Consider the following 142,834-nt stretch of genomic DNA (forward strand, 5'->3'; position numbering starts at 1 on the left):
AGATTGAGCAGTAAAAGAGAAAGTGGGTTACCATCAGAAAGTGATATACTAAAAAATAAATTACTAACTAAACTTGTTGAAAGGAAAGTGTTCAAAGACATTCCAGACTTTTAACAATTTCCCGTATATAAATAGGGTAGTCAAGTATCATATATGTCAGTCAGTAATGACTCAAGAAAGTTACCTGAAAAAAGTCCAAACATTTGCTTTGAAGGGTTTGGTAAATCCTTTTCTGTCTATGTAGGATCTCTGAGCTCTGTGTGGTGTTCTTGGTTAGCTGATATCATAAATGAGCCATTTACTTGAATTAAACTGAGAAATTACATTGACAAAAATCCTCGGGTACCTTTTAAATGTACAGTAACTGATGCTGTTCTTTCTAAATGAAGTTTCTCCCTTTCCACCACACCCTTAGTCACCCTAAGCTGTGACATGTGTTGTTTGTAAGTGGTGGAGATTTTAGTTGCCATACTTTCTCATACATGTTTTCTTTTTAATAAAACAATCGCTTCTGCTACTAACACAGCATTTTTTTTAAACTATGCCAATTTAATGCTTCTAACTTTGTTGATGGCCAGAATATTTGTAATATGATGATAGTCAGGTGAGATCTAAATTTTAACATATTTTATTTATTGTGTAATTAGAAGTTGTAAATATCAACTTCTTGTTTCCACAGGGTTTTTTTGGGGGGGGGGGGGGGGGGGCTGCTGGTCTTTGGTTTGCTCCTATACACAACATCACAGAGTCAACAACAACAAAGGTTACTAAAATAAAATAAAAAACAACTGTTAACATTTATTTGTTTTCTACTGTGATATCATTCATATTAATATCACCATGTTTCAGTGAGCCTGCTGTGACTGTGCACCTAACACAAGTCCACAGCTCTGGAGACACCGCTGAGAGCTGAGTGAACATTAAATGCATTCACACTCTGTATAGATGGAAGTATGCAAATTTTCAGACGATGTTTGCAGCACTGCATCCCAGCCTGACCGCAAAGATTTATCATGTGTGTTTCGATAAATAAATATTTGTTAACAGGAAGAGTTACCCTCCAGTGAATTTGAAGATAACTTTATATTAATGTCACTTCCATCCCTTTTTCCTAGGGCGAGAAGCAGGGTACACCCTGGACAGGTCGCCAGTCTGTTACAGGGCTAACACATTCACACTCACATTAGAATCACTACCCTAACGTGCATGTTTCTGGATTTTGGGGAGGAACCCACGCAGACACGGGGAAAACACGCACAGCCGACACTGAAACTCTCCACCCTGGACCTTCTTGCTAGAAGGTGGATGGTGCCAGCACACAGCACCACCTGCTGCCCCTGCTGAACTTAGATCTAAATTGATGCTTAACGAAACTGTGAGATTTGCTGCTGCCAGCAGAGGGCGTGCTCGTGCCACTTTTCGTGCTCGCTTGAATCCAGTGGCGCACTGAATGGCACGGCTGTAAAGAGGCAGGGCTGGGAGGCAGAGACACACGACACAGGTCTGCTCGGCAGAGGAGGAGGACTCAGTTCATAGCCAGCCTGCGGTGGAAATAAACGCTGCGTGTCCTACTCTAAACCGCAGTTTTGTATCGGTGGCGAGTCGCGTTGAAGAAACAGAAAGGCGCACTGTAAAGACTGCAGCAGCCGCTCAGACGGGAATATTTCCACAAGACTGCGCAGAAGAAGAAGACGATTACTGTGAGTTTGATGCGTCACACCAAAGATTCGTACAGACGAGAACAAAATGACAGTAGCCACCGACACAGATGTTCACCCAACATCTTTTACAACCTTGTGGACCTTGTGTCTCACAGCGTCAGTTCTCAGGTGTTGTCACGACAGGTGAACAACTGCAGGTGTGCGAGTCAGCCAGCTGCTCCGTTTGTAGTCTGATAAAGAGGTGGAGGTGTCATTTCTCGGAATAACTCAGTTTAAAAAAAAAAAAAAAAAGATATGTTCTTCCGAAAGAGTCATAATTTTAGATCTTCTTAACATATTCATGTTAAGTTCACGTGTGACATCAGGTGAATTCCATCCTTCACTCTGAGTGTAAATCTTGTTGATTTTATTTAGATGAGTGCTGCTCTACAGTTCTGTCTTCCTTTATATATATTTTATAGCCGTTTTCTATTAAATGAAGTTTCCCCCCCTCATGTATCTGCACATGTGAGCCTGGGCTTGCACATTTACAGAGAAACAGACAGTTTGATGGGAAATGAGGCAAGCATAGTTGGAAGTTGTGCAACTGAGGATGGAGCAAGGAAAGTGTGGTTCAAAATGTGATGACAGTTAATGGGTGAAGTGATCTTTTTAACTTCCTGTGTGTGTTTTGAGAGCCTGGTGAACTACAATTAGATTTCCACATTTCATGGCCTGGCACGTGGATACACTTCTCAGGAACCTTTCCTGCATTTGACATGCAAAACACCAAATTTCTCTCTGTACGTGCTGGCCCGAGCCTCAGCATCTGTCACGCTCTCACTGCTCTTTCTACAGCGAGGTGCTACATTTCTCTGTTGGTATTTGGCAGCCGAGCTCCTCACAGACAGCCCCTTTCATCCCGATGCGCCTCCACACCAAAGGCCTGAGCTGCGACCACTGTGAAACAGTTTTAAGAGTCCAAAAGAAGAAGAGCCACAACCTGTAGGCTGCTTTAGATACTGTTTAGTTGCGGCTCAGCTAACGAGTTTCTTTTTTACGTGATATATGATTGACTTCACTGAGTTTTGCTTTGTTGCTGTGAATAATCACATGGGAAACATAAGAGTGCAGTTTTCTCTCGGTTATGAGGAGCAGTTGATGATAAATTCCTCCTTTTGGAAATGCTTCTGGTGTTATTCACGTTGTGGTTCATAAAGCAACAAATGCTGCTCAAATATCTTCTCATTGGTCCTTGAGATATTGCAAAAATTAGACGCTAATTTGAATAATCAGTCAAATCTGACTAGCTCCAAGCCGGCCTATACTACAAAGACAAAGCATCTATATATAAATGTGTAATCTCTTCATTAACTTCCTGTTCCTGCTTCATTTGACTGGGAGACAGGTGGGGTTTGTCCAGGCTGACCAGCTTGCCGCAGGATTTTTGACAGGAAAATGGCTCATGCAAATCCCCTGCTCTCTCCTTGGGAGTAACACCTGTGCTCCTGTCCTGTGCTGCCTGCTGCCTCTGCACTGAAAAGAGTGAGAAGCATTCGTGCATTACATAATGTTTTCCATTTGAGTGGCAGCAGAAGTGCCTCAGCACCGCGAAGCCCAAACTGTCAACACAAATCATATTTGATGATTCTGGGACTTTCTGCAGTTTTGTGTCTTTCCCTGGAGTTTTACCGGATTCTTTCTTACTTCAGTAATTAAACAGAGGTACTTGTTTGCAGAGGGGCCTCACAGGGCGCTCATACAGCTTTTTTCTCAAATATATGAGCACCCTGTGTAAAAAGGTAGCACAATTACCAGCTGTAGGGTTTTTAAGTTCAGTCTTGTGATTTATGGGTCAAAGAGCACTCTGTGTACTGTGATCGTACTGTACCATGGGATTCGAGTAGTGATAGGACCAAAATAACAGGCATATGAGACTCATTAAGACAGTTACATAAGTCAGTGGTCTGAACATTAGCTCGCAGCGCTCTCATTCCTGATAATGGTTTGAGTGACCAGTGTGCCACACAGGGGTGTGGCACACTGGTCACATTCAACATGTTCAGATTAGAGAAAAAAAAAAGTCTCACTGTGTTGTGAAAATGAAATCTGGTACCTGGTAATGTTTGTGTGTGTTCAGTGCGACCTCTCCTCCCACTACAGCCATTCTAGCTCTTCTCTCTGAGGATCCTCCCTCACTATTGTCTGCAGTCTGTATTGAAGCTGTCTAACATGCTGCGCTCCAGTTGCAACGAGCTGAAAGCATAACGGGAGTGTTTGCTTTCTTTCTGGAGTTTGTCATCTTGGGTTATCCGACACCATGTCAGCCTTTTCTTGCTTCTGCTCAATGCTCCGCTGTAGCGAAATCTAAGCTAATTCCTGCTTTGTTGCTTGTGAAGTACTGAAGTAAGTGTAGTGAAGAGCGGTATTCTGCCCTTCAGCTCCTCATGGGGTTAAAACTGCTTTGTAGTTTTTCTAGTACAGTAGGTCAGCGGCATTTCTGCTTGGAAACTTATTTACTTTTTTTTATTGGTTGGTCTTTTTGGTTAATCAATTACTAAATTAACAATTGAATACACTGGGTCAAAGTGACCAAATACCAGAGCTGAAGTATCTTTAGTATAGTCTGGCTGTACATGTTTGAGGCAGATAATGGTATCATTTGAGAGTCTAAATATCCGACATGCACCAAGTTTCCAGGTTTAAAAAGTCTCCTTGGTTGTGAAGTTAACACGGACAGAGAAAATGAGCTAAATGGTATCCATCTGTAATACAGATGACGGTGAATAAAACAATGTATGTCCTTCAAACAAGCCAGTCAGACACACTCGAGTCATATTTGGAGGTTTAGGCTCCATACGTCTGTCCAGCATGACCTCCTGAGCAGAGTGTGGGCTCGCCCTCTCTTTCTGTTCTGTTTTATTGTCCTCATTCACTGGCCAGGCTCCACTCGTGTCAGCACATACCACATAGGCCTGCTACTGACGGCCACCAGCGGCAGTGAGAACATTAAATCTAGAGTCTCTTATTTATTTTTGTGCCACACCCTTTAAACTTTGTGAGTTATAAGCAAAGAGGTAATCATCTCCCCAGGTGACTTGTTAGATACAGGAACTAAGAAAGAGGAAAAACCGCAAAGAGAATATGCGATAGGAACAGAAAAGTTCAAATTTATTAAATATGTTCAGGTTTGTCTGGCAGACCACAGCATCAAAAGTGTTTAGTTTAGTTTTTCTCTTCTCATACAAAGTGAAATAAGTCAAACTGATAGTTAAAGGGACACATCATCAATTGTACCATCTGATCATTTATTTTAGGCATGGAGCCCTAAAAAAAGGCGTCTGTAGATCTCTTCAGTTGCATTTCATGACAGTTCAGCTACATTCACATGTTGTTTGCCGAATGGAAAGAAAACCTCACAATATTCAAAGCGTTAATGTGTTATCTCCAGATCGTCACCCTCATCCTTATTGCTCTTTTAGTTAAACCACTTAAATAGCCTTGAATTAGCTTCTCTTGTGCAACCCTCCATTTAAATTGATCGAAGTGTTGGATCTTATTTGGATATAAATGTGATGCATGTATTTATTTAAAGCATGTTAGTGTTTTTTGCTGTTTCCCCACTAAGTCAGTGGTTTGAAGTTCAGCGTGTTGTAATTATTGCTTGAAGAACGATGAAAAGATGCTGCTGAGTGGCAGCCGTTCTAGTGATGAAAAGCCAGGATGTCACAGCTTCTGCGACCAACTCAAACTTACTACAAACTTAAAATGACTTTCTAACCTCATACTTATAAATACAGAGACAATCTTTAAAAGAACGTCAGCGATCATCGCCGCGATGGTGTCTTCATGTACTTTGCAGCAGATGCAGAACTTCCCGGTATTATCGTTTTGATCTTAATGACCTCCAAACGGGAATTCCCATCTCTGTGGGCGAGCGGCACGTCAGCACCAGCTTTTGAAAGAGTGGAAAAAAAGGAGACCCGCAGACATAATTGGCTCGTAGTTCTTCTACACTGCATAACCATTAGTGGTTGTGTTGGCCGGTTGGAGACTGCTGGCAGAGCGATCCGTTGGCAGCATCGCAGGAATTCCGATTATTTGGAGGTTGTGATGTTTTGTTGTTGTTGTTTTGGGCCGGCTGAGTCCCCTGCGGCCCCCTCCCACTCTCATGCCCTGATAATGACGAGGTTTGCGGAGGCCCACTTGGGGGACACTAGAGCGCCAGAGCGAGATGGCAGGAAGTAGAAATGAGGTGAGAGAATGGAGACGGTCGTCAAAGTATAAATCTTCTATTTTTTTTTTTAATTCATTCATTTATTAATTTTTTTTAGTAACCTGTGACTTCAGGTCAATAAAGGCCTGGCCATATACTCCCCTTTTAATCATGTGATAGTCTACTTCAGAGAAGTACATCATTTATGGATTCTCAGAAGTAGAGCATTATGTTTGTGATATGCATAGGTAATAAAACGCCTTCTCTCGGCTTAAAGGGAAATATGAGGACCTTTGGACTACAGTGCAGGCTTTAATCAATCAATCAATCTTTATTTATAAAGCACTTTCATTACAAAACAAACAATTAGCACAAAGTTCTACTAGTAAAAAGCAGCCCACCCCACCTCCAATCACTGCCCACACTCTCATAACATAAAACTCCCTTAGAGCAACGTTTAGTAAAACTGACATGGGCAAGTCCGTCTCCTATTGTTTCTGTTCCATATGGTAACGATATCCATGGGCCTTGACGTTGGGAGCAGAAGCAGAGGCTCGTTGTGGTTAGTTATCACTGGTAGTTAAGCATAATAAGCCTGCTGTAGTACGTTCTGTACAGCCGTGCTGTACTGTACCGTCCCATCGGAGCAGCGTCTCTGCTTCTGTGTCTTTAAAGAACATTGTCTCTGTTTTCTGTCCATTAACTCATCTCTATGTTTCTCCCCACCTCCCCCATGCCCTCAGCCGAATCATGTGACACACTGGACACAGAGGGTGACCTCCTCCTCACAGCTTCTCATGCAGAGTGGAGCTAGAACGAGACGCTCTCTGAATTACAAATAGACCGAATCTTCTCCCTGGGTTTCCTCTTGCTCAAGTTATCTTATATAATGAAATGGAGACATTTTTTGTGACTTTATTACCACAGATTTATCTCTTCTCTTAAGAAAAGGGGGTTTACATAGAATAAAACTTGATATAACTTCCGACTACACGTTTACAAGACAGCTTTTCAGAATCTCTGCCTCTCGCTGTCCTCCATCTTTTGTCATACGTCCCTCGCCCCGTGTAGCTTGTTTCTTCTGTTCATGTTGCATTTCAAAGGTCAGGCCACTCTGTAGGTGTAATCCCACCCGCCTTCTTTTCTGCTTTATTTCTTGTCATCAAAAGGTCAAACACCATGCTAATATGCAATACCACAGAATAAAATGTAGGTTTAGAGATGAACGCATGGTCAGGGGAACATCACTGTGCCCACATGCACACTGCCGAGCTCACTGAAACATGTTTTTTTAGGATTCAGAAGGATGCCGTGTTCAGTACACGCTGTACGCTCCGTCTTGTGTGATTGATGGTAGCTGCTTTCAGTGAAGGGAGCTCCCATTTTTTACACTTGTGTCAGGGCTCTCCTTGCAGCATGAAGATGTTAAAACAGATCGGTGTTTGTTATTTTGTAATCCAAACAAGCTCTTCTGGTAACTTTATCAGTGTAAACCTCATGAATAGACCTCAGTGTTTACTTTCCATCAACATCTAATACATTATGCACATGTTTACTATAGACTGTATCTAAAAGATGGCCATAGCCACTATGGCTTTCCTCGTTGGGTAGTGGAGTGCTGTTTTTAAAACGCCAGCACATTTTATCAATCAGTCCTGGTTGTTTTGAACCCCAGGTGACCATGTTTTAACAGGAGACTGCAGTGCTCAGTTATCAGCTAATGTTAGCAAGTTCCACCTATAGACTGTATTGTGGTGCATCACACAGCCATCAATACCTGTACTTGCAAATTAGTGTAAAGACATCGAAAACATTTTTAAAAAGAGTAAAAAAATTGGAGAACCCACTCTCTGATGTGCTGTTAATATAAATAACAGCACATTAAGCCATATTAGTTTCAGATATTCACCTTGAAAATGCTCCAAAAGGCACCAACACCACAAACTCTGGAGATCCAGGTCAGTATTGTCACAGTTTTTTTTTGTACCAGCTGATTATTTTAAGATGGAAGTTTAATTTCAATCGACTTGTTTTCAGAGATGGTGGCTTTCAGCCTGGAGGTTGCCCCTTCATGGTAACATACAGGCTTAATATCAGTAATTAACCGAAATATTTTCTTTCAGCTTGACCTGTGTCTTTTCATTTAGCCACGCTTTTTGGCCACTTTTGCCATCAAAAGTCACGTAGCCTACCTGTATCTTACTCCAGCCTGTCGGCCATCTTTGTGGGCTGCCGTTTTAGTCTGATTTCATCATGTAGCCTTCCTGCTGCACACATACGCAAACACTTGGAAAGCTCTGCAGTGCTGCATAGTGCCTGGTGTTCAGGGACAAACACTACTCTGAAGCAGCATCACAGCTTTTACGTCTGAGCAAAGATGAAAAGAAACATACCTCCAGAGCACGTCGTAAAATATGGAACACAACGTGCCAAAAACAGGTCAAAATGATACCTGGCTTCTTTTATAATGGCTTCTTCTGTTGTGTGTGTGTGTGTGTGTGTGTGTGTGTGTGTGTGTGTGTGTGTGTGTGTGTGTGTGTGTGTGTGTGTGTGTGTGTGTGTGTGTGTGTGTGTGTGTGTGTGTGTGTGTGCGCATTGGACCAGAAAACCTATATGTATCTATACATGCTAAACTGTAGTTCTTCCTTACTGTTATGGTCTTTGTCTGCCTTACTGTATCAAGATGGGGGAAACAAAGTCCTTAGGTAATCACACTGACACACCAAAAGAGCACTGGTATCAAAAGTATAATGATCACTGCCCCACATGACAGATGCATACAGACAATGAGCCTTTTCTCTGTGTATTTATTGGGAATATTGAGTATATATTTTTTGAATGCCCTACATCCCGAGTTTCTGTGAAGGATGAGAGCATTTAAGTTGATGAAGCTGATCCCCTTCAGGCTGACTAAGCTGGCTCCCCGTGCATCTTCTTGATTGTATCCACCCAAATCCAGATCTCGGTGCTTATCTAACATCTGAGTTGTGGGATTGCATGGGTCATGAAAGCCCAGCAGCCCAGTCCTTGAAGCTCAGCATTGCTGCTCTGCTATTGATTTTCCATTATGTCTCCAATCTGCAGCAGTAATCCAATAGTATCCGGGGACTGAAGCAGAGCAGAGCAAAAGGAACCCATATGTGATATCTCTGGAGATGGAGACTGTGGGAGCCTTGTTGACTGAATACCTCACAGCCTTGAAGTCATAGTCAGATGGTTTTGAAAAAGATTGTGATCCAGATTGTCCTAATTTTAGCCTAGCTATTCTACTGAAGGGCACTGGTAGATATAGATCATTTTGAAGAGAGTATAATTTCCGTAGCATGGTTAATGATGTGTTGATTGATCTGCCTGACCACTGCCTTTATTATTATTATTATTACTACTGGTTTGCCCGCTGGGATCATTGAGGGAATATTAGCACAGCTACTTTGAGTTTTTGACAGCTTAGATTTATTCAATCTGCATAATCATCATACCAGACAGCCCACGTCTGCTCTCTGCAACATATTTTCCTTTCAAGGACTGCCTTGGCTGCAGAGTGGCTATTTGACTTCCACAGGGGCAGAATGGCAGCCTTGGCAATAACCCCGAAGCCGCGGAGGAGATACGGCATGAGAGCCAGTGTTTGATCTGCACTCAAGTGTGTTTGTTTGAAGGGTGGTAGAGTTTCTGACAAGGCTGTAGGGACGAGTGGGAATGGAGTTGTTTACGTCCGGTGAGGCTCAGGGAGAGATGAGAGGTAAATGCAAAGTTTTAGAAAGAAAAAAACAAAACAAAAAAAGCTTCACGAGAAGCGAAGGACACGGTGCTCGAAAAGTAACGTTTCATAATGAAGTTGTGGTAAGTCAGGGAGAAAGTTTAATGTTTTACTAAATGGTTTTAATGTCTGCATTTAGTTTATCAAGTTGTTGAAAGCTGATCCTGGAATGACATTTCCTGCATTGCTTAGGAATTTTCTTCAGGTCATTGCAAAGTCTTATCGTAACATAAACTATCTTTGACCTTACTTGCTTTTTCACAAAGGCATAGAAATATCAACTCTCTATGCACACGCCTGTGTGAGTTTTCCATTCAGACTCAGGCTTTCACGTACTAAGTTTCCTTTTTATTGACCCGTTGGATCACTTTCCCCATTTGGTTCTCGCCCAAGACCACAAATATCCACATCCACTGTCTACCAGAGGCATTGATTTAACAAAGCTGCGTTTTTGTGTTAGCGAGGTCGTCTAATGTAATTGTGAAACACGAGGTATTGTGTTACACGTGTACAGTGTACTCTTGTTTTCCTCATTAGAGTCCTGTGTGAGTGGCATTTACCATGGGATGGGAGTGTTTGACAGCGGTGAGACGCTCCTGATTAGGATCCTCCGTCCACTTTTACCGACCATCTGTCTGCCTCTCTTTTGTTGAGAGGTGAACAAGAGACCTGCTGTTGTTCACTGCAGCTGCGGGCCTCTCGTGGATTGTTCTCGAAGCAGTCTGTTAGAGTACCAGCTGGGTTGTGGGGTCAGGTGAGGGAGAGGCGGCTGGAGCGCGAGAGAGAGCGAAAGAGAGATCCGCACAATTCATTTTGACATTGACACTCAGGCCGGTGCTGAGCTGAGAGCCAGACAGGCCTGCCTACGGGCTTATTAACATTCCTCAGGCTCAGGGCACATAGTGTAAAGGCTCAGGTGGATCAACACCTCGTTACACTGACTGACGAGGCTCGAGATCAATAACAGGATTTTATGACAGACATGAGCTTTACAAAAAACAGGAGCTCGCACAAAAAAACATATTGGGTTTGTTGTGTGAGCGAATGTGCTCGTGTCCTTTTCGTAAGGAAGGAAATTGTTTTTAAGGTGATATAAAAGCTATGAATGATTCACAGAGGCAGAATAAGACCGAGTAAGCCTCTAGCCAGGATGGTCTCTGTGGTCTGTGCTATTGTCTCTTATGTGTTTATAGCAACAGAGAAGCTGGTGTGCAGATTAGGAGCCAGTCTGGAGATAAGAGCTGAGTGTCTGCTACACTCTCAATATCTGAATCTCTGCGTGTGAGCGTATTTTCATCCAAGTGCACCTCACTCCATTTGGAGACTATTTCCAACAAAGGTGCAACATATTGCGAGGATTTTACTTTGCAAGAACCAAACACAAACAAGACTTTTTCAATTAGTGTTCCACTGCATGGCGATGATGTGATGATGATGTGATGATGATGTGACAGCTGGTCACAAAACAGGTGACTGCAGGGCATGAGGGCAGCAAGACATTGTGCGATACTCAAAGCTCCAGTAACAGCAGGCGCATTTATATGCAGGTGATGTGGTGACTGCAGCCTTGCGAGAGCTTGTCAAAGTCCAACTTTTGCAAGTGCTCTTACTCCTCACTTCTTCTCAGCGTGTCCTGAGGCAACATTTAAATGACTTACGCCACTCTGTCTCATTTTCTCTGGGAGTGTTAGTGGAGAAAAACAGACACATTTTAAGGAGGAGTGGAAAATTCATGGAGAGCATACGTAGAAACAAGACAGACTGGTGCTTTGTGGCTCGGGGAGGACTTGGATGAGCTGTAAGCCGGGCAGTGACACGCTGTGCACCTCCACTCCTTTATGAGGTGTTGTTCTGCACGTACAAAGTCTTGAATATGGAGGCAGTATGAAAACAGAGAAGCCGGCGATTAGATTAAAGTGTAACAAGATTTCTGTATCTGCACGCTGTGATTTGTGAGGTGTTGAAGTGACAGGCAGGAAAGGACTGTTTCTCCAACACGGCACTCGAGCAGAACTCTGATGTTTATTACAAAACACAGATGTACATCTCATGAGTCAGGAGTGACTATCAGAGTTAAAGTGCCTTTTTTATCAGGTGGAGATTAGCAGAATCAGCAAGATTCACTTACTTTAATGCAATGTCAGTGCCTTTTTAAAAATATTTTATAGTAACTTACTGGGCACCCGTTCTCTTACAGAAGGTCCTGTGACAACTCCTGATGATTGCTCAGCCTGACAATCAAGAGCTGCTGCCCTGATTGCTGCTCGTCAGGCACAGCTTTTCATTAAGCAAGGTATGCTTTTGACTGCTCAGTAAATTTCAGAGCGATACGACAATTGACAAGAATTACGGTGTTATAGTTTGTTGCCTGAATGACTTTGTGTCCCTTTTAGATGTCTACGGCCACAGAAAATGGGACAGGAGGGAATCGGAGCTCAGAGAAAACCTACAAGAAGGTAAAAGAGTGTGTTTGGTAACATTTTCATGCTATGATGAATATGAGCACGATCCCTTAACATTTACTTGGAAATGCTGCTGTTTAGAGTCAGCTTTTGCTTCTGAGCCACTCGAGTCCCTTAACTCCTTCTGCAGCACATTATGTCGTGACCCTCCCACAGCCAGCTGCCAGCAGTCAGTCAAGTGCTGGGTACATTTGTTTTCTTTCTTGTACTGTAGACGTCACTCCTTATGGAAACATCTCTCTCTTTTCTTTTTTTTAAGATTCACCCATAATGCATTTCTTTATACTAGCTACCTCTCTTCAGGTTTGGGGAAATATGTTTTAGAGGTGTCATGCAATAAAAACACAAACTGGATTTGTGTCCAAGTCTGCAAGTGCAGTTGGATGTGTTTGTGTGGAAATTCTCATATTTCAAATCAAATCAAAGGGTAAACAAGGGAGCAAGTGTGCCACGGCTAGACTAATGTGATATTTTCTTTTCGAATTTCCCATCCAGACCACATCCTCGGCGTTAAAGGGAGCCATTCAGCTCGGTATTGGCTATACAGTGGGAAACCTCACCTCCAAGCCTGACAGAGATGTTCTTATGCAAGACTTCTATGTGGTGGAGAGTGTCTTTCTGCCCAGGTCAGTGATCCCACACGCACATCCACAGTGTTACATTCACAGAAACACTCTCTCAGCATATGTGTTTTTGTGCGTTGAAGGTTTGCGTCCTTGTCGCGTAAGCTCAAGGTTATTTATCTGCAGGACTTGGTGAATAGGAGAGCTGCTTCGTAAAAACAGACTGTGTGTAGGTTGGCTGTGAATGAAGTGAATGAATGGAAAGCGAGTGAAGGGCACGCTTCGCCTGGACGGCCTCCGCAAATATTATATGTCTGGATCTCGAATGAAAAACATTAACAACTGTTATTAATCCCGCTCGGTGGAAACTACATGCGTTCGAAATCCACTCCAAAGAAAATGTGGTACCACCTCAAACTGCCAGCGTCATCATTTATCAACAGTTTTGCTAGTCTAAGTCATGACGCAGGGATAAAACTATTCTAGTGGATTATCTTGCCAAGAACTGTGGAATCAGCTTACTGTGTGCCTCTTAACTGCCACAGAGCAAAACGTACGGCGGCGCGCCGCTGAGCTATCTTCAAAATTACATCATCAGCTCAAAGAAATGCTTTATATAATCTAAAGCAGGATGAGGAATTCATCGAAAGTGTTGCCTTATGTCCACACATATGGTTTATTAACACACAGCTGATGCTGCGGCACATACTTTATCAGTTTTTGTTTTCTTTTAGAGCTGTAGAGGAACTACAAAAACAAATTAAATCAGGAGCAGCTGAGCAAAAGATGTCTATTAGTTGCTGTTTGTCCATCCCAGTGTAAATACATCCCAGGTCATTCAATGTTGTGTTTAACCCTTAGACGTCAGGAGGAGAATTACAGTCCTATCAGGATGTACTTTGTGGTTTACCTTAGAGATGCTGCACCAGGATATGCAAACTGGGCATGGTTTATGCAAACCTCCTTCTGGCACGCACACCAGTCCTGCTCCTCAGCAACAGCCAAACAAAGCTCTTGTTGTGTTTGACTGATAAAGGCCCTGATGACTTTCAAGACTTTGATGAAAACTCCACGTCGCTCGCTGAGACTCTGAAGCGCAAAATGACGAGCGACAATTGGTTTAAAATGAGGCTTGTTTCATCCAGCCCAAGTTTGAATTAAAATGAAAGTGGTGGCAGTCTCCAGGGCCACCTTTTTCACAGGGGGAGAAAGAATCTAGGCCATGTTGTTAGGAAGAAAATAAAATTACACAAGACAGAACAAACAGAGTGTAATGAGTGAGGGGAGAAAATGAATGTCTTACATCTTTATTCTGACATAACCGTTTCCTATTTTATTCTTTCTGCTTTCCCTCAGCATTTATCTTCTGTTCTGTAATAGCACACAAACCCTTCTCTTTCCTCCCACCGCAGGACTACCCTGAACAAGTGACTAAACGATGGAAACGGAGATGTCGCTTTGACTCCCACACGCTTAATTTTCAGTTTGTCTCACACCTTTCCGCAGACTCACGCAGACACGGGGAGGGAGATGAATCCCTGATTAGACTGAAATTTTTCCGGGCGCTTGTGTTGCTTAATGGTTTTTTTTCTTTTAAGTAGACTCTCAATCAGTGGCAAATGATTCCCGTTGTCCTCGCGCACTAAACAAACCATTCAAATGCCATTGTTGTGTGATCACAGATATAGTGTTACACCTGCGCCTTGCCTCCGTGTCACTGATTATAGCACACACAGGGAACAACAAAAGGGCCTCTCTACCCAGAGCAGCTTCCAAGTAACCAGATTTAGAGGTGCCCTGGGAAACAAAACCTTTATTAACCTATTTCTGCAACTACAAAACTGATTCCAATGAAAGTTTAGTTTTAAAAAAAGACTCGACGGCTGACTCACGCTACCCTTATCCAATGTGCTTACAGGATTATGGGTTAGGTTAGTTAGAAACAGGGTCAGCCTTTGTCAAAGCCTGTCTGGAAACGTCTCCCACTCCACGCTTGGCAAAAAACAAAAAAAAAACATGCAGGTTATTGTGTCTCATTTTGTTTGGTTTTAAACCTTTTATTTGAGCCATTTTCTCCCCATTTGAGCTGAAGTGCATGTTTTTTATTTGGTATTGTTCGATCCAGTAATTAGAGCCATCTTCAGTCTCCAGGCGAAGAACTCTATACAGACCTATCTCTGTTAGCACAATGCTGGTGAATCTGGGTTCCCATAGAGGACTTACTGAAGCCTGTTCAAGCAGGAATGGAAGAAAATACAAGGGCCCACTGATAAAATTACCCAGAGTCAATAGCGTAGATACCAGGCACAAAGATTAGGTGCTGGTGTTCATTTCCCCCCGGTAGTGCCAGTTTTCCAGGGGGCGCGAGAATGCATCTGTGTTACTGACACTAACATGTTTCCTTTTGTAATGTTAAAGCTTCTTTTTTAAATTTCATGTCAGTTAGTGTTGAAAGATGTATCTAATATACCCGTTTGTGTGTTTGTCTCATCTTGTCTTGGTCAAATATTACCAGTGAGGGAAGCAACCTGACTCCAGCACATCACTATCCTGACTTCCGCTTCAAGACGTACGCCCCGCTGGCCTTCCGCTACTTCAGAGATCTGTTCGGCATCAAGCCAGATGACTACCTGGTAAGACTAAAACCTGGCAGACCTTGCAGGTCATTATTTGTGTTCATGCTCATAATCCAGACCTCAGCTCAGTCTGGATCACCACCTCATTTGTATGGAGCCATGCCGCAGGAAGCAAATCTAGTGCACTCTCATTTCTCAGCACAGCAACTGAAATTAACCTGCTGGTCCTATTCAAGGGGGTAAAAAAAGGTCATTTTAAGTTTTTGCTTTCAAGACTTAAAGGAAAAAAAAAGGAGATTTAAGAAAATATGCCGAGTCACTTCCTGTCACTGACTGCCTGCCCAGTATTTCCCTGCACATAACCCGCATAAACTCACACTGCTGTTTATGAGATTAATCAGAGATAATTTTTATAAATTAGTGAGATCTATGACATTGGATTTTGATTTTTTTTACCTGTTCCAGCCTCGATGCAAAGCTCAGCTAACTGCTTGCTATAACTTCACATTCAACGTAAGGTGTTACAGGGGCATAAATGCTGAAATCGCATCATTTTAAGGCTGTTGCTAGGCGGTTGCCAGTCTACGTAATGACGTAGATGCATTTTTAAGATGTTCTACATGCCAAGTTTGATTTGTCATCTACCTGGTTGTGTAGGAAGAGTGGGCAGCCAAAGAAACAAACACACAGGCTGAGATTTCCTGTGTTACAGCGAGATTCACCTGGTTCTTACATGCAAACGTCACAAACTGACATAGATAATCAGCTGTAAGTCTGATAAAGAAGAGAGAATTCCTCGTTATTTTTGTCTGTCGGGAATTTCTTTCCACCAACTAAATGCTGACTAATGTAGAATCCAATAGGTTCAGTAATGCTGCAGTCCCCAGGAGGGTGAAGTCAAGGCAAAACATTGGGGTGGTGGAGATACTGGAGCTAATAATGACAGAGCATGTGCCCTCATTAGCACAGCTGTAATCCTCACACATGCAGTGATTTCCCAGCAGACTCACAGGCACACATTTTGACATTTAGACAGGAGCATTTTGTGTGATTCATGTTTTTGTTTTTGCTCGTTTGCACGTGTTTTTGTCTGTGAAAATATTCCCTGGCTGAAGTCTTTGGTGTTCATTTCAAACGTTTGACAGCACTAATTTAATGCTAAATTGATACTCTACCTTTATATAAATAAAATTAGATTTCAAAAAGGTGTGATTTCCTCTGACCTTTATCCTGCTGTGGCGGCATCTTCCTGCGTTCCTTATGCCTCGAAGTCTTTCCTAAACCCATCAGGCTACATTGTTCCTTTTGATGGCCAGATTCTTTTCTGCATAAATGAGAGACAAAAAGCTCCAGAAGAGAGTCGGAGATTAAAAAGTTATTTCAAGGCCGAAGAGGGTTGATGGCGTAAAGGCCCGCCAGCGTTGAGGAGTAGTGCTAATGACTGATGTCCTTGAGGTGATGATGAATTCATTCAGGCGGAGGCCACACTGCGGTGTCTAATTAAGAGAGAATGTGGACACGCATACACAGCCAGCCTCAGTGCAAATGCAATAAAGTGTGGATGTGTTTGTGCCGGTAACGCAACGTGACTGTGGATGGTCATCAAGTGGAAGAGTCTCTGGAGAGGGAGAGTGGATGCCTCCAGTGTTTCTCTCTTTTGAAAATGTGGCTCTCATAATGCACTGATTGATATCTAACGCTTCTCTACAGTCTTGCGGGTTCTTGTATGTAGATGGGCACTGCGGGACGGAGGCTCTCGTTTCTTAGCAGGAAGATTCACATGTCCGTGGGCGCCTATAAAGTTTGACAAACAGATAAACAGTAGACTGATGTGAAGCAGAGCTGGCATTAATGGAACAATAAAACAAATGTAGACAGGGTTCTGCTTTCTCCGATAAGCATGTGAACAACTGTAGACTTTGGGGCTGATTTTTCATTACAAAAGCGGCCCTCCAATTTTGTGGCACCAGCCGAGGGACCTCTGTTTCCTGCTCTGCTGCGTGCAAAGCTATACCATAAAGAGTTGATTTGTGAATTTGATGTATTAGATATGAAATGTTTATGGCTCTCTTCCTCAGTACTCCCTGGTAAACGAGCCTCTGATTGAGCTGGTCAACCCCGGGGCCAGCGGCTCTCTCTTCTACCTGACCAGCGACGATGAGTTCATCATTAAAACCGTTCAGCACAAGGAGGCCAAGTTTCTCCAGAGACTGCTACCTGGATACTACATGGTGAGAAGTTTAATGTTACTTCATTACAGTTCGTGATGGCATGTGAAAATTCTTGCTGATTGGTGTCTAAAACCCGCTCGGTGTTAAATGAGTGATTACTCATGAGATGCTTCAGAGGCAAAAATGAGATGGAGTGAAAATGCCCTTTAGCTCCTGCACTAGGAGCCTGAATACCAATTCAACTTGACTGAGGACAGTGGTAGTTGCATAGATAAAAGTCCAAAATTTGATCAGTTAATTTTGTTATTCATGTTTTGTTTTTTTTTATTGCATCCACATTCTGCTTGACATCAGTGAAGCATGGAGTGTACATGGTGCCAAGTTTTCCACATATGGAGTTTAAACCATACGCAGTCTTCCCCTTCCAGTTAGTCCTCTTCTGCAGCAATTCGCCACTTCTATTCACCGCTTGCTATTTTTAGATATATCCTTTCATAGAAGTGCTGTTCTGACCACTTAAACTTGTGCTCCAGTAGTGTGTTTTAGATCTGATCCACTGTGTCAAAACGGGAACCCTTCACTTGAATGTTTTCTTTTTGGAGAAGAAGGTAAAGTCGCAGGGAACCATATCTGGCAAGAATTGAAGGTGTTGAGCCAAGACTTTGTTAATGTGGGGGAAAAAAATACACTCACAAAATTTTTGAGTTATCTATTGAATGTTTTCCCTCAGCAGTCTAACTTTGGGAGACAGTTTGGACAACTCCTTGAATGTTATAGCAAAATCGAAAAGCACGCTCACTGGGCACTATGTGCCATTCCACTGAAAACTGCTGTGCTCTGAGCCGTAACAGAAGACTCGGCACTCTTCTTGGCATGAAAATCAGATCTGTCTGACACAGAAGTTTGCTCTTTGCACAAGTTTAAAGTCCTCTGCAAAGGTCTATTTTTTATTTCTTTTAAATCAGCGGAGCTACAGATTTTTTTTATAGTAGTAGAAATACTAAACAGATGGTCCACAATTTATAGCTCTATCTACAAACACTAACAGAGCTCCTTATCTGGGGTAGGTACGTCACAGTTATCTGCAATATAATTCTGACCATGCACAAATTAGTTACCAAACTGCTTCCTTTTATCCCACACATTAATATATCTTTTAAAAAAATGCACCCAGTCTACAAAACTCAATGTCGTTGCGACCCCTGTGCTTTCTCTAAATTCACAGAACTTGAACCAGAATCCACGCACTTTGCTTCCCAAGTTTTACGGCCTGTACTGCATCCAGTCTGGAGGCATCAACATCCGATTGGTGGTGATGAACAATGTGTTGCCTCGCTCTGTCAAAATGCACTACAAATACGACCTGAAGGGATCCACCTATAAGAGACGAGCGTCCAGGAAAGAGAGAGAGAAGGCCTGTCCGACCTACAAAGACTTGGACTTTCAAGACATGCACGAGGAGGGGCTTTACTTTGACGCCGAGACGTACAACAACCTCATGAAGACTCTGCAGCGAGACTGTCGGGTAGGTAGTTTTATGGATGTTCTTCTCACAGACTGGCTTTGAAATGGCAGTCGTATCATAACAGGAAGCTCTCTATTATTCCCTACAACAAATAAGGAAGTCTAGGATGATCTCATTTTGGTTTCATAGCACGGAGCTTTCCTGGTGAAATCCTTTCAAGCTGGAAATCTTAGTCTAGTGAGAAAATGTATCTTTTTAAAGGGTTGGTATGTATTCTAACACCAGCAACATGCATCCTTGTAACTTAATCACATCATATACTGCTTTGGGATAATAAGTGCGTATCCTAGATGGGACGAAATGTTTTGAAAAGAGAATTTTCCTTGTCTTTGCCACAGAGGGAAAGACAATGTGTTCAGCTAAACTTTCAGTTTGCCTCGGGTCTCTGTTCTTGTTTCCTTGCACGGCTATGTTTCACTACGTGACAGCTCTCCAAACACTGAATGTGATTAAGGCATGATCCTGGTAGCGTGAGACTCAGAGCCCTGTCCAAAGATAGTCTTCCAATCTAAAGGCTCACATTCTTCTCTGTATTAATGCAGACACCGTGAAATTGTTCAACTGAAGGAGGATAGTTTGAGCTTAATAAGAGACGTGAGCTGTGCTCTGGCGATTCACCAAATTTTAAAAAAAAAGGAAACGTTGTGCTGCAAACACATAAACTTCATCCTTTCATATCCCTTTGTCTGTCTGCATTACATTAGTTTGGAAGAATTGTTGCTGGTCATGGAGCCTGATGGATCGTGTACAGTAAATTTTCAGATTTGTGGGCCATAGCTGTGATTAAATAAGAAGCCTCTAGGTTTTAAAAAGCAAAAGACACAAAACTTAAGTGGTACTGATGTCTGCACCCTCTGTTCCCCTCCCAAGGCAACAATTCAGGCGTTGTGCACCATAAACTCATAAAACAAATGGCTGTATATTAAGCTTTTTTACATTAGAGCTTTCTGAAATGTTGAATTAAGACCCTAATAAAGCACTAAGCATACATAACCTTTGGCTCATTGTCGGTTACAGCAGAAGTTTCCATTTGGAAAATACCCTTTCTAAACACAGAGAGGTGGCATATTTGTGAAGCTATTTATACACCATGATCAAACACTAGATAATCAGGTTAGAGCAGACCTGGGCATCGGACAGCCTCTAGTTAGTTGTGCTTTTATTTTAAAGTCACCTTTGGGGGTTTGTTGTTTGTTTTTTTTAGAATCTATATATGTACATGTGTGCAAGCAAATGGAAGAAAGAGAAACACTTATGTGAGATATGATACGATATGAAAATGTCAGCTCATACTAAAAATAAAATAAAAAGACAGTTTCAGGGTGTAGAGTTTTTTTAACAAGACATGTATGTAAGTATGTATTCACTGAGGTCAGAGGTAAGACTGTGTGCTTTGCTTGTGGAGAGCTCATTTGTGTGTTTGAGGAGTACAATTTGAATCGCCATTCTGAGACTAAACACACAGAGATGATTTTGAGTGTTTCTCTTTGGCTCTGGATGAGGGCTGTGTCAATCCCACCCAGTGACAATTACACAGGCCAGTTACTTATTCTTTTAGGTAAATCCCAAGTATATTACAGAGGAGCTGGCAGGAACGACCTTAGTGAAAGGGACTGTAACAGAGAGTGGTTTGTTCACTGATAACTGGCAGACGTTATGTCCAAATCTGACAAATTTCAGATTTGGACACTTTAAAAATGATTAAAGGCAGATTTAGACAGAAGTAACCGAACTGAACCCAGAACTGAAATTTGTATGTTAGCATTGTACGATACAGCAGGAGGTCTTGTGTAACTTGGTGCTAAAAATTAACCATGTTCATAACTAATAGAGTTAATTGGGGCGAGAACGCTGAACTGTTTTTTTGCACTTTTGAAGCAGCATGAAACTAAATATGGTGACATAGGCTACCACACAGCTGTCAGGTGGCTCAGCCTGGGGAAAGAGTATGGGACCTCAGAGCAGAAAGTCAAGAGCATTATGAGAAGAAAGGCACAGACTTTCCAGAGCTCTCAGATGCAGAATAGAAGGCAGATCTTACATTTGCTGTTGCTGTGACTGTCCTTCACATTTCAACTTTAGACACTGAATCTGATGATTTTAATGCACTTATTTAAGACCAAAGCCAGCTAGTTTTACTCCACTGGAAAAAAAAAAGAAATAAAAAAAACACAGATTAATTCATTTACCTACAAGCAAGATGGCAACAGTATTTTGTATAAAGCTAAAAGTCTTGTGCAAAAATATGCGCATACAGTTCACAGTTGTTTTGGGGAATGTTGAGTAAATGGTGATTAAATGTTGACGTTTTTACTGCGTCACATTTTCATCGTCTAACTGTAATGACGACTCTTTCTAGTAGCACTTTATAAAGAGAGAAAATTAATAAGTAAAATTGAGTTGGGCTTTTTAGTGTGTCCCTTCACAACAGCCCCAGTTTGTCATGTGGTCTCTTGGGAAAGTTAATTGCCCACTTATGGTTTTAAGGGCCATTTCACAGTGTGCAGAAAATCTAGACCTCAGTTGTTGTGTTTGGAAAAAAAAAATGTTAACAGGCTGCTGTATTTAACCTGGAAATAGACCTGGATGTTACAGCAAGTGTTGATGGGTACATCAGATGAGTTCAGGGAACAGCAAAAGAAAGACTTCCTGGCAAAGTTCCTGCTGAGTCGTGCCAACCTGCCAGACCTGGCAACCTCGTGAGGCTCCATATAGCTAACAACTTAATGACTTCCCTTACACCAAACTTCGGGTAAATGATTCAGGGTTGTTTTTTTGTTTTTTTTGGAAGAAGAGGAAACAAACATGATGTTTTTATTGAAAGAATTAAAGCTAATGAATAGTGGGATGCTGTGTGTTTAAATCGGCCTATTATGTAACACAATCTGTGTCCTCTAATTTCTGTATACTCAGAAAACAAGTAATGACATGGGTAGTTCTGTTTTACAGAAAATCTTTTGCTGCATTAGTTTGTAGATTTTTGTTCCTCTTTAGGGGAAATTGATTCGTCTTACAGGATTGCTGCATAAACAGGTGTGATCACCTCTTGCTTTCCCTCCTTTTAATTAAACATTATCTCGAGTTTTGCGGTAAATCTGGGTCTTGTGATGTTGACTTACAGTCAGGCTACCATAAACTCAGAGCCTTATGTAATCTCCTCAGGTTAGAGTGTTTCTCATTATCATTAACCAGTGTGTTGACTTTCTCAAAGTTCTGTTTTCTTAAGCACACTGACACCGACATCCTCCCTTCTGGCTAATTCAGTGATTTCTTAATGTTTAACCTGGCAGTGCACGCAAGCAGTTCACAAGCTCAAAGTACAACAGAGATGCACTGGCTGTCTGTGTGTGTATAAAATTAATGTATATAGTTTATAAAACCTATATGGTGTATGCAAGTTGGACTGTTTTGCAGCAGCTGTTACAGAGACTGTGCTGTATAGTTTATTGTCATGGCTTCCTGCGTTTGCCTCCTAAGCGGGAAGCAAAGTGCCCTCTAAGCAGAATCTCTGTCCATTTCCATGAGTAAGCAGCTAACCCCGTCACCGCAGGAGAGGCTGCGGACCAGAACGCAGAGTAAGGGTCGGCAGAAGCTAAGCAACAGGGGGCATAGGGGGCTTTGGAGGGAACGAGGAAGTGGAAGAAAGAGTTGTCCTTTAATAGCTATGATAAAAAAAGTAATGTTCAGCTGTTTTTCCAGAGCCTGCAGGGAATGTGGGAATGTGGAAAGTCAGAGTTTAGTTAAAAGAAGAAATGGTGTTTGAGCAATGCTTGTGACATTTCAGAAATAACCGATACTCACGGTTACACAGGACACTTCTGGAGAAATGTGCTCTCTTCTTAAGTCTCTCCTCTCCATTACTCTCCAGCTCCCCTGATACTCCCCCAAATGCCAAAACAACACGAGGCATTAATAATTCATGCTGAACTCTACTCTACAGAGAGAGTGAGACAGAGAGGGTTTATTGTAGAGTGTGTGTGCATCTACCAGTCTGACTCTGGGTGTGTGTGTGTGTTAGGGGTGAAGAGCATTGCTGTCACATTACAGTGACTGTGCAGTGAGGCAAACATAATGACTGTGATGCTGAAGATGAAATCAAGCTGTTAGGAGACTTTTCTTCACAACACATGCTTGGCTGTCAACACTTTGTCATCTTGTGGGCAACTCAGGCCAAAAAAGCATTAAGAAATATACACTTTTGGCCACTTTATTAGATACACTTGCTAGTACTGGTTTGGCCCCCTGTATGCCTTCAGAAGTGCCATAGAATAGCATAGATTCACAAAGGTGCTGGAAACATTTCTTGGGCATTTTGGTCCATATTGACATGATAGCATCACACAGTTGCCGCTCGCTGGATATTTTTTCTCTTTCTGACCATTCACTGTGAGCCCTATAGATGGTTGTGCAGGCAAATCCCAGCAGATCAGCAGTTTCTGGAAAAACTCTGCCCAGCCTGTCTGGCACCAGCAACCATGTCAAGTTCAAAGTCACTTAATCGCCTTTCTTCGCCATTCTGATGCTCACTTTGAACTTTAGCTTGTCGTCTCCGCCATGTCTCAGCTCCTGAAAGCACTGAGTCGCAGGAATCTAATTGGCTGATTAGATATGTTTGTTAACAAGAAGATAAACAGGTGTACCTAATAAAGCGGGTGCAAGTGCATTTTAAAATGCAAGCTTTTGAATTTCAGACACCAACAAGGACAGAAATGGAAAGATTTAGTGCAATGCAGGCATGAACATGTGATAGATGGACTGTAATGGGAGTAATTTTGAATTATAATGACCGCTGTGTGGAAATACAGGGTAAAAAAAAATAGAAGTTTTTCTTTTTTCTATTAACAGGTGAATTAAATGTGATTTGATTGTCTGTAATTATTCTGGTTAGACATTGATTCCCTTCTGGCTGTCGACTGGTTGATTAATGTGATTAAAGTGTTTTGGGGCACAGAGAGCAAATTTCATCTATTTTCTCTTTATTCTTAGCCATTAAATTAACCATTGTATAGAAAATAATGTTGTTTGTGGAATTAACAGGTCAGTGGAAAATAGGAAAAATACAGCAGAGTGTGGTAGACAAGTGAAAACAAATATTACAGCGAGGGAAGCTCAGTTGATCACTCGGGTCCATTTCAAGAGAAGTCAGGAAGTGTGTTGCTCTTGCAGCCGTTTTGTCAGCAGTCATTGAAGCCACTCGTTGCGTGGCGTCGTGACGTCATGGAGAGCAGTACGAATATGAAAACATTACGCCCTACTTTACACCCCTGTGGGACTTTTCTTTTTAAAGTTTCAGATCACAATGTGTTATGTTTGAGTCATTCTCATCCTCTGTGCTTTAAGAAGAATGTCAAATAAAGTAAGCGTACAAAGAATGGAGAACAAGGGTAAAGTTGAATTAGATTTCTTTCTAATCAAGGCCATTTTCTGAATCAAGCCCTTTTTTCAGTTTTTATTGTGTCATTTCATACCGTTTTTTTACCCATTGAAGAAAAGATCTTAAATTACCAACACTGACAGTGTGTTGCAGGATTTGAGTTGTGGCTTTTGTGGCCTCCTCAGGTGGCGGGTTGGTGTTTGTTCCTTTCTGCCCCATCATGACTTCTGTGACAAACCAAGCGTTCTTGAACTGGACTCGTAGTCGGTGTATACTTGGAAAAAGTGCTTCAGCTTGCTCAATGAATAGACTAGGCTGTCTTACTAAGGAACACATGTATTTGTGTATTATTGGTGTATTAGTGCAAAGTCGGGCGGCTCTACTGGCTCAGAGCTGAATGGGTGGAGGAGCGCTTTAGGCTAGACGATGATGAGAAACATCGAATTTTGTTGAGGATTAAGCTATGCTATGACAAAGCTGGCGTCTCCCGGGAGCTTTAGTGCAGTATTATTATTACTTTCACTATGAGACAAGAACGGTTGTGTTTGAAAGCAGGAACTAAAGACTGTACCGGTATGCCCCTCAGAATAAGTCAGATTAAAAAATCCAAGGAGAAATTTTGCATAAATAACACACAAACGTGGGTGTTCTCTGTCTGCTGTGATGCTTTGATTGTCCGTCGGGGAAAACTGGGGCCCGGATGCTCGGTCGTGGCTTTCTGTAGGCAGCGTGATGTGTATGGCTCTATTCAAAATGGTTGCTGTTTGAATAGGCTGGGGGAGTTTGAGCGAGGGGATGCAAATAGTTGATATGAAAAAAAAAGAGGGGTGGGGGGTGATCGGTGAAAAGGCCCTGTGTTTGTTTTGAGTCACTCATTAAGTCTGCTTGCAGTTGTGTGCATGAGTGTGTGCCGCTTTGACTTTAAATATCAGCAAATGCTAACTTGATTTACAATGAACACTAATAAAACCTCTGACTTTGCTTCGAGGATTTCTTATCTATAGATAACTTCATTTTTCTCTGGATTCTGGGCCATGACTGTCTTTGATTATGTCAGGTTTTTTCTGCAGTAAATATAGAAATCTTTGTGGGAATGCATAGTGTTAAAAGCATTTATCTGGTTTATTCACTCATGTTTAGACAGCCTGTTTCATCTGATTTTTCATCCCATATAAACACATTAAAGCTGTCGAGGGAAGCGCGATTTATGACTCGAAAGCTCAACTGGCATTGTTTTGACCTTAAACGAAGGCAGAGTTCAGCGGTAGGTGTGGCGTAGCTGCAAGCTCGATCCCATCAGAAGTTGTGTGTCATTTTTATTCTGCCGACTGTATTTGCAAAAGCAAATGGCTTCAAGCTAAGAATATTAAACAGTTACCATAGCTTGTCTTATTTTTCTTGGTTGTTTGTTTCAGTCTGGGTCATAAAGTAAGCCTCAGTACACGGCAGTGACCTCAATCCCATTCCCAGAACAAGCTCCCACCTCACTTTCTGCCCCTTTTCCTGCCACAGGGTGGCTTTTCTTGAGCACTGGGTTCCCATAAAGTCAGAGGGTTTATGGGAAGCTTGGTAAAAGGCTCCTCAGACGGGTCGGTGTGTAACACTTGGCTCTCTGTGGTGAAACACCTTGTTTATTTGGCTCTGAACAGGTTTCAGCAGAGATTTCCTGTTGCTGGCTTTCTGGTCTTTCATCACCCGACACACTTTTGACTGAGCTGAGTGATGAAAGTGTTTTAGGAAGGAAACAACTCCCTCCTCGTGAGAGTCTAGTAGAAAACTTTTCAAAGTTTTGAGAGGTGGGAGATTGAATCATGTAACGATATCCAGATTGTGATATTGAGTGAACTCTTTTTATTTGTAATTTGCAATAGGTGCTTGAGAGTTTCAAGATCATGGACTACAGTCTTCTGCTGGGCGTGCACGTCCTGGACCACAGAGAGGGGGGCGAGCAGGGTCAGGCAGGGGGTGATGGGAGGAGACCCGTGGCTCAGAGGGTGCTTTACTCCACCGCCATGGAGTCCATTCAAGGAGACGGCAAGGCTGCTGAAGCCCTCACCACTGATGACACGTGAGTTTATTCAGCCTGGGCGGGCGAAGCACACACATGCACACGCACACCTCCTCTGTTTGTCTCCTGATGTCCACTTTTTCCCTCGCAGACGTTACACAACCTTCCACAGAACGCTCGAACACACAGTCGGGCTCTCGCATAACCATAGCTACAAAAATACAAACACTGTTCTGCATATTTACAGCAACACACACACACACAAATGTAAATACTGCAGGAGCCTCTTTTACAAACACTCGTAAAAAGTGCAGAGGCACGTTTGAACGTTTATTTGAACTACAGCTGCTTTCTAAATGCTGCCATGTTTTGGTTTCTGTCTTCTTTTTCAGGATGGGCGGCATCCCAGCCCGGACACACAAAGATGAAAAGCTGCTCATCTACCTGGGCATCATAGATATTCTACAGTCATACAGGTACTGATGCTAATGAAACTGAAAAACACTGGATTTTTACTGCCTTTCCTTCTTACTTTGTCTAGAAAATAGATTAATATGTTGACTTGTTGTGCCACGAAGTCTTATGAGATCCAACAGCCTTTTGGGTCATCAGCTTTTCCTACTCGTGGTGCTTTAAAAGCATTGCATAAACCTTTGTGAGCCTTGTCGGCATCAGACTCTTGACAGCGTAGGCGAAGTCAGATCAGGTCAGATATGATGAAAAGGCAGAGTTTGTGTACTTTTGCTCTCTTAAAAGCTAAATGTTGCTTAACTTAAAGGCAGAACTTTAAGTTGAGCAAAGCTTTGCGCTGCACCCAGAGGGAAAAGTGAAACCTTTTAGGTTTGATCGGGCATAAAGGGGAATTTGTTGTATAACCTTCGTAACAAGGCCTCTTTTTGTTGTGTTTCTCCTGCAGGTTCATTAAAAAGTTGGAGCACTCATGGAAAGCCCTGGTGTACGATGGTGTAAGTTGATAGCCTGCTCAAATCTGATGGAGCAGCTTTTATGAATGAGCCTTTTATTTTCTTACGTCCTCTTTAAAATTACCCGTGGCTGTCCGATAAACCCTGACTTCTTCTTTTTTTTTTTTTTTTAATTTCTTTCCTCTCTTTCTGATTTGTCCTCAGGACTCAGTCTCAGTCCACCGGCCCGGGTTTTACGCCAGCCGCTTCCTGAAGTTCATGAGCACACGGGTCTTCAGGAAGACTCAGCGTAAGTCAGCTGACTGATCATGGTCATACATGTGAAACTAAAGGAGGAAACAAAATGTGGATAGCTGGAAATCCTGCTCTGGTAACGGGAATAAAACTGTAGGCAGTTTATCTCGTGAATTACTGAAATAGCACTGGGTCTTTTAGAGTCGGCTATTGGATAAGCTTTTGAAGCACATGATCCGTAAACTCCGAGATAGGAAAATAGTTTTCATAGTTTTTTAATAGTTTTATCCGTAGCATCTATTCTCAGTGTCCTGGGTGTGGCTGTAGGTGAAACCAGGAAGCTGTTTTGGAACATCAAATATAGAAACAAATGTTACCATGTCGGACCCCCTCTGTGGAAATACATATGGCTGAGGCACTGATTTGAGGATTTAGCTGCGCTGTTAACCATTGCCAAGTCCCGACAGAGGGAGATGACAGGAAAGGATTTTATTTCACGCCCTGCTCAGGAGGCAGAATAAGAGTGGCTTAGGGGACATTTGTGTCAGCGTCATTGTGCATTTTAACAGTTTAATAGCTTCTAATTTTGGAAGCAGGGCATTGAAGTTTTCCTCTGTGTGAACACTGATTTGATTTATCTCCCCCTAATTATTGCAGTTTTTGTCTCCCTCGCCTCCAAGTCCCTGAATATCAGATTGTGGTCCTTTACCTGACTCATGTGCTCTTTTTTTTTTTTTTTTTTTTTAATTTTGGCTCCACAGCAATTCGATTCTCCCCTTCAAAGAGGACCCGCACTTCCATCCCTGCTCTGAAGTCGTGCTCACAGGAGATCCTTTCATCGCAGGCGGATGAGAGGAACGAGGAGGACAGGAGGGACCGGCTGGTAGGAGCGCGCAGCCTCGCCAGCCTGGATGGACAAGGTACACAAAACAAGAGTTTGACAGATCAGCATCTGTGCCAAGGAAGTGGGGGTGGGATTGGTAGATCATAAAAAGCACTTGACATTTTACCTTAATCCTCGCCACGTCTGCCTCTTCAAGCTTCGTTTTGCGGCTTATTAGAGCTTTTTAGAAACACTCGAGGCCACTAAAGAGCTGCTTCCACTCAGCCATAAAAATGTTGTCCTCTCAGCACTTCCCAAGAGGAGGAAGCAGTCAGTGGTTGATGTATTGTTTGGCTTTGATGGAAATAAACAGAGGTTACCTTCCTATTAACATTACATCAGTTACAGTATTTGTGTGTACAAACTGTGTATAAACCATCCTTAGATTGAGCTCCCCCTACATTCTTACGTGATAAAGCAGCTACATCTGTGTGATCTTTGTGTTTGATAAGGCGAGTTATTTAGCCAACAACACACCGGAAGAAATGTGGGTGTGGAGCAGAAAGACAAGTCACGGGGGTCATTTGTCCTCTCCTCTAATCGAGCCCTGCCCCAGCTGTATCTCCAGCTGTGATGCAACAAACTATAAATCCGTTTGGGTTGTTAAACTTCCCTTCGCTCTTATGGTCACTGAAGGGGTCTCGGGAAGGGCAGGAAATCGGTTTTCACTCTAAAGGGAGTAGCTCGTATGTCAGTTTAACTGGAAGCATCTAAACAAAGTGTGTCGCACATGCTGCTGCTTTGATCTGAAGTGGGCTGGACCAGCGAAAATCCCATTTCTGTCAGAGTAAAGAATTTTATCTACATATTTAATCCATTTCCATCTCAATATGAGAAAAAAAGTGTGTGTTTAACAGTATGTCTTCGTTTTTTTTGTTTTTTTTTTTCATGATAAAGAAATTCGGCTGTAGTTGATGAAAGAAATCTGTCACTACGACTCTTTGGCCTTTAATCGTAAAAACAAAATGTGTAAGAGTACAGAATTGTAGTAGCTCATTTCCCCAGACTGCCCTGTAATGTTTAATTCACAGAAATGTCTATAGGAACTTGAATGTCATTCAGTCATTTATCTATTACTTCATTACTTTGGTGTCATATGAATGACTGTGGGAGGGGATCTTTATCAGTAGGACATCTGTAAAATGTATGAAAATACAGGTAAAAGTCCAAAATTTATGCTCTGCTTCACAATCTCCAAAGATGTCTCGTGGGCTGGATCAGAGTCTTGGCCCTTTCGATTCTGGCCCCTGGGCCTTATGTTGACACCCTAATCTAATCAGTTGCATTAAACTCTCATTCGCTGCCTTGTGTCGATGATTAGGTTTTGAAGTCCGCAAAGACACGGCAGAATTACAAGAAAAACGTACTCTCTTTTCCTAGGATACATCCAGTGTCAGCTTTAGATTTTATTCAGCTCAGCTTCCAGGAAATGCTTCCTTTTAAGGGGGAACTCTGATTTTACAGCGTTTGGTGTTCTCACACTTATCTGGAGCCGAAGTACTCAGCCTAAAGTTGTAAAATGTGTGGGATCGCCCAACCGTAGAGGTCAAAATGCGCTTACCTGGATTGTGGAGTTTGAAAGTCTGAAGGCACAGGAGTGTTTATTGTTTTACTGTTTTATGGTGCGCTCTAACATCAGGCTGTTGTGGCAGATGGCCGCCCTCGCTCTTCCTGTCGCCAAGTGTTTGCTCATAGTTAGATTGCTGAATCTTTAGGTTTTTCTCTGTGATTTTTGTGGGGCCTTTCCCGTCACTATGAAGCATCTTTAGATGACTGTTTGTATTTATTGGCACCATGTAAGTTAAAACTGAGCGCACCTGAGATAGGAAACCGTCACATGTTTAAAATTTAGTTTTCTTATTTCCTCCTCAGCCGTGTTCGGTTCATATCTGCGCCCCGACATTGTCCCAGCCAACCCATCCTTCTACGAGGGCTCCTCCATGGGAACTATCTCCACCTCCTCCATCTTTGTAAATGTGGAAAACCAAACAGAGGACAGGTACAGTGTCTTCTGTGTTGACGTTTCCTTGTTTTCCTACACTCACATGATCCTGAAATGTTAGGCTGATCAGCTTAAACCATGACGCAAGGCCACGAAGAAAAGAAGGAAGTCACGCCTGACATGTACATGCTCGGGCATGTACATGTCACGCACATGCTCGGGCACTCCCGCCTTATTGTTACCTGTGCGTCTACGTCACATGGTCTTATTGGTGACGTGCGTCATGGAGCATGTTACTCACTTAGTTTTCCTGCATGCATCCAAGTACACGTGCACGCTTCCTAGACAACATATGAATCAGGATGCGTGGTGTTGTAGTGGACGCCAGGAAAACTTTTATTTGATTGGACTCTTGTGGCAGGAATGACTTTGGATGGCTCAAGTGTCCCTTAATGAAATGCTTTAATGGCACAGCATTGACTAATAGTTGAAACCCTGATTTTTAACACAATCGGAGTGTTACATTAACAGGTTTCATTGTGACTTTTACCAGTGTGGACAGAGAAAGTGTGTTAAAGCTTTATTTCCTGTCCTGCTAAAAGCCTCTAAGCCCTGCATCCCCTGCCCTTTGCATTTTTTTCTTCCCTTCCACCTTTCAGTGCTCCTCCTGTCCAACAGTGTCGAGTTCAGCTTGCTTTCTGAGGCTGCATTGTGTGACTTGCCCGGTCTTGTCCCTTCATCAGTCACCTGCTGCTGCCCTGACATTGTTCTGTCAACTGTTTTTATAAATATTTAAACAGCAGCTTTGACACACTCTTACTCTGTGCCATTACGCTGCACAAATACGGTGACAAAAGAGGACAAGCGGCGCTGTGGAGACTGTATATCAGCCAACAATAATCCCTGTCTGACAGCCGCTCTGCCTTTTATTTTAGCAACACACTTTTGAAGTGTCACGTCTATATATATATATATATATATATATATATATATATATATATATATATAATTTTTTATTTATTTTTTAATAAAGCTGTAGCTTATCCGTATGTCTCACATCCATCTGTTATCTCTACCACTATAGCAACATGCTGCTCTTGTTCTAATTGGATTACATCTCTTTGAACCCCTAACATAGTGTGTCATATGTTAGAAAAGGGCAAACACACATTCCTGAATTTATCAGGAAGTCTGCTGATGTGCATATAAGGGAAAACGATCTTTTGTTGCCCCCTAGTGGTTAAACAGAGACTGCAACTAAAGGCAGGATGAACTTTGCAGTACGAATGTGCGAGCTACGTTCAAATCCATATATGTGACTCCTGTATGGATTCAGTCTAATAGCACTCTATTTCAGCATTACGCTTTTGATCCATTTTTAATAAGTCCCTCCCCCCATTCCTCCTCGCCCAATTCAACTACTGCAAGGAATTTCCAAGATCTGTGGGCTGCGCGTTAGCTGGATCTCATTCGTTGAATGCGTACATGCATGAAAAAGAACATATTTTCTGTCAGAGTGCAATATGCTACAGTTTTTATTAGAAAGGATAGAAAATTGGAATTTCTGTGGATGTAAGTTCCCTCCAGTGGAAACCAAAATGAAGGAGTTAACTTTTTAGGTCTGTAATTTCCTGGAAGAATTCTCTTTTAAAGCTCACTTGTATCTCTTACCCCACATTGAGAAATCTGTAGGACTCTCTCTCCCAGCAATTCCTCTCAATTTCAACCTCCCGTTTGGCGTTTCTGAGACAATGAGCCCTACGTCCTGACACCAGACAGGTTTCTTTGTCTCTTTACGTCAGAGTCCGCAATAAATCTGCGGTTCGTTTGTTAAGGGGTTTTTTCCAATCCCTTTTCCAGCACTGTTTATACAGCTGCCCTGCTCTAACCGGGGCTTTGACGCAGACGATAAGCTCTCAGGTCCGTCTACAAGTTAACGTGCGACCGTGTTTTTCAGGGATGACGTCGCATCCAGCTCCACCTTCACCCTGGAGGACAGTGCCATCTGCCTTACGTCGGAGCAGAGCACCATGGACGTGGACATGGATCGAGGATGACGGATCGGTTCTTGACGTCTACCTGGTGGGTTCATTTATTTCAGGTTATTCTTGTTTAAATATTGACTAGGCTTTAGCTGGATATACTGACTTATTCTCTTTGTTTCACAGTGAAAGGAGCAGCTTTACAAACATTCATTTTCTCCTGCCAAGCATAAGACAATCGCCACACCCCCACTGGACAGGCCATGCTGGCGTTTGACTCACTTTCAGTGCTGCTAGATCCATGTTGCCACTTGTCTTTGCCAACACATCAAAAAAAGTACTGAGATTTCCACTGGTTGTTGGACGAAAAGTCAAAGTGAAGGAGATCTGCGAGGAACCATGCAACATACCGTGTCACGTGCTGTACATCAGACTGAGCTTTCAGAACATGCGTCAACGCCGCGGCACCATTAGGTTTTATATGTGTGTACTGTTTTCAAGGCCTACAAAACAACTTCAGCATATATGAGGAGACGGTAGATGCAAACCATTCATGTGTTTAGATGTTTTGTTTGGGTTTTTTTCTTTCCCTGCTGTTCAGAAAGACATGAAGGACACTTTTACGATTCGCGACTGCTTTAGTTGCTGTTAAAATGAGAAATGTTTACACTGAATTTATGGTGGCATCTTTGTCCCCAATGAGGAGGGACGCCGCGTTGTCAAACGAAGGACACAAGTTGGTTTTGTAGCCGCATCCAACACCTACCAGGAAAGACTCCTGTGAACAGACTCGATACTGAAGCTGCCGAGGCCAAACCCGAGGTGCGATCCGGTTTAAGCGGCCTGCATTTTTTCCTAACTGCGCCGCCCGGAGAGGAGCGTGAAGCGAGCAAAGACTGCGGCCAGGCCTCGGCTGAAGCACGGAGCAGGAGGCACTTTTGACATGTTATGATTTCTGTAAGACAGATTTCTCCAAGGACACTGCTTTAGGCGGGTGGGCTACCTGATATAAGCACAGATGTGTGAACATGCACTTTTTTTTAATCTTTATTATTCAAATGCACACTTGTTTTGTCGTTGACACTACATGTACAAAGACAATGAAGCAACACTGTAGATATTTTTTTTTCTGTTTGATGTGGAACTACTAGTTTCATGAGGTTTGCGTCATGACTGAAGATGCTTTTACTCAGGATATCCTTTGATACTGAATAAGTATGTCCTCTTTAAGTTCAAGTTCTGAGACACTCGGTGGCGGTCCAGTACCGCTCCGTCAAAATCATATCCAGCTATAAGTGTTTGAACTCCACGATCACGTCAGTTGAGACCATAATTTATTATGTAAATCCCAATATTTTACCATTTGCTGAAAATATACTTTCATCGCTGAATGTATAGACAATGCGTATTTATATAAAGAAGAGACTCCTATAAATAAAAAATTAAAACTCTGTGTCTGCCTGTGAATGCTCAAAACATTTCATGTCATGCGTTTGCAGGTCATAGCTGTGGATGTTTAGGAAGTGGCGGTCTTTAGTGAGAGCAGAAACCCTAGGCATGCAAACACGGTGGTAACACGTAAACTCCACGTAGAAACGGCCGTGACCTGATTCTGTTCCAACGCTGATTATTGCTGCTTTCCACAGAAACCAGTTTCATTGTCACGCCAGTGTGAGGAAAAGAATACGATCGGTTCTGCTGTATATTAACTTTAATTTACAGAACATTGCAAAACATTTACTGTCAAATAAAATTTCTCATATACAGTTTAAAAATATACAGACTATTTAAAATACAGACAAAACTGAAATCACTTAATGCATTCTGCTCATGTAGCTACAACACTGTGCAAAACGTCTGCAGCCACGCCTCATTTCGTGACATTTGCCTCCAGATTTTCTTGTAATTTTTTAAAGTGGTTTTCAGAAATAGTTCTCTGGGCTCTTCCAAAGATTTTCTTTAGACATTGGCTGTTTTTATAAAAAAAAAAAAAAAAAATTAATTTATTTTAAATACACATTTTCAGTCCGTTCCTTGTACCTGACCATTTTCAGAGGTATGTTTTTAGTTTAAGCCTTTTAACACTATCATATGAAAAAGGCACCAAACCAAAGTTAAATGCTCCTCATCGACTGTTTCTGTCATTAAATTCAAGTGTTTAAGAGTCACGAGTGATAATTTATTTGACATCTAGAGTTTTCTCTGTACAATACACCGTGTCCACTGTGCTCTCTGAAAGCTACTTTATAACAATATTAAAGATTTCAAAGCTTTAGGCCGTCAAACTGCAAAGAGTCGTCACGAGAGGGAGAGAAGAAGTGAAAGTGTTCACACCTCATCAGTGCTTTTGCTGTAAATATCAGTTTAGGGTTTTTTTTGTTTGTTTAATTGACCTTTAGTGAAGTTTAGCAGTACCAAAAAAGGAGAAAAAAAGCAGCTGTAATACTACCAATTAGAGCAAGCCCCCCCCCAAAAAAGTCAAGAAATGGATAATCAATAGAAATGCACAAAATAATTTACCCAAAAAAAAAAAATCACCTCATGAAATTCTTGTGCTTACATACAAAAGCGCCCATGACCAGCATGATCATAAACAACTACTTTTGTTTTAAAGCTCGAGGGGCATCTGAATAATTACAGATTCTGTAGATCTTACCTCGTTCACTTCAATAAAATCAATCTCAAAAAAGAAAAGAAATCATGAACTTAGTTAAACTTAAAAGGTCAAAGATGGTATGCATGGTAATTAAATTAACCCAATAAAACAAAAATATACAAATTCAATTAATTATAATTATAGAAGATGTAGCTGCCAGTCAAGTTGTGCTTGGGGTCCTGGTTACCTCGTTGAATTCAGAAAAGGATAGGCTTCCCGGCGGTTTTCTCCTGGACGTAGGAGCTGAAGCGTTTGAGGAACTTGGGATACTCTCTCTTGGCCACAGGTCTGAGGATTGATGCTGGAAACCAGCCTCCGGGGTTCACTGCAGTCACACAGAGAAATATAATCAGGAAACAGTGTGTTCCCGCTGACTTATGATAAAACTATTAATAATAAACCTGCACAGGCAGCTGTGTGGGATGCCCTCTGGCGGGACGTGGTGATTTAATATTTATGTTTTTAAATGAACTCCCTCGACTCGCTCGGCATCTCTGACAATAAACTGGCTTAAGATTCCTCCTGCAGCGCTGCTTTATGTAATAACCTGCTTGTCTGAAGGGGCAGAAGTTGCAGTCTGGACTACAATTTCAAAGTAAAACCCCAGGCTGGGTCATCCTGGTGTCAAAACTACAAAATTCATTTAACAAAAACAAAAAAGGGCCAAAACAAAGAATGGCATGTCAGTCATTCAAACGAATGAATAACCAATTGTACTATATTTTCTTTGATGGTCTAACAACCGCTTCCATTAGACTGAATAACCAAACATTCAGACATTCAAAGTGTGCTTTTCTCATCTGTCGTCTACAAAATCTAGTGATACATGTGAGGACTGTAAGACTAAACAGAGGCTTTGTTCTGCTGTCTGCTGAGATCAAAGCCAGATGCTCTTAAGAGGCACTTACCATTGGCAACATAGCTGACCCTACACGAGATGTTGTCTCTGCTGATCTCTTTGTCGCCCTCTGGTGGACTCACCAGCGTTTGGCAGATCATTGCAACGTTAAGTTTGGCACGAACACACCGGTTTGTTAGCTGAAAGTGAAAAATACACGAATAAATAAATAGGAGTAAAAACAAATTAAATCCCCCAAAACAGACACATATCTCACTGTAACTGATATGACAGACAGACTTTGGTTAACATTGTTCTCCCATTTACTCAATAAGGCCTTGTTTGACAAGATGATGTTTGATACTAACATGAACTAAATGCACTGTTACAGCACTTGGAGGTGTGAAGAGAAAAATATGCATAAGCAGTATGTTTACCCAGCTTTCTTTGTCAGGCATAATGTGTTAAACCTCAAATGTAAGAGTTGTTCTTATACCAGGAGCAGTGCTTATGTCTGTTTTCAGTCATCCAGGTCATGGTATGCTTAAGCACTCGAGCTGAAGGCAACTGGACGTGTTTTTACTTTCATTAAGATTTTTCACATCTCATCTGAGAGTCTTCTTCAGTCATAAAGGCCCAAATATTTAACCTCTACTGGGATTGGCCAGAGTCGCCTCTATTTTTTGAGGCGACTGAGGTCCTTCAACATCTGCCGGACAATGCTTGGGATTTTCTACAAGTCTGTTGTGGCCAGTGCGATCCTCTATGCTGTTGCATGCTTGGGGAGTAAATTGAGGGTTGCTGATGGTAAGAGACTCAATAAACTGATCTGCAAGGCCAGTAATGTTGTGGGGATGGAGCTGGACTCTCTTGAGGTGGTGTTGGAGAGGCGAATGTTGTCCAAGATAAAGGCAATGTTGGATAATTCCTCCCACCCACTCCATGACATGCTGGTCAGTCACAGAAGAAGTTCAGCAAGAGACTAAGATTACCAAAAAGCACCACTGAACGACACAGGAAATCATTCCTGCCTGTGGCCATCTCCCTGTACAACTCATCCACTTAACACACTGTATACTGCAATAGTTACACCCCTTTTGCACATTCCCTTCTTTCTTATTCAGATATTTATCAATAAGTGACTTATATGTATGTATATATTGTGCTATTTCTTACTTTTTGTAACGTCTGTCTTTGTTACTGTTTGTACTGGAGCACTGTAACCAAAATAATTTCTCCTAGGGATCAATAAAGTGTTCTGATTGTCACCTTGGGGGTGGTCCTGAGAGTTTTTGACTCACCCTGTCATCATGTCAAAAGGAAAGATGTTTCACCTTCACAAACCTAAAAAGAAGTAAAGCTGCCTTTAACTCAAGTGCTTAGCACTGGGACTCTGCTGTAACCCAAAGTAATTGTCTTGTGTATGACTTTATGAGCCTCTCACATGATTGTGCTCGGGATCATTGCCCTGTCACGTGACTCAAGCTTTAGCTGCCAGTGTCAGATTTGACTCTATAATACTTCATGAGTTCATGAAAGGTGCTCAGGTTCCTGTGATTCTGAAACATCATTCCTCCACCACTGTGTCTCACAGTTGGTTTGATGTGCTAATGCTGATATGCTGTAGTTTTAAAACTACTTCAGCCTGAAATATACATGTAAAAAAACTTAGGATTATTATGATTATAAGACTATTATTACTATTTTTGTTAGGCTGTGAGATGGGTTAATGATTAGCAGTACTAACGGTACTAACTTATCATTTCAGTGACAAGACACCCCCGCAGAAAACAGAAAAGAGTGTGAAATTTTCCAGCATGCTTTGAATAGCGAAGAGTAGCGCCATCTGGTGGACAAATCTAAACATTTTAAATTGAAGCGAATTTCAATAGCTTTCAATGGGGCATTTTTTGGCCTTAGATCAAATGTGGATGTGCATAGCTTAACCATTTTAAGCTAATTTAAGGAGTTGAGACAACTATTCTAAAATGTAAAAAACATATCTTTTGGCAAATATCAGCTATATTCATTCAGCACAGCAGAAAATAGAAAATAAAAGAAATAACAGAAAATAAAAAACTGAATGGCACAAAATGTCCCGAACATCATCTATTAATTCAATGAACACAGCACAACAGTCTAGCGCTAAAAACACAAGGGAAGCCTCTGAGGGTTAATCTTACAGGTACATCATCATGCTCCACAGAGATGTTGCAGACGATCCATGTGTCAGGTTCACTTTCATTTCTCGGTGGAATCATCCTGATGACTGACAGGAAGAGCAGATCTCTCTGAGCGACAGGCCACACTGTCTAAAACAAAGGAGACATGTGATCAATTCAATCAATCAAAAACAGGCTGTGCAATATAACTGATGAAATGTGCATTGTGTTTCACTGTGCAGTGTGCACTCAGTATACCTTGTGCGTCTGGTACACAACGACGGCATTATCAGAGAGCTTTTCCACAACGTGGAAATTTTCAACGGTGGCTGTGGGAGGGAGAGTTCACATCAGGTCATGGCAATAACACAAGGAGAGTCAAATAATAATAATATGTTGGACTAAAACACAGATCTTACTCTCCCAGTCCAATCGGACTGCAGTGTCCCAGAAGTAGTGGCAGACCTCATGTCCAGTTACCCCCTTCACAGCATGTGTCGCTTTGAGGGGATCCAGGACGATGCCGTTCTCCTCCACTTCCCTCCTGTATACCTGTTACACAGCACCACAGACAGAATATTATAAACACACTAACAACTTCACCCGTTACTAAAAACTAAGATGATTTTTTTTTTCAGCCTTTTTAAAAGTTTTAAATCACCGTGTACTTCAGTGGCGTATTTTTTCACTGTAGCACAAATAAGTTACTACTGCAGTACATTTTAAAATGTGAATGAGATTTAAATATTCACAGCAAACAACAGAAATAATTCATGTTTTCTGTCCTCACCTTCATCGCCCCTTCTTCTGCTATCAGTTGCCAGTTGGCACCTCCACCCTCCTCCTGGATGGAGTAAGCCATGTGATTCTGCACAGTTTCCTCCACCTAAGAGTCAGATATTATAGCATTACAGTATTTATATGCCTGAGCGATCGTCACACCTTCTACCTGTGTATTTAGTTTTTTTAAACAGAGGTGTTGATAGAAATAAGAGAGCCATGAATCCCAGAAATGTCTTAAGCAAATTTACTATCCAACTAAATAAATATTACACACTTGATGTTGCTTGGGTGTGTTCAAAACCTCAACAACGCGTCACGGTCCCTGATTTCTCCCAGAATTTTGACTTCCTGTATAGTCAGGTTGTGCTATATACTGAGCACAACCTGACTCTAATCCTCGGAGCACAGGAAACCTTTGTGAAATCCTGCAGGGAGTGGTTTAGCAGGCGTTTACGTGACGTTCCCAAACACAGCACTTGAGGGCTGAATCTGTGAATGTTATCTGAAGCAGATGACTGATTAGCTCGATCGAGGACGAGGAAGGAGAGTGGGTATAGAGCTGTACATCGGAGAGAGATTTTAAAAAGAAGAAGGAATAAACTACAAAAACTGAAAAAGACTCCGCAGCAGGAGAGCAGAAGACACATAACAACCCCAAAAAAGTAGCATTTCATATGAATCTGTACTTTAATATTGCAGTGAGCACAAAATGATGTGATTAAGATTAAGGTCAGGTATGTCAGCGTCATCAGCACCAAGAAGACCTTGATTTGTACAGGGATGATAAGACAAAGATAAGAGCAGCAACTTGTTACCTTAAATTTAAACAAAGGTGGACAGGAGGAGGGTGAATAGCACAGAGCAAACAAACATAAATATGGTTCGCACCTTGTTGGCAAATCTGTGTGTGCCGATGCTGGAATATTCATGACCGGAGGAAGCTGAAGGCAGTTGAACTTTCCAGACCGTCCTTGACTGGCTCTGAGGGAACGAGCAGATGAGTTAAGATGAGAAGATCAAGGAGACAGAAATGGGTTTATGGAGGCCATGAATGAGAACATTGAGACAGCAGTGAGGAGGGTGACAGATGGGTTCAAGGTGGTGTTGCTGGGCTCTGAGACCCTTCTCGTGATGGGCAGACTGATATATGAGTTTAGAGAGGAGTCTCTGCAGACTATGAGTTCAATTAAGTTCAGTTTTATTTGTCATATGCAAGTTAGCACAGGGTCAACATTGCAATGAAATGTATGTGACGAGCAGAAGACAGTCACTCAGCAGTATAGTACAGTAAAAAAAAGAAAAACATTGTAAAAGAGCAAAATATTTATAAAATATAGTAAATATTTTGCTCTGACTATGATGTTCACATACAACAATGTGTTCTATAATGAGAGTAGGGAGCAGGTGGAAGAGAGCCTGGGGAGGTGGAGGTATCCTCTGGAGTGAAGAGAAATGAAAGACAGTAGAAGAAAGACCTAATATGTGTGTGTGAATGAGAGGGAGACAGGTGTAACAGTGAAGATGCAAGGAGGAGGCAGCCTAATTTTGACCTAAAATGAACAGTAATTAATATATTATTATAGCTTGAGTGTTTAATCATAAGAAAGTTTTGCACAGGCCTCTATGCAGTCCCCCAAGAGCTACATTTCAGTCTAAAGGCCTCAGTTAGCATGTTAAACGTTAAAGTTCACGACAGTGCAAAAACACTGAAAGAGTGTGGCTTGTTTGGAAGGGTTGCCACAAGAAAGCTTCTTGTCTCTCTCTAAACAAAAAAGGAAGAACATGGCTGCACAGCTTATCTGAACAAATCACTAATAAGACCTTTGGACAGGCAAGACCAATGTTTGTCCATGAAGAACTGCACTATGTGTGTTGAAAGCCAAACACAGCATATCAATAAAAACATCAACATAGTGGTGGATGTGTGATGATTTGGGGTTTGTTTTACAGCCACAGGATCTGGCCACGTTACAGCCAGCCAAGAACTCCTCTCTATAATAAAAGTCTTCTTCAGTCAAATATGAAAGTATTTGTCCCACAGCTACTGTAAAGCTTTACCCGCATGCAATTTGACAATTATCTGATGCAAAGCATCAAATCTACAGCAGAATGACTGGAAAAAAAGAGAAGAAAAATCAAGGTGTTGCAATGGCTCAGTCAAAGTCCAGAATGAGCTGCGCATAAACAAATGCCCGCAAACCTCACTGAACTGAAGCAACGCTGTAAGGAAGCGTGGACCAAAGTTCCTCTATAATGATCTGAAAGGCTGATAAAGTCATACAGAAATCATTTTGGGACTTCAGGTTATTACTGCCAAAGGTACTTCTAGAAGCTATTGATTGGGGGATGCACTCAGTTTTCCACAGGACTCGACTTTCCTTTCCACGTGACTGTTTCTGTTCTACTTTGTATCTTTATGTCCATTAATCCGTTTGGATCTTATCTCTCTTTGTCTACACGAAGAAATGCTGCCATTCCACATAACAGCTGATCAGCGAAGAAGTAAAATGGTTAGATTATATTCAATAGTTTATCCCAGTCCAATTAGTATTATTCAGATCTATGACTTAGAAGAAAGGAATTATAGCAAACTAGCTAAAGTATCTGGACTTTGTTTTTTTAATTGCTGTGTGGATAAACTAACAAATCAAGTGTGGCTACCGGTGAACTGTAATGCTAACAACAGAGTAATACTATTAAAGTCAGAGGAACCAAACACAAACACAAACAAACAGGTATAAAGGGAGGTGTCGGCATTCCAGACAACACTGCCCACAAAATAAATAGAATGTGTCGTATAACCAGGACACAGAGACCTACTGTAACTGGATGGCTGCAGGTCTGCACAGGTATCCATCTTTGAGTCTCCTGCTTCAGCAGCTGTTTCTTCTTACTTTTCCGTGACTGCTTCGGTGAACTGTGCAACGAAGTCCCGGTACTCATTTTCTAACTTACTCTCCGAACAAGTGTGGGTAGGTGTGTCCCGCTCCTCGTGTGTTTGCTCTGTGACTGTTTCTATGTCTCTACCCCACACACCCGCAGTTAAACTTCACATACATAACCAAACACTGATAAGTTTGTGGTTGATTGACTCAGGTAATCTAACTCACAGGAAATGCTTCCCGGCTTACCTTTACGCACAGAGAGAGAGAGAGAGAGAGAGAGAAAGGAGGGAAGGAACTGGTTTGTCGAGATCAGCTGAGGATCAGGACATACACGAGGAGCTCTTTTTAAAGGCACAGGCCAATCAGTGTCAACATGAACAGAGAGTGTTACAGGACCTCAAACTGTCCACTTGTTTCATGTTTACTGAGCAGTGACTGTAGGAGTTGAATTTCATAACATGTTTACAGTAGCCGCTTTTATCCGGATAGCTGGATCATGGAAAGGACCGGTGAACTGACTTTTCCTGTTTTTCTTGCTGCCTGGACACAGGCTACAGTCTCTTTTTCCTTTGGATGCGATCTGATTTGCATTTTCAGCAGGCGGACCAACACCGGAGCTAACTTGCATTAAAGTGTATGTAGTGTAAAGTATTCACCGCTAGATGTCAGTAGTTATTCTTTCTAATGTTGCCATGATTGTATTTAAGGACTGATGAATAAGTAAAATACAGACTACAGCTGAAAGTTAAAAAATAACTACCTTTTATAAAAAAGAAGAAAAAAAAAAAAAAAAAAAAAAAAAAAGAAGAATATTTTCGAAATCTGTCAAAAAAAAAAAAAAAAAAAAAAAAAAACCTGATTAAAATAAAAATGACTACATTAACTGAACTTAATTCAAGCTTTTTACCCACATTTGAAGCCACTGGACGTCTCTGAGAAGTCAGAAATTAATCAAGTATCACATACAACCACTAAAATTAGTGTTGTTCAGGAATGCAGTAACAATATTCAAGCATATTCTGGTGGAATAACCATTGTAGAAACAAAAAAATTTGTAACAAGCAAAACTTAATTTAGGACTACTTTGGTAAACCTGACATTGGAAGGTGGTGTGAAAATGTAAACGCTCTACATAAATTACACAGATGTGATACAATGCAGCTGACAGTAAAAACACAAAAATATTATATACACAGAGATATAGATTATACACAGACACACACTTAAAGTGTTAATAAAATAGGTCCAAGAATGGATCCCTGTGGCACACCTACACTGATGGCAATGCTTTTAATCAAGTTCAAGATCTTTCGTGACACAATAAAGTGCATTTTTTCTGACTCCAGGTCTGTGTTTGTAATAACTTAAAAAAAAACAAAACCTTAAACACCAAAAACACTTACAGTTTTTTGTATATTAATTTTAATTTACAGAACATTGTCAAATTGCAATACATTTAGTGCAAATAACACTTCTGATGTACAACTTAGAAATATACAAAGTGTGTAGATTACTGACAAAAATATCAAAATTAAAAAGACTAAATGCATTCTTCAGCTGACACCGCTCAGATTTAGCTCTTATCATTATCGGCAAAACAATTATCCAGATCCCTCCTAACCTCAAATCTCTTTTTTCAAACCATGCAAATCTACTGACTGCTAAACTCCCAACTATTGATGGCATTGAACACAGTCGAAATTGAAACCTTGAGGTAAGATGATGTGAAATGCTGACCCTCCCCCTCCCAACCCCACCCAGTTTGATTTCAGTGTTGATAAATGCACGTCTGGTGACTGAACAGTAGAGAAAGCCAGAACTCCTGGCGTCTAAGGCATACTGGGGGTAGTTTATCAGTCAAAGTGCAGGAAACCACTGCACGGTAGTGTGGCATCTGAAATGTAAAATCAGCATCTGACTGAGAACATAAGGAACACATTATAAAATGATAATCCTATTTAACATTTAACAACAATTCCGCTTAAAAGCAGCAGGAGTAATTTATAAATCTGACACTCTTGAGTGAACAGAAAGATTTTCTTTTCCCTGCCTCACCAGGGTCTGAAAATAGAGATGAGAAAACCTAGAGGGTACAAAATGTATTCATTCAGCTCTCAAAGAAAGAGAGGAATCTTCAAACCAGACACTAGGGCCGGTCCTTTGCAAATATCTGTCAGCAACAGCATGCTGACTGACAAATACATGCAAATACCGCAACTTAGCATCTAACTAACGACATCATCTGGATAGTTGAAAATATTGTCCAACACAAGTCAATTAGACTTCGTAAGTGCTCCTCATCACTCTTGTTGTATCTAATCTGCCCATTTCTGTCTTCAAATTCAAGCATTTAAGAGTCAATTCACATTTCTCACAATTGATAATCTATTTGAAATCTTACTCTTTTATCTGTACAATACATTGTGTCCACGGTGTTCTCTGAAAGCTACTTTATAACAATCTAAAAATGTAAAGACTTCAAAGCTTTAGGCTCTGATCCCCCATCAAACTACAAAGAGTCGTCACAAGAGGATCAGCAAAAGGCAAGAAAGAGGAAATAGTGTACCACACCTCATCTGTGCTTTCACTGTAAGTATCTGTTCTCTTTCCTCTTTCATGGTAGTTACTTTAGCAGCAGCAAAACAAGTAGCTGTAATACTAGTGATTAGAGCAAACCCCCCAAAAGTTCAAGAAAAGTTTAATCATAGTAAATGTACAAAACAATTTACAAAAAAAAAAAGAACCCTAACAAAAAAACAAATAAAAAACAAAAAGCAAATTATCAGTAACAATTTGAAGACTGTTTAGGAAATGTTTCAGCTTACGTACAAACGAACCCATGACCAACAGGTTACAATCTAAGATGATAACTACTGATCCATTAGCGCCAAAAGCAGTCTCATCTTCAAGCAGCACGTCCTGATGGTGCGGTGACACGTGAATGGTCATGTGATCTTCAACAGTCACTTCAACAACGCAGTCTCCCCAGCAGGTGAACTTGGCACCTCTGAAAGCTGGATTAAAAGAATACAAAGAATAAATTGAAGTAAGTGTATGGATCTGCTGGCTGATTCAAAATAACAGATACGACATCAACCAGGAGATATCTCAAATAGTGTAATAAAGTCAGGATACAAAACAAAAGAATACAAATACAACTAAGTATAGAAGATCCCGCTGCTAATAACAGTGTTTCTGTGGTTACCTGTTTAAATTTAGAAAAGGATAGGCTTCCCAGCAGTTTTCTCCTGGACGTAGGAGGTGAAGCGTTTGAGGAACTTGGGATATTCTCTCTTGGCCACGGCTCTGAGTACTGATGCTGGAGCCCAGCCTCCGGGGTTTACTGCAGCCACACAGGAGTGAGGGAACAAAGACAAAGATGAAAACAAAAACCAATGTGTTCCTGCTGACTTATGATAAAACAATTAACAATAACTCAGTGATTCAGTGCACAGAGAGCTGTAACTGTTTAGAGGTGCCCTCTAGTGGGAGAAGGAAATGTAAGATTTATTAAATGAACATCCTTTGAACTGCTCAGCATCCCCGGCAATAAACTGGCTCAAGATTCACCCTGCAGCGCTCCTTTATGTAACAGCCTCTTAGAGAAGATGCAGCCTGGACTGAAATTTCAAAGAAACCCAGACTGTGTGATCCATGTGTCAGAGCAGCTGTTCTAAGTTTAAAAATGCTGATATCAGCTTGTTTCAAATGAGGATAAAGGTGTATATTCATTTTTAACTTGTGACACAAGATGTTACCAAGCTAAAGATTGTCACATTGGATCCAGATACACTGAAACTACTCGATACATAATTTTTCTTTTAAGGCCTTTTGTTGTCTCTATATGTAAATCAACAATAATTTCTTTGTCTGAACCATTTAAACTGAATCCGAGGATCAACCCAGCTGATATATGTATATGTGCCAGCTGAAACATTCGATGTCTGCTTTTCTCATTTATTGCCTAGTGTTTTTTCATATAAAGTGGGGCAATAATGAACTTGAGTTTGATTACTTACAAAGAAACAAACAATTTCTAACTTTTATGGTAGTTTCATTTTGAAGGAGAGAGACAAAATATCAAGCAAAAAAAATCTAAAAAAAACATGTTACATAAATGTTATAGATCATTTTGCACGTCATTGACTCCTAAGTATTTGATGCTCTACAATCCAGACAGATTTATGTCTCCCACACTGATAACAATCAGTCAGTCATTTACAGAAAGCAGCTTGTTCGGTGTATAAAGCACACCTGTCCACAAAATCCATTCCAACCTCTCCATTACCGTGGGTGAGACCAAAGAGCTGCCAGAGGGTATCAAGGCCCAGATCTTAGACCTGCAGACAGGCTGGAATTGTCTACAAGACCATCAGCAAGAAGCTCAGTGACTGATGGTTAGACATTTCTCAATTTCTAAATAATCGCACCAACAGTCATCCTCAGGTTGGAGCTCCAAGATTATGCCTCATGATGTGAAGATGATCACGCAAAAGGAGATGGATCAGCCCAAAACTAAACTGAAGGAGCTTATTAGTGATCTGAAGGCAGCTGGGACCACAGTCACCATCAGCGACACACTACACTGCAATGGACTGAAATCTCACAGCACTAGAAACCCCCCTGCTCTAGAACGCACATTTACAATGATAATAATATAATAATACAATAACTATTTCCCACCACTGTATGTGTAGGGACATTCTGCAGACTGAGTAAAACTGAAAAACTGATTTGAGGTTTGGTTGGAGCCTCTGGCATTTACAGTAGGTTGCATTATAGCAGGATTGTTGTTGCTACACAGGTTTTGTTTTGCTGGCCGTTGATCTTGCCTCAGGCACATATGCTAAGATCAAAACTAGATGATCTTCAGAGGTACTTACCATTGGCAATATAGTTGATCTTACACATGATGTTGTCTCTGCTTATTTCTTTGTCACCCTCTGGTGGGCTGACCAGCGTTTGGCAGATCATGGCAACATTGATTTTGGCACGAACACACCGGTTTGTGGGCTGAAAGTTAAAATAGACAAATAAATACAACAATAATAATAATCAAAAACAAAATACAAACAACCCCCCAAGCTAACACAACCCTTACTGTAGATGAACTGACAGGGTGAGTAAGATTAATGCTGTTCTTCTGTTTCGCCCCCAAAAAAAGTCTTGTTTAAAAAAAAAAAAAAAAAAATCATGATGTTTGTAAAAAGCTTTAATGAACTAAACACAGTACTTTGATGTAAACAAATACAAACATGCTCAAAACAGTCTTTGTCTGACAAAAACACAGTTAACGCATTAAACCTCAAATCCAGACCTAATTACTCTCTGACAACAATCTACTTGCTATTTACATTAGTGTGCATACTAACATAATATATGCAGAAGAGACTCATTAAGGCTGATTTGATAGGGGGATACAAAGTGTTGATTTCAGAATCTAACAGTGAAAATCTATTATCCCAATTTGATTTCTGTTTGTAGGTGGAAGTTTCTTATCATTGAAAACTAACCACAGTATATAATGCTGTAGATACTGTACTCCAGTGTTTTGCAGGCAGGCACAGACAGATTAAGCATCTCAACATTTGCCAGGAAAGAGCGTGTTTATGACAGCAAATGGCTCCCCGAGATGGAAATTTATCCTGGAAACTTACTGTGTGTTTATAGCAGCAGAATTGAGGCAGTAACTGTGAGACTGTCTCACAACGTCCTCACTTCTCTTGGCACTGCTAACTTGGTGTTATATTTGGACTGTTTCATCATTCAGAAGCATACCAAGATTTCAATGAGCCTGATATGTAATCACTCACTGTGCCAGAGTGTAGGCACAACAGCATGTTTAACACCACTCAGTCGCTGAATGGTATCAGAGAGTTGGGCGGTTATATGAACACATGATGGAAAACAACACAATGTAAGCCTCAGAGGGTTAATCTTACAGAGGCGTCATCGTGGTCCACAGAGAAGTTGCAGACCAGCCATGTGTCGGGGTCGTTTTCATTTCTTGGTGGAATCATCCTGATGGCTGACAGATACAGCACATCTCTCTGAGAGGCAGGCCACACTCTCTAAAACATGAAAGACAAAATTCAGCAGGCAAATCAATCAAAAACAGGTCGTTTAAGGCTACTGATGAAAAGGCACCATGCACTCAGTATACCTTGTGCGTCTGGTACACAATGATGGCATTATCAGAGAGCTTTTCCACAACGTGGAAATTTTCAATGGTGGCTGTGGGAGGGAGAGTTCACATCAGGTCATGGCAATAACACAAGGAGAGTCAAATAGTAATAATATGTTGGACTAAAACACAGATCTTACTCTCCCAGTCCAATCGGACTGCAGTGTCCCAGAAGTAGTGGCAGACCTCATGTCCAGTTACCCCCTTCACAGCATGTGTCGCTTTGAGGGGATCCAGGACGATGCCGTTCTCCTCCACTTCCCTCCTGTATACCTGTTACACAGCACCACAGACAGAATATTATAAACACACTAACAACTTCACCTGTTACTAAAAACTAAGATGATTTTTTTTTCAGCCTTTTTAAAAGTTTTAAATCACCATAATAACTTTTAAAACATCAATGAGATTTAAATATTCACAGCATTCTCTCTCCTCACCTTCATCTCTCCTTCTTCTACCACCAGTTGCCAGTTGGCATCGCCCCCCACCTCCTGGATGGAGTAAGCCATGTGATTCTGCACAGTTTCCTCCACCTAAGAGTCAGATATTGATTTAATGATATGTTAGGCAGTCTTCTCCTGTTTTTACCAACAAGGCACAGTTAGAGAGGAACCTGATCAACACACCTTCCACCTATGCTGCTATTGTTTAACAACATAGGAGGCATGAGGAAAACTACTGGTGTGTCAGAATCACAGGAATGTCTTAAGCAAATACATTATCCACAAAGCAGTAGCCAAATAAATATTAGGCACTTGATACTGCTTGGGGTGTTATTTAACATCTCAACAATGAGTTAAAAATATAGTGCAAAGCTAGCCTGGATTCATGCCTGTTCATGCTGTGGAAGGAGAAGCGTGCAGTGAAGAAAGGAGGAGGAAATGAACCAAATTCCTAACATGCACAGAAGACCTACTTTGTGGTAAGGACAACTCAACCTGCTCTCTCGGGAAATTTCAACTCTGACTAGGTAGGTTTTTTCCCCCCCCTCATGGGTCAATGTAGAGCACAATGTATAAACACTAGTATAATATAATCCTCAAAATATTAGTGAAAACCTGGAGCGAGTGGTTAGTAGACATGCCGTTTGCTCATGCTCTCTCTGATTGTCATGGAAAGCAGCAGGCTGCTCTTAGCTGACCAAGCACAGTACCTGAGGGCTGAATCTGTGAATGTCATCTGAAGCACTGATTAGCTCGATCGAGGACAAGGAAGAAGAGTGGCTATAGGGCTGTACAGCGGAGAGAGGGTTGAAAAAGAAAGGAATAAACAACAAAAACTGAAAAAGACACCACGGCAGCAGAGCAGAGGAGAACAACCACAACCTGCTAAAGTAGGATTTCATATGAAGCCATCATGTTAGCTCTTGAAAAACACTGCAGTGGGCACAAAATGATTGCCAAACAGTTAAGACGTTAAAGACACATGGCCACATCATGAGTAATTTTTCAGGAGTCAGCACCAAGTAGGCAGCTCACACCGGCTGTAAGCTGCCTTTGATTTTTACAGGAATGATTAGGCAAAGAAAAGAGCAGCAACTTGTAGCCTTAAATTACAACACAGTGGGATAGGAATAGGGTGAAAGGTATAGTGACAATAAAAATATGCTGCGCACCTTGTTGGCAAATCTGTGTGTACCGATGGTGGAGTAGGCATCACTAGGGGAAGCCAGAGTTAGTCGAGGTTTTCTGACCTTCTCTGACTGGCACTGAGGGAAACAGTAAACAGAAATAGACACTTGTTTATAGATTAATTTATTGGAGATTCATGTTTTTAAAACATGTCCTGACTTTGCGAGGCACATTTAGGTCTTCATCACACCTGCTCCTCTATCTTGTCTTGTCTGTCCAGTGCAGCTTCCACTGCATCAAAGAACTCCTCTTCATTGATCAGACTGTTGGGCCCCTCCTGTGAACAAACAATAACAAGAACACAATGTCAGAATTTATGATTCCTGTGAGAAAAGCCTCACCCAAGATTAAAAACAACAGGGATGTGCAACATCAGGAAATCTTCCTACTGTCGTCATCTAGTTTTTATCTAATCCGTTCAGCTTATCTGATTTCATTGTACCTCGTAGTCTGGGCCTCCATAGTGTGACTTTTTCTTTAGTTCATTCACAGCAGACTTGTAGGCATCTTCTACTTTCCTCCTCTTTTCCAGCTCCTGCACAAACACACACACACACAGGATGCTGTTATGGTTAGTTCAGCTGTATTGAAACTTTGAATAAAAACGTAGAGCGTGTAAACACAGAAACCCATTGAACCAGCACTGTAGCCCTAGCCTTTTCTTGACGTCATCCAGCAGAAGGGCATGTGACAACACAACTGCAGTCCGATTCTACTTTAAACAGTTTTTAACCTGCTAAGAAAAAAGAAAAAAAAAAGTGTGATTTCCAGCCAAGCACATGAATTGCCTGTTTAATTCACCGCAAGAGAAAGGTCTCCTGTGTCGTTTTTATACAGGCAACTTCCTCCCCAAAACCAAACAGAGGTTTTTTTCAATAGTGTGGGGACAGAAATACACTGTTTCCTGTTGTGTGTTATGTCTTACTTCAGACAATGTCCCAGCCTCATTCTCATAACATTGTCAGGAGTTTGTGTGGAAACATTTCCTGTCACACCAAACACTATGCTTAAATTAACAACATGACAGGTGATTTAAAAAAAAAAAGAAAAAGAAAAAAAAAAAATCATAAAAGTGAAGTAAACTACCCCATTATTCAGCCATCTGTTAAACAAGTTTTAAATATTTTAATTGTGTGTCTATAATGTTATTTGCCAGGGACAAAAACTGTCATTTCACACAAATAATCTCAATGATTGCTTGAATAGAGAACTAAAGAAGTTGGACTATATTCCAGTGTCACTGTTATAATAAAATCTATCACTTAAAATAACAGGAATGCAGTAAATCGCCTGTCTGCAAAAGAAAATGAACAAAAATACAGTCTAACAACTTTAACTGCTGGAAAAAAGATAATTAAGACAAAGTTTTGACGTACAGCAATTACAAAAAAACAACAACAGGTAAGCTGAATCAAACAGGCTCATCTATAATACAAAACAATTAAGCTCTAAAGAGATACTATTAAATGCAGAAAAATAAGACACAAAGAAACTGAACAAAGTGCAAAGAGAGGCGTAGATATATTCCAGAAAACACAAAATAACCAGAATGTGATACTGCAGTAAGTTGTGTACAACCAGGACCCTGACATACAGAGACCTACTGTAAAGAAATGGCCGTGGGTCTGCAGAGGTATCCATTTTTGTGTCTGGTGTTTGAGCAGCTCTGTCGTCCTTCTTTGTAACGTTCGCTTTGGCAAACTTTGCCTTGAAGTCCGAGTACTCATCTTCTAATGTAAACTTCAAGTGTGAGGTGAGGTGTGTCCTGTTCCTCTGAGTGTATGCTAATATACATCAAAACACTGATAACTTTGAGGTAGTGTCACTCAGGTATTCTAACTGTAAAAGGCTTCCCAGCTTTGAGGGCTGGGCAGGAGCACACCTACCTTACACAGGGAAAAAAAACTGGTTTGACGAGGTCGGATTATATGATGAGCTCTGAAGAGCATTCCTTTAAAGACACAGGCCACTCACTGAATATTAATGAATACGAGTGCGTTATAGGAAGTCTGACTTATCCATGCATTTACCAACCCATATTTGCCAATGATGCTTGGTAGCAAGTTTACATTAAACCTTTCAGTGGATAGTTGGATTATAAGGACGGCTGAAATGATTGTTCTTGCTGCCTGAGCATAGTCTCCAGTCTCCTTTCGGAATGAATGAGATTTGCTTTGCATTTACAGCAGGTGCTTGGATGAAGAATTGAACTGCAAAGCATCTTGCAAGCAGTTTATTTCATTAAGAGACCTTAATATTTCCCATAGAATATAAAGTGCAAGAGCAGAATCCCAGAATAATGAGTCACTTAATAGAAGACGCACACAGACTGAAGAAAAATAAAGACTGAAAGATTGAAGAAAAGCACATCTAAACTAATAACTCCAAAAGAGTCAAGTCTACACTATTTAGTCAAAGCTATATATTTAATACAGAATCACCTTGTAACCTTTCCAAAACAAAAACTGCACCTTTTTAATTATAAATGTTGCAATACTGTAAGTATCAAGTCTAGACAACCGAGTGTTGCATCACAACCTCAGAGACAGAGCCCAAATGATAACATCGAGCTCTTTAAGGGAAATGGAAGCAACACTCAGCTCCTCAGTCAGCAGCAGTACCCACAGCGGTGGCTGCAGACACGCCCATTGGGGAAACTTTACTCTTTGTCCAAAGCCGTACCTTGTCCAGTCTTTTCTGCCAGCTGTCTTCTCGTTTCACCATCAGCTCGATGCAGTGGGACAAAGTGGAGAGGATGCCTGCTGTGGTGGCTTTGAAAGTGATGGCTTCACCCTTAAAGTCTATCCCATTAATACCTTTAGGACTGGCAGGAGAAAACACTGGCAGAGAGAGGAAGAGAGAAAGCAAGAACAAAAATAAACAATGGTGTTCACACTTACACTGAATTTGTTATAATCAAGCAATCAAGTAATGCAATGGAGAGTCAAAGAGTATTTACAGATAGACTCACATTTCTCTTTGCTGCCATTATTGTTGTGATTATATTCGCTGTCAGGTCTCGCAGAAGTGGGAAAGTCATCGTCATCATCCTCTACTAGTTAGAAAACAACAAGCAGTCATAGCTTCATCTCCCTGCCCTGCATAGTTATTAGTGTATAACTTATAATATTTTAAAACCTATTTCATGCCACTGAATAATCCACGTCCACATAATTGCAGGTAACACATTAAATATCTTCGTGCAAATAAACAATTAGGGTTGTGTCTGCATTGTAATACAAATTCAATAAACATGACAGCAAATTTAAACCCACATGTCTTGTTAAGTTATTGATTTCTGAATCCTTTCTCAATGAGCATTACCTACTCTCATACTGCATGAAACAGATAAAAAAAAAAAAAAAAAAGATCTCTGTTAATGTTCTGCTTTGTTTTGCCAGTAAACAACAAAGCCAACTCCCCCACACTGCTCCAGAGATCACTGTTTTACAAACAGAGGCAACTCAAAACAAATGTACATCTATTTTTGAAGTAAATCTGATGCTATGCAAGGTCAACAACCAGTATACCTCTGTCCCTCTGAAATTCATCTTTGGAAACGGCATCGGCACAGGAATCAAAGTACTTCTGCAGGGTGTCCACTTGTCTGCACAGGATGTCTCGGAAAGTTTCCATTTCCGCAAGTTTCTCACGCAACCTGTGCCCCTTCTGAGCGGGGGGGGGGGGGGGGGGGGAAGAGAAGACGAAGAGATGCAAACAGGAAAAAAATAATATAAAAGACTGAAAAAAAAGAAAAAAAAGAGATGTCTCGCTTAACCAGATCTTTCAACTCAGTCACTGATGACGATGATTTACCTTGAAGGAGGATGTAGATGTGGAAGACAAGGCACTAGCTGCTGAGGTGAGAGACAACATGGAACCATGACGCCTCAGACTCGTCTCTGAACCGTAACCAGACTCAGCCTGCAGGTGCGTGGGAATGTGGGAGGACAGCAAGAGAGACACGAAACAAAAAGGTGAAGAGACAAAGAGGAAGGAACAAAAGATCAGTAAAAAGGCACATTAAACATTAAACAAACTGCAATATAATAAGAAAACCTGGTGATCATCAAAGTTAGACATAGGGAGCTCAGTTCCTGACTAATGCTGAGCTGGACCCGAGCAGGACCCACACCTACACAGAAACATTCCCTCACAGTCTGCAGAGACTGGCCGAGGCTGACGAAGAGACATGCAGAAACCCAGCCTTTAGGCCCAATACGTGGTGGCTGAGTAACCGTGGAAATAACTGTCAAGCTACTTTAGTAACTTCACAAGGGTTTCTTGTGACTATTGTGATGTGTGTGCTAACATGCAGTGTATCGTTTCATTTGAAATGACAAAATTGATTTATGACCAGGATTTAGGGAGTGGCAGTGATGACATCAGTTCTGCAACAGCAAACTGATGACTTCACGATTCCTGCACTACTGAGTCAGCAAAGTAAAAAGAGATTTATATAAATATGTAATATATACACATTTTAGTTTAGTAAGTGTTAATACCAAGCCAAAAATCTGTAAAGCTGTACATGCCACACACAGTTGTCAAAGTGTCCATACAGACAGCAACTTCATAACCCATATTATTAAAGCCTCTCATTTAAATGCGCATGTTTCCTTACACAGCATAAACGGAAACATTATTTTGCCATGGTGGTAATATGTTTTAAGACTCTCAGGTGATTTCCCAAGGTTTAGTCATGGCTTTATGTCCAATTTTCCACTTGATTTCAAAATTAAGACATGGTTGCAAGCTATTTCCGTTGGCTAATTGGCATGCAGAAAAATTTCCTAACGACAGAGAGCAAACTGAAGAGGGATCAGGTGACAATCTTGACAGAGCGCCCACGTGAATTCCTCTGCTGTAATATCCCACAGTGAGAGACTGAGAAAACAGACATTAAACAGCGACAACCAGGTAACGATCTAAGTGTTTAAAACCATAGCAACAGAAAACTCAATCACTCAATAAAGAGTTTGCTGTGATAATAACATCACGGTTATTGCTTCACAGTTGCATGCCTTCTGCAAGCAGTCAAGCTGCAGTTTACATCTGTATCTGTCTGCACATTACCTCTTAGTTATCAAATGTCAATACTTCATGAATTTATTGCAGATATTTGTCTAAATTTTAGTCACGAACCTTTTTCCAGCAGCCATTCTCACACGAAATAGGTGATTAAAACACCACTGAAGGTTTGTACTGTTTAGGTACAATGCTTTAATTTATGTGATTCATGTATGTTTATCTATCATTTCGGATTAAAATGGCTGCTGTAAAAACAGGCTGTTCACTTATGAATTCTTGAATTATGTCCAAAAACACTTCGTAAAGTTGTGGTGAATTGTTTCCGAGATGTAACATTAGTCGAGAACGAGCTGGACAGGCAATCTCAAAACACGATAAAAATGACATATTAAAGCATGTATTTAGTTCAAAGCAGTATATAGCTTCTCTGTTTCAAAAGCTACACAAAGACAAGATTTAAGTAACAACCAGATTTACTCCTCCCCTCTACCACAGTGTTGTGATTAACCTTTTACAACATTTGTATTTTTCATACAAGACACACATTATCACCACACAAAAAACACCACAGAACGAATTTGAATTCAAAACAGTGACAATAAAGCACCTTCACTTAACTAACCACAGCAACATTCATTGAACTGCACACTGTAATGACACAGACTACACACACAAATGCACTGAGAGTCCAAAGTCAAAGCAACTGTTTGTTTTAAAACAATCTTCTGCTTTCGGGCTGGCTGTCACTGGATAGCCAGCAAAATGTAAACATAACAACTTAAAAAAAAAAAAAAAAAAAAGAGAGAAGATTTTCTAAATCTCTACCCACAGAGAGCAAAGCTTCAGCGTGTCAATGCCGAGCCACAAATATCAATATCCAGATAACTGCCATAGCAACTGTATTTGCTGATGGATGTCTTAGAGTAATAATGACTTTAACAAAACATGAAAATGTATTAATTCTTATTAAGAAAGCCAGTGAATACACTTAAGAGCTACATGGGTTAATAAAGTCTTGGCAAAAAGTGTTACAGATATCTTACAACAAAATAAAAAACAAATACATAAATGCAAAAATAAATAAATACTGTAAAAGCTGATTTAAACTGCTAATATAATAGTATCCCAACTAAAAATCCAGTTTTAAGTGAAATGCAACATCCTCAATGCTTTCTAAACACTAGAGCCTTCAATCTAAAATATAGTTATTCTTTTCTGCATTTGTTGCTAATGCAGATTATTACATTTGATTGACAAGATATAATTACCATTTTGTGCAGATGACAGATGTTATTTTTACAGTGTTGCTAATTTGGTACAAACAGAAAAAGCAGTAAAGTGCAATGAAGCAATGACGAGACCAACCTGTGACCAGAGACTGGCATTTTTATGTTGCATGACAACCATGCAAACTTAACTCCACTCATTCTCAACGAATGAAATGGCGTCCTGATCTGAAGGTTTTATAATGTTGATGCTGATGAAATGAGGGTAAATGTGATGTAAACTCCTCAGAGATTGTCGATACATCTGAGGTTATTGCTTCTTTAGAAAAATAAATGTCAGCACTCAGCTATGCAGTTCCGGTCTAATTTCCTACTAATAGTGACTAAGGCTGGCATGCAGTGAATTTCATTAAAGAAACTAGTTCTTCTTATATCTCAATTTAAAACACTACATGCAAGCACAATAAAATTTATGCAGTGGGGACGACGGAAGAGATGGATCACATCATATTTATTGCCATAAAACTGGCATCATAATTAAAGATTTTAGTGATGGGTGACAGGGAGCAAGCAGCATGCCAAAGTGCTAAAAGCCCACCATCCGGCCATTCCAACAGCCAAAGCAGAGCAGGACACTGCGGCAGTCCCGGCGGTTTGCTGGCCTCAACATGGCCAGCCGCTTCCCCCAACACTCCCAATGTTGTGACAGTTCAGAAGCTTTAATCCGGTATTCCCGTTTCCCCGGACACACCTCACTATTAAACAAAAGGAAATAGGAGGAGAAGAGAAGCCATGCAGGCTTTAGCTCAGCTCATCAAGTAAAAGAACAGAGCTACAAGAGAAGCAAAGGAAGAACAGAGAAAAGCAGTCATTTCCTCCGTAGCGAACAGAGACGAGGCAGACACTAGCTGCACCGTCTCAGTCAAAGGAAGGAGTCTTCTAAATTCCTTGGTAGTGAAACGGAGTCCCCTGTCAGTCAGTCCTTTACAGTCACACACATGGGCTCAAAGACAAAAACACCAACATGCCCTCCACTCTCGCTGCACACATCCATCAACACACCACACACCCTGATATGTGAAACCTTTTCCTCTTGTCCGTCCTTATGTCCGGCATCCATCACTGAGCAAGCAACCGTGACTGTGTGTGTTTGCATGGAAGAGTAAGAGCGAGAGAAGGGTGAAAACGAAGGGTGCATGCATGTATGCATTAGAGCGAAACGCAGGCTGTCTGGGGCTGTTTGTAATAATAAACCAATAAAGTATGGGTGGGCGAGTGAAGAAGCATACTGTATATTATAACAAAGAGAGAGAGAGCAGCAGAGAGTGGGAGGCAGGGGATAATACTTGTCTGGAGCTTTACTTCTATCTACTTCTTTCCTTTTATCTCTCCTTTACAAAGAGATGTGAAGGGACCAGTGAAGTTCAGACAGTCCTCAAAACCATCCCAAAGAAGTGGCAGCAAACCCACAAATAAAACAGTAAGTATCCCCCCGCCCTTATATGACCCCTTTGAATACTCCTAAATGGATCAGCCTTCTCTGTGCAAAGGAGAGTTTTATGTGTCCCTCTTGATTTTTGTTGCTGTGAGAACAGGCGATTAAACAAATGTATTATTCATCGAGAGCTGCACTTAACGTCCCCACATTTAGCACGACTTTTCCCACCACCAACACAAACACACCCACACATAAAAACACAAATGGATTTGCACAAAAACTACCTCTGACCAGCTTAATTTTGCCACGGTGATATACATATAATAGCCATTTGCTTTTGGGGTGTTTAAAAGCTGGAATCATTAGTCACCCCACATTAAAGAAAATTAAGAGTTGTTAAATACTGATTATTAACTTGCCCTGTATGAATTTATAAAAGTGGCACACACACAAAAAAAAACAAAAACCCCACAAAGTAGAAAAGGGTGACCTTCAAGGATTTACACTGAAATGCACTGCTATCACACTGATGCTGGAAAGATGCTGTTATGTGTGTGCTCTATTGTTGCGAAGAAGTGTTGAGGACTAGGACAGAAAAATAACCTACAAATGAAATATTTATATTTATAGCACATGTTTTAGAGTTTCAGCAGAAACGTTAGTGTATGCTAGTTAGCCTGGAAACACAGACAACAATATTACACATAGTGTACACTGCATGATGCAAGTCCTTTTTACAATTGGGAGCAGTACAAACACTACAGTAATGCTGAGGTGGTGCTTCATTAAGCTCACTGAGGTTGCTGTGGGTTACAGTTCAGACATAACTTTGAAATACTCTCACACCCTTGTTAATGGACTGCTGACCTCAGGTCACTCACACCCACACTAAAAACCATCCAGCAGGACTCACAAAGTGAACCGACAGCACTCTTCAGTGGAGAAGCACGGCTTATGAGAATTCATGAAAAAGTGAATGTTTTTTGAATGGTGCGTGTTCACTGCGCTACAATAAGAACCACTATAAAAACAAGTCTCTTAAATTATACATCATTTTGGCATGGACCATGAAATTAATGAACCACCGATGTAATGCCCTGCAGTTTAAAGAAAGGCGGTAGTAAGTTAACAACAAATCTCCATTCAACTTCAGGAATATCAGTCTGTCCAGTTAGGAAGCATGCTGTTCAAGTCAAAGTATCAACAGGTGCACCAGAGAGGCAACAAACCCCCCCAAAAAATAGATTTCCAGCTGGTGGCCTCTTTCCTTGTCACTTCTGCTAGTATGAAATGGCACCTGCAGCCTATTTAGGCTACACAGGGAGTCCAGCTACTTAAGGAAGTGACAGTCACAAATACCACCACCCCCAGAAGGTATAGTGTGTCTCAAGACTGTGGAGGAGACAAGATAGTACAACAAGAGATCTAGACAGGGCTGTAGAAGGTCATCAACTCTGCAGCAGGATCTGCTCCTTTATGCAATGACAAACAGAGGGAGCAAGCCCTTAACATGACCTCTAGAGGATTACTCGTGTACATGTTTCTAACCAAACTGTCAAAAACAGACTCTATGAGGGTGGCATGAGGGTCCAGTGTCCTTTAGTGGGACCTGTGCACCATGCTGCTCGTATGGCTTTTGCCAGAGAACATGAGAACTGGCAGCTCCACCATTGTCACCCCGTTCTCTTTACAGATGATATTGCAGGCATGTGCCTAACAACTATTATCACGCCACGTGGTATGGTGTCATGACATTGGTTATCGTCTTACACAGACCACACAGTTTTGGGGGAGGAAGCTGTGAACGTGTTTACATAAAAGAGACAGTGTTTTCTCCAGATGACCAATGAGGAATAGGGTTAGAAAGAAATGTATCGAATTTAAAATGTATAACCTGCTGTTACGCTTAAACTTTACTTGAAGTAAGTAAAGGACAAGTATAAAAAAAAAAAAAAACACTAACTTAAATGACTTACTTGAAAAAAATCTTTTAAGGTCAACAAGTGCTTTAATCAGCCGAGGCACTGAGTGAGACACACAATCAAATGAATACCTCTGGTAACTTTGTAACTTTTGCCCCAAAACTCAGAGTTAAACCTTAAGTTCCCTGACTAACCCCACAATCCGCTTCCAAGTAGAGGCCATGGGGCAAGTGTGTATCAACAGTCTGAAGTCATGTGATCTGAAGTTACACACAGTCTCAGCCTTATAAAATGAAGGTCCAAAATACCAACACACACACACACACACACCTAAATACAACCTTTCAGACACTACCTGAACCATATCCAATTTGTTTTACAAACTTTATGCTCAGAGGTGATATACCATTAACCAGATGTCCTTGCAGAGAAAACAGCTGCCTACTATGTAACAACATCCCCACATCAACCCCTCACTCTTCAGATTCCTCACATTCCCAGGGTAAAGAGCTCTCAGTATGTGTGTATGGGTCTGATTCTTGCCCTGCCACACCCTGTTCACTAAGAAAGGAAGCAGATAAAACTAAAAAAAAAAAGGGAAAAAAGAAAGAAACAAGCCTTGAACTCAAATTCAACTCCAATGCTGAAAAAAAACAAAACAAAACCCAACAACACAGACAGCAAAACTATTTTTAAGTGATTACATCAACAAAAAAAAAGGAAGAAAAGCTAACACAATACTGCTTAAGGAACACTTTTCTGATTCTCAACAAGCTCCTGCTGTCTCTGATGACAACAGGAACTGAAATCATGCTACCTAAAATTAATTTGTCAAGGTAATGCAGCTCGCATGCAAAAATAATATAATCCCAAGAAAGTCTGTATGACAGGCAAACAATGATCTCGAAAGAAGCTAAGGAGAAAGTTTATTTTAAAATATGCAGAAGAAAGAGAAAAATCACCAAACTGCTCACCTTATGTAGTTCTATCGACTCAATCCACTGGAGTCTGTGCTCGGGATCTTCGGCTCTGAGGTACCAAACGCTGTCGTTCACGCTGACATCAAAACGACACTCGTCAAACTCATGAGGCTGTGCAGAGAGAAGGCAGAGCGCATGGGTAGTTATTAGAGTGCATGAGTCAGAAAATAAAATAACCAGAAATTTGAATATCAAAATACAAATTTCAATAACATTTTCCCTTAATGAATAACATTTCTAAGGAAAGAGCAAAATCCCGCTTTAGCACCTCTCTGTCTGTGGCAAAGGATTACTAACAATGACACATTCCGGACACATATGGACTTAATCAGCCACAGAAATGCATATGCCATGGAATAAAGACGGATTTTAATTAGAAGATGATGTCTTGAGCCTGCTGTCGTAGCCCTTAACAACCGTAGTGGAGCAGCGCTACATAAAACAGATTATTCCAGCACACTGTCGCCTGACCCAAGGTCATCATAAGATTTTCGTCTATTTCTCAGCCAAATCTTTCAACTATTGCACTTCCACATTCTACAACACACCCCACCCAGCTCCAGCCACTAACCGCCTCAGGCACCAAAACATGTGCAACAAAGAATTCCCTCCTTTCCTCTGAAACTGGAATTTGCTTACAGCTGAGAAGAGATCTGCAACAAGTAAGACACAGTGGGGTTCAATCTCTGTCCGTCCCCACCCCCATTTTCCCTATTCAGCAGTGTTCAGAATACAGCTGCTCTGTCAGCTGACAAAATCGTATGCTGCCAAAGTTTAATTAGATTTGCTGAATGTTGCTCATGTGCTGGCTTATTTGCAGCCACTGACAACAGCAACACACAACTCTGGACATCTATTGTCAGCCTGCAAAACTTTATGTAACATTGTAGTAATGCTTTAACGCTGGTATTGCATTTCACAGCTTGTATATTTAGAATGGGCACAAGCATGGGGTGGATTTTTATGACCCTTAAATGCTTTTTACTGAAGTTCCTAACAAAATCAGCGCTACCGTATTCCCTTACCAGAAAAAGTCGGATATGAAAAAAGTGCTCCTGTTTTAAATTTTCACTATAAAAAGGTGTGTGCAACTTTGTGCCCATCCAGCCATGATTATAGCTTTGACAAATCCAGTTTATCTTGCACTGCTGCATCAGGCACAGACCATAAACCTTCCCTTTACAATGAAGTTTAAAACACTTTCCCTATGACTGGAACGTTCTCTTTCCCTTTGCGTAAGCACAGCTGTATCTACACGGCATTAGCTTTTTTTTTTGTTTTTCAAACGTGTACATTTCTTCACGAAAAGTCTTATCAGTCCACTGATAAGTCTTAGTCATTGTCAGATACTAACTTTTCCTTCTTGTGACATTTTACAACGCATCTGTGTGCATGAGATTAATTTAATAATATTTAATACAAGATATACAAATATTAAGTATTACTTATACTAGATTAACTCTTAAAACTGATAAATGGGGGGGAAATGCAATGGCATGTACAATCAATGGGAGCTTCTGGTGTCGGTCTTTACTTACAAGTTGTGTATCAGTGTGTAGCTGTTACAGGGGAGCTAAGAAGCAAAGATTTGTTTGTGCATTCCTGAGTCCTTAGACCCCGCTTTAGTGGAAAAAAAAAAATAGAGGCAGGGAAAAGTTTGGGTCATGTTGCTCCAATTACTTGTGAGCATGTGTAATAAAACTGTGTACATTCTTGGTTTGGCTACTATAGCGCAATTACAAAACAACCGTGCTCCATTCAGGTCTGCACAAGCATAGGAACTGATATTATGTTCACACCAACAAGCAGCAGGACCTCACTGTGACCTTCTTAAGTTGTACTTTTAAAAATTGTGTAATCCTATTGAACACAGCTGCGCAAATTACAGTAAAACCAATTGTTTGGCTTCTGTACTTGTATGATCAGAGAGAGAGAGAGCAGTGAATATTTAACCAGGGTGGTAGGTCTCAGTTTATCTGACTAACAGGAGGCCAGAATAGGAAGAATGTAGGTCCAACCTCTACAGTGTGTGGTCAAAGCTTACATCTGAAACCCTGGGCAAACGCTAATTTATAGTAGATAACAAGGGCCACGAACAATTGATAGCGCTATGATCACTGAAGCAATGTTCCCTTGGTATGCTCAAATATCTATCTGTAATCTCAACACAGCCTCAATATAAGTTAATGTTCACCTTTCTCTCTTAGAGGAAAATGGAGAGCGTGTGCTAAGAATAAGAAGAGATGGGATCAAAACAGGGAGACCTACTAGAGAAACAACTATCCTCTTATGAGCCCTCACTTACTGAAATGCTGAACAGGTGCTAAGCTCGCTGTGATGTTGGCCAGTTTAAATACTTACTGTGATGACTGCCTTGCTGAGGCACAAAGAGCCCCTGCAGCCGTACTCCCGTTCATCCTCCGACTTGTAGTAACTCAAAGTATTGTTTTTCAACACAACCCATCGGTCCTGCCACCCGTGTATGTAATTTGTCCACTGTAAACACACAAGACATGAAGTACACAGTTACAAAGCTGCAACACGCGCTCAGCAGGTGATCTAGTGCAGCAACACTTGCACACCGATTAAATTAAAGTTACCTTGCTTAGGACGCCTCCAAGCTCCAAGGGCTGCCCGGATTCCGGGTCCACATCCTCATCCGAACTGGACGATGAACTCTTCTCGGACATTTAACTCCAAGTTTACAAGAAAAGTTGAATCTGATCGTATCAGTGCAACCACGTAGCTCGACGCTAGTTGCTGGATTCGTTGAGTTAAAATACGGTTGCAGAAACGTTCTTCAACTTAAGGTCTGCAAAATAACGTTAATTGGCCATTAATGGAGAGTACAAAACAGCGTCTAGGTGGCGTAATATACCTTAGGTCACTGACAGACTTCAACCGAGTTAGCTTGTCTGGCCACCACCTACTCTGGAGGTGACAGCTGGATCTGATTTTCTCCGTTTTGCGTGCTTTGTTTTGAAACTGACGTCGTATACCACTGAGACTAGCTAACTAAGTTAGCGGTGGCTATCAAATGACGCAACTAGCTAGTATTACATTAACTAACAACTTGTGGTTGCGCTCGTTAGCTATCTTAGCTGCAGTCCATAAGCTCCTGCTCGACATGGAGGCCTTCGGGGAAACCACTACACATCAACTTCCATCTGAAAATCGACGAGCAGCGGACTGAGTCTCTGCTGTGGTTCCGCAGTTCAGTTAGCAGCGGCGGAGGACTTTCGGGTCGAGGGGGGAGGAGCCGCAGCCACGCTTTACTGTGTACGACCGCCGGTCACCCCCAGACCGGAAGTTATACGTGTTTGAATAAAATTAAAAGCTGGATATTTTTTTTAAATCAAAAGTTTCAAACATTGTATCACAAATCAATAGGTATTATAAGTATTTCAAACGGGTTTATAAGATTTACTGTTAACGTGTGTGATTGCTTCAAGTTATCTCACTAGAACTTGTTAGTGATATAATTAGTATATAATCTAAGATAAGAAGAAAGAATAAATAAGAAAAACTATTAATAAAGTTGCCAAAATGGGAAATGACATTTCTCTAGTTAAAAGTAGTTACGTGTTAAGCATTTTTAACACCAAAATCAATCAGCTGATCCAGGCTTTGATCATCCTATTGGGATGATCCAGGCTCTGCCCAATAGGATGATCTGTAGTGGGACGATAGATCAGATCAAAAATATGAAAAATAGAAATAATAAAAAATAGAACAGTAGATATTGTCCACTGTTGGGTGTATAGAACAAAAATCTGTAATAATGGATAAATGTCCGGTTAACTCTAATAAATAGGTTGCATTATTCTTTACTTGTATAACATATATATATATATATATAATTGCTGCATAGTCTCCAATGATTACAACTGTATGTATAAAACAATGTTGTATATAGCCTAACTTTTTGTGTAGACAAACATGATTCTTCTACCTCACATACAAGCCACAGGAGGAGATTTTTTGTTACCCACAGCAAGAATCAGTTCAATCAAAAAAAGCGGTTTACATTTAACACAAGAAACCAGTAAAACTGGAATAAAAAAAAAAAATCAATTTGGCATGACTTCTGATCACAGGTAGGAATAGTTAACACGAATATGTTTTGTGTGTGTGCTATAGCACTCATGTTTTATGTAAATGTGACACCACATAAATATTTACCCTGATATTTGTGTTGTGAGGATCTGTTTCGTTGTTTGCAACGAAACTACATTTCATCAATGAATGTCTTAATTTACTTGACCAGCAGATCCATTTTTAATTCCTCGTGTGAAATATGCCAAAGGGTTTCATAACATATTTGTTGGCAATCAGAAGTATCCAGTGTACTTTAAACGGACCGATAACAATCTAAGGTTAACTCATATCAGCAGAAACACTGCACAATCCCAAGTCATAAACTGTAAAAGCAACCTTTGAAGGGAAGGTACAATCCTGAAATGACGCTCTTGGTCTTTTAGTCCCGCCCATTTGGCTGATGACGTATGGACGCGGAAGTGCCGCCAAAAAAACCGCCGCCGTAGCTGTTTTCAACACTTGTAGAGACATGTTTGTCAGAAAGCTCAGTGACTTAATTTACAGTCACCGTGGCTCTTATTTGTCATTGAGAAACTCGGATCTGATCCAGCCCGGAAAGCCGCACATATGTGGGGATGCACAGCTCTGAGTTCTTCAGAAAACAGCCCAGTTCGTTATAACCTGAAGTGTACCTGCACTAAGTAAGACATTAGGATGGAGAATGGGGTGGCATCCACCAAAGAAGAGGGCTTCCTCTCCAGAATGGCTCTCAATGACAACAAAGCTGGTATGGAAGGTCTTGACAGAGACAAGATCAATAAGATCATCATGGAAACCTCCAAGGTAAGTGCTCACAAATCAAAGACACGCGCATGACACACCTGAGGTCACATGCCCGATAGTCATCTACACAACTGTCTCCGAGAGGATGCAAATAACCGAATGATTAGTTTTTAGAACACAAGCATGGATAATTTGTTGACGTGCCGTTCTGTATGTCTTTATGTTTTGCTAGGATGGATGGAAAATAAGGGCAGCAATATATTGAAACACGCACAAAAAATACATAGAAGTACTACATATAAGGCAATTCTAACAAGCATGAAATGTTTGACACCTTTATTCTCCAACAAAGCCTGAACTCTCTTAGCTAAGCTTTCTTGTCATTTCTTTAAGCAGTCTTCAGGAATAGTTCTCCAGGCTTCCTGGAAGACATTTAAAGCTCTTCTATGGATGTTGGCTCCTTTTACATGATGCCACACTGTTCCATGCTCTCCATGACCGATAGTGTTGCATTGTGTGCTTTTTGTACCCAAGTTTTTACTGCACCGGCAGTGTGTTTGGACACAAGCCTTAATTCAGATGGTGTGAAAAATGAAGTCGTTGCTAATCACACGCTTTCCAGATGTTATTGTACGGTGGATTCAAATCCGATGATGCTTTTCTGTGTTCATAATTTAATCAGTTTTAACAAGAAACCATGACAAAGCCTCCACCGTGCTCCACAGATGGCTGCACACATCCACTATTTAACCTTTCTCTTGACCACCTGCATACATACTGATGACAATTTGAACAAAAAATTTAAAATGTGGATTCAGCACTCCACAAGACCTGTTGCTGCTGATTTTCAGTCCACTTCTTGTGTAATTTGACACACATGAGCCTTTTCTTCTAGTTTGCCTTCCTTAAGAATGGCTTCTCGACAGGCACCCTTCAACTGACATTATTTCTGATGATGCATTTTTTTGTAGAATTCTTATATCACCATATAAGTGTCATAATTCATTCCTTACAGTAATATGAATAGCTTTTGTATAATGGTGTTCTAAAATGTTATTTTGAAATATGTAGATGAGGCATTACATTGTTAAGTATGTTTCAGTTTGCAGTATTATAAAAGCTTACACGTGTATGTGGACAGTTTCTCGCTGCTATAGTCATTGTGGACATTGTGGGAGCAAAATCTAAAAATTGACTCTTTTTTTTTTTTTTTTTTTTTTTTTTTTTTTTTTTTTTTCCGGTTTACTTGGATGTATCTAGCTTTAACCAATAAAAGGCACAAATGACACTGTGGACAATATGAACCTCCATCCACTTTTGTAGATTGTATCCTGTTCCCCTTTGCGTCCACTATCCTCTGTGTAATGACATCCAGTCCTAAAAATAAATGAGCTACAGTAGCTTTTTATTAAAGCTGTAAAACAGAGTTGTTATAACTCCCCATTGTCCTTGTCCTTCCTGGGCAGGGATCTAAGTTTTACGAGAATGAGCTGAAGAGAGATCAGCAGGTGAACCAGCGCATTACGAAAATGATGCTACAGAAGGCACGGATCACAGAGCAGCAGTTAAAAAAAGCACAAGCTCAGGTAAGATGTAAGGGATTCACATGGCCAAAGCTCACTTCTTTTTCCAGAGGTGACCCGAAAATCACACAGACACAACTCAGGTGAGCTTCAAGCAACTGGCTTCTTTTCATTTTATTCTCTCTGTGTAGGTGGAAAAGGTTTCCACAGCGCTGGAGAAGAGTCGTGATCTCAGCCGTGTGATTGTACATGTGGACATGGATGCTTTCTACGCTGCTGTTGAAATGAGAGACTGTCCTGAACTGAAGGACAAGCCCATGGCCGTAGGATCCATGAGCATGCTGGTGGGTTAAAAACATTGCTATTGTGGCTTATGGACACGCTCAGGGTGTAGGCGCCACAGATACTGACTATGAATTATGTCTGAACTCTGAAACGAGATATTAAAGGTTTATTTCAAATATAAACCACACTGCACTGAAATATAGTATACACATGCTCTCACTACTTTACAAACTACACGGAGATTAAGTATTGAAATCATGGCCATTTAAGATCCAGAACAGCCACTCTCTCTGTTTCATTCATATCGCCTCTTTTCCTTTCACAGTCGACCTCTAACTATCACGCCAGGAAATATGGGGTTCGAGCTGCCATGCCTGGCTTCATTGCAAAGAAACTCTGCCCCAGTTTAGTCATTGTTCCACTTAACTTTGATAAGTACAGAGCTGTGAGCAATGAGGTAAGCGCAATACCTAAAAACACACATGCAAACAAATTCTTTCAGTGGCTTGTTGCTCAACAGGTGCCCATCTGTCTGTGCTTCTGTTAGATCCGGGAGATCTTTGCAGACTATGACCCGAACTTTCAGCCAATGAGCCTGGATGAAGCTTATCTAGATTTCACAGACCACCTGGAGCAGAGGCAGCACTGGCCAGAGTCCACACGTACACATCACTTCCGTGTCAGAGACATGACCACAGGTAGAGATTTGTTTTTCTTTAATATATACACACAAACACATTGATATTAAGTTTTATATATCAGGAATCCATTTAATTGTTGTGTGATTTATTTATTTATTTTTCTTGTAAAGATGAGAAAAAAGCTGAGCCTTCCCAGGAAGCTGTGACAGAGGTGAGAGAGCTCTCCCCAGTACTGTTTGAGGACAGCCCAGGCTCCTCTCCCAGCCCAGTGGGCCCTGAAGGTGTGCATGCTCCTGCAGGTGATTTCGAGGTGTTTGGGACATCTGTTGAAGAGGCTGTGCGAGAGATGCGCTTCCGCATTGAGCAGAAGACGATGCTGACTGCCAGTGCAGGTGAGCGAGAAACCAGTCTGCTTTTAATTTAAAACACTCTCATTTTAACTGCATAACAGGGATATACAGTAATAAATCTCACATCCTGAGCTCTAAGCAGTCACTGAACATCGCTGATCCCTGTGCCATTGTTGAAGCTGCTGTCATTACGAATACCTATTTATTTATTGCTCTATTTACGATAGTTTACAACATATTTTGATACTAAATTTTTATTACTTTTGTTTGACTGTACACCAAGGTCATCAGTTCATTCTAATCTAATGCAACCCTGACAAGTCTAGTATGCATATTTTGGGAATTATTATGCATGCTTTACCAGCTGTTTGGGGAAAAAAATAGCCAATGATATTTTCCAATCTTCCAGGAATTGCGCCAAACATGATGCTGGCTAAGGTGTGCAGTGACAAAAACAAACCCAATGGACAATACAGACTCCCATCCACCAGAGAAGCAGTGATGGACTTCATCCAGAACCTTCCAGTTCGCAAAGTACAGTACCCATTGCTCAAATTAAAGCACTAGCAGAGCTGTGTACTTGTAGTATATTGCTTGACGATGTAAGATTTTACGTATTTTTCTTTTTCTTTTACTGCAACAGTGCAAATAACGTTTGAGTTTGGACTCGCTTGTTTGCAAACCTCACTCCTCTGGGTTAGAGCTGAGACAACCCACTGCAGTATGAGGCTCATGGTTCATAATAGTCACAGTCTGTGGCTCAACTTGATAACAGAACAAAGTTAAAGCTGCAGTTGTCACATACAGTGGGGCAAAAAAGGATTTAGTCAGCCACCGATTGTGCAAGTTCCCCCACTTAAAATGATGACAGAGGTCAGTAATTTGCACCAGAGGTACACTTCAACTGTGAGAGACAGAATGTGAAAAAAAAATCCATGAATTCACATGGTAGGATTTGTAAAGAATTTATTCGTAAATCAGGGTGGAAAATAAGTATTTGGTCACCTCAAACAAGGAAAATCTCTGGCTCTCACAGACCTGTAACGTCTTCTGTAAGAAGCTTTTCTGTCCCCCACTCGTTACCTGTATGAATGGCACCTGTTTGAACTCATCATCTGTATAAAAGACACCTGTCCACAGCCTCAAACAGTCAGACTCCAAACTCCGCCATGGCCAAGACCAAAGAGCTTTCGAAGGACACCAGGAAAAGTATTGTAGACCTGCACCAGACTGGGAAGAGTGAATCTACAATAGGCAAGCAGCTTGGTGTGAAAAAATCAACTGTGGGAGCAATCATCAGAAAATGGAAGACATACAAGACCACTGATAATCTCCCTCGATCTGGGGCTCCACGCAAGATCTCATCCCGTGGGGTCAAAATGATGATGAGAACGGTGAGCAAAGATCCCAGAACCACACGGGGGGACCTGGTGAATGACCTGCAGAGAGCTGGGACCAAAGTAACAAAGGTCACCATCAGTAACACACTACAACGGCAGGGAATCAAATCCCGCAGTGCCAGACGTGTTCCGCTGCTGAAGCCAGTGCATGTCCAGGCCCGTCTGAAGTTTGCCAGAGAGCACATGGATGATACAGCAGAGGATTGGGAGAATGTCATGTGGTCAGATGAAACCAAAGTAGAACTTTTTGGTATAAACTCAACTCGTCGTGTTTGGAGGAAGAAGAATACTGAGTTGCATCCCAAGAATACCATACCTACTGTGAAGCATGGGGGTGGAAACATCATGCTATGGGGCTGTTTTTCTGCCAAGGGGACAGGACGACTGATCCGTGTTAAGGACAGAATGAATGGGGCCATGTATCGTGAGATTTTGAGCCAAAACCTCCTTCCATCAGTGAGAACTTTGAAGATGAAACGAGGCTGGGTCTTCCAACATGACAATGATCCAAAACACACCGCCCGGGCAACAAAGGAGTGGCTCCGTAAGAAGCATTTGAAAGTCCTGGAGTGGCCTAGCCAGTCTCCAGACCTCAACCCCATAGAAAATCTGTGGCGGGAGTTGAAAGTCCGTGTTGCTCGGCGACAGCCCCAAAACATCACTGCTCTCGAGAGCTCTGCATGGAGGAATGGGCCAAAATACCAGCTACTGTGTGTGCAAACCTGGTAAAGACCTATAGTAAACGTTTGACCTCTGTTATTGCCAACAAAGGTTATGTTACAAAGTATTGAGTTGTATTTTTGTTATTGACCAAATACTTATTTTCCACCCTGATTTACGAATAAATTCTTTACAAATCCTACCATGTGGATTCATGGATTTTTTTTTTTTCACATTCTGTCTCTCACAGTTGAAGTGTACCTCTGGTGCAAATTACTGACCTCTGTCATCATTTTAGGTGGGGGAACTTGCACAATCGGTGGCTGACTAAATACTTTTTTGCCCCACTGTATTTGTGTCTGTGAGCAGACATGATGGAGTCCATTTGGTAAAAGATACATCAGCTGGATGTTTTTCAAGGGTTTAATAGTAAACAGAAGATGGTTTTTAGAAGTAGAAAAACAAACATAGAAGTTTGTTTTTGGGCTCTTACATGTGTAATCCTGCTCTGTGAAAAAGCATTGGATATGTTAAATAACCATCTGAAATAAGGTTTGTTAGCCTGATGCTAGAAGAGTGGCTTTTTAAAAAAACAAAATTGATTTGTGATCTCAAACAAGAAACACAATTGCTACAATTTTTTTCTTTTTTATCTTGTGTTTGGACTTTCTCCGGTGATTTAGTTATTGCTTTCTCCAGTTTATTTGTAGCATGTTTAAAGCTACTTTCAGTTGCTCCCTTATTCACAACGGGTCTCCGCAGCGGGTATCTCTGAATATTTGGTTTTTACTCCAGAAATCCACGTGTCTCACGTTCAAAGGATCTGTGTCTCCTTCCAGAATCGAACCAGGGATCTTTTGCTTGTTAGCTGAATGTGTTTGTTTTTTTCCTCCTAATTGTCTTCATTGATTTCTTTAAATAAATGTTAATTGTGAAGTTCTGAGTAGAATGCAGTATAAAGGTTTACAGACATGTTGTGGAGTCACTGTGAAACATGGCTGAAAGGCTAAAATCATGTTTATGTGCTTTTCTAGGTTTGTGGCATAGGAAAGGTGAGTGAGAAGATGCTGAACGCTTTGGGCATAAGTACCTGCTCCCATCTTGGCCAGCAGATGGCGTTGCTGTCATTGCTGTTCTCGGAGACAGCCTGGCATCATTTCCTGGAGGTTTCTCTGGGACTGGGCTCCACATATATACCCAGGTACTGTCTGCTTGCTTCATAACACTCAAGTACAACTGATCTCCAGAAGAAGGAGATAAAGCTGACTGTCTCTACTGTCACACAGGCATGAAGAAAGAAAAAGCATGAGCACAGAGAGGTTTTTTAACAATTTTAATTAATATTTGATAGTTTAAAAAAAATGGTTTCCTTCTTTCGGCTCTCTTCTAATTTCTCTGTCATACTCTCAATATTTACAGGACCTTTAAAGAACTGAGTAAAGTTGAGGAGCAGTTGTCTTTGTGCAGGGAGCTCTGTGAAGATCTAGCAGAAGACATGAAGAAAGAAGGTCTGAAGGTATTGATCAGTGTTATTGTAACCTTTAAACCCATATCCGCTATATAAGAAGATTTTCTTTAACATCTTTTCAGCTACCTTGCTTTCATACATCAACTTTTTTCAGACAAGAGGCAAGTTAAAGGAAAAGCTAAACCCCTGACCCCTTCATTACAGCTGTGTCATCCCCCTGTCATCTTCTTTCTAGATCGCAGTGCCTCCTTCCATAGGGCACGAGCGATCACTGAATGATTTGATGGCTTAAAAGTTGTGTAAAGTTGAACACCTACACATTGTGGACCGACATGTTAGACGCCGCTCTCTATCACCATCATCGAAATAGCAAAAGAGGGAAAGAAAAAACAATTTCTTTTGAAAGTATGATGCTCTGTCGCTCCAATACATTTCCAGAAACAGGAAGAAGCTATTTTGGCAGCACATGGAGGCTCGACACCTTCCTAACACACAATTCTTATACTTGGCCTTCTTAGATTTACTGTGTCTCCAAACAGAATCTCGTACAGTTACTCTAACATGTTCATTCCCTTTTGAATCGATACAGTAAGGACTGGATGGCTTAGCACAACTATTACCCCCCCTACCTGGGTCCTGATGTGGCTTTGATAGCTGCAGGAAATGGAGGACCATTAAAGAGACAGAAGGGGGCTACTATCAGCTTTGAACATATCGCCATTAAAAACTCACAAAATGGATTCTGACAAGTCAATCACTGATATGATTATACAGATTTCCATCTCTTTCCTGGTACTATTATTTACGTCTAATTAGAGTGCAGGCTGAAATGGCCGTGACTGTTTGCCTAATATGAATTTAAAGGCGTATATATATATATTTTTGTCTTCCTGGAAGGGTAAAACGGTAACACTGAAGCTCAAGAATGTGAACTTCGAGGTGAAAACCAGGGCAATGACGCTGCCGTGTGCTGTTGCCACAGTGGATGAGATCTTCGCTGTTGCTAAGGACCTCCTGAAAACGGAAATAGAAAATGAGAGTCCTCAGCCACTCAGACTGAGGCTCATGGGTAATTAGATATAACAATAAAACTGACATATCAATTAATATAACTAGCTTGAAATGAACCTAAATGATGTGTGACAAGCTTCATGTGGAAATAATAACACAGCTGGCATTCGTTTAGAGGTTTTCTCCGGATGATTTGTTTTTGTGCTTGTAGGTGTTCGAATTTCTGCCTTCGCTAGTTTGGATGATAAAAAGCCCTTGCAGAAGAGCATCGTCGGCTTTCTGCAGAGCGGCAAGGCAGACTGCTCTAGTTCTTCCCAAGGGATGCTTCAAAAACTGGGGAATGAGCATCTCTCCGATGCTTCCTCCTTCCACACCTCGCCACTTATGTGCCCCCTAGTGGAACAGAAACACCAGAGACAAGAAGACCTTCCCTGGCGGAGTAAGCAGAGGCAGACAGAAGGAAGCCAGGCGACTGTGGGACTCCAGCAGTCTTTCTTTCAAAGGGCTCATGTTAGAAGACTGCAACTCGAGGCAGCTAATGCAGCCACAAAAAATGAGGGGAGCGGGGAAAACGCTCCAGTGATTGCTAACACAGGGACTCCGGCCACAGCAAGCGAAAGCAACCATTTACCGCCCGATCTCTCAGAAAGTCCCAGTCCTGTACAGGCGCATGCATCCACATCAGCCTGTGAAGAATCAGAAACCCTCACATGTCCCGTGTGCTTCAGAAAGGTGGAAACAACCGACCTGAATGTCTTCAACACGCATATAGACCAATGTCTCAGCAACGCCTCTCAAAAAACAAACAATGGCACAGAGTCAGACACAGAGTCAGAGTCGGGTCTAAAGAAGAACCGCGAAGAACGTGCAGCAGTGAACAAACTGAGGAGGCGGCACGAGGCTCAAGAGAAGAAGTCAAAAGTCAACCCTCAGAAAGGCCAGAGCAGCGTAAAAAAAGATTCTGTTCAAAAGGTTTCGTTGATTAAAGACGACAACAAAACTGCGACCTCGCAAGAGCCTCAGCCATCTAATAGCAAAGGGCCAGTCTTCGTCTGCCCAGTGTGTCAGCTGACCCAGGAGACTCATGACCTCGCTGTCTTCAACCACCACGTTGACCTCTGCCTGAACCAGGAGGTCTTACATGAGCTGGGGAGACAGACATCATCCTCCATAAATCCATCTCCAGTTAAAAATAGCGAGAGCACAGGTAAGTGCGTGTATTAAACAAAGGGAACCTCGTTGTGTGTGTGTATTCTGAAAAAAATGTTTTTCATTACGATGCATGCAGTCACTACATGCTTCGGCTACATGAAGGTACTAACAGCAACCCTCTTTTCTGACAGAAACTATTCTGTCCTGATGACAGGAGCGATGCTGTTAGCCGAGTCTATAAGCTGTATGACAGCGGAGTTAACAGAAGGAATGTGTATTTGGGAAGGTGTCGGTGGCCTATGACCTTGTTATTTACAGACAGTGACACTATGTGAGACGTTTGTATCGATTCAGACCAGGAAAAGACATCTCATTTCACCCCATGGGGCTCCCTTTGCCCCGGCCTTGGAAATTGCTAAATCACTTTCTCACCTATTCATTTCCTACAATGAACTGCACCCCGGTTTCCTCTTAAACAAGCCTGCCTCAGAAATTGCACTCTTTATATCCCTGGTGCTGCGATTGTGCACCTCCTCAATGGAAGTCATTTTTATGTCAGAGAAAAGACAGCGGGGGATACATTATTTTTTCTGTCCATGCCAATAAGTGTCCCTTTCTGTTTGTAGACGGAGGACATCTTCTGCTAAAGCAAGCAAGCAAAGGCAAAAGCAAAAGGTGAGACGGCTTGTTTACAAATCGCTTCACTGAATGCTGACACGCGATCTCTTCTTGTTCCATTTAGTGTGACTGAAGTAGCATTGAAATTTTATATGTATAAATAAAAAAAGTATTCATTGTTGTGTGTTCTTTTTATGATTTAGACGGGACACGCCTTCGTCTCCTCTGTCTAAAAAGGTTAAAAGCCTCGGTCCTTGCAACACCATCGACAAGTTCTTCAGGTGACAGTCATTCAGGGGCAAACTCCAGCCTAGTGCGGATGAACTGAGGAAGTAAAAACGCAGCTCTTCTATTCCCTCGGCTTCCCTGCGTGGTTTTTATTCATCCTGCGGTCACTGCGCACAAAGCTTGTTAAGTTTGCACATAGAAGATGCTCCTAAAACACGTGGCTTGTCTGCTCTAAGCGATATTCAAAATGAAAGATGAAGACAAGTCCAATAATTCCTTTTAATGCATTTTTATTTAATGGTCAGGCTAGATATATATTTTTTATTTATCTTCATTAAGTTATTTTATTATGACATTGTCACATTTGTGTTTTTGTGTAGTGTATACCTTTAATAATGACGAAAAGAGATTTTTTTTATCATTTAAATTGTTGCAATAAATTATTCTGCTGAAATCTCACTTTTAGGGACATTTTTTTTTTGTTTACACTCAACACTTATCACCTCTCCAACAGCCTGAACTGTAACCAAACAATGTGTGCTTCAAAGTAGTGAGGAAAAAAATGGGTTCTTGCTGTCAGCCATGAAACTGTACCACTTCAAGTTGTGTAAATGTGACTCGCCGCTTCCTTACACATACAGTACGTTTGTTTCCTTAGACAAACATGTACTACTACTGAACTCCAACTCCTTTGTTAATCTTATAACCAGCGTTACATAATAGAAATTTAAGTTAGACTATTGGTATAAATTCCTCATGTTACTCGAGCCATAATATAGCCACAGCTGTGCCACTGACTAGTCAAAGTGAAATGTGTCATGTTAAATAAACCTGTTACTATCACCGGGGATCTCTAGGGTGTGAGCTAGTAAAGTAAATAGGGATCAGCCCTGCGGCACTAAAGTAAGGAGTACACTACCATACACTTCCTCGCTCTTGGCTCTATGAAGATCAGAACTTTGTGAAATTGGATAACACTGGCTTTCTTTACGGGTATGCGATCTTTTTCCTCTGGAACTGAGGTAGACTGTTTTCAGGATATAACCTATACTGTTTAATACACAAAGTGTGGCTTTGTTGTAAGAGCCTCCAAATGGAAAAAAAAGCTATGGCTCTGAAGCGGATGATTGAGAAACATTCTCCTAAAAAGGAGAATCTGGACCCTCGAAAGTGGATAAGACCAGAGACTGTGAGGGGATTCAGTGACTTTGCTCTGAACAAGCATTCAAACAAAGAGACGGACAACAGTTTTGATGACGTAGAGATGTGTGAGTATGCAAGAACAGCCAATGATAAAGAGAAAAAAAAAAAACGTAAAAAGAATAAACAAGCTTTTTGTGCTTTATATGACAGAAAAGACATAGAAAGTGTAGTAAATGTAGCAGATTCAAGAACCGAGCACTTGAGTTTCTAATGTTTGTCACTGAAGTGAGGTGTGACAGTTTCCTTCCAAGGAAAAACACTGTATTTGCTATGTGGGTGTGTAGGTAGTAATGTTGAAAATCTCACCATCTTAGTTCACTTTACTCCATGTTGTGATATAATCCTGCTGTCTAATATGTATTAACACAATTAATTATGTATGAAAAAAAGCCATGTATTAAGGCTTGTCTACTGTGTTATGTAGTGCTTGAGGCTGAGAAGGAGTTTATCGAAGCAGCTAAGAGGAACGATGTGGAGACCATGACGGATCTTGGAAAAGGGTTAAATGCCAACGTAAAGAATGTGGTGCGTCTGAAAAGATAAAGTATCTGCATTAGCCAAACAGACCCAATCACTGAATAAACTTTCATTAAACTGATAACATGTTGATTATTTTGTCTTCCTCAGCAAAATAGGACTGCCCTTCACTTTGCAGTAGCTTGCACAAACAAAGAAGCTGTTAAGCTGCTGTTACAGCGAAGGGTCAAAGTGGACCAAAAGGACAAGGTGGGAGGATTTTAAGATGTTAGATGCGAGGATTTGAGCCAAGGACAATATGTTATGTAATGTCTCCAAGTCGGCTACTACCATTTTGTGTTCTGTGTCTGACAGTACGGCGTAGCACCCATTCATTTGGCTGCCTGGTTTGGCAGTTTGGACATCCTGAAATTATTAGTGCAGGCTGGAGCAGAACAGAAGGCTGAGAACGAGGTGAAGTAGAAGAATTCTCCTCTATTGCTTCTCACTAACCAACAGAGATGAAATACCCTTAAACTGAGAAATGAATCCCATTGGGGGGGTTTTTTTGTTTTCCTTTTAGATTTTGCACAAACACCCTCTCAAAACAACACACTGCTATTCAGATATTTTATTATCTATACTATTTAAACTTTTAATTTTCAGTAACACTTAATAATATAGCCTGCAACATCTGCTGTAATACCCCTTAAAGTACTATATACTTTTTCTGAGTTTACTGTGCAACTATACTGTAAATATTTGAAAGCAGTTGGTCAATTCAGAGCGTTTTAAAAAGACAGGACAAAATGTATCCTCTAAGCAATTTTAAATAGTAACGTCCAAAGTTACATTCCAGTTCTGTATTGGCTAAAATGTTTATTTTGCATTTGTTTCAGGAAAATCAGTACAGGTATTACAATAAAAACAACAAAAGAATTTTGAAAGCAGTTGACTCAGTAATTAAACCCCCCCCCGATCTAGTTTTGTAATATGTTTATAATAACCTTGGTAATGTCAAACAATATTATTGAGTAGCCTAACATCCTAATATTGCCCTGACTGCTTGAAGAGTTTGTGTGTGAATCTATGGTCGGCTGCCCTTCCTCAGAAACCCTGATGCTTCTCCCAGAAAACTGAATTTGAATTGCAAAAACTGAGTTTGAGTTATGAGAACTGGATTTTAGTTCTGAGAAACGAAAAGTAATAAAAGTAATATGGTGTGAAGTTTTGATTGATTTTAATTTTGTAAAGTTTCGAAATTCAGTTTCACAAATACATTTAAGCTTAATCTGTGTAATTCACATCCATATGTAATTATATGAGTTGAAAAATTCACATCAAATTATAAATAACTAAAATGTAATGTTTAGAGGCACATATTTCTGACAATGCTATAACCATAAAGTATTTCGACGTTCGAATTTAAGTATAATTTGCTTAATTTTAAATATACCCTCTTGTTCTCCTGCACCTGTTTGTAAGTTTTCAGGTGCGCTAAATTTCAAGGAAATTAAACCACAAGCTACACGTTGTAGTTTGTCCATTTTTGCTTTCGTTATACTGTATCTTTTACAATGTGGCTTTCCATTTTCAAATACGGTTCAAGATGAATTTGGTTTGCATTGTAAATTCTCAAACAGCGCCCTGCCTGATTTAACAGAAAAAGTTATTTCTTTGTCTGTTTCAGGAAGGACTCAATATTTTGCACTGTGCTGCCATCAACAACCATACTGAAATCGTAGACTACATTGTAAATGACCTGCAGATGAAAGAACTTGACAAGGATGACCTGGTATGCAACTTGCACAAAACAATTGTGTGGCAAATTTCATTTTGCATGCACTACATGTGATTACCTGAGCCTCTTTTCTTGTGTTTCAGTCAGAACACCGAGCATTTGCACTGGCAGCAGAACACGGGTGTGTTAAGATGTTACAGGTGCTCATGGAGCCATACAACATGGCCACCATGAAGCCCAACAAGGTGTGCACGAGGACTTATTTGTGCGATTTTGCTGCATCTATTTCAGAGTATATGGCTGTTTATGCTCACATGTGCCTTGAGTGCACATTTCAGTGTCACACCTGCAAGAAAGCTCAAAGTCAAACACTCTTTGATGCAAGCTGTTTCCCTCCCTCCCTTCTGCCAGAGAGGGGACACGCCCCTGCACTTAGCTGCCAGGAACGGCCACTTGGATGTCGTCCAACTGCTGCTGCAGAGCTTTGATACTCGGGATGAAGTCAATATGGTAGACAATCAGTGCAAACATCCTCTCTATCACGGTTTGGTTTGTGACAGTGTGAGCTCAGCGGCTAATCCACTGCTGGATGCTGGCTCCACTTGGGATCAATTGAGATGAATCAAACATCTACCGGTTAGTATAATGACACATTTAGCTTTCTGGATCGAACTTTGGCAGGTAACAGGTAAACTGAACATGATAAATGTGTTCCTTTGTATTAGTACTGATGTGGCTTAATGATGCATTAAAGTAAGAGATAATTACAAAACCTTACCCCCCAAAAGATCTGCAGTAACTAATTTATTTGCTGGCATTTAATTGAATGATCCAAGCCAACGTTCCGTCAGTGTAAAGAAATTCTACTTTGTCATAACTAATAATAATAATAATAATAATAATAATAATAATAAATAATACCGGTAACTTAAAATGTTAATTATGTTAGAAGAATTTTCCATTTCCATCATTGCTGATGGATGTTCTGTGCTGCAGGATGGTGAGACCGCTCTGTACCAGGCTGCAGACCACGGTCAGGGAGAATGTGCTCAGGTCCTGCTGGAGGCCGGTTGTGACCCTAACATACTCACAGTGGTACGTTCAGGCAGTATACCCGGCCAAGTTTTACTGAACCAGTGCAGGCTAAGAGAAAAATACACACATCAAATACTTACAGTAATCAATGTTCATAACATGCAAGTTCAGAAAATCATGTGTTTTCTTTGGTAACTTTTGTTTGTGTACCGGTGTATTTTTTATTTTTTTTTTAACCATTTGGTGGCGTTTTTTGGTACTGTGTAGATTCAAATAACTAAATACCTTTTCTACTGTTCTGCTTTTAACCGTACTACTAATATAATATGCATTATGGTGTTTATCCTGAAAAATATGTCATAAACAAAATCAGTTTTTAAAGATTCTTCTAGACATAGTACAACTGCACTCACTTTGTACTCTTTGTAGGCCAAATGCAGCGCTCTCCATACAGTTGCAGAAAAAGGAGACGCGGCTCTTGTTCAAGTTCTCTTACAGTACAATGCCCAGGCGGACTTTCAAAATCAGGTAAGTAAACAACCAGATAGGAGGCAGTGGTAGAGTAATCCATCTTTTATGAAGCATAATATTATTGCTCTCAGGATCTAGAGACACCTCTCCACCTGGCAGTGAAGAACAGTCACATCCCTGTTATCTACTACCTATTGGAGGCTGGCTGCAATATCAATGCCACAGATAAGGTACAAGCTCCTGCCTAAGACAGTAAAATAAAGCATCCATGAACATAATGTAGACAAACTAATTCCTGCTTATCGTTATGTCGTGTCATGCTTTGGACTGTTAGAGGTCCCAGACAGCTATGCACATTGCTGCTGAGACTGCCAAAGCTGAGGTTGTGGAAATGCTTCTTAAAGCTGGGCCTGATCTAACAGTCAAGGACCGGGTAAGATGCATTTGTCATATTAATGAAATTAAACTGTATACTAATGCTATCCAAAAAGCAAAAAATGATAATTAATGTAAGCCTTTGTCGCAGCATGATAGATTGAAAATACAAGAAAAATCAAACTAAATGCAATCTCTTGCAGTTTTAATTGAATTTGTTTTTCACTGTACATGCTGGATTCGGAGTAGCAGGGTAAGACTGCTCTGGGTGTTGCAGCCAGAGCAGATGAGGTAAACATTGTGGACATGATCATCAAAGCAGAACGATACTATGACCAGAAAAAGGTGAGGGGATAATCAAATGATACTTGTAACTATCACGAGCATAATCCATTCGCGATGCTTTGAAATCAATAATTACTTTCACCATGAATGATTCAGTGTCACATCCTCGATTAGCTGAATCCCCTCTAATTCTATTAAAGCATTCACTGTAAAAGTGATTTGGAGTCCAGAAACATTCGACATACGATTTATCATCAGTTTAATTAAGAATATGCCTTATTCTCCTCCATTATTGATTTTCAAAATGTTTCACTCTGACATTTATATTGCTAATCATACGTGTTAGTGTCTTGCCAAAATTTTCTTCCTGTGCCCCTCTGTTGTCTGGAGAGTGTGGCCTTTATCAGCCTGCTGACATGATTTAATTGCCCTTTCAGGCTAACCCTGAGCTTAATGAGATTGTTCGCACCGAGCATGCACTGACGTTCAAATTTGACCGCCGCAGTGAGAACAAGGAGCTGTATTCGATGGCCTGGCGCCTGGCGTACAAGCTGCTGAAACCAGGAGACTGGAAAAGACTGGCAACACACTGGGACTTTACTCAGGAGCAAGTGTCTGCCATTGAGGAGCAGTGGACAGGTGCCATAACTCACACACTGACAGGGCAGGTTTCTGCTGTGCATTTGGCAACCCTCTGAAAATCTAACTTAACCTTCTTGAGTCAAACACATTAATTAAATACCCTGAAATCTTAGGTAAAAAAATGAATATCCCAGTATGACATTAAATGACATTGAAATTTTTACAGCTTATTTTCCAAGTTGTAATTTGGTATCTTTAGGGTATTTTTTGCAGGTTGACCTTTTTTTCTGAACTTAAAGGGTTGTGCGTTTACCTGCAGGTCAGCACAGCTATCAAGAGCATGGGAACAGAATGCTGCTGATCTGGCTTCATGGGGAGGAGCTGGCTCTGAAGGCCCCGGGTAAAGACCTCTACCAGGGCCTCATCTGCACTGGGAACACGAAAGCTGCAGGTACACTCTGTTAACAAGTATGCCGATAAACAGAAATTTATGTCTTCTGCACCGCCTGTTCCAAAGTTTTACTTCATCAAATGTTCGTCTTTCAGATAAGATTCGACTGGAGGCAGAGCAAGTCAGCAGTAAAAGATGTACCATTTCATGAAGAGGAACACTGCAGTATTTACACTGTTCGCATCATTGTCAACGAAGCATCTCTACAGGACTACTGCAGTGAAATAATTTATTTTAAAAATAACGTTGTGCATCACACCATTAGCATATAGCTTTGGTTTCGTCATGTAAACAACATGTGCTGTTGGATGGTCGCCTTGCAGTACACTTCAGTACACAGTTATCTGTGCATAATTTAAAGCAAAGTAATAAATGTTCATTTTGGAATTCTCTGAACTTTTGTTCCATCTGTAATAATTACAAATGAAACACATTCACATTTAAAACTCTAGGGTAATAAAAATTATATATATATATATATATATATATATATATATATATATATATATATATATATATAAATAAAATGGCCTTCATATCAAGACAGAAAATTCCATCAATTTGGATTTTTGCATAGCTGGTCTTAAGGAAGATCTTTGACATATGTGCGTGTCATCAGTCAACTACTTTGATGGAGTGTGTATGACAGGTGCTGCTGTGCGTTCTGGAGGAGGCTCTGCCTGCAGTGGACATGTGGCCCTTTTGGGAGGAGCTTGGAAATTTAGCAGCTGTGGCTTGCCCAATGGTGAGCTAAAAGAAAGCAAAAAAAACAAACAAACAAACAAACAAAAAAAAGTTTAAATTGCTTTTCTAATTTACATAAACAAAGTTGCATTTGAACAACGTGAAAAATAAAGGGTGCCTTTATAAAGTTAAGTGATTTTGCTTATAGAAAAACAAAAATCAAACAACACAACAATATTAAAGTCTGTTGTTTTAATTCCTATGATGTAGGCATCTTCTCATGCACCCCTGGACTGCTTCCAGCATACCTGATTTTATTTTTTTAAGATCAGTCCGATTATCACCATTTGCACTGGGAACTGAGATTTCCCCACTGACCAAAAAAAACCCCAAAACATCAACTTTTGTTTCAAGGTGACAGAATTTTTATTGGTGATGAGAGTTTGGGCTTGGGCTAAAACCCAAAGACCAAACTGCAGTTTCCAGTATAAAACTTTGGTGCTCTGGTGAGTCCTCGAGAGTCAGATTATCAATGCAGACATCAACTATAAGGTCCTGGAGAAACCAGCTGATGTGAAAAATAATGCAAATTGAAGTGTAGGGTTTAAGTGCAAAGTCACTTGAAAACCCTAGAGGGAGCAGTCTAAAAGCAACAGCTGTGCTAGATGTGGTCCGAGATACGCAACAACATGACCTTGAAGCTAAAACTGTGCAAAGATTCATAAGTATATGACTGCAAGACTCGTAAAGGAACAGTATCGATGCATCACATCACATACCTGCGTAACAGGATGATGCCGTTCGACTACCACAGAGCTCATGGGTGGAGCCACTCCCATCACCTGCAGGCTGCTACGTCCCACCTTACTGATCTCATGGCGCGCAGTGACACGAGCCGTTACAGTCTTTGAGGATTTTTGTTGACTTGCTGTGACGACACGAGTACCTACCTAAAACAAGCAATATTTTTAGTGGTATATACAAATGTGATTTTTGATGAAGAGCTTTAGATGGCACAGTACAGACAACAAAGCAGGACATAGATTCAGCTGCTGTTGGTAGTTTGTCTCTATATGTCTGACACTAACCTTTTTGTGGGAACTTGCAATTCCCCCAAGAGGGAGTGAGCTGTGCACCACTGTAGTGGGAGGGAGTGCTTCTTCTTGGGACATGGGGGCACCAGAGCCCATCTACAAATAAAGGCAACAAGTGAACACAGGATCAGGATTTGGGATTTAGAGGAAGTTAGTCATAGTGCATCTAATTTAAACAAAAAGTATAACAAAGGAAATTCAAGACTGCTCTACAAATTCTTCATTTTTAGGGCAATCACATGATTTATATGTGAAGCCAGAATTGTCTGCGACATAAAGTAATAAATAATCAAAAGAACAAAATGATCCACGTGAAAGGACATGCTTAACATTCAATAAATACATTTCAAGAACCACGAGTGATTTGGAAAGACACTGTACTATGGTGTGTTTTCATTATAAATTAACAGTGACTTGCCACATCATCTGCTTCACTGTGCGACGGGCCTGGGTGGTCAAAATGGACTGGACTGAACTGTGTGGAAGAGGTGGCATATGGCTGGAGCTGAGCCATGGCAGAAGAGCCACGCCCATCCTCACGAGGCAGAGGAACTACGACACAAAAAAGAAACCTTCATTGAGTCATTAGGACTCAGTAATAACTTATTTTTATTGTAGTTACACAAAAATCCCCCTTTAAACTGGAAATTCTGAGTTTGTATTTGAATGGGAATATTTCAATGATCTCTTGCTTGTCAGATGACACATAAAGTACCCATTTTAAACCACAGGTGTAGCAGGAGCTGGGGATTCATAACTTCTGCAAAAGTCTTATAAAGTATAAAATATATAAATATGTGCAGTTTAAAAAAAATCCAAAGGAGAAAAAAAAGTGCTCATTTTTAAAGCAACAGGAAAGGGTAATCAATTAACCGCCCTGGCTGACAGCATCGTATTAACATACATTTCAGTTTGGAAGACTCATTAAACCTGAAAGCAGATGGATGAGCAGATGCCCATGCTAGGCTTCATTTCTACATGCTAAAGATAGTAAGATCCAAGTCCAGCAGCCATGGTATCAACAAAAAAAAAAAACAAAAACAGATTCAGACAACAAATCTGACGACAGGTGGTGTAAATATAATGATGAGATATTTTTCCCAACTCATGCCAGTGGGACGTCTTGGTGATAATCATATGATGCTAGTATTTTAAACACCGCTGGTCTGAGTTTAAGGTTTTCTACTGAAGTGTCAGGTAATAGTCCAAAGCTCTTAATCCAATCTTCCCAGCATTTACATACAACTAACTAACATTCATTACATGATTCATAACATGGTTCAAAAGGGTTTCAAATTTTATCAACCAATTTTTCATTGCCACATTAAGCTTGCCAACCTGTGCAAAGTACCTTTTGCGCAGTGCTGAGCATATTCACAGATTTAACTTCATTAAATGAGGCTTTCAAGTAAAGTGCAAAGACCCCATTCCCTCCTCTCAATCATAAATCTTAACAAACGTCAATAGCACATGGCTGCACTCTATTGGAAAAATGCTGTTTCCATCTTGTCTTTTCATTTCAATCTCCAAAACTGCGCTAAATCAATACACCGCAGAGGCAAGGCCCACGATGCAACCACGGTACATTGTATAGAGCATCAGTCTATATATCATCCTAGCAGTACATGCTTTAGTGTGCTACATTTCTACGAAGATAAATGTTTTTCTCCACAGGCCACAAATTTACTACAAACCATGCTGATCATGAGCTGGAGGTTGTTCTGCTCGTCCTTCTGTAGAGTGAAACATGCTGAGCGCCTCCATGTTGAGAGCACATACACCCCTCATGAAGGCTTTCTTCATGGATTCTTCATATCGCTCTCGCTCTAATCGTAGTCTCTGAATCTCCGCCTGTGCCCGCTCTATAGCCTCACAGTGCTGTGCACACAGGTAGCAAAGGATAGAAAGAATTGTCGAATTATCTTTTTATATAATTATTTTTTAAAAAGAAGAAAAACACAAGATGTGCATTTAAAAAAAAAAAAAAAAAAAAACAAAAACATTTGATTATTATGTTACAGCCTAATAAAAACACGAAAACATGAAGCCCTATGTAGGATGTATTTTTGGTTTCTCCATCGGCACGGGCTCTACAGTGATTTGGAGAGCACACAGAAGTAATTCACAGTAATTAAGGTGGTAGAGTGGGTTCAGTGTTGGGGGTAACGGAATACATGTACCAGCGTTATGTATTTAAAATACAAAACATGAGTAACTGTAATCCATTACAGTTACCGTTTAAAAAGGTGATATTGAAATAAATGGATTACACGGCGGTCTTTTCTTGTTTCATATGTTAGCCTATGCTCTCTATTTTTGGTAATTCCACGCTGGTGGAAACCCAAACAAAACACGCATTAAGAGGCTCTAATGCCTGTGTCTCAATCTCGCGGCCCATGTCACCTCTACTTGCGGCCCGCATAACGAGGTGAAGAAATATTTTTAAAAATTATTCACAAAAATGATTTAATATGAAGGCAATAGGCAGAGTGTTACAGGCATCGCCCTAAAGAATGTAGCCTCATGGGCAGTGTAGTCTGTGCTGCAGGGAGAATGGACTGCCATACCCGTTATGTGTCTGTGAGCGCGAGGAGGGAGAAAAAGAGTTGAAAAGTACGAGTTGCAACCGACCCGAAACGGGAGCTGGAAGCATGCAAATATAATAATAACCACTGCAGCCAAAAAGAGTGCCTCTGAAACAATAAGTTCCGTTGGAGCAGCCTTTCAACGCCTCTCTCTGTCTCTCGCTAGAAACGTTGACCCAGACAACAAAGTAAAGCTAGTTTTCGGCTACGAGCCCGACACGGAACCCGACATATTAGCCAGAGGTCCCTTTACTACGGTTCGGAGCCGCAGACCTGTTTTATATACACACAAAATAGTTTTCTATACGAGATCGCTGCAAAAAGTGCAGCCTTACCTACTGTCCACCCTACTGTTACTCATTTTATATTAAGATTTAAAAATCTAGCTGGTATTGGTATTTCAGTAACAGTAATAAATCACACAGTAATAGTACATTCATGTAGTTGTAAAAAGCATGATAATATCATTAAGTAATCCAAAGTATTCAGAATACGTTACTGTCATTGAGTAACGTAACGGAATACATTACAAAATACACTTTTGGGGCATGTATTCTGTAATCTGTAGTGGAATACATTTTAAAAGTAACCTTCCCAACACTGAGTGGGTTATATAATGATCTGAAAGTTGATGGTTCAATCCCCTACTCAGCAGAACCTGATGCGTCCGTGTAAGTGTTTGAATGTCAGGACGAAAGTGTTTAGGCATAGAAAAAACTGCTTGTATGAATGTGTCTGTAAGAGTGAATGTGGCTTGTAGTAAGATAGCACTCAGTGCTCAAACAGAGCTGAAAACCAGTCCATTTACCATGATATACTAACAAAAGTGGGATGCTCATTTACTTAAATGCAGAGAGTTTCAGTTTGAAGTGAGCATTACAGCCTCATCTTAGACACACTGTCCCACATGTACTGACCTCTGCTAGCTTAGCCTCATACTCCACAGACATCTGGGAGCAGACCTCTTCAGCCCTTGAACGGCAAGCTCTCTCCACCTTGACTTTCCAGTGTTTCTGGATCAGAGACTGCCAGGCAAACCACACCTTCTTCTTCAGCTGCAAATTGTAGTGCTGCTGTGCCACCTGAGAAGAATGAGCCTGGCGGGGAACCACAGGGCTGTGATTTGTAACATTTACAAGGCAATAATTACGTCTATAAGTCACTCCTGTGCAGCTGCATTCATTCTCGTGATGAATTTTATGTCGTGGTTTATACAAAAATATGAATTGGTCATTTTTAAGGAATGGCATTACCCGATGAGTTAAGTAAATCACCAACACTTGTATGAAAGTTCACATTGAAAAAAACAGCAACAGTGGGGGGGGGGGGGGGGGGGGGGCACAAAATTTAGTAAACCAGCAGTTTGGAAGTAGCAAAAATCTCTGTTACTCTGACAATTTAAAGGTAGAGACGGGTTTTGCTATTTGATGAGCATTTCTAATGTCACAAGCAACTTCTAAAATATCATATCAAAAGGTTTTGAAATCTTCTTAAACACCATACCTCTTCTTTGGCCTCGATGTGCTGGAGTCTCCAGTGGGTGAAGGCCCTCATCTTCTCAAGCTTTTCTTTCTGTCTGTCCAGTACTTGGCTCAGGTTCCCGATCACCTGAAAGAGTCCACAAAACAAGCCCGTTGGTCTAAAAAAAAAAAAAAGGAAAGAAGTAGAGTGCTTCTTGAATTTTTAATTTTTTTTTTTTAATTTTTTTTTGTTTTTACACAGGCATGCAAGGCATAATGTGCAAATTAATTAATAAAGACTTGTATAGGGGCCTAACAAAACACTGATATGAGGACCTTAAATGTAAAAGTCTTTTTTAGTCTTTCATTGCACTAAATATAATATTTTTGCACTCTAGTCTCCTTCTTTGTGGAGACTAGGGTGAGACATTAGTTGATGTCAGCTTGGAGTCCATGATTTTGTAATGGGTGTTTTTACAGTTTTCTCGTGTTTTATTGACGAAAAACAAACAAACAAACAAACAAAAAACAACAACAGGTGATTAAATAAATGACAAATTATTCTGCAAATTACCTGATAACAAACAGCTAAATGATTTACTAGATAAAGCAAATAAACAGGCGTGTAGTCACCTCATCTTTCCTTTGGTTGGAGGTTTCATAGGTTTGTAATAGCTGTTTAAGGCTATCTAGCTCTGACTTCAGGCCAGCTGTCTGGGCTGCATGCCTCTCCCTCTCCTTCATCATCTCCAGCTTGTGTTGCTCAACGAAGGCCAACTTCCACTTCCGTAGCTCCGTCAGCACATTTGACTAATTAGGGAATAGAGGGTTGGGCTGTCACAATGTGTTCATTACTCTACTTTAGCAAACATGAGCATCTGTACAAATATCTGTAGTTGTTTTTAAATTACATGAACAGGTGTGCCAGACAGATGCAACTGCACAACACAGAAATCTTGAAGAATTCATCTCTAAGTTTTCTTTTGCTGGACTCAGTTCTTGAAACATCTGAAGTCCAGCAAACTTAAGCCAGATTTATGCTACTGCACAGAGTGTACGAGTTTTCCACCAGAGATGTATTATTTTACAGTTCTGATGTGTAGTTCCAGGTTTAGAAGAACTTTCAAACCCCTCGCTCAACACACGAGTGTACTATTTAACCCACATCTCCTTCTCATTCTAGCTGGTACTGCTTTTTTCCTAGATTAAGCTTTGCACAGCTTAGCAGGTGATTGGCTGTCATCTGCTCTCCATGAATGAGCTGTACAAAATCAGAGGAAAAGGGCAGGATGGACACCCACATGGAGACACCCATTTCCTTTAGAATAATGTCTCCAGGAAACACAGTTAAAAGGTCAACGGTTCCATGAAGAGCAGCGAGGTGTCATCCTTTTCAAAAAGTCATCCTGAGGCTCAGACACATTCCCTCTATATAATCTCTAATCTGACCACAGGCATAGTATAACTTTCTAATGACAATGGCAGAGAAAGAAGAGTGTGAAAAATATCATTATGATCAAAAATGCCAGAAACTATCTATGCATAAATGCTGTTTGCTGCTATGTAAAAGCCCACAGGAGAAACTGAGCGGCTGTGAAGGACAGTTGTACACTGTGTGGAAGCAGACTAACCTTCAGGTTGTTGCTCCACGTGTCCAGAATGTTCTCCATCTTGTTTATGTTCTCCTCTGAAATAAACATCTCCGTCACAACAAACTCAAAGGGTTCTGGGGTATCTGGCCTGGACCTCTCAGATGCCACCTGTAACCTCTCTGAGGGATTATCTGAGAGCAGTGATGCCCTGCTAGACAAATGACCTGCCATCTTCTCAGCTGGAGTGGGAAAAAAAAAAGCACAACCGCAGACAGACAGGCAGACTATGGCTGAGAATATGAAACAGTATTATGACAGTTACACATAATAAGTATTTTGTTTCTCTGAAATTTTACAATTATTTTACCACGAGAGGCTCTTGAGTGTGTCGAGTGTGGCTCAACAATCAAGGGGGAGGCCTGTGACGATCTCAGGCTCCTGCTAGAGTGCCTCCCATCCTTAGCTTCAATGGTAGAATCTGAAAGAAGATACAGGAGTTACAGTGAGCAGGTAGAGGAATAGATAAATGTGGCTAAAGATAGATTAAAATGGTTGATTTAAAAAATGTAATCCAAAAAAGTCAGAAAACAAAAAACAGCTTAAGAGCAGAAAATGTGAAGGTGAGAGTGGTAAATAAGATGAGTGTGGCTCCTTGTCCAAGAAAGCATTTATGTCAATATCTTAATTAAATTCTGCAGGGAGGGAGAAGAGAAAGCCTGCACTCTAAAGAGCAGTACGGGCAGAGTGCCAGGAGATCATTACCAATTGGCCCGTCTGCTTTCTACATCCTCGTGCACTACTCCGTGACAGTTAAAGCACTAAACCTCAGATGAGAGTCACAACAGGGGAGGAAACTGATGGAGTGTTTAAGATGTGGGTATTGCAGGGGAAAGAGATAGGGGGTACAATGTGACAGACTGATATCTAGCCTTTTACACTGGTTTAAAAGATGAAAATATAAAGCTGATGAATACACACACACACACATTTTCTCCATATTTTGATGCCAAATCCTTTCTGACAGACGATCATTTGATGCAGACAGTGTCTGGAAGGGCTCATATTCAGTTTCAGTCAACCAGTCCCGGTGAACTGTGTGTCTGTTTTGTTTTGTTGCCTCTTTTTCTAAGCTCTCTAGACTAACATGACCTAGATGTCTGTGAACCTACACAGACATGTGTATGAAAGTGTTCTTCATACAGGAGGAAGCCAACATACCTGGTACACGTTGAAACTTTGTGCCATCTTTATTTCCACCCGCTGCAGACAGATGCGAGGTGCTCTGCTGCTTCAACTGAACACCAAGCGTGTCAAATTTAGGGGTGATAACAGCATAACGGAGGAGCTCCTCATACTCATCCTGTTAATTGATAAACAATAACAAAGAACAAGGTGGTCAAATATCAATTGAAGCATGTTACAGTTTGTATTTTTCTGTGTATTGTTTCAAGTCAGTTTATTTTGGTTACAACATTTTAGTGTGACTCTTCAATTTTGACACCTAGTGATGCTAAGACCATGTTATGTAAAGCTTTGCTCAATCTAACAGAGTCCATTTGGACTTGCAACACAGCAAAACTACTTTCACACTTAAAAAGGTTCTAGTTCAAGCAACCTGATATCACACACGATTTTGGTTGGCAGACTAATTCAAATGGTTGGACTCAGACAACAGCAAACTTAACCACCAATCGTGTAAAATGTTGAATTTAATATCCAAACTTTTTCAGAGCAGCTTCTAGACAATCTGTCCTTTTACCATTTAATACAAAAACAAAATAGATGAGTATTTCCTTTTAATAAATAATAGTTTTCCAGTGGTGGAAACATGGGTCCATAGAATTATGAGTGTAAATAAAAGCACATTTTCACCTGAAGCTCAGAGGACACGGAGCTGCCCCGGTCCGAGTCTTTGGGGAGAACAGGACTGGTTGGTTCTTCTTCGTCTGAGGACATCTAAACACAGAGATATACAGCGTCATAGTGCTAGTTTAATAACACAGCATGAGCTATCAATAACTGGCCATACGGACGGGACCTACTTTGGTATGTTACTATATAGTATTTATTTTAATTTCAGCTATGGCCACCACCGTTATCTTTGGCAGCTATTGATAGTCGTTGCCTACTCTTTTGTTTGTTTTGCAAACCGTACATGGACATAAAACATATTCGGATGCGTTTGATTTATAAAAGAAACTAATACTTATTTCAAGCTACAGCTGAAGCCTTCTGTTTAAGTTTCTTTAGCCCAAACGCTAGTTTCTACATTACAAACTAATGAAGGTACACACAGAGTAAACAGAAAACTTCCTCATGCACAAAGAAATCCACGAATATGCTTATCTGTACGCTTAAAAAAACTTTACATTTTTCTATATTTTACTCATTTACAGGCGCATTAATTGATCGAGTTAAACAAACATCGTTAGCTAAATAAATCAGAGCTAAAGCTAAAACAGAAATGGAGAAGTGGAGATAGAAATACAGCTGCTCATAAAAAAAAAAAACTAAACTACTTGAAGTGAGTATATCTACCTCTGTAAGTAGCGCCGCTTTTCGGAAACTTAACTATTTTATATAACCATAAAAAGTACCACGCTTGCCCGTTTCACAAGTCGTCAGTTGAAAGGTGCTTGCTTTGCCGTTTCAAACAGCCTGGCTCTTAAACAACAGACTCTCTGATTGGCTACTCTTTCTAACTGGCCCTACTATGTCGCCTCTGATTGGTTAAACTATTCCTATGGCAACGATAAGCGGAACGAAGCTACTTGTCTTGTGTTTTAAATATGAAAGGTGTGCAAAACCTTTTACTGTGATTTTGGAAAATATTTTTTATTTACTTCACACTTATTTTAGCCTCCAGTGTCACAGTGCCGTAAGTATCAGGGTTTTAAACTAAAGGAATCATGGTGATAGAGGCAAATAGGACCTCTTCTTTTATAACAGGTTGAAAATTAATACTTGAAAGACCTACTTTAATTGCCCCTAGAAAGTTTCGGGTTTGCTCACTTTGCTAAAGTTACAAAAATGATTGGCTCATTTAAAGAGCAACATGGTTTCCATATTGTGTTTCAAATGCAGTCTGATGTTAGCTGAGATTATCTGATTAAGTTCATTTTCATGAGGAAGTAAACTCACCTGTCTTAGGAAGGTGTAGGTCATTGGGGAATACCACCACCCAGTGAACCTCCCTGTGGTCATTTCTCTATTGTTCATAAGCCCAAATGCAGATACAGACAAGGGTTCTCAATCTGAATTGCAGCAGTGCCTTAACCACTTGAGGACTTATTAGTACTTAACAGTATTATGGCACATATGTGGGATAGGCCTTAACGGCTTGGCAATAGTAGCCTGGGACGGACTCCTGAGAGAGGAGACATATGGTACCTCTCAGCCATGGCAGAGCTGAAAGCAGCACTGTTGGACTAGAGCCTCCTCACCAGCTGGCTCAGAGTACTTCACTGTCCGAAGGTGTCCAGTCAGCATTGTTATAAGACCTGCAGCCTGACATTAAAAAAAAAGAAAGAAGTAGTGACTTTGGTAATCTTCCCCTAAAACAACAGACTTAGAGGAATCGCACAGTTTTGGATGTAATACATTTTCAAATCAAATATACTGTACTTACTGGAAGCAAGACCTGGCACAGGCAACCCTCAGCACACACAGACACACACATTTTATTACATGTCTTGACAGCTGACGCAGGCTGTGAATTTGAACCAGAACTGTGAGGCGCAGAGGATAATCCTAGCTGCTCGGCGGGGAGTGGAGGTTTCCTGTTGAATGACAGGAAGCTGTAACTCCCCACAGATTACTTATTTCCATTTCGGAGCAGATGATTCACATGTTTTGAAAGGTTTCAGTGATGCGTTCATCGCAGTTTCTCTTTCGAGGTGATTTTTTTTTTGTCATTCCAGCATGGTGTTGCTTTGCTTCTCTGGTTTTCTGTCATGTTGTGGTATATTCCTAATTTTCTGCACTTGTCTTTCTCTGTAGGAAAGTTAAAATGACAAGGACTGGCTAAGACTAGACAATGACAGGATTTGCATATAAAAAGCAAAAGAAAAAGAAAGAAAGAAAAAAAGCAAAAAAGCAAGGAGTTTTAGACCCTTGTGCCATCTTTTTGCAATGCACAATACAACACATGGCAGATAACTGTAGATGTGTTTAATACTGCCCAGGCTCTTCTTGTCTGCTACACGATTTCTTTGCCTTGAATGCCCGTAAATTGTATCTTGCATAAGATTAAATAAAGTTAAGTGTAGGTATGACATCTAAATTAATCTAACTAACACAGAGCAGCAGTTAAAATCTAGGCAAATTATTTGAAACAATCTCTGTTCTTTGCAAAATGTTTTTCTTTTGCTGCAGGAAAAAAAAGTGATAAACTACTGTTGATAAGTGGTTAGATTACACCCGGCATTACCACCTAAATGCTTTCTTTAGATCCCTTTTGTGAATTTCACCTTCCTCTCAGTAAAAGAAATGCACCTGGGCTTGTGTGTTGAAATGGGATTCAGCTCACATTCTTCTCCCACAGCCTGTTCAATCTGTTCCAGGACAATAATCACAATCCATTTGACTTTCTTCCCTCTGGTATTTTAGCTCAGCTGCGTTAGACTATCCAGGACCTTGCAAAGGTAGACAGAAAAGAAATGAGAAAATAATGTTTTGAGCTTTTGCATGTTTACCTTGTTACCAAGCCTTTCCTTGCTCAACTTTTATTTTTTTCCCCCAGAGAATTTAAATTTAAGAGATTGCAGAAATGTATGGTATTACAGCCCTTTTCTTTTGTCCAGCACGCATCATTTCATCTGTTGCATCTGATGGTGGAACGGTGGATTACAAACTTGGTGTAAAATTGTTTCTGCCCTTGATCGATTTTCAGTCAGACCTACTTACAGACAGCCATAACTCCTGAAGACAACAACTAATGTTCTATCATCAATCGTAATGTTATCAACCAATTTTTCCCATATATGAGACAATAATGACCTCTCACTGAAGACAATGTTACCAGAACTCATCTTAGAGTTATTCATCGCTGCCTGCTGTTTTCAAATTAGTTTTCATTACATGTTGATGGAGCGGGACTTCCCCCTTGGGCCACTCTAATCCATCACATCTCTCTATCAATGACATCCGTGTCTTTTTGTTTTGCTCTCTAGGTAGCAAATTCACCGGCACTTCTAAACACATACCTACACACAGATGAGATGCAACAAGTCAACAGATTTTCTTATATCAAATTCGAAACGTATCCCTGCAGTATGACTAAAGCTGAATCTAGTATAAAGTGGTCAGCAGTATGAATGTAGATGAGCGGTGGAGGTGGACAGCAAAAGATGGAGGCTAAATCAGTTAACCAGGGCTTCTATCTCCACAAGACATAAGCAATTACCATCAGTGTCCACATCTGTTATAATCTGGATGAAGATAAGCAGCAGACAGTTGTTCCAGTGTAATTTATCAAGGAAAGCTGATGCAGCAGGTACCACATCCATATATCAGACTTATATATGGGACAATATAACTGGCTCATCTTGCTTTGCAAATAAAAAGTTGCTGGTTCAATTCTACAAATTCCCATTGAGGCTGAGTTAGGAAGAACATCTAGTGTAAAATTCAACTTAATGAGCGGCCCCTTGTGGCAAGAGAGCAGCTGGAAGTAGCTTTTTGATGCTGTCCTCTCACAGATTTAGCCTAGTAAATTTTTTAACAGAACTAATGAGGACGTAATTTAACAGTTGTGGCATCGCATAGTTCTTCAAACGGTCTCAGGATCTCGGTCTGCAGCACATGTAGCAGAGCAGCATTACAGCTGAGGAGGTGGAGTCAACCCGTGTGTCCTTGTTAAGTAGTCACTAAACAATGACCCTGTTGTTTTACCTTCCCTTCTTTGTGTGGCTTCTCTCCAGGTAGTCCGACTTCCTCCCACAGTCCAAAAACATGCTTGCTAACTGGCGGTTCTAAATTGGCTCTAGCTATGAACATGAGTATGAATGCTTGTCTGCCTCCTTGTGTTAGTCCTGTGATGGATAGAGCTGTCTAAGTCACCTGCCTCTTACCCAGTAACAGCTGGGATATTCTCCAGCCCCCCTCATGTTCCTGAATTGGGCAAGCAGAAAATGAATGGATGGATGAAGTTCATAACTTAGTGTTGGGGTTTTTTTTTTTACCAATATTTGTCAATATGAGTGTGGGCAGTCAAGAACCCATTGCTTAGTCAAGCCAAGTATGGCAATGGCCATGTTTTTGGGGCACCCTCCTGTTTCAAATGGTAGTCATTGTTTACAAATGCAGATTATTTCTGAAACCTAATAAAAAGTCAGTGTTTGACACACTCATTTCAGCAAATGTAAGCACTCTTTTGTTGTCCACACACACTGCTTACCTTCCTGCAACGAAAGCCTGATCAAACGTGATTGGTCAGTGGAAATCAGACTACAAGCAGAGTGGTACAAAAATCCCTTACATTGCCTATAGACTCTACATACAGGCCAGGCAAAGGCAAGACAAAGTCCAACACTGGCACTATTCTAATAACTACCACGAATAGTAGGCTGTATTTACATGTAGCATGGGATCTTATTAAATTCACATCTATTGTTTGTACATGTAAATGTCCAAAGCTCAGGTAAAACCCCATCTTTATCAAGCTTTCTGTAATAAATTATACTGAAATCCATGAGGATCTGCATGTGTGTGTGTGTGTGTGTGTGTGTGTGTGTGTGTGTGTGTGTGTGTGTGTGTGTGTGTGTGTGTGTGTGTGTGTGTGTGTGTGTGTGTGTGTGTGTGTGATTCTACTGTCCCGTACATTAAGCTAAGTGCTCCTCAGCTCTACAGCAGTGGTAAATGGAGTCTTATGGCTCGGGGCTTGGAGGGGGCTTCTCAAGTCCAAATCAAAAGCAGAGTGTGTCCCAAACCCCAGGTCACTGCTTCTGTGAATCATCAAGTTCAGAGGAAAAGGATAGAGGCCTTTCTTTTTGTTTGTGTGTCTGAGCGTGTGCGTATGTGTTCCCCTTCACGTTTTTGTGTTGTGCATGTTTTAGTACACAGTGTGTGGATCATTTAAAATCTTACTCTCTGTCATTTGTCCTGAACATGATGCATAGCCAGCGTTACAAACATGTCACGGTGCACAACCAGGCTGTCCTATTCACTGCACGTCCTTCGTATTAACAGGAAAAGCGATTGATTTAAAAAAAAGAAAAGTTTTTGAATAATGAAAGTAAAGAATTAGATGCACTGGATGTAACACATCAAAGAGCTTGCTTGTAGATGTTTTCTGCAGTGGACGGTGTTCTGGTGTCTCACTGGTTTTGCTGGTGTAATTTGCAGCTGTAAACGATGTGAATACTGAAAAGCTGAATATCCCTGTGCTTGCATCACTCTGTATTTTCCTTCTTTCCCCCCCTTCCCTCACTTTCTCCAGGAGTCACTTGCGGGTAGTATCTGACATAGCAGCGAACTGTCAGTTGCTATATCATGCTTAATCTAAAGATCCTCGGTATCTCTTAACAGCCTGTGATCGGTTATGTAATTATTATAACGGGACTGCACACCCTTTGTGTGGTGTTCATCAATACTATTAGTCCCTCTGTGGTCTTTAGTGAGATGAAAGAAATTAGCATTTCTCTTGCTTAAACTGCATTGGGAATTCAAAGGCTTTACTCACTGCTCAGGTTACTTCACACTGTCAAATTAAGCTTAGCAGCTTGCAAATGAAGTAAGAACCAGCAATGGGATGCTGAAATGAAAATAAATGTGAAACCTGAATATTAAGCAAAATTGTGTACAGCAGTTAAGAGTGTATTTAGATATGGGATCGATGCTAAAGTGTGAAACCCTTTTCCCATTTGTGTTGTCTTTTCCAGAGTAACCTGTTCATGAAGCAGTAGTTTGACAGAGAATGTGACAGAACAAGAGAGACAATCAGAAATTATGACCTGCACTAGTATGAGTATCTCTGGCTCCCGGTGCATGGCTGCAGGTGATCAGATTTCAGTGTTGTATCATGTGTCCACTGAGTTCATTATGCTGGAGTTGTGCCTCTGCACTCCTTTAAGGAACTTCAGTCTTACAGGAAAACACAGTACTCCTGGCAACTGAAAATCCGCTGCAATTAACATACGATTTATCTGCTGTGTTCTTATTGGTGATCATCAGGAAAGCATGAAGATTTTGGTAAGGTACCCTTAAGGAATCCATTGAGTATCACTCACAGGGGAATCACTTTGATCAGATCCCCTGACCCATCGTTGTTGCCCTATTAGTGATCCAAGTGAAGACTGGTCAAGAGCTGAAAATCAGTTTTACACAATACAGACAATTTGTCACAGCACTTCTTTTTATTTTAATGCACTTTATTTTGTAAGGTAAAGTTCATGGTTTGAAGTTCATTTATGATTCATTTTCTTGATTTAAACCCTTTCATAAAGCTCTCCCTTTCCTGATTAAATCCAAAATCAAATCAAATTGGGTAAGATAATATGGTGACAGTTGATGCCAGTAAGACAACAGTGTGTTAGTGCAATAAAAAGGGTTGAATAAAAAATGTATTGGTGATGTGGACTGTGTGCGTATTTGTGTGTCTGTTTGGCTTCATTCTCAGTGCCGTTTGTTTGTTGAACTGGCAAATATACACATAAACTACTTCACCAAAATTCATGAAACCTGGTGGAGAGGTGGGGTATTGGACAAGGATTAAGTTAATTATGGTTCAGATCTGTTAAAACTGACAGACAAGCCTCTGGCAGGGGTCCCCAGTACTCCGGCTGTATGTGTGAGTCGCTGAATTGCCTCCCAACAAGAATAATCAGTAGTTCCCAACATTTGTAGAACTTCAGATTATTTTATTGTTAATCTATGTTATTATTCAGTGGGCGCTTATTGTTTTCCCTCATAATATCACAAACATCAACTCCACAGTTTAAAAACAAATATGAAGATATCATTTCTACCAAGTGTAGGGACGTGGAGGAGTGTTAATCTCAGGGTGTGCAGTTAGTGGACTGTTGTTTTGGTTTGTGAATTGCCACTACTGGATGCAGACTTGTGTATGTTTATGTATGCATATAAGTACTGATAATGATCAAACAGCATAAAAGGTGTGGGATTGGAAAAAAACCCACCTGATACTTCGTGTATGCACTTTTTTGCAGTCAATCATAATTTTGCACCAGTTGTACTGACTATATAAACTACAGATTTTCTTCCACAGCTTCCGCATGCCCTGAAAGCGACAGACTATAAAAGTACTTTAGCGACGATGTTTGCGAATAACTTTCAGAGAGATGTGTGGCTCACAGTACGATTGTGCCTGCAACATATCGACCATTTTCTGAGAAGTTATCTGAGGTAAACCGGGCGCTGAGGAGTTGGTCGGTCAGCACCACGGACAGAGGCGAGATTTCGTTAAAATGCGTTGTGCGGCTTCAGGATTCACTCTGCATAACCAAGGTGAGCTCCCACACAGCTCCACTTTTATGAAAATGGTTAACTCTGAGAACAGACGGAGGGGAGCTGAGTTGCAAGAATCTCTGCTGTTCACAGAATTTAGATGTCGGGGTATTTTTGCAACTTGTCTTTCGAAAGAAGTGGAAAACTTTCCCTTAAACATATCTTTTCGGCTCAAATGGGCAGGCGTCAACTCCCACAAGTCCTACAGTCTGTGTCTTGTAACTATCCCCCAAGACTGAGCAAGTAGTTCGCATACACACGAACATACTGGGCTGCCCTACAGTGAATGTGCGCAAACCTTTCTCATCTGTTTAGCATTCATGCGCTGCAGTGCTGCGCGTCAGTCACCTAACTAGATTGTTCCATCAGACGGAATTACCCGCATCACTCAATGAAATACAATTATTGATTACACCGGCCCTCCCTCTCCCCAACCACCACCTCTGTTTTTCGCTCTCTCCTTTCCCTGAAGTGCTGCAGCGAGAGAGGACCGCATCGAAAAAGAAAGAGAGAGGGGGAGAGAGAGGGAAAAAAAAAAAAAAGAAAAACAGTCGTGCGCCGGCAGTTTCCTCTGATCCTATTCTACAGTAAAAAGCCCACAAGATTTTTTTTTCCTTCTTCTTTTTTCTTTTTCCCGAGAGCAAAAGCAGAGTCCGGTGCAATGGCTCACAATCAGCTCGGTCCAATTTTCTCGCCATAAATGACGGTAAGTAATGACTTTTTTTTCCCACCCTGAAAACATGCTGAGTGTAAGACTTCCGAGTTAGGCAATTCTCTTTTCGCCTTTTGTATCTAATATGGGGACACACAAACACACACACACATACACACAGACACGTGCGACTATCAATTTATTAGCACATTTTCAGTGATATTTCTGACAGCTGCGACTCAGGGACAGGTTATTTTGTATTCACGAGTTCATGATTGAATTGTTAAAAGTTGGGATTATTTTCCTGACTTCACATCTGCCTCATATAAGAGTAAAGGCAAATTATCCTGAAGTAGGCTGCGAGCATAATTAACTAATGGGATGTAGTGGGGATTCATCCCCGGTTTCAGTGTGTCTTAGATTGTGAGATTTAGTCAAATCTATGTCAGATATACTCGAATAAAGTCTGTTTAGTTTTCCTTTCGGCTCATGAGCTGGTGTGCCCATCTTTGTGCTATCATAAAATAGTTGTCCTTGGCATGAGCCGAGCTTTTTTGGGGTTTGTTGACTGTGGACTGTTCACGCTGTACTGCAATCCAGCCACCTGCCCTGGGGCAGTTAAAGCACTCTGCACTGCCGCCAAAAAGAGGAGAGGACGCGGGAGTAGGCAACTGACTCATCCATGAATTGTACCTCAAGAGGCAGCGAGCGATTGACAGGCGCACAGCCGGTGAACTGGAAATCTGTGGCAGAGTGCTTTGTTTGCAGTCCTAACGCCGCTTGTAGTAGTCCTGCTGGGTTAACACTGAAGGGCTCCATCAGTGAAAACACGCTGGATGGAAGTGATTGCAAGCTGCAAAATTCAGTCGTTTGGCCCACTTGTCATTGTTTCTAAAAATCGATATATACCTGATAAACAAAAGTCTCTTTGGGATTCATAACATCCTCTTCCCCGTGTCTCCACCACAAGCACCCATTGATTCCTAATTTTGTTCCTATCCTGAAGTTCAACAGCAATAAAAAGATGTTTTGAGGTGGAGATAGTTTCTGTTGCACTGTTTTGCTGTATGCTGCAAAGAAGAAAGGACTCCAAAGTGTGTCTGATAATGCATGTCACAGTGTAGAAGAGAGAAGAAGGTCTGTCAGAACATTTTGTTGACTAACGTGAAAGTAGATATCCACCACATTCATCATTATTTTAGTTTAAACCAGCAGTTTTGCTCCGAAGAATCCTCTTTTTCACTCTCATGTTAGCCTAAATGTGCGTGTGATTGTGGCTTGATTTATTTTTTTGTAAGCACACATATGCACCATGCAAAGGTAAAACATCACCAGTAACTGTGTAACATATTGCATCCCTTACCTAATCTGAATTGTTGCATCATTACAACCCAGCAGACAGGGTTTGGACTAGACAGGAGTGGCATGTGATATTTCATAAAGAAGATCAAACACGTATCAAGTTGAAAGAGAAAAGCAAACGAGACGACACACTTTGCTGTGTGTAGATCATTCAGGGGTTTCTTTCTGTCTTTAGGTTTTAGGTTTTCGATGCTTGTACACTCCTGAATGCATTTCTGGAGACATTAATTGTTTCAGTCTAAGTAAGAAGAGTCAAAAGAATATAAATTATGTAAGAATATAAACAAGGAATGACACTTTTTTATAATCTCCAGGCTTGAGATAACAGTGACTGAAGTCATTCTAAATAATAACAATGGCAGCTCTTCATGTTTGAGAAGGAAATAATCAGCTTGCTGCAGACCCATTTTTGTGTATTTGTATTGATATTTTTTTTATTCATCATCTGTGATCTGTGGTGGATCTTTGAGTGCTTCTAAGCTGCTGTTTTTTTTACACTCCACGAGGAACAATTTCTCCTATACAGTACAGCCATTGTCCTCTGTCTTCCCCTTCGCTTGCTCAGTAATGGAATCAGTGTTTGATGAAATCTCCTAAGACGTCACGGGCCGGTTGGGTTTCTGCCTTCCAGATGAGGTCATGGACTCTCCGTTTTTATGGGATTACATGATGTGGCTCTGCCCACTTTAGCGATTGGACCTGCTTTTCTCTTTCCTCCTTTTGGTAATAGAGCAAACCACCGGTCACACCATCACAGTGCTTATGCACGTCTTTGAAAGGGAAGGTCGCTTTCTCTGTCAAGTCATACTTGAGAGATGGGAGGTATTTATGATTGTGCTTCAACAGTACAAAAACCCACTAAATCTTCAAAATATTTTACAAAATGTGGGAAAAAAGTTCTTCTGAGTTAAGGGGCCCAAATACGTCCACTTCATGTGAACAAAAAACACAGGTCAAAAAGGCGAAGTGCCAGTATTGTGCCCTCATAGCTGTGCCACTTTCCCCCCTCTTTTGCTTTTTATTTTCTAAACATTTTTGGAATATATTTCTGCCTCGTGCACTCTATAAAACCGATTCTTATAAAATCAGATTTAAGAATGAGAAGGAGACCACAGCCCTCGTTGTTTTGCGTCATTCTACTTACTCATTGTACTGTGAAAGAGGCAAAGTCTGTACTAAATAAGCACACATATCCAAAAAGGTCACTATTGATTTTATTTCAAGTACATTAAGTGTTTGCCTCCACAAGATGTTGTGGGTCAGGGAACCTGAAATCCAGGGACAGAAATTGATCCTTTTATTTTGTACTAACAACCTGCTTGCGCCTGCTCAGTCTGTTTGTCGGCCGCTGGACTCGCGGTTGATTAGTTCCAACACTCACATCAATCCTTTTGACAAAGTGCAATGTGAGTAGGAAGCCCTCACTGTGCTGATAATTGGTTCATTATGTTTTAGGTTGTTTTCACTGAGGCTGTTTATTACTATTGTCATCATTACTGTGTAATCTCGTGTAATTAATATCTTTTTGTTTTCTGTCAAAATTCACATTGCTTGGGTTAATCACTGTGCCACTTATGACAAATGTTTCACGGTAAGCAACAGCAGTGTGTTTAAATGCATTAAGCTTATCAAACACACAAACTCTGGATAATAACGCTAATCCCCCCCTCCTTCTGAGATTAGCTGTCCTCAGTTGGATGCATGGATAAATCTCTTGAAACACTAATCTCTCAGTTTGTCTTTATGTCCATGGCAGATGAAATTCAAAGGCCAAGTGATACTTGACCTAGCGATTTTTCTATTTTCTTTTACTATTTTAAAGAGGTCTAAGAAAAGCAGGGCCACCATCCATCATGCAGACAAGAGGTATCGCCAGAGCCAGGCCTAATTTCAGCCACCCTCTCATGGTTCAGAGCAGCACAGTATATTAGCTCTTTTTATTTTAATAGCAGGGAACAGTTTCCCATGTGACACTGTATGGATACTGTTCCATTCATTTTCAGGACATTTCATTAACATTACAGTGGCTCCTTATAAGTATAAATATTCAGCTGCAGCTTTAAAACCACCTACCTTTGCACAGAACCTCTGGGGGTCCCATGTGCTGTCTGGCACTTGGCCGTTGCCATTGGGGAGTGCCATAGCCATCCAAAGTATCCAACCCCATGAATGTCTGGACAAAAGTTTTCCCAGCAGACCACTGCACTACAATAAAACGATCAAAAATATTCACTTCACCTGTCAGTGGTTTTGATGTTGTGGCTGTTGAGATGGCCAAGTGTTATGAGGAAATCAACATGCCTAAAATATAAACCTACATAAAACATCAGAGGAACTGCGAAAAATAAAGAAGATCGCGTAGAAATAAAATAAAACAGAAAACTTAGGTTAGGCAGAGTTGGTGGTTTCCCCAGCTAGAATGCGATTGCTCTTGCTGTCTCCGGTATCGGGGTCTCTTCAGCTGCGGTCAGGTGAGGTCGGTTGCCTCTGTGCTCGGGTGCTCTGAGCCTCATCACCACTGACAGCGTGTCTCACCATACACTCCATTGATTCTCTGACAGGCAGCCTCGTGCAGCGCCTGCGTGTGCCCGTTTTAGGTAAGAGCCTGTGTGATGGCTGACACGACTCAGTCCTGAAAGAAAGAAATGGTTCTCTGACACCTGTGAACTTTGACTTGCTCCTTGCAAGGTGTTAGCCTTCTGAGGAATTCACAATTCATTTTTACTTTTTGATGTTTTCAAATGCATAAATGCTCAAGGAGAGCCGTTTGGGGGAAACTAGGAAACTGATGCCACAACCTCAGCCCTTTGTATGTTATTTTTTGACAAAGGAGACAGATTGATTATGCACGTCCTTATCTGAGGAAGCACCAGTGTCAATGGAGGCATTAAAAATTATCAGAAAAGGGAGCACGCTCGTAACCACAGAAGTTATCGTATGCGCCAAAAGGGATTAGTAGAGTCACCTTGAAACTGCGGTGTCATTTTGCCCAGTAAAATTGCATTATAGGAGCTGGAACCGGCCCTGTGATTTGTGTCCTCCTGACAAGGCTTCAGTGTTCATTAGAGGCTGTGGCGAGCCACTCGTAGTCACATGGAAACCCCACACACTGGACAGCTCTGACCATCCCCACCCTGCTCATAAATATGCACTCCATAGCATCTGCAAATGTTTTATAATAAAAAAAAAGAGCAATTCAGGGTTTTGTAATTTAAGAGAAATTTAGAAATTCTTTGATTTGTTTAACCTGGCTGATAATGAGAACGGAGCACTCACATGAAATCATGCTACATCATTTTAGCATTTAAGCTGGGGCCTCCCTCCCATCACTAGTCTGCAGAGATGGGAAGTGGCTTCCCCGCGCCCATGTGTGTTCACACTCACTTATGTGCACGACATGTTTAGGAGTGAGAGATCTTCTTTCTAGGTATGTGTGCCTTTTGCAGGTACATATATATTTGTGCAGCTTTTCAGGCACTTTATTTGAGAATAGTTCTCGTCTGTGATTGTTTCTACACTGTGTCTGTCTGTGCATCCACTCACGGTCATTCCTCCTATCCTCCCGTCTTTACTTGGATTAAAAATGACAGTGCCGTTCCAGTTGGATCGTCGCTCCCGTTTTAATGAACCGGGTCTTTATTGGGGACAAATTGATTTTTGGGCAGAGTGTTTGTTTATTAGCTCCTGCTTTACAGAGCTGATCATGAGTCAGCAGGTTCAGCATCTCTGTTTCAAATAATCATCTCTTCAAAAACTGAGGGCAACTCATGAAATGTAGAACAAACAGCCCGCCTTTGGAGAATGAATTTTTATTTTGAATGGAAATTTGGGGCAATGCAGAAAAGCCAACGATTAACAGGTTAGTTAATGATAGTGGGTGGACATGATGAGCATCTCTTGTGTCTGATTTTATTTCTCTTTAAACTCTGATGCTTCTCGACTCTTCTTTTTTAAAAATCTGTCTGTTGCTTCCCCTTCCCCCCTGTCTTTCAGACTGGTCCATGATTGCCACAGCCATTGTGGTTTATCTCCTGTGGTGACTGCAGACTCAAGAGTTTCCTTCCCACATCCCAAGACCCACTGATCTCACCATTCCTCTAACTCGCCTTTACATTTGCCCCTTTTCCCCTCTCTTCCCTCTTTCTTCTACTTCTTGCCACCATCGGCACCCCTGCAAAGACCTACTTTTGGAGCCAAAATGGAGGACACTTACAATAATAGGACTTCCCTAGTTAAGGGGGCCAAGGACATTGTCAAGGAGGCCAAAAAGCACGCAACAAAGAAAGTCAACAAGGCGGTAGACCGTGCTACAGATGAGTACTCTTCTCACCGCAACTACACTCGATTCCAGGACGAGGTGGACGAAGATGAGGATTTCTACCAGAACCCGCCGAGGCAGGACGGCGAGCGCTACCCCGACAATGAGGAGGGCTCAAGCGATGCTACAGAGGGCCACGACGACGAGGACGAGATCTATGAGGGCGAGTACCAGGGCATCCCCTCATCCGCAGGAGACAAGAAGCAGGGCCAGGTGGCACTGGGGAAGCCGATGTCTGATGGCATAAAGGACCGTGGCGAGCTGGAACAGGAGAGGCAGGCTGATGAGGAGGAGCTGGCCCAGCAATATGAGCTGATCATCCAGGAGTGTGGCCACGGCAGGTTCCAGTGGCAGCTGTTCCTGGTGCTCGGGCTGGCACTCATGTCGGATGGGGTGGAGGTGTTTGTGGTGGGCTTTGTGCTGCCCAGTGCAGAGACAGACATGTGTGTGCCCAACTCCAGCTCGGGATGGCTAGGTAAGGCCCTTCTTTGTATTCGTTTTGGATATTAATGCACTCGCTTCATTATTAATTCAGCAAGGCCTTTTCTCAGTGTGTATTTTATTCTGTTTAATTAGTTATTATAAGTCTGAAAGGCCTTTTTCTCACCTTTGAATAGAGTTTAAATAGCACCCTACGATGTACAGCTGCATCCTTTCCAGGATCATTATAAAATTAACAACTGTGCACATGTTTTGAAATAAGTACACAGCATGCAAAAATAGCCTCAAAACAGCCTTGAAAAACAGGTCCAGATGTATGTGTTTGTGCTATACACAGTATGTCACTCTTATCCTATAGCAGTGTTTCACATAGATGAGGCGTTTCGGTCCAATGGTCTCCGTGTCAGGATTAAGAGGGTAGCTAATATTCCCTGTGTGCTCTGTGGGTTGAGGTGGAGTCTCAGCAGTACCAGTAGCTGCAGGTGCATAATCCATCACCACAGAGCTGTGTACAGGGGCTGACTCACTGTGTCAGTACCAGAGTGGAGAGGACATTCAATCAGGCACACAGCCCTTAGATACTAACTGCCACGGTGAGACGTGACAATACATCAACTTCACAGCAACACCTGATGGAAAACTGATACGCGCTTTGAAAATGGAGGTTGTGACGGAAAGTTTGACAAATACTATTGTACTGCTGCTTTATTTAAGAAAAATGTACTGTTGGTTGTACTTGCAGCAGAGTCATCTTATCAACAAAAACACTACTTTGTTAAAGCCTCACAAGATGTTGTGTACGCTGCACCTTCATTTTTCTGTCTCTTTCCTTGGTATCAGTGTAAACTCTTTGCTTCCTTTCTTGCCAAGCAAAGTCCTGCAGGCATTTTTGCTCTATGCTCTGCTTCTCCTTGTTCGTGACTCCATCCCTCACCCCTGTCCCTCCCCCTCACCCCTCATTCTCTGTGCTTTTCCTTTCTTCTCCCATCCTCCTCTTCCTCATCCTGCTGATTAGCCCGAGGCTCCTCCCTGTTGATTGGTGTGTGTGTGTGCATGCGTGTGTGTGTGAGTGTTTGAGCATAGCCTACATAATTACCATGACCTTGTTGGTATCCATTCGGAGTTTAACACACTAATTACACTTAATTAGAGGTAACAAAATGGTGTCAACTGATGTTTTACAGGTGCCACAGCATTTTTTTTTACTTCCTTTAAGTGCAGAAATTCAAAAATGAACTTTAATCTGCAGATGAACGAGATAAGAAGTTCTGTTTTTTTAAGTTCACTGGGTAACGAGGATCTCATCTTACAGTGACAGCCTTAGATGGACTGACATCGTCGTTCAGAGCACTTTTACACCACAGCCCACATTCACTACTTTATTTTTCACACACTCACGCTCCAGTGGATGGACATTTCTGGGGCATTTTTGGTTACCTTCTTTTGGCCAGTTACACTTTAATATGCAGACCAGGAGAGCAGGGATCTAATCAAGGACCTTCTAACTGGCCACAGTTGTCTTACCATGAAATAGCCTCTTTTTGGTGGTCTGTGGGTAAGGACTGAGGATCAGTTTAACCTGTGGTCCATACAGCTTGGTCTGTAGGTTCAGTTATCACACTTGGCAGCTTTATCAGCATGTGAAGCTACTTAGGTTTCATTTAGATGAGGCTGGTTATGGTTGCATCTGCATTATACCCTCAAGGTCACTCTTCTGGAATGGTGGATGTGCACTCTCACTACACTCAGTCTTCTCAGTATGTGTTTCATCTCTGTCACAGTTAAAGTAAGTACATATTGCTTCCAAAATAAGGTCAACAGTAGAAAAATGAACCTAATCACTGATCTACTATGAATGTAGTTGGTGATTTATGTTTTTCAATTAAATTAAATTCAAATTTATTTATACAGCTCCAAATCACAACAACAGTTGCCTCAAGGTGTTTTATACTGTAAGGTAGACCCTACAATAATACATACAGAGAAAATCCCAAGAATCATATGACCCCCTATGAGCAAGCACTTTGGCAACAGTGGGAAGGAAAAACTCCCTTTTAACAGGAAGAAACCTCCAGCAGAACCAGGCTCAGGGAGGGGTGGGGTCATCTGCCACGGCTGTTTGTGGTTTGAGAAAGAAGACAGGATAAAAGACATGCTGTGGAAGAGAGCCAGAGATTAATAACTAGGGATGGGTATCGTTTAGGTTTTATCCGATACCGGTGCCAAATCGGTACTTTTGAAACGGTGCCGGTGCTTAAACGGTGCTCGAACCGGTGCTTAAAGAATGGAGAACACAAACTTTGTCCAAAAACCTCTCATGTTCAGCTGTTTTTTTTTTTTTGTTTTTTTTTTGTAAAAAGATAACAATGTTAGCCTTTTCTGCAGCAATAGGGCATATATGGTATCACTCTTGGCTGGAAGCAGTGCTTAATCTATGGAAAAAAAAAACACAAACTTTGTCCAAAAACCTCTCATGTTCAGCTGTTTCCCTCTTTTTCTTTGGTCATTTTAGCCTTTTTGTCCAGGGTGAAGGGAGTATCTGCCATCAAACAAGAAGACAGCCGCATGTAGCTATGATCATGTTTGCTAGTTCACCTTACATGCATTAATGTAATAACGTGGTTAGCCTACTCAACGTAAATTACACTCGAACAACATTAAGCAACTCACGCAGAGAAGAACGGCTGCTGCTGCCATCATCATCCCTGCTACACTGGCAGGGCTAGGGGCCAGGACTCTATTCTTCGGGTTTTTGGGGGATGTTGCTCCAGGTCCGATAACTGGCAACCCACCCAACGTGCACAGTGTGAGGTCTCGCAGCAAGCTATCAAATACGGCGCATTTCTCGGCTTTTAAAAAAACCGCTATGCGTCGCCAGGTGTTTCATCGGATTTGAGGTGTTACCTCCTTTGACAGCATCACAGTATCAGCTTAAAGCACTTGTTGCTGTTGAGTTTGCATATTTTGCTGTGAAGTACAGCCAGACTTTTGACCGCTTCGCCTTGGACATTTTTAATCTGTAGCTCTGCTCTAACTGAACGTACGTACCTGGCCCCGCCTACTATCCTGGGAAACGTAAAATGATTGGCTAGAAGTGTATCACAGCTCAGGAAAAAAAAGCACCGAAATAAAGCACCGAAATGTGCGCTGCTTTTCGGTCTGGTTACTAATAACAAGTATGATTCAATGCAGAGAGGTCTATTAACACAGAAATGTTACTGAAGAAAAAAACCCAAGTTTTAATTGGGTTATTACAATAAATGCACATTCTGCTATTTATGTGCTTTCTGATTTTTGTTTATATGCGGTTAAGTGTTTCAGAGGAGGCATTTGGACAATAGTAGAGTTAAAGTGGAGGCTGACATCCTCAGGATTAAGAAACTAAAAATTACCCAAAAATATATGAAAAATTAAGAAATTCTAAAGATTTGAAAAACCAGTTTGGTGTTTGGTTCGCTCTACCAGACTTCATCACAATTTGAGTGCAGCTTCATTGACTCCATAGAAGGCAGAGGCAGGAGCATGCTGTAAAGACCGCTGAATATAATGGGATAATGCAGCATGAAAAAAACAGAAAATCCCAAATAGGATGGATGAGTAAGATGCTGATTCCATTACTGAGTTGAATTTGGTCCAGCCGGTTTCCCGATCTCACAGGAATCTTTTAATGTTACTTCAGTGTGAAAGATGAAGTGCTGGGCTATAGGAGGGGGTGAAATACTGTAAATACCTCAAACAAGAGTGGAGGGTATGGGAAGTGGGAAGCAGGAGGGAAGACACGCACGCTGAGATGCAATATGTGGGATAAACGGGGGAAGACGAGAGGAGAAGAGATGGCTTTGAAGCAGCGAGATGACCAAGTTACATGGGAGTAATAGGAAGAGTGCTGTGGGTGGACGGGTGCAGAGAGGTGGAGGATGGTAGTATTTAGTACACCAACAAAGTCAGGGAGAGGCTTAGCTATCATCTCAGACACATCAGACAAAGGGAACAGATCACCCTCTCATTACTTATTTGTTTTCTTAGACTGTCTCTCCACAGCTACAACTCCCCTCATTTTTCTCTTTGACTCATCTCGTTTTCATCTAATAGCCACCTCTCCACCTCTGCTGTCTCTACTTCCCTCCTACTTTCTTGTCTTTTGCTGCCCTTCATCTCCCCCCCCCTCACTTTCTTGTCTTTTGATCGCTTGTCCTTCCCTGGCCTTCTTTGAGTCCTGACTTCACTCTTTGTCTCCTCTAAAACTCCATCTCTACAGCGCTCCTCCCTTGTTGTCTCCTCTCATTTCCTATCGTTCCCTTTCTTTCTCCCTGTCGGTCTGAGCCAGCTGGCAGGCTGTGTGGGGCTGCGCGGTCCTGGGGCAGCTGAGCATGGCTAAACTGCAGTAAGATCGCAGCGTCATTGCGGAGATTACACTGCTCGAATAGCCCAGCTAGCTCCACGTTGTGTGGGAGAATGTGTGTGGTGGACTGAGGGAGGGGAGATGCTCGATGGGACTGAATATCTGTGCGTGGACCAAACCTGCTGTCACCATGTCCAACTGCTTGCCTTTATCAGGGTTTCACAACATCACTATTTTATGTGAATTATCACAATCTGTACTGTAATGAAGGTTGGATCATTACTGATTGGGACTGAGTCATTTTAAACCCAGCGCTCTAAGCCCTACAATAGGTTATTTCCATAGAAATCCTGCCTCCACTGATACGACTTAAATATGACACAAAGCTTCAATCTCATCTTCTGCGGAGGTGGCAGAAGAAGGAGACACGAATCCGGTCAAACTGACACGATGTAGTACAAATGTGATTACACGCTGCTCAGTGTAAAGGAGCTGTTGACAGAGGCACTAGGATGAAGCTAAAGTAAATACTGTAAATAGGAAGGAAAGCACAGAAGACAGGAGAGAGGAAACTGGAAAGCAAAGGAGGGTGCAAAGCTGGGGGAAAGACAAATGGGGGGGGGAATGGTAGTAATGCAGGGACTCACAGCAGGAGGGGGGGATGGTACAGAAAGGTGCCACAGCTGAGCCGCAGCATGCACCAGGCGTGCTGCTGCACGATAGCATCATCATTATGAATAAAGCAGGATGGGTGTTTTTGCGCGACGCCGAAACAGTTTGCACCGCTAAGAGCGAAGAGCATCAAAGCGTGAAATCAGAGAAGAGGTCGTGATGCAGCTAAGCGCTCCCACGGCTCTCAGGGGGCTCCTTGGTGTGTGACAGGGCAGAAAACACTCCACCAGGGCCTTCCCCATTCTCTCCTCCTCCTCACGCTCTTTTTCTCTCACCATATCTGGAAGTGACTGAACTCTCCTCCTGCGTTACATATCTCCCCCCTCATTACTTTTGGACGTATATTGGTGCTCGATCCTCCATTCCCTCTTATTTTGTGTTTTCTTTTCTTAATCTAGCTTCCTCTTGGCTATTTTAACAACAACAAAGGCAAATAAATGAATTTTTAACAATTTAATGAGCATCTCAGATTTACTCCTCAGTTATCTGTGTTTGTGTGTGCAGCTTTGCTTTACTCTGTATGTGTGTGTGTACGTGTGAGGGTGCCTGAGATTTTGATGAATATTTATTATTCTTGGAGATGTGTTTTGACATCTCAACATACTGTCACAGGGCAAAACCTTTTGCTTCTGTGTGAGAGGTCTCCTGACACACTGTCATCTTCTGATGGTGCTCGGAGTCTATACGGGTCTTCACTTCTAAATTTAGCTGTATTTCACAGTGTTATGCATATACAGCAGGGCTTGCATTCACAGCTTTAGATACACTGTAAAGACCATACCATTCAAATAGTTAAACATGAGTTTTTATTGAATCTTCTGAAACATTACAAAAAATACATATAAGTATCAGTTTTAATTTATATAATTTTTTTTGCCAGATTTGGCTTGTAGAGCTCTCAAAAACTCACTAAAACCCATGTATCCAATATGATACACTTGGCATTTGGGTTAGGTATATATTAGATATATAGCCTAAATGCATCTCAGCAAAAAGATGCAAATCTGCATCTAATGCATCGTGCCCGAATTAAAATGTAATGTCTGGCAAGTAAAGCCCACCATTTCTTGGCTTTCATAGTGATCAAAATTATCTTTAATAGATCCTTTTTTTCGAACATGTGTAGAAAAGAAAAAAAAAATCTAAATTTGTTACCTTGGAGAAAAGAGTTCTTCCTGTCTGACTTTCTGAACTGCATAAAGTGTGTGTGACTCACTAAGAAGATGGATGTTGCACTACTGTCCATGAACAACTCACAGGCTACTCTATTTAATTTAAATTTTGCAGTACTGCACTATTGTATATTCTTAAGTCTTCTTTTCGGTTGTACTGTATGGTAGTCCCTAGAGACAAAGCACGTACAAACTCCAAAACATGCACAAACTCCAAAACACACCAGAAGTGCTCCAGGACACTAGGGGCAGTGTTGAGGTTCTCTCTGAGCAAAGCACACTGACTGTTAGCTAACGCCAGATTTGACTCCACCGTAAACTAGGTTGACCAACCGTCCTCTTTTCCCCGGACATGTCCAGTTTTCACGTTCAGTCCGGGGCGTCCGGGTGGATTTTCGAGTTCGATAAAAATGTCCGGGTTTTCCTATAGGCCGACAGAGGACCCATGTGTGTAACGTCATTTCTGAACTGCTGCTTTGCGCTTGTTCTGCGCTCACAGACGTGACAGACAGCGCGCAGCAAAGCGCCTATTATATTATCATTATAATGATGTTTAAAAGATCCCAAAGCGCAAGTGCATCTTTTCAGAAGAACTGCAAAAGACATTTCTCTTGCACCGACCCAGTACTGGTAATTTTTCTTATGCAGATGAGGTATTATTTCTGTACCATTATTTAATTTCCGAGGCTTTTAATTTTTTTTTTTTTTGCTCTTGTTGACTTGTAAAAGCCTACATGACATATTGTATTTCACAATTCATTAACTGCACAGACAAGGCATCATTTTAATATGGTAAATATGTTTCTTTAAGCAAGTTTTTCATGACTGAGCCAAGTGTCCTCTTTTTTGGAAATTAAAATATGGTCACTCTACCGTAAACCAAGCGTTCATAGTAATTAAAAACAAATCAAACAAACAACAGTTTGCACATTACCTTTCTTATAAAGCATTGTTGCTCTGTCCTTGCAGGTGTTTTCCGCCGGCATCCAACTCCATGTGTTTGCAACAAACTTGTTGTTTATTTTGCAAATCGAGCTCAACACTGCCCCTAGCGTCATGGAGCACTTCCATTGTGTTTTGGAGTTTGCATGTGCTTTGGAATTTGTATGTGCTTTGTCTCTAGGGGCCACCGTAGTTCTGTACATGTAGCAAACTGACAATAAAAAACAAAAAGAAATATTTGAATTAAAATGACTTATTTAATGATTAATTTAAAAATCACAGTATTATGGATGCAGCACACATTTAGAACATGATAAGTGTCATTTACAGTCAGAACATGTCTGTGCTACTTTTGCATTATGTTACACTTCAGTGCACTGCAGTCCCAACCGCTGGTGTGAGCGCTGCTGACGCCGTGCAGTAGAATACAGCGGAGCAAGCCGGACAGAACATCAATAAAGTCATTACGTAATTGACTGTCCTGTGAGAGATGTACTCATTTGTTAGCAGTTTTATTGCTTTTATTTATTTATTTATTTAAACTGACTTTAAGGCAGAACGAATGATTGATTATTTTCCCTTGTTTCCTTGCATCTCTAAAAAAAAACCCAAAAAGTGTATTGTTTGTGTGAAAGGTTTAATGCTGGGAAACATAAAAAGGCCTCTGGATGTTTGGATGCATGACATTTAAATGGGAGGCCAATGGGTGTTTGCCTGTGCATTGTATATCTAGCCTCCCCTTAATGAAGTAAATGTGAACTGTGCATAGACTGAGGACTTCCGTTAAATTTAGAATTGAATTTATGATACCTTGAGGCGAGTATCTAGATGGCTGCCAAATGTGACAGATAGCTGCGTTTTGACCCCTGAAGTGAAAGAGTCAAACAGATATCTGCTCACAGCAGAGGAGAAGAGACCTGACTGGAGACATTACAGAAAGGAAATGAATCTTGCTATTAAGATTATTGTAATGGGATGAACAAAGTGCCCCGCGGCAGAGTTGTATCTCTTTGTATGTGACTGCAACGGATAAAAATAACCTCCCTAAACCAGGTTTATGATTATGTGTCTGAAAATACTCGGATATTGATAAAGCTTCAATATAATCTGTTAGTAAACTCTGCTATTTTTCCAGCCTGGGACGGAAACATCAATGAAAGAAATTTCAGCAGACGCTGCATGTCCATGAAAGCGGCTAACCATTCCACTGCCAATTACAGTGCAGACTAAAACAGTAATAACAGGCTCCACTCTTCCGGGCAGATTCATGATGATTAGTGAAAAAAATCAATGCTGTTTTGTTGGAGCATTGATCTCATCTGTGATGAGAGAGATTAAAAGAGGGCAGAGGACCTTTTTGTAAAGTCATCCTGCATTACCGTTCACATTTGTCTCATTGTTCAGAGCCTGTTTTCTGTTTTTCTTTCTTGTTTTTTACACACTGTATTCACAGTTTTACAGTTATTTAAGTGTGTTACAGGGGCAGAGGCTTTTCAGGCGGGGTTTAGGGTTTAGTACTTGGAGCTCTAACTTTAGGATGCAGTCTAGCTTTTCATTCATTTTCTGCAGCTTATTCAGCTTCAGGTTGCAGGGGCATAATCTAAACTGAAAAGTCCAGACCTCCCTCCCCTCATGCAGAGGGGACACTGAGGTGTGATCTTGCCAGCCTGTTCTGGGTCTGCCCCTCCTGGTTGCACATGCCATAAACGCCTGGCCCAGGTGACGGTCAGATGGCCAGACCACCTAAACTGGTTTCTTTCGATAGGGAGGAATAGCAGCTCCACTCTGTGTACTTCCAAAATGACCAAGCTATTTATCCTGGTTCTAAGGGAGAGCCCAGCCAACCTTCAGAGGAAGTTCATTTCAGCCACTGCTATCTGTGATCTCTCTCTCTTTTTTAAAAACTCTATCCAGAGTTTACACTCAGCTCTCTCTTTACCACATCAGATTTCCATGATGTCCGCCTCACTGTCTCATGCTCCCCTCTCTTATGAACCCCAACATACTTATGAACAGTTATGCTTAAACATGTTGCTTGTTATGGATAAACCGTGATTGGCAGAGAAATCCAGTAACAGAACACAACTCAGGAGTTTGTGGAGAGAAGTAGTAGTATAGTTTTTTTTTTTACTCATCTAATGAATTAACAAATACTCTGGTCTAGTAAATGAAGAAATTACACAGCAAACCAACACAATCATACACTGCAGTGCACATACACAATATAGAGATGTGAGGTAATCGACTATATTTTAACAAAAAATAAAAATAAGGCCACTCTCTCTTCCTTCCAGGCAGTGTTGTGTACTTGGGAATGATGGTCGGAGCGTTCTTCTGGGGAGGAATGTCTGACAAAGTGGGCCGTAGACAATGCCTCCTCATCTGCATGTCCACGAATGGCTTCTTTGCCTTCCTGTCATCTTTCGTCCAGGGATATGGCTTCTTCCTCGTTTGCCGTCTCGTCGCGGGTTTCGGGTGAGTCTGATAAACCGGAGGTCAATCTGACACTGACTAGCAGTTCAGTGAACTGTTGCACAATGCCACCACAGTGGGAGGGTAACACAGCAAGTCCAACAATCAAAGACAAATCCCTGTTTTTCCTGATTGTCCCCATCCTCTGAAAAGTGATGAAAAAAATCGGGCTAATTATAATTATTAATAAAATAATAATAGCTGTAATAAAAATTATTACTTTTTTACCAGAACTATGGCCAATGTAATTCTTCACTCTGTCAGCAAACTTTTATACTAACTGTGAATTTAGGGATTCCTGCAAAGCATTAAAATGAGCAGAGCATGCTTGAAAATGACAGACAGCATGTACTCTTTTTATAGCATAGACATATGACTGTGATTTATTGCGTTCTTTTCTTTGGCAGTATAAGCGGTCCTTTAAGGCCTAATTCAGCAAATGCATTGACATCATTCTCGAGAGTAATTGAAAAGGCTCTCCAATAACTGTGCTATTTTCTGCTTACTCATTCACTTTACAGGTCTTTGCAAAGAGCCCTCAATTTAACTGATTACTAACTGACAGTTTTTCAAGTCATTTTGGGGGTTTTTTTGTACAGGTGAATTGAAACAGCAAAGGACGGTACAAACTGTGGGATAAACGTGAAACTATGCGAATGATGCAAAAAACAAAATGCATCTGCCTTAGTCTCATTAATCTTCCTGTTTTCTGGTTCTTGCAGGATAGGAGGTGCTGTGCCCATCGTCTTTTCCTTCTTTGCCGAGGTGCTGTCCAGGGAGAAAAGAGGAGAGCACCTCAGCTGGCTGTGTATGTTCTGGATGATTGGTGAGATCTATGCATCTGCTATGGCATGGGCCATCATACCACACTATGGTGAGTGTACTTGCAAAAATGTTAACATTCACACCATCACCCATCAGTTTATATAATGTTGAGTGAGGCGGAACCACAAGGAGAAAATTAAGCTTTGTTTTTTCCTTTTGAAATCAAAGGTCGCATTGTTAGAAGGAAGAAGAAAGCATGAATCACTCAACTCCGTGTTTGAAATATAGCCCAACAACAAGCTATATATGGTGATACCCTTAACACAATTAAGTTAAGCGGCGCTCTTAGGATGCTTACAATGTGACTTTATGCTGAGCTCCTGAATAGAGTTACTAAACTGTACAGTCTCCACATGACCATGGGTTAAGGTGCCAGTTTTCCCTGCCATGGGAATTAATCACTTAATAGCTCTGAGTGGCTGCAGGCTGGGAGAGGCTGAGGTCAAAAGATTAATGTATGCATAGATACCACAGAGCAAGTATGGGTGAGGGTGGAAGGCGGAAAATGTGATTTATGACAAAACTGTCTGTCGACTGCACTCGTCATGAGAAAAAACAGCACAAAGAGAATTGGCTTTCTTCCTCTCGCCGGATCCTTTTCATTTTCTCCTTGCTTTCGTTTTTTTTTTTTAAACCTGCTGTTCCCTTCCTTTTACTGCCTCCCCTCACCTCCTGTTTTGTACTCTCCCCATCTCTCTAACTCTGTCCTTCCTTTTATTACCTCGCCTCTCTCTCCACTCTCTGTCTCTGCAGAGTGTTCTTCTTGATCAAGCATAATTAGGTTTTTCTCCTTGCTCTAATAGGACAAAGCTACATCTAGAGGTGATTTATGGCCAGATCATGCTTTAGCCAGCCTGTGACGTCAGAGAGAGAGAGAGAGAGAGAGCATGTGCGTGCGTGTGTGTTGCTGCAAGTTGCATGGATGATGTTTTACTACGACTGCAGATGCATACGGGTCCTCTTCAAGTGAAATTGAATGCAATAACATCTGACACTGGGAGAGGTCGTTTGAGTGAACACAGGCACACAAAGAGGTGCTTTTATGGTGTTTCTGATAAGGGACTTCCCAGTTTTATTACGTGATGCTTAAACAGGGGCACGCACACATGCACAAATGCTGTGGATCCACTCACACGGATGTACAGAAACACACTGGTAAGGGACTTCTGAAACCGGAATGAGGCTTCATTAGAGAACCTGGCTGTCAGATCAGTGGATATCATATTGAACAGATACTTTGCTTTTATTCTCTTTGAGACTCACTACCACTGCGCCTCTCTATCTGAGAGGGAACGACGTGTCTTGCATGCTTACTCCAAAGCTCACAAATGTTTTTTTTTTAACAGTTTCCCTAAAGTGCTGCAGTGCCTTCGACCAATCCCACAATGACGTTTAAGAAAAAAAAAACTCCTGCAGACATACCTTTTTGCCTTGCGGTAAAACAAAGCTGCATGACTTATGGGTTATGATACAAGTTCCTTAACACTGGTGTTTAATGTGCCATTAGAGCTCTTATCTGTCTTTACCACTTGCTGACTCATAATGTCTCCTGAAATCCCCCTGGCAGCTGGAGATCCACAAGGAGGTCTACTTGGCAAAAATCCACTGACAGGAAAGCTGGATGAGTTGTTAAGTTAGTTGTTAAGCAAGATCACCACTTGAGTAACCTCATTAGGCAATGCTAAGACCTATAGATTAAAGCTTAAACATCAAGAGTGGACTACACACCATATTTTCTATGAGCCAGCATCTATTATATATTATCCGTCTCTCTGTATGTGTCTGTCTGACCGTCTATAGTAGGCCTGGGATGGCTAACTCAGTCATCCATAGACTTAGCCAATTATGTACATAATCCCTGTAATGAGAAACACTAACCCTGCGGGGCAGGAAGTCATGCTACATTTCTGTAGAAAAGGCAATCACTGCTGAACAACCCTTTCTCTCATTGCTCCTCTCTTTATTTCTCTTTCTCACTAGATTTTACTCTAGACTCAAACACACACACACACACACACACACACACACACACACACACACACACACACACACACACACACACACACACACACACACACACACACACACACACACACTCGTTTTCATATCTTAGTGAAAACATCTCATTGACATAATGCTTTCCCTATAGCTGCTAACCCTAACCATCAAAAATGAATGCCTAACCCTCAGCCTAAACCTAACCATAACCTAATTGTATCACTGACACTAAAACCGCACTTTGAGCCTCAAAATGCCTTCAAACTTGTGGGCATGGGCATTTTGTCTCCATAAGTGACTGTTGGTCCCCACAGTTATAGTGGCATGCCAGTCTTCTGTCCTCACAAAGATCTTTAAACATGTACACACACCAAAAGGCAAGGAAATAAACAAAGGGACTTTTACTGCCCAATGGAAACCATTATAGACTCACTGGTAATCCGTGTTGTGTCACAAAAAGTCATTGTCTGTGTTCTTTACATTAGATAATTAATACATTAGCAATTTAGATTATCATACAGAGACAAAGTAATTAGTTTCTACCTTTATTTACGTTTTAGTCACTCGTAACAAGACATTTCCTCTTTCTTGTCTCTTTTGGGACGTATTAGCACCACTTATGATCGTCTCCCACACCCTTTAAAAACAGTTGTTTAAGTGGTTCATATGCACAGCTATCAATGATGAATTTTAATATGCTGTGAGATTAATCCCAAGCAGTCATTTTCTGGCATAACCATTAGCATTAACCCCCTCCCCACCCTTCGACTCCCCTCCTACGCCTGTTGATGGATAATGGTGCTATTCCGTTAGGAGCAGTATCTCCATGAGGCATGTTCCACGGAGAGACGTGGGAGGTCACAACTGATGCAACAATCCCTTTCTGTGCTTCCTGCCCAATAACATTGCAGAAAAAAAAGACTAAATCATTAAGAACACAAACAAAAGTGTGCATATACAGTACATTAAACATTTGTGATGGCTGGTCTTTTCATTTCTCTTTATATACTTCAGGTTTTTCCATCAGAATCCTGCTGTGCCAAAAAGTAAACTTCAGTTTATGCAGCACACCCAAAAAAACTGAAGACACAAAACTCATCCAAAAAATACAATTTAATTTGAAACTCTGCTGTATTTTGTTCCTGTTTTGTTTTGTTAAACAGTTTCCCTGTGTGTCATTTTTTTTTTTTTTTGCTTCTTTACCTTAGCTGCCTGTCTTACTTGACTTTTGACTCTGAACTGTGTAAATGTTAAAATGTTAAGTTTTTTTTTCTAGCAAGTCATGGTGTTAACTGTAAAAGAATGACAAAAAACTGGTGTGTACATTTTTACAGGTACATAAGTAACTAGGTTGACAGATGACCAGTGTCTTGGTCAGAAGTGCTCGATTCCATCATTAAACCATTAGAAATGAAATCACTGAAACTCATAATACGCAGTCCATAGACGCCATTATTAGGGCAAGAAAAACCCCACAAAAGCCCACTAAAATGGGTGAGAGGATATTTTTTTGAATGCAAATAAACCTTCCTTCACAAATCAGCTAAGACTGCTTCAAAGCAGGTGCTGGAGTGTAGATGACCTATATGTGCCTATAAGGTCAGTTAAGAGACCTGGGTTTGATTGTGTCCTGGACCATTTCCTGCATTTCGTTCCCTTTCACTGTTCTGTCCAGCAATAAAGACTAAACTGTCCAAAAACATATCTTAAAAAGAAACTCTTAAGTAAGTAGAGCCAAACTCAACGTCTTCAATGTAAATACAGATGATTGACCTCAAGAAGAAAACCACTGAAGGGCACTCAAAATCAGAAAGGCCACATTAAACTTAGTTAGAAACGACAACTCCATGGAGAGATGAAAGGTTTGGAGATGGAAAGGAAGGCCTCATGATCTCAAGCACACAGGATCATCTGTCAAATATGCTGGAGATATTTTTTATGCAGGTAAGGGCATGGCTGGCAATAGAAAGGAAAAAGGAAAATGCATAATGTTTAATTTCATATGTGTTTATGCGTGGGTGGGTATGACATGGCATTATGTGGTGTCGCTGCACATGATCATTCATGTTTATTTCTGTGCCGTTTCTCCATATACTCCATATAATAACACCTCCCACCCACTCCATGACATGCTGGTCAGTCACAGGAGCACGTTCAGTGAGAGACTGAGATTACCGAAAAGCACCACTGAACGACACAGGAAATCTTTCCTGCCTGTGGCCATCTCCCTGTACAACGCATCCACTTAACACACTGGTTACTGCTACAACTACACATGTTTCTTTTCCAGCTATTTATTTATGAGTGACTTATGTATATATATATATATATGTATATATTGTACTATTCTTAGTTAGCGTATTGTCTGTCTTGTCTTAATGTTGGTTTATGTTGGTTTATAATGGAGCACTGTAACAAAAAATAATTTCCCCCAGGGATCAATAAAGTATTCTGATTCTGATTCTGATTCTGATACTCAGCTTATTGCATGTGTGCGTCTCCCCTCTTTGTGTGTGTCTGTATGCGTGAATGTTAGAAATGATTAATGAGTCTGGAAGAGTGCCTGTGGGCTGAGATCAGGTGCAACAAGATTTAACTTAGCAGAAAAAGCTCAGTTGTATTCGTACCCATTCAATTAACCTGTCCCTGTGCACTCTCAGGCTTCCTCTGCAGAGCCATTCATCTCTAAGTTTTACACATCACTCTCCTGCGGCTGTCAAGAGCTCCCATTTAAACGCCGTCTTTTATTTGTAGCCCTTTGTGTTTGCAGTGTAAGACTCGCACGCAACACTCACAATCAGCCTTTTAATTCACTTAGTCTCATCTGGTTAAGAATATGCAATAGAAGTACCTATGCTGTATCATCTAGAGTTAAATAAATGTTGAATGCCATCTGTGTTATTTAGCTATTGATTCTATGCTACCATGAAAGCACAGTTGCATTTTCTTTTATTATGCCCCTATGAGTGCAGACTTACCTAAAGAGCCACCTGCTGTAAGCTGAGAATTACTTAACAATTCATCCGTGAACTGTTTGTTACTCTTTCATGAATTTCAACCAGACATATCTGCTTGCGTGGTGCTCTTTCCATTGTTATAGTAAAAGAAAAATGCACCCACCAGACACTTTATTAGGTACACCTGTTTAACACAAATATCTAATCAGTGAAGCACATGGCAGAAACCCTAATAAGCCCACTTTGGTACTGTCCCTTTATGACCATAATGTACCCATCTTCTAATGGCTGCTTCCAGCTCAACAATGAACATAACGATGAGTTCACTGTACTCAAATCAGGTCCAGACTCACCAGATCGCATTCCAATAGAGAACCTTTGAGATATGATAGAATAGGCGATTCACATCTTCAAGGTGTAGCTGGTAAATCTGCAGCGTCTGTGTGATTCTATCATGTTAATAAGGTGTCAAAAGTGCAATGATTAATGTTTTATGTTTGCTACTATTGTAGCTTATTTTCTTCCAATTCAACCCCCAAACTCTGTTATGCTGTGTTTTTCACTTTCTGCATTAGTCACATGCAATTTTCTAAACAGATTTGGTTGCTGCATAATCATGATTGTTGTCATGATGTCATGATCATTATAGATTTTCTAAACTATGTTAGGTTTGGTTTATTTACCTCACCAGGCATGTGCATAGCTTAATATCTGAATGCTGTTGATTCACATTGTTTTATCTTGTAATGAGCTATGAGTCACTTTACATTTGCTACTTTTTGCAGGTTGGAGCTTCAGCATGGGTTCAGCATACCAGTTTCACAGTTGGAGGGTGTTTGTCGTTGTCTGCGCCCTACCCTGTGTGTGCGCTGTGGTGGCACTTACCTTTATGCCTGAAAGTCCCAGGTTTTACCTCGAGGTAACGAGACCTTCTGATTTTTAGCAGACTAAACCTATTTTAGTCTGCGCCTCCTGAATGTGCTGCATCAGTTCGTATCCCAGAGAATGCCTTGTCATGGTGCTGTGTTGTCCTCAACTGTCATCAGTTTTACATTCAGCATCTTTCAGACAAATTGAGATTACTTGGACATTTCCCAGCAGATGTTTAATCAGACAAAAACAGTGTGAGTCATTCAGTGCTGTTGGAAGCCTGTGTATGTGGAAAATAGAAGCTCAGAGATCTGTGACAGTAGGTTTGCCGCTCCAGCATAATTATCCTTTGAAGTGAAATGAGTCACCATTGTCGTGACTGTCATCATTTTGCCCTATCTTGGAGAAATCAAAGGCTTGTATTTATGCACCTGAGCAGCCTGCTGCTGCTGATCCCATGAGTTTATCTTGTCGTCTCTCTTCCTTACTTTCCTTGCTTGACAGGTGGGGAAGCATGATGAAGCCTGGATGATCCTTAAACAGATCCACGACACCAACATGAGAGCGCGTGGGCAACCTGAGAAAGTCTTCACTGTGAGTGTTTGTTTCTGCAGTGCTGGGTTTCCTGACGCTTAAGGAAGTAAAGAGGCTTATATTCTGCCACCACTGGGACAGATTTTAACGCTTTCACCGTGCAGGATCACATCTGAATTATGATGGTTCTGAAAGCTGTTTTGTGTCATTCAGGCTTATTTGCAGCATGAGCTCCACTTTGGGAAAGCCGCTTAGTCAACATGTTTCCTGAATTGATCCTATGCTATTGAACACACCGTTTATATTCACCCTTTTTATACTGGTTTGATTTTTTTTTTCCATAATTCTGTTCATTAAAATTTTTAAAGATAAACAAACAAGCAAAATGCAAAAACCAAACAGAATGAATCCAATGCATGTACTTTAGGTCCAGAAATGTGTCAGTTTCCCATGTCAAAGTTCCAGTCAGCTCTCCCTTCCATTCATGCAACGTACAAGTTCTCCCAAATTTACAATTAGAGAGTTCCACATGGAAATAGAACGAGGATCATCTCCGACCCCCTTCACCATTATGGCTTTCCTCACTAGCATTAAAAGAGACTCGATCACAGCCTCTTTTAAGAGAGGTGGGAATCTTCTCAAGCAGACAGAGTAGCAGATTTGTTGAAATCTGCTGACCTATTGCTGTACTGTCACAGCTGTTCAGAAGCTGATTTGATTTTTAATGCTGTGTAGGTGTAATTTTATTCTAGAAATAAATGAAAGGCTATGATATTGCACAACAATGTCAGTAATTCAATGTCAACTTATTGTAAAGTAATACAGATGTTATTCTTATACTGTTTTCCAATATTCCAGGTAAACAGGATCAAAACTCCACGGCAGCTGGATGAATTTGTTGAAATGGAATCAGAATCTGGCAACCCAGTTTCCAAGGCTTTCTTCAGGATAAAGGCTGAAGTTCGTGGGGTAAATATTTGTCTTTTTATTTGATTATAGTTAATTTTTAAAGGCACTTATTGTAAATTCCTGCTTTTATAAATAACTTAAACCTTCCTAAATTCACTAATGCTAATTTCAGCTGCTAAGCAAATGTGTAAACCGGAAAACTATAGAGCCACCTTAAACCTTCCTCAATAAATTAAAACTGTTGTTTGAGTCTGACGACATAACCTTTTTGACTCCTTGTCAAAAGTGTCTAAGATTTGAGTAACAGAAATATCAAATCAAGTAGGGCGGGGCTACAGTTTATGTAATACCAATTCAAACCACAAGATGGTGCAACAATTCAGTGCGACTTTTCTTTAACTAGGCAAGTCGCCGATAACAAAACCTTATTTATAAACAGCTGCCTGGTGGAAATGGAAATAGGGCTAAAAAGAAGTATCGAAAGTCAAAAGCAGCAGCACATATCAGAGAACATCTCAACACCCTCTCTGGTAGCACACTGCCCCCTGGTGGAGAAGATTTCAGTTAAGTTGTGTACTAGGCCATTACAAAAAGTACCTTTAATTATATTTGTTTTCCTTATTATTCCACTGTACCAAATCCTGATGCCTATTCTAATAGAGCTCTTGTCTCTTTTTAGATCTATCTGAACCTTATGAAGTGTTTCAACTACCCAATGCGAGAAAACATGTTGCGACTGGCCATAGTGTGGTTCACGCTGTCATTCGGGTGAGATTTGTCAGTTTTGTCATAGAAAAATCAGACAAGTTTCTGTGGTCAGATAATAGCTCTAGGCAGTCTGTTTTGTTGGCACATTGCATTTCTGTCATCTTGAGCGCTGCTGTGTAGAAGTTGCACAGTCTCAAAATCAATCACTGTCTCCCTGCCCCGCGGATCAATACAGTTTCATTGGTGTCTCTGTGGATACAGAGGTGGACCTGCGTGCATGTGTGGAGGAGACAAGACAGGAGGCAGCCAGTTGATTTTTTAAAGCACAAGTATCTTCTGGATTTCTAATGTGTCTGTCTATCTATTTATTGTTTTGTCAGGTCTCACTCTAACATGAACAACCTCTCGTTGATGAACCGATCAGCTGATTTTTTAGATCCAACTATCAACATGTCCCTCTGATTGCAGATACTATGGCCTGTCAGTCTGGTTCCCTGATGTCATCAAACACCTGCAGGCTGATGAATATGCCTCTAAAGTGAAGATCCATAACAATGAACGCATCGAAGGCATCACCTTCAACTTCACCCTGGAGAACCAGATACACAAAAATATTCTCTTCATTAACGACCAGTAAGACAATTCAGTTTCATCATCATAATAATAATAATAATAATAATAATAATAATAATAATAATGATGATGGAGGCAAATTTGTTATGCACAACTGATAAAATGTTACATGCTGCAATTAAAGTGATAAAGTGCATAAAATATCACCACTAGACATCAGCAGATTGCAGTCAACTGAATTCTGTTTTACTCCTTTACTTACTCCTCATAGTTCAAGTGCTAAATCCTAGCTACAGTAGCTGCTGTTGGACAAACATTTTAGTCAGAAAGAGTTCAAAAACAGCTGTCTTTGCCACTGCTGCTGTTAGTCAGTGTTAGCTGCTGTTAGGTTTGGGGTCAGTCAAACTTTCTTTGAAATGGATTCAACATTGCTGGACTCAAACACTTAGTTTGATTACATTCTCACACTGTTTGAGAGTTTGCTCGCTGTTTATCTGACAGGAAGTGTCATTTTTAGGACACTCGAGCCCAGCGTTGGCATAACGTTAGCTTATAACCAGATGTTGTTGCATAACTTTCTCTTTGTGAGCTGTCAGCGCTGTTCACATGTATTTTTCATGAATTAATTGTAACATTTATAAGAACCCATTCATTTGTTTGAAGACTTAATTGCACACAAATATAATATTCTTGTTTTCTATTAAATAACTTAAAAAAAATGACTGATTGTACCTTTAAAGTTAACATATTTCTGTTACTTCAGCTTTGTCAATATGAAGCTGAAGTCTGTCACCTTCATTGACTCCACCTTTCGTAACTGCTACTTTGATGATGTGACATCAGTGGGCTCCTTCTTCAGGAACTGTACCTTCATTGACACGTTCTTCTTTAACACAGGTGAGGCATGACTACACAGGTAAACTCTTATGTTTTGTCATTTCTAATACACCATCTATAATCTTAACATGGGAAAGTTAAGTTTTTGGTTTTTTTGCTTCTCTGGGCAGATATCGATGAATCTAAATTAATTGATGGCACAGAGGTGATCAACAGTACATTCACCCACAACAAGACAGGGTGCCAGATGACTTTTGATGATGACTACAGCGCCTACTGGGTTTACTTCATCAACTTTCTGGGGACCCTGGCTGTTCTTCCTGGCAACATCGTGTCTGCTCTCCTTATGGATAAAATTGGGCGTCTCTCTATGTTAGGTAGGAAAGTAAGACCTGGCTCTTTGGTAACACTATGGGTGTGTCAACTTTTACTCTTCTTTTGAATATGTGTGTATGTCCTCAGGTGGCTCCATGATCCTATCAGGCATCAGCTGTTTTTTCCTGTGGTTCGGCACCAGTGAATCCATGATGATTTTCATGTTGTGCCTTTATAATGGCCTGAGCATCTCTGCCTGGAACTCCCTGGATGTTGTCACCACCGAGTCCTTCCCTACTGTCAGGAGGTAACAGGACAAACGTGTTTTTTTTCTTATAGATAACATTGTTGTATAGACTTGTGTATAAAATAGGGCCTAATTCATCCAATTTATGAGAGTAACATGTTTCTGTTTTCGTTTTTTGATTTTCTCTCCCAGGGGAACAGGCTTTGGGTTCTGTAATGCTCTGTGTAAGCTGGCAGCAGTTCTAGGGAACCTGATTTTTGGTTCTCTTGTTGGCATTACCAAGGCCATTCCTATCCTCATGGCGTCATCAGTGCTTGTTGGGGGGGGGCCTGGTTGGACTACGGCTGCCTGACACTCGGGCGAATGTCCTCATGTAACACTAGTGTAGCAGTGCTCACCTGGGCTAAAATCTGGATGTGAGAGTCCTAGAGAAACCCCGGTGTGCGTTTTGAGGAAGAAGTGCAGCTGGCTTGGTTTTTTATACATATCTTAACACACATCTCAAAGCTCGCTGATGTATAAATGGTGAAGCAAAACCGCAAACACACCTTTTCACAATGTGTCTGATGCAAACCTTGTGAGGTGATAAGTTCAACATTTTGTGAATCATTCACCTACAGAGTTCTCGTTAGAGTTTGGTTTGTTGAGGTTGCACCTTCTAGCTGCAGTCTTTGCTTATGTGGTAAAACTGCACGGTTAAAATCTGAAGGCTTTTAATATTGATACAGTCTTATTAAGCCAATCCAGATGGATAGAAAAGTGCAAAAACAAGCTGTAATGAGCACAGCCAACCTGCTGTGTGACAACGCAGGGACTAGATGATCAGACAGTTCATACTCGTGACACAGCTGTATGACAGCTGGCTTGCCCACAGAACCAACTATCAGTACACAGACCATGTGTGCCGATAGTCATCATACAGAAATAAATATAAAGAAAAACATGCAGCAGGTACCTCATTTGCAAAGATGAGATACATATATCTAATTATTTTCACTCGCTTGCATCTAACATCAGTCTGCTGTATTTAGATCAGTGTCATATTTGCTCCTATATCAGCAACCTTCACAAAGAAGCCCATTTACATCAGAGACCAAGCCCTTTGCACTACTTACCCAACCAAGAATCAAAAAGGCCATATAGAAACACTTTTCCTGTATCAATAATTGTATGTCACGTTGAATATGAACATGGAAATTTTTATTTTCTGCTGTGTGTTTGTGAAAGCCAAAAATAATGATTTGTTCCTTTTGTCCAAATCTCTATGTGGTATTATTATTATTATTATTATTTTAAAAAAAAAACTCTAAGAGGAGCTATCCTTCTGATTTAGCTTTGTGTTGGATCCTGCTTGTGGCAGTAACATGTCATGCTGCTTCCTTTCAAAAATACTGAATGGCCTTTTTTAATGTGCCTCTCCTTGACTGGAGCAGATGCCCGTAGTCATGTGCTGTCCAAAGGTTTTAAGGAACAGACAGAAACTGAACAGGCATTAGATTTAAAAAAAAAAAGAAGAAGTAATTTTATGTACATATGTAAAATATGTCACAGATATTGATTCATTTTTGGTCTTAATGTCATGTTTTTTGTTAGACATACGTATTTTGCTAAAACTTTTGTTTCCTTCTCTCCTGCAAAAATGTCACTGCTATACCAATAGTATCATCAAGATATGACCTGTGGTGTTAGTTACCATGCAAGACGGCAAAATAATAATGTAGATAACAACCACCTCGTTATGACGGCGGATTGGTGCAGCCCATAATGTTTTTTTAAATGCATCTTAATTTAATCAAAATTAACCCCATTTTTGTTGGTTATAGTCGTTATATTCACAGTTGTACAAAACTGAAACTTCTAGGGAACATTAATCTTTTACCTCTCATTAGACTTGATCTCACTGGCCACTTGGTTAGATACACCTATTTAGCTTTAGTCAAGACGACCTGATCAAGCACACACTGATTATCAGAAGGAAGATGAAAGATGATCTAAGTGACTTTGAACATGGCATGGTTGTTGGTACCAGAAAGGCTGGTCTTAGTATTTTAAAAAACTGCTGACCTACTGGGATGTTCCCCACACAACCCTCTCTAGGGTTTACAAAGAATGGCCCGAAAAAAAAGAAGAGAAAATACCTTGTTGATGTTGAGTTCAAGGAGAAGGGCACGACTGCTTTGAGCTGATGATGAAGCAGATGAGACTATAGCAGCAGAAGACTGCATGTGGTGTCACTCTTGTCAACTAACAACAGGAAACTAAGATTACAATTCACATGAGCTCACCAAAATTGGACAACAGAAAATTGCCTGGTCTAATGAGTCTCGAATTTGGCATAAACAACATGGAAGCATGGATCCATCCTTCATTACATCAGTGTGTCAGGCTGCTGGTGGTGTAATAGTGTGATGAAATTTTCATAGTACCAATTGAGCATCAGTCTACCTGAGTATTGTTGCTGATCATGTCCGTCCCTTTATGACCACAATGTACCCATCTATCGATGGCTGTTTTCAGCAAAGCTCATATCATCTCAAACCAATTTGAGGTGATATGAGTTATTGTACATCATGTCTTTGACCTCAATGCATACCATGATGAAGAAAATAAAATAAAGATATCAGGAAAAAAATTTGATGCCGTCCCTCCCCCCAGATTCAGTTGCTCTCAGTTTTGAATAATAAACGTGTGTATTGTATTTTCTGTGGTGTTAGCTAACCTTAACCTGCATTTCTCTGTATTTGTGGCATCTGTAACTTCAGTGTGGACCTGGTTTGTGTCTGTGCTGCAGGTGGCTCTCTCTCAGCTACTCAAAAAAACAAAAACTGTACTGTACTTGTGCACATCATTCCCAGAATATGTAAAATAAGTTGGAAAGTGAAGTCTGCTGCTATTGTGCAACATATTTTTTGAGCACATATATATAATTTAAATATTTTTAAAACAAAAGTATGACATACAGAATCTAAATTACAAAAAAACAAAACAAAACAAAAAAACTTGCCCAGCAATATTGACCTATGTCAGTAGCAAAGAATATCAGAAGGAGTCATCAGTATGAATGAAAAACCTGCATTGTTGTACCGGAGAAGTAATATTACCTAACATGTTGGTGTATTTAGGGATTTTGATTATATGTACTGTATTTGTGTGTATGCAAAAGACAGTGAGTCTGAGAGGGAGAGTGTGTGTGGGCTTCTGTATGTAACCATGAATGTAAATATTATGTACATATCAAAGCTGATGTTAGTGAAGTTTCTGGGTTAAATGTTTCAGCTCCTTGAGGGGACACGTGTGTCTCCGGCTTCGTCCAAGCGATAAGTCCATATACTGTATCTCTGTTGTACATCCGCTGGTCCTCAGCTTTCACCTGCTACTCTGTGCGTGCGTGGTTGTGTACGCGTTACACTTGCATGTACGTAAGAAAACTTGCGTTCTTTTATGCTCAACTTTTTTTTATTATTATAAATTCTTCTGGGAGAAAATGATGACAATATTAAGATTTTTGTTGAGGAAAACGTGAATGTATCACTCGTATGTTTTGTTCATCTATTTTTGAGGGGAGGGGGCATAGCCAGATGTGTGTCAACAATAAAGTTGTGAGTACTAATTGTGAAGGGCCTGAGGGATGACTGAGCTTGATGTTCAGTGGTCAGCAAGTGTGAGAAAATGTGAAGATGTATTTGCCAAATATTCAATTCCCTGTGATTGATGTTAGAAACTGGAAAAGCAGGGATTGCAGACTGTGCTGCTTTTGAACATATATAATAAAACTTATGTTCTCTAGCAAGTTACTCTTCTGTGTCATGCTTGTGCTAAACCTCAGATTAATATTAATACTGATGCTCCTATAAACATCATTTATGTGCATAAGACAACATAAGCCTTAAATTTATGTGTATGCAGTAAGTTTAACTAAACAGTAATAGTTTACAAAGGCTATAAAGTTCAGTTTTTGGAGAAACTCTTTGAGAGAGTTCAGCATTTACACTCATTTTTGACGCAATAGTGGGCGGGTGTGTTTATGGACAGTGCTAGAGCCAAAGAGTGGACAGGCCACTCCAAACTCATGGGATGTTTGGGGACACCTACACAATCGCTCCAAAGTCCATGAGCGGGTGAAGCACATACTTAGAAAACTGAAGTTACAACCACTAGCTACTATTTCTGCAGGTCTTTTGCTGAACGACTGCTTTACTGTCCCTTTTGCATTGTAGAGACATTAAAGCAGCACAAGCATACATTAAATTCTAATAATATTACAGTTTTCAGCAGTTATATAACACTACATGACAGTTCAGCCCACAGAAGAAAATAACAAGAGGATATACAAAAACAAAAATAATAAAAGATGATGCCACAGAGAAAAAAAGAATACATAAATAGAAAAATGTAACAGTTGTTGTGCCAACCCAGTAAAAGATATGGTATTAATGTGGCCTCCACATCAAAAAATTGTGTGGATGTAATCTTTTTCATTTCATTGTACCACAATGGAAACCGTTTCCAACATTTTGCATACCTGCCAAATGAATACACGCAGATAAACACGTGGTTAGAGTAACTGTGTCCTCGAGGTAATGCTGCCTCCTAGTGGCCAAAATCGAGGACGTGAATCATTGCAATGGCTGCCAATGATTAATGTATAAAGAGTCGGTATAGAGTCTTCTGTATACAGTCTTCTTTTGGCTGCTCCCTTTTGGGGGGTACCACAGTGGGTCATCTGCCTCACTCTCACCCTATTTCACGCATCCTCCTCGATCACACCAACCCTCTGTATCTCCTCCTTCACTGCATCCATGAATCTTATCTGCAGTTTTCCTCTTTTCCTCCTGCCTGGCAGCTCTATGTTTAACATCCTCCACATGTCCAAACCTTCTCAGACTTGTCTCCCTAACCCTGTCTCCAAACTGCTCAGCCTGAGCCGTCTCTCTTATCTACTCATTTCTAATCACTCCCAAAGAAGATCTTAACATCAACTCTGCTGCTTCCAGCTCCACCTCTTTACGTCAATGCCACCACCAAACTTTACATCACTGCAGAACTCACAACCATCTTTTAAACGGTCTCTTTCATTTTTGCTGCTATTCATTTGTCAAAAATCACCCCAGCACTCTTCACGTCTCCCCGCCTCCAGGTATTTAAACTTATCCACGTTCACTTCCTCTACTACCTCTCCTAGCATCTTCACTGTCACACCCACCCTCTCATTCACACACAGATATTCTGTCACAGATATTGTTTTTTACTCCAGAGCATACCTACACCTCCAGACCACAATGTTGTCTACAAAGATCATAGTCCACAGAGGCTCCTGCCTGACCTTGTCTGCCAGTATGTCCATCAGCCCCGCAAACAACTAGTCTCTGTCTCGCTGTCCTCATACAGTCTTTCTATACAGTCTAAAAGTTTTAATTGATTTTAGAAAGATTTTTTACGCAATAATATCTTGAAGTGATATTTTTAACCTCCCACGATGGCCTTTTATGATAAGAACACGTTGGACTAGTAAGTTTATATCAGGAAACCCGGGCCACGGACCGGTCCGTGAGTCATTTGGTACCGGGCCGCGAGAGTGAGACTCGGGTGTGAAATGTATGGTTTTCAGGGTTTTTATCGGTTTTTAGCGTTATTTTGTTATCGTTTTTTCGTTAACACGGTTTTCCTGGGTCTTTTCACGTGTGTTATGAATAAATCTTATTTTTTTCGGTACCGGTACTAGTTTTATTTTGTTGTATTTATCCGCGACACCTTAAAGGCCGGTCCGTGAAAATATTGTCGGGCACAAACCGGTCCGTGGCGCAAAAAAGGTTGGGGACCGCTGGTTTATATGACTTGTGCCATCAACTTTGCATACAAAAGCGAAACCTGAACTTTTATGCAAATTAGAGGACGTTAAAAAACCCTGTAAAGACACACCCAAGGCAGGGTTGTCTAAGCGAAAAAAAAGCATTAAAATAACAAATAATGAAAGCACCAGGCAGAATTAAACATTCACAATTTACCATCTTAAAAATTAAAATAATAATAATACTAATAAAAACAGTTAAAGCTCTGCCCAGACTCACCTTATCACCAGCAGGTGGTGCAAGGTGCTAAAGCTCCGTCAGCGTTCCCGTCAATCATTGCAGCTCAGAGCTGAGCGGGGCAAGAGCACCGACCAGGAGCACTTTGTTCAGGAGGCACCACAAGCTGTGCACACTATGGGGTTCGTCTGCTGCAAGGCACAGTTAGCACTTTCATGAAACTTCTGGACACAGCTGTGCCTATTTTTCTCTCTCCATATACATCACTATTATTTTTCTTCCCCCAGTTACTAGTTAGTTTATTCACATCTGTATCTGCCGAGAGGCGCGGTCGCCGGGTAACTTCAACGTTAACTTAAGTTATTTCCAGTTGAGACGAGTTCACGGGTGGAGGAAACGAGGCAGGATGTACCATGAAGAAACCGCACCGTTACACAGGCCACGCTATGGAAGTAAGTGAGATCGTTTTTGATTGTTTTAGAGCTAAAAAGCTACTGACTCCTACCCCAACGTGGGTTGGTTGCGAGGATGAGGACGAGCTAACGTTTCGGTGCCTTCGCGGGGATGTTTGATGAGCAACAGGTGGGTGAGCTGCACCACTAGCTGCGGGATACCTTCAGTAGGTGTGGCTGGCCCTGACGGTGCGCTTAAAATGCGGATGAAGAGTGGCTATTAGAGGTTTTAGGTGAAAGAAACCACATCCTGGATGTTTCAATAATACTACTAATAGTTATTTGAGACCTAGTTTTCTCCCCTCGCCTCTCACAGGTGGCCCTAAACGCAGCACAATGATTTTTTAATCTGTTTATTTGACAGTGGACGCCAACATAAGGCGTTTTTCTCACAGGTTAACCATTAACTTGAGCTTTCTGCTGCCGCTGTCACATGTGCAGCCTAACTCCGTGAGCACGCCAAGAATTTAAGCGAGTCCACTGACAATAAACACAGGTAGGCTTACTGTAGATAGCATGTCTGTGGGCAAAGTACAGCTTTGAGAATAGGCAGTATTACCCCCAGTGCTGTTTTTTTTCTTCTTTTTTCTGTTGCATCTGACTTGAATCATTATATTTTATTGATCATATCTTGCTACTGTGAATCCATAAGAAGTGTGTCTCCAGATAAGATAGAGTAGTATGTTGCAAACTCCCTAAGATATGGGTCCAAACAAGTCCAAATTTGTTGGCCCCAAATCACAAAGTTGTCCTTCAACTGCGCTTTAATTCGCAAGTGCTGCTGTGGGACCCCGAGGCAAATCTATTCATGTATTTCATACTGACCTGAGTTTATTGATTTGGCTTGGATACAATGGATGAACCAAAAAAGCAAAACAAAGCCTCCCTTGAATCGTAGCCCGCCAAAAGGTTGCGTAGAATAACCCTGCAGCTAAACAAAAGCATGAGTCATAATCACAGGGACTATAACTCAGGTCCGGTGATCTTGTGGCACACAAAAGCAACAGACCCATCCTGATAGTTAAATATAACACAGTGCAAGAGCGTAGACAGGCTCTTCCAGGAAGTGTGTGAGTGTGTCACTAGAGGTAGTGTGTAATGGCTGCGCTGGGGCTTCTGTGCCTGACATACGTTTTCATCTGCATCTGTCTTCTGCACAGCTGGACCACAAATCTGTGGTTGGACCCTTGGATACGGTGCTCAAGAGACTAGAAAACATTTCGCCTAAATAGCGGGACAATTACGTCTGTAGAGATGTGGTTGGCCCGTGCTTCTCCTCGCATGCGAGTATTATTTGCCAAGCCTCTGCTGAGACTTGGCGAACGAATGTCTCTGCAGGTGGCTGTTGAATAGACAAGTTTAACAGAGTGTGCTTTGGAGTTTTAAAATATTCAGGCTAGAAAAGGGTTTAATGACCTACATATGAAGTTGGTTTTGCATGATTGGTAGAATATATGCAATGTGGGCATAAAATTGAACAAAACTACAGTAAAGTCAGGATTCTAAACGGGCTTTTGTAGCTTTTGTTTGGCCCAGGTGTGCAGAAGCTCCACTGCCATGAGTTTGATGTCACTGTTTAGCAATGCGAACCTTTCTGAAACACATCTGAGCACTGATGGATGTAAAAGTCCAGCTAGGGACAAATTAGCAATATATGTAAACTCTCTGTGCAGCACATCAGCTTCACGCTCTGTATTGGAACTGCTGCGTGCTAAACCACATTGTCCCTATCAAAGAAATTAAATTTTAATTTAATTTAATAATGACATCAATGGAACTTGAGAGGATATGCTCTAGTTTGTCTATTAGCCAGTGCTGATATTTTTTTGTCTGTCTTGCTTTTTTGTTACTTATTTAAGAATCACATAAATCTAGTGTAATTAAGTCTTTTCTTTTAAGTCATCAGACTGTCTTTGTGTAGTTAGCCGGCTCAACATTGATATGTCACAAAAGGAAAGGGAAAAAATTGGCTACTGACACTGGCGGATGTTGTTATTTTCTGTTATTTCTTATTTCCCATCTTATAGGTAACTTAGTGGTTGCAGATTATGGCAAAACCATCTTTAAAAAAGAGTCATGTTAAACAGTTCCTAGAGGCTTACATCTGCAGGGCACCCGGCTTTATTTTACACTCGCAGACACCTGCCAGTAAAAACTGTGCCTGTCCACGTGTACCATCAGCTGCTAGCCTGTATTTAAATGAAAAGGGAAAGATCTGTTCCTAAAAGGAGCCCCTGAGCTTGAGATTTTCCCTTTTACTCAGCCAGAAATAAATAGATTTGATTGGATTAGAGCTGGTTAGGGAGTACGAGCGTGGGGTGGGGTCTCGTTAAGCTGCAGGTGAAGGTCAACTCTCAGCAGAAGTCACTTGTCAGATCGGCACCCCGCCAAAGCCAGTTTAAAAACCATAAAATAAAAAGACTATTTCATCTCTCATGGCAGGGTTCACTGAAGCATGAAGTGGAGTTTTTAAACACATAGTAATTAAAAAAAAGACTTATTTTTATGTATGTTTGGTATCAGCACTTCTTCTGTTCAGGTGCCGTCTTAACCTTTATTACACTTCAATGTTAGTGTAATAAAACACCATCCTCGAGGAGACCGCTTTCTGTGGTACTGATTTTTTACAACCTGGAGGGAGACTGTGAAGACCCTCCCGATGTGTGTCACGGTTGCGAGTGTGCAACTTTTGCTGTGCCATGTTTAAAATAACCTTGTGTATGCAAAAATGTTGTCATGCTTGTGACAACTTCCTGTATTGAGTATGAAGCACACATGATGATCTTGGTGTTGGTTAGAGCTAAAAAAAAATACCAGTGACACAGCTCCTAAGGAGGCCCGAGCTATAGTTGAGTATTAGCTTGACCTGTTCTTGTGCAGCTTTATGAAACAACCCTTTTCAACTGTAATTAAGAACAATAAGAATGGACAACACACTATGGAGTATGTTGCATAATGAAAAACGATGACAGTGATATAATCATAAGTGGTTTTTTTTGTTGTTTTTTTTGTTTTTTTGTTATTTTCCAGCCATTCAGGATGATGAGAGGTTGTCAGCAGAAGAGATGGATGAGAGGAGGCGGCAGAACATCGCCTACGAGTACCTGTGTCACCTAGAAGAAGCCAAACGGTAAGGTGGGCGTTAGATGGAGGGAGAAGAATTGTGCAGACAAAAGCCAGCTGCTTCTCTTTGTATTGTTTGCCTTGTCACAGTTCACACGGCATCTAGGATTTAAGTTGGGTGTGCTCTTGGTCAATCATTAGTTCTGTTTAATGTTTTTATACAAAAGTTTATGTGTTTAATGAACAGGAAATGGTTGTGAAATAAAGGAATGGAGTGAAAGTGAGGGCAGTCTTATGAGTAAGAGAGCAAATGTGTGTGGTTAACAGTGTTTGTAGTATTATGAAGCTGCAATGGTGGATAAAGGCTGAATCAGCGTGGATGCAACATGATGACATGGAGGTGTAAACATTCCTAAGAACACGTGTGATTAAATCCGGGGTGGTGCTGACTGAGTGGAAAGAGTGGCTCGTTATCCACTGTACCCTCATCTTAGCTTTTTTTTTTTTTTTCCTCTAAAAGCTGAAATTATTTATTTATTTAAAAAAAAAAAAAGAAAAAGCTGTTTTCCAAAGCAAGCACAAATCTGATGAAGAGTCTTTGAGGTGCCTTAGCAAACCTGAAAGCGAACCACTTCCTGTCTTCTTCATGTTGGCATCCATCTGAACGGAAGAGGAAGTCTGATCATGTTTCTTCTAACACAGATTTGATAACCACACCCAGTCCCCAAGAGAGTATTTTCTTGGAGTCACTTTTCAGCCTAAATCCATTGCAGTCACTGTGGCCGAGTGTCGACTGCACATTTGCTTTACGTCCACATGCCCTCAGAGATTTATTGTTTCCCAGCTGAACTTTGACCCTGTAAAGACTGTTTGAATAGCCTATATTATCTGCTTATGACACAAGAGAGTTTAAGGGTTTACAATAAGACTTAACTGAACACAGCTTCAGGCTTTCATCATAATCTGGTCACACCAATATGATGACACTTCAGTCTTTTTATAGCTGACAGGAAACACTTTAGCAGAAGGTAAACTGAACTGCATAGAGAACTTTTAGTGGGAAAGTTTTTGTATTAATACACCAGGTTAGCCTTTAAAAATACTATATTTAACTTTCTCAGTTTCCCTTTTAGCTTCCCCTTATTTAATCCTGGAGCTTGTGACACCTTTCAGCCATTGAATTGCACCTCCATTCTTTGAAATGTGTCAAGTTAGATTAGGATTAAGACAGACCTTTAACAAAGCTGTAAACCACAGAGGGCAGGGGATTAGGTTCTGGTCTCTGGAGTCAGGTGTAAGCAGTCACTGAAGTCAAGCAACCATGAGTAAGCAACCCAGTACACCTGAAGGCACAGTTTAATTAGCCCCCTTTTTAACAGTGGTAAAAACCAGTAAGGTTGGTGTCAGCAGATGACCCAGCATGCCTAACATGCCCGGGATCCTGAAGCTGAAGCTGCAGCAATTTCCCCAATTTGTCATTTTAAACATTTTATTTACATGTCGTCTGTATAAAAGCCTAATGGGACAATTGGACAGACAAAAAACTGGAATCTTTCTGCAGCAAAGGGACTCAAAGGAAAAAAAAAAACAAAAACAACCAAACAGCTGGTGGGGTCAGTGACATTGTTATCTCTGACAGCATGTGGGATGGACAGACATGCTTTGTTTTAACAGTGCTTTGCTTGCAGTGCCTAATTAGTTTAGGTCAAACTCATAAAGGTTTAACTACCTGAATTGTTTCTGTTGTATGTTGCACATTAACTTGCACCTTAAATGAAACATCTGCTAATATTTCACAGGACGATTGCTTCATTTTAGCCAGACTTTTCTTTTTTTTTTTTTTTTTTTTTAAAAACATCTATCAACTGACAAGAACGGATGTCAGTTAATAGACCCTCCCACTCCACAATTCGCACACAGTTGCACAGAAGTTTCTGGAAGGAGACCTTGTACTCTCACCACAGAGTAAACAAATGGTGGTTTACATTTGTAGTTTTTCTGGATTGGGAGCTTTCTTGTTTGCTTTGATGCAGGATCGCTTGGAGGCCTAAAATGTCATGTTTGCTTTTTAGTTAACAGCATTACCCTAATCTTTGGATACATTTTAGCCTGAGATGTAAAATAAAATTCTGTATTTACAGACACACTGGCACACACAAAGACAACTCATGACATGCATGACTAAGCTCCATGACGTAAGCTTCCCAAAGCCACTGTTCAGTCAGAAATGCTGAAGCTGAAAGCAAAAGAGGACAGTAATCATGTGTTGAGGTGGGATAGACCTTTGTTCTAGAGTCCTGAAAGCTCTATTTTGTTTTAGCACTGTGAGCCACAGATTGGACAATAACAGGAAGGGATTTTTTTGGAGGACTGTAAACAGCATCACCAGTTTGTCCTGCTTCAGGAGACAAGTTCTCCCGTCATTGTTTTAAGCACAGGAAGTGCTTCACAGGAGAGCTATGTAACCCACGCAGGATGTTCCTGCACCATGTGTTCATGCACTAGTTGGATTTCTTTCTTTCTCTGTAATCTGAATATCAAATATACTTGCTGTTAATTAATATGCTGCTTTTTTTTTTTTTTTTTTTTTTTTTTTTTTTTTTTTGCACCAGATTTTCAAGTCATTTATTTTGTCAGATGGGCTTTGTTTGTGAGGCTTTGTGCAATAGCACAACACTAAGTAGGACTGCACAGTATGTGGAAAATCTTGAATGTGTAAGCTTAGGTGCAGGGAGGTAGTGAGAGCTCTCTAATCTCCCTGTAGGCAATTTGAAGCAAACAAACAGTCCTGTATAATATCAGTCCATCCCTGCATCCATTCAATCATTCATCCTAACCAGGCCGACTGTTCATGCTCACATTCAAACCTGTGGCCAGTACAGAGTAACTGGTTAGGAGTAATTTAACTTGCACGTCTTTTGACTTTGTGTGGGCAGCTGGGATATCTGAAGAGAACCCACGCGGGGTGGAAGAAGCGGCAGGTTTAGATGCTAGAGTGTGCATCTCTGCTACTTTGTTTCTGTTGTGTTAGAGCTATTGAAGAGGGGAAAAGCACCTTAAAACAATTGTGCCTAAATCATTTGATGACCGGAAAAGGATGAGTGCATCGAGTGTATAATTAAAAAGATTTTTCTTATTGGTGGGATTTAAGTTAGGGGTTAGGGTTAGGCATTCCCTTTAAAAATAAAGGGATAGCTATAGCATTGTTTAAGATTATTATACAAATGTTTGTTCCTCATGGTTATAGCCTGCACACTCCACTGGGTGTGTGTGTGTGTGTGTGTGTGTGTGTGTGTGTGTGTGTGTGTGTGTGTGTGTGTGTGTGTGTGTGTGTGTGTGTGTGTGGTTGTTGTCCTTAATGTGCTGACAGATAATTTGCCACACTGAATCCTTGAAGCACCCACGCAGCCTTAATTAACCTAAACAAGATGTCCTCTGCATGCATGTGGGAAGTAATGCTTTGCTGCTTTTGTTAAGCCTGAAAGGAGGCAGGAGTTGTTGGTATAAATAAAACCCATAACTGAAACATGACCAGGTTAGATGGCTGCGTGCTGTACACTGTAAATTCAGTGTATGGGGATGAGCAAACAGCTAATAAATTACACACGCATTTCTTTTACTTTGTAACATCCAGGACAGGAGACCATAACAGTAAATTTAGTGTCACTTGTAAGCAGTCAGATAATGTGTAACAGACGTCCTCGATCATGATGATTCACCATGCTCACAAATCATTCACTAGTTCTTTGGAATAGGTTTTTCCTGATGTCCCTGGAAATAGTCTGGCAGAGACTGCGTTCCTGAAGGCTTTGCTAAACCTCTCAAAGGGAAATTACATCAGCATAAAAGGAGGGCAAGTTAATTCTGATATAAACTGTATATTTTTCTATTCAGTTATTCGTTTTCACCTTTCTCAAAACCTCTGCCATCCTCTAGAGAATAAAATGTGATCTTTTCCATCGTTACACACTTTTTTCTTGCCAAAATGCAACTTTTAAACTTTAACCGTAGTGCTGTTTTGAATTTAGACGATTTGAAGTAGTATTAGGTTGTTTTAATTAATGTTTTTCCTTCATTGTTCCCCTGACTGGTCACCTCTAATCACACACTGGAAATGTGTGTGCAGCCCCCTTCCTAAAGCATGCTGGCCTCTGTGTGGGTGTTGCCTGTAACATTTGCCAGTTCCCTCACATAAACAGGCTACTTTGTTGCTCTGTTTAATCAACAAAAATTCAAGTTCATTTCAGCAGCAATGGCTCTTGTGAACATTGTGTGTCTCTCTCTCTCTCGCTCTCTCTCTTTCTATATAGATAGATAGATATAGATAAAAATAAATAATTGTGGTTTTTTTTTTTTTTTTTTTTTTTTTGTGTGTGAGAGTTCAGCAGGTGTAGGAAAATTCAATATTGACTTGTTGACTGCACGTAGGCATTTAGCCACTTAATATCTGAACAGCACCCTATCAGATGTGTGGGTAAACAGACTAGTAACCATAGCAATGTTTAAGGGAAAGCAAGTTTAATTTAACTAGCGATGAAAATTAAAGGTTTTACTCTTAAGTGCATTCATAAAGTATTCAGAACCTTTCACTTGTTTTACATGGTCTATATTCAATATTCCATACTGAAAATGGGAAATTTATAAGTTATTACAGACTCTTGCAGATTTTAAGCTCTGTCAAGGTAGGTAGGGACTGCCTGTAAACCACCATTTCAAGATCTCAGTTCAGGGATACAGCTGGACCATTCAAGGGCATCCAAAGTGTTATCCCTGAGATACTCTTACACCGTCTGGGCTGTGTGCCTAAGGTCACAGTCCTGTTAGATTTAAAAGGTTAATCACTCGTCCGGTCTGAAGTCCTTCGCGCTCTGGAACAGGTTTTTCACCACCTTACTATCCTCTGTTCACTCTTCCCTCACCTGTGACCACTTCTCTTGTCACTGCTCATGAAAAACAAACTTGTTGCTGCCACCATCATGCGTCAATGTTGGGATGATATTGTGCAGGAGATGAGCTGTCCCTGGTTTCCTCCATACACAGTGCTCAGAATTAAAGTCAAAGCAGTCAGTTCCATCAGACCTGCAAGTGTTGTTTATCACAGTTTGACTTGATTTTAACTGCAAAGAAAATGTTTAAATTCTGTTCTTGCGTTGCCATCATGTGGTATTAAGTGTAGATTAATGCGATAAAAGGAATTTAAACAATTAATAGGTCAAAGAAAGTCAAGAGGTCACAATTATTATGTAGAATGCAATGCAAATGAGATGATGCGTCAGTGTGATTTGCTGTGTACTAATGTTGTAGACTAGTCTCATTTTCTTCTTTATACTCTTTTAATCTGCAGTTTTACATCATTATGTCCTCTCTCTATTTTATGTAATTGTCAACCATACTGAAAATCTCTGAGATTTAATTAACATCAGGCTGTTCATTGGGGTCTGTTTGGTTCCAAGAGATCAGTATGTGAGATGCACTTGACATCTGAGCTTCATATTTGTGTTTGCTCAGATGGATGGAGGCCTGCTTAGAGGAGGACTTGCCGCCTACCACAGAACTGGAGGAAAGACTTAGGAATGGGGTCTACCTTGGCAAGCTCGCCAATTTTTTTGCACCAAAAATGGTTTCAGAGAAAAGGATCTATGACCGAGATCAGTCCCGTTATAAGGTAAGGCTTCTCTTCTTTTACTGAACTTGTTTAAGAAAAGTCAATAAAAACTTTGAACTTTCAGATTTCATCATAAAAGGCAGAATGACTGTTTCCCAGGTACTTCCTGGCAGTTAAAAGCAGTTTTAAACCGGAAAGAGGGAGATGTGACAGGCCAGTGTTGAGGGCTAACTGTAAGCTGTTGCAGCTGTTCTGCTGCTACACTAAAGTATAGATATGTTTGTATTTTGCCATATTATACTCAGGGCTCGATATGAGATTTGGCCATCAGACCAGCTCAGCTCTTGCACATATTTTATGCTTTGCAATAAATCCTTAAATATAAATGCTCATTTTTTTTTGTAGTTCATCCCTTTAAATATCTGTGCTTCTGTGGTTATCTTTAGAGTAAAGGACTGCACTTCAGACACACTGACAACACAGTGCAGTGGCTCAGAGCCATGGAGTCAGTGGGCCTCCCTAAGGTAAGGGGCTTGTACAGCTGTTGAAGACACTTTAAGTTCTCTTTCACATTTGTCACACTTTAAGTGGAACGATCTGAAATGCGAGAACATGACTGAGAAAATGCCATAACTGAAGTTAACGATGCATAAATGCAGGTTAATGTGATTATGCAATCATTAAAAAAAAATTTTATAGTAAGAAAGACTCGTTAAAAGTTTAGAGTTGAGTTTATTTGAGCAGGAAGTTTGTAAGTGCATGATGTAAAAGGGAAAAAAGTTTGTATAGAAAGGTCCTATTTTCTATTTAAGACCATAACATATCTGAACACTGGCTTATGGTTTGTACTTGTTCATGTTAGAGATCAGAAACCACCATGGCACCTAATTTTTACCTCCAATAAATTATAATGAATGTGTAGGAGTAATGCTAGAGCAGTATTACTCATATTTTATCATTTATAGCACAACACCAAAGACTGGAAATAAAAACATAAACTGCATCCTGGAAATAAGAATATGATAAAGTTGTTATCTACTACTGGCTTTTTCTAGTCTTCAGTTCATTTTTATTTCAAACATTTCAAACATGTGCCTTCACAATCATTACAAAATATCGTTCCATTATTTGTTTGAAAAGGAGTAGGCAGAAGTATTTACTTATTTGTCCCTACCCCCTCAAGTTTTACCTCTCATTCATTTAATTTTCTTTTAGTCTTAATTTATTTATTTTAAATTACTTGCAGCTATTCCTACCTCTTAATTCAATGTTGATTTTAAATGCATCATTCGTGTTATTATGAAGATAATTATTGAGACAGAGCCCCCCCCCCCCCCCCAAAAAAAGCAAACAAACAAAACAAAAAAAAAAAGCAGGAACATGTGGTCCTGTTAAATTGTAGCAGAATGAAAAGTGTCAAGACCCTGATAAAAGAAGAGTGACTGATACCTGCTGGTGATTTCTGCTTTCAGATATTCTATCCTGAGACGACAGATGTGTACGATCGCAAAAACATGCCCAAGGTGGTATACTGCATTCATGCATTGAGGTACGACTGAAAGGATCTATTTTGACAGCACAATTGGTCGCTCATCTGTTATCTTCATGTACGTGCAGTGGCTGGGTTCCCCTGGCTGGGTTCTCCTGAAGGATCTACACCTGAATGTTCAGTGTGGTTTCATTTCATGAAACGCAGACCTAAGTGTTGTCTTTGACCTAAAAACTATGTGGTGGTATCTGTCTGTTAGGGTTTAAACTATGAGCCAGGGCCAGATTAGATTCAGGCAGCATTACATTTGTCTGTACAATGTTGCCTAATTAATGAATGCAATTTATAGTGTATATAAAAGATGTGCATAGTTTCCAAAGTGAAAAGCTGATTTAAGACATGTGACTTTTGTCTGCATTCTTTCTAATCACCACCAGGGGGCAACTCATCTGGTTGTAAAAAATGTGGAAATTGAAGTTTCTCATGTGACTTCATGTGCACATTTCTGTCTGCCATACTGGACATGATGCAACCACCTGTTGCTAGGAAAGTTTCTTCCCTGACTGGTTGGTGGTGGTTCCTGGGGGTTTCTACCTGTTGATGAATGAAATTGGTTGCAAAAAAGGCGCTGCACCAAAAGTCACCTAGTGATTTATTTGGATGCTAGCAGATTGCCACGGTTGCCTGTTGTTGTTGTTGTTGTTGTTGTTGTTTTTCTCTTCTTTTCTTTTTTTTTTTTTTTTTAATCAAATACTGGCTAACTACAAGCTGGAAATAGAGAGGAATTCCCCTTCATATTAAAAATTGTGCTTGTGGAAATATCTTTGCTATATTGCTGAGGCTTAAGCTTTAATTAAAAGGGAGCCTTCTCCATTTCCAGTTTGTCGCACTTTTCACTTGGAAGTGAACTATGACTGCTGCATTGTGCTAACAACCAAAGCTATCATAAAGAGGACTTTTCTACATGGTTGAGGAAAACACGTTTTACCCTAGCAACAGGTGGTTGCCATGACTTTAGCAATCTTTTTTTTTTTTTTTTTTTTTTCCATCGACTACTATCAACCTCCAACAACCACTCGCAACCAGTGTTGGGAATTTTTCCCTTATGACCAGTGGTTGCCAGATGGTCATGGATGATCCAACATTGTCACCACGCTTGTCACATGTCCAAAATGGCAGAGAAGTTAATGTCACATGGTTAGTAGTCACATTTCTGCAAAACCTCGATATAAGTCAAATGCTCAGTTGATCCATGACCTCTTTCCGTGGTGTCTTGATGAACTAATGAAAACAACATCATGTTTACTTTGAGTTAAAAGGAGAATAAAGCAGGGAATGGATTAGGTTGGGACAACCATGTAACTAACAAGCCACTCTCCTAGCATGCAATAGCGAAGGTCAGAAGTGCACAGCTCAAGG

General features: G+C 40.9%; 8 protein-coding genes across 18 annotated transcripts in view; 5 read left to right on the plus strand and 3 right to left on the minus strand.

Annotated features, from left to right (window-relative positions):
- Window positions 1–1,447: 1,447 nt before the first annotated feature.
- Window positions 1,448–33,710, plus strand: pip5k1bb (phosphatidylinositol-4-phosphate 5-kinase, type I, beta b). Of its 2 annotated transcripts, none has more exons than XM_040019040.1 (15): window positions 1,448–1,700; window positions 11,814–11,909; window positions 12,010–12,072; window positions 12,574–12,704; window positions 15,157–15,274; window positions 17,296–17,448; window positions 18,614–18,913; window positions 26,159–26,355; window positions 26,688–26,771; window positions 27,212–27,260; window positions 27,423–27,507; window positions 28,214–28,372; window positions 30,208–30,334; window positions 32,235–32,359; window positions 32,446–33,710. In XM_040019040.1, exons 3-14 carry the CDS (start codon window positions 12,010–12,012, stop codon window positions 32,332–32,334), a joined length of 1,566 nt encoding a protein of 521 aa, XP_039874974.1. In that variant the 5' UTR covers window positions 1,448–1,700; window positions 11,814–11,909; the 3' UTR covers window positions 32,335–32,359; window positions 32,446–33,710. The 2 variants fall into 2 exon arrangements, with proteins under 2 accessions (XP_039874974.1, XP_039874975.1); XM_040019041.1 differs by having other exon boundaries at window positions 11,817–11,909.
- Window positions 33,711–34,242: 532 nt separating this feature from the next.
- On the minus strand, window positions 34,243–42,301 carry LOC120725933 (ceramide transfer protein-like). Its single transcript, XM_040019042.1, has 8 exons — window positions 41,519–42,301; window positions 39,587–39,679; window positions 38,706–38,801; window positions 38,335–38,467; window positions 38,174–38,244; window positions 37,937–38,065; window positions 35,824–35,953; window positions 34,243–35,240 (listed from the first exon to the last, which is right to left on the minus strand). Exons 1-8 carry the CDS (start codon window positions 41,639–41,641, stop codon window positions 35,113–35,115), a joined length of 903 nt encoding a protein of 300 aa, XP_039874976.1. The 5' UTR covers window positions 41,642–42,301; the 3' UTR covers window positions 34,243–35,112.
- A 685-nt stretch (window positions 42,302–42,986) lies between these two features.
- Window positions 42,987–63,270, minus strand: LOC120725930 (ceramide transfer protein-like). 6 transcript variants are annotated; one of them, XM_040019033.1, is made up of 19 exons: window positions 62,929–63,269; window positions 62,599–62,810; window positions 62,360–62,494; window positions 59,993–60,109; window positions 53,218–53,325; window positions 52,932–53,070; window positions 52,373–52,456; window positions 52,084–52,241; window positions 49,844–49,936; window positions 49,592–49,678; window positions 49,386–49,478; window positions 48,924–49,001; window positions 48,208–48,303; window positions 47,908–48,040; window positions 47,747–47,817; window positions 47,526–47,654; window positions 46,467–46,596; window positions 44,789–44,926; window positions 43,222–44,597 (listed from the first exon to the last, which is right to left on the minus strand). In XM_040019033.1, the coding sequence occupies exons 2-18, from the start codon at window positions 62,686–62,688 to the stop codon at window positions 44,799–44,801; spliced, it is 1,869 nt and encodes a 622-aa protein (XP_039874967.1). In that variant the 5' UTR covers window positions 62,689–62,810; window positions 62,929–63,269; the 3' UTR covers window positions 43,222–44,597; window positions 44,789–44,798. The 6 variants fall into 6 exon arrangements, with proteins under 6 accessions (XP_039874966.1, XP_039874970.1, XP_039874973.1 ...); XM_040019032.1 differs by having other exon boundaries at window positions 42,987–44,611; window positions 62,599–63,270; XM_040019034.1 differs by having other exon boundaries at window positions 52,373–52,453; window positions 62,599–63,270.
- A 1,152-nt stretch (window positions 63,271–64,422) lies between these two features.
- polk (polymerase (DNA directed) kappa) lies at window positions 64,423–74,614 on the plus strand. Its single transcript, XM_040019424.1, has 14 exons — window positions 64,423–64,879; window positions 66,286–66,405; window positions 66,534–66,686; window positions 66,953–67,084; window positions 67,175–67,325; window positions 67,439–67,660; window positions 68,028–68,152; window positions 70,713–70,879; window positions 70,965–70,997; window positions 71,098–71,194; window positions 72,044–72,215; window positions 72,369–73,364; window positions 73,936–73,984; window positions 74,131–74,614. Exons 1-14 carry the CDS (start codon window positions 64,751–64,753, stop codon window positions 74,210–74,212), a joined length of 2,628 nt encoding a protein of 875 aa, XP_039875358.1. The 5' UTR covers window positions 64,423–64,750; the 3' UTR covers window positions 74,213–74,614.
- Window positions 74,615–75,151: 537 nt separating this feature from the next.
- poc5 (POC5 centriolar protein homolog (Chlamydomonas)) lies at window positions 75,152–90,840 on the minus strand. Of its 4 annotated transcripts, none has more exons than XM_040019425.1 (13): window positions 90,708–90,840; window positions 90,042–90,125; window positions 89,388–89,529; window positions 88,537–88,647; window positions 88,209–88,408; window positions 87,211–87,387; window positions 86,621–86,725; window positions 86,035–86,214; window positions 84,227–84,410; window positions 82,951–83,084; window positions 82,527–82,628; window positions 82,218–82,388; window positions 75,152–81,504 (listed from the first exon to the last, which is right to left on the minus strand). In XM_040019425.1, exons 2-13 carry the CDS (start codon window positions 90,123–90,125, stop codon window positions 81,370–81,372), a joined length of 1,725 nt encoding a protein of 574 aa, XP_039875359.1. In that variant the 5' UTR covers window positions 90,708–90,840; the 3' UTR covers window positions 75,152–81,369. The 4 variants fall into 4 exon arrangements, with proteins under 4 accessions (XP_039875359.1, XP_039875360.1, XP_039875361.1 ...); XM_040019426.1 differs by having other exon boundaries at window positions 90,767–90,824; XM_040019427.1 differs by lacking the exon at window positions 75,152–81,504 and adding an exon at window positions 81,588–82,006.
- Window positions 75,217–81,150, plus strand: ankdd1b (ankyrin repeat and death domain containing 1B). Its single transcript, XM_040019429.1, has 15 exons — window positions 75,217–75,423; window positions 75,783–75,883; window positions 75,986–76,084; window positions 76,190–76,288; window positions 77,505–77,609; window positions 77,699–77,800; window positions 77,967–78,065; window positions 78,552–78,650; window positions 79,020–79,118; window positions 79,193–79,291; window positions 79,396–79,494; window positions 79,686–79,781; window positions 80,159–80,360; window positions 80,623–80,754; window positions 80,850–81,150. Exons 1-15 carry the CDS (start codon window positions 75,249–75,251, stop codon window positions 80,903–80,905), a joined length of 1,662 nt encoding a protein of 553 aa, XP_039875363.1. The 5' UTR covers window positions 75,217–75,248; the 3' UTR covers window positions 80,906–81,150.
- Window positions 90,841–97,487: 6,647 nt separating the features above from the next.
- On the plus strand, window positions 97,488–126,279 carry sv2ca (synaptic vesicle glycoprotein 2Ca). The gene is given in 14 exon segments (XM_040019533.1): window positions 97,488–98,340; window positions 103,642–104,441; window positions 113,830–114,010; window positions 114,730–114,881; window positions 120,573–120,706; window positions 121,162–121,251; window positions 122,050–122,160; window positions 122,780–122,868; window positions 123,277–123,441; window positions 124,145–124,278; window positions 124,389–124,595; window positions 124,681–124,840; window positions 124,973–125,099; window positions 125,101–126,279. Coding segments are annotated over 13 exon segments (2,202 nt in total). The 5' UTR covers window positions 97,488–98,340; window positions 103,642–103,846; the 3' UTR covers window positions 125,158–126,279.
- A 4,589-nt stretch (window positions 126,280–130,868) lies between these two features.
- The window catches only part of iqgap2 (IQ motif containing GTPase activating protein 2), a 36,365-nt gene continuing 24,399 nt past the window's right edge, over window positions 130,869–142,834 (plus strand). Inside the window, exons 1-6 of one of the 2 annotated variants that reach the window (XM_040019147.1) lie at window positions 130,869–130,988; window positions 131,094–131,258; window positions 134,289–134,388; window positions 139,830–139,986; window positions 140,373–140,450; window positions 141,399–141,475. In XM_040019147.1, the coding sequence (XP_039875081.1) occupies window positions 131,213–131,258; window positions 134,289–134,388; window positions 139,830–139,986; window positions 140,373–140,450; window positions 141,399–141,475 (458 nt within the window). In that variant the 5' untranslated portion in view covers window positions 130,869–130,988; window positions 131,094–131,212. Of the gene's footprint in view, window positions 131,259–134,288; window positions 134,389–139,829; window positions 139,987–140,372; window positions 140,451–141,398; window positions 141,476–142,834 lie in introns of both variants that reach the window. The other variant, XM_040019146.1, reaches the window with a different exon arrangement.

This window comes from Simochromis diagramma, unplaced genomic scaffold, assembly GCF_900408965.1.
Source record: "Simochromis diagramma unplaced genomic scaffold, fSimDia1.1 OVJJ01000822.1, whole genome shotgun sequence".
NCBI classification, from domain to species: Eukaryota; Metazoa; Chordata; class Actinopteri; order Cichliformes; family Cichlidae; genus Simochromis; species Simochromis diagramma.

Coding starts and splice junctions, on each gene's coding strand:
- ankdd1b (XM_040019429.1), top strand. CDS start 75,249: ATGGAAAAAAAAGCTATGGCTCTGAAGCGGATGATTGAGAAACATTCT. Junction 77,801..77,966: donor CCACCATGAAGCCCAACAAG/GTGTGCACGAGG, acceptor CCCTTCTGCCAG/AGAGGGGACACGCCCCTGCA. Junction 78,651..79,019: donor ACCCTAACATACTCACAGTG/GTACGTTCAGGC, acceptor TACTCTTTGTAG/GCCAAATGCAGCGCTCTCCA.
- LOC120725933 (XM_040019042.1), bottom strand. CDS start 41,641: ATGAGTACCGGGACTTCGTTGCACAGTTCACCGAAGCAGTCACGGAAA. Junction 38,245..38,334: donor AGTCCGATTGGACTGGGAGA/GTAAGATCTGTG, acceptor TCCCTCCCACAG/CCACCGTTGAAAATTTCCAC. Junction 38,066..38,173: donor TTGTGTACCAGACGCACAAG/GTATACTGAGTG, acceptor CCTTTGTTTTAG/ACAGTGTGGCCTGTCGCTCA.
- poc5 (XM_040019425.1), bottom strand. CDS start 90,125: ATGTCCTCAGACGAAGAAGAACCAACCAGTCCTGTTCTCCCCAAAGAC. Junction 88,648..89,387: donor AAAGTTTCAACGTGTACCAG/GTATGTTGGCTT, acceptor ATCTTCTTTCAG/ATTCTACCATTGAAGCTAAG. Junction 81,505..82,217: donor GGCATCATCCTGTTACGCAG/GTATGTGATGTG, acceptor GCTTTCTTTTAG/CTCACCATTGGGCAAGCCAC.
- LOC120725930 (XM_040019032.1), bottom strand. CDS start 62,688: ATGTCCGAGAAGAGTTCATCGTCCAGTTCGGATGAGGATGTGGACCCG. Junction 60,110..62,359: donor TCAGCAAGGCAGTCATCACA/GTAAGTATTTAA, acceptor CTCTCTGCACAG/CCTCATGAGTTTGACGAGTG. Junction 47,655..47,746: donor TTGTGTACCAGACGCACAAG/GTATACTGAGTG, acceptor TTCATGTTTTAG/AGAGTGTGGCCTGCCTCTCA.
- polk (XM_040019424.1), top strand. CDS start 64,751: ATGGAGAATGGGGTGGCATCCACCAAAGAAGAGGGCTTCCTCTCCAGA. Junction 67,661..68,027: donor GATGCTGACTGCCAGTGCAG/GTGAGCGAGAAA, acceptor CCAATCTTCCAG/GAATTGCGCCAAACATGATG. Junction 73,365..73,935: donor TAAAAATAGCGAGAGCACAG/GTAAGTGCGTGT, acceptor TTCTGTTTGTAG/ACGGAGGACATCTTCTGCTA.
- pip5k1bb (XM_040019040.1), top strand. CDS start 12,010: ATGTCTACGGCCACAGAAAATGGGACAGGAGGGAATCGGAGCTCAGAG. Junction 15,275..17,295: donor TCAAGCCAGATGACTACCTG/GTAAGACTAAAA, acceptor TCTCTTCCTCAG/TACTCCCTGGTAAACGAGCC. Junction 18,914..26,158: donor CTCTGCAGCGAGACTGTCGG/GTAGGTAGTTTT, acceptor AATTTGCAATAG/GTGCTTGAGAGTTTCAAGAT.